Source organism: Taudactylus pleione, unplaced genomic scaffold (assembly GCF_031769625.1).
Source record: "Taudactylus pleione unplaced genomic scaffold, aTauple2 ptg000537l, whole genome shotgun sequence".
In the NCBI taxonomy this organism is placed as follows: Eukaryota; Metazoa; Chordata; class Amphibia; order Anura; family Myobatrachidae; genus Taudactylus; species Taudactylus pleione.
In genome coordinates, this window is record NW_028284939.1 from 2,891,880 (window position 1) to 3,036,058 (window position 144,179).

Below are 144,179 nucleotides of genomic sequence, written 5' to 3' on the forward strand. Positions count from 1 at the left end.
TTAGCCCTTGACATGTGTCTTCTGCCCGCTCTTCAAGTTTACGGGCAGAGCCTGATATTTGTTGACAATTACAGAGGCGTGCACTATTGCGGCCGCGGCTACGCATGAAGCGGCTCCTGCAATAGAGTCCACCTCTGGATCCGCCTCTATGCTAATGTGCCAGGCAATGGGCTACCTACTGAGGCACACACCGGCTGCAGCATTAATCTGTCGCTGCATCTATGAAGATGCACCACCGGTCGCACCATCTGAAATTGCACCTTGCCAATGGCCGGGGCAATTTCTCAGTCTGAACGTGGCTGCTGGGGTCAGTTTAACTACCTGTTTGCGTGCAGTCGCTGACCGCGATACTCCCGCATCTGTGTAACCACCCCCCTGTTACCTCCTAGAACTGACCACTGAAACTGCATGGTTCTGCTTGCCGTTTTGCTCTGCATCTTTGGGCCATATTCAATTAGGCTGCGATAACCCGTTTTCAGATAAACTTTTTCGCCGATGACGTCATTTTCGGCGATTCCACTTATCCCCGTATTCAATTTGTCTGACTTTTCGCTGGTGCGAAAAGTTTCGCCAACAGATACCCGGCGGAAAAAAGTGTAGAATTGGGGTTTTGGGGTGCAAAATTGCGGCAACCCCCTAAACCCTTTTTACACCCCCTTGATGCTAACTGCATCACAAAATGCAAACCCCCCCCACAAAAGACACCCCAAAAAAGCACATTGAAAAAGTGGGTGAAAAAATTCAAAGTGGGGGTACCAATTCAAAAACTAGCGAAATAGCCTTTGAGGGGGTCTACAATTATGGGGGAGGTGTTTTTTGGATTGCAGGTGCTTGCTGTAAGTGTTTGTTTTTGGCGCTTTTTAATGCTTGACTTTAGCAACTTTAAAATAGCGCTTGCCCCCATTTTCATGTACCCCAAATTTGCTGGGAAAACTTATTTTCCCCCCAAAAAGTGGCTAAATGCTATTCTTCACCACTGTCCCAAAGATGCTAAATCGTGTCTATTGAGACCATTCAAAGACCCCAAATACCTTCAGCAGGGCTAATCGGGGGGTACCCATAGTGAACCCCCATGTCAGAGCATCTTTTGGGGGGTGTCAGGCTGATTTACCCAAAAATGACAGCAGTTTTCGCTCATTTCATTCTCGCCAGGTCCCGTTTCGATGACGGCGAAAAGTCCGGCCTCGGACTTTTCGCTCCTAATTGAATATGGGCCTTTGTGTGGTAATCATCGGTATGAATGCAAATGTGAAGCCTTGAAGACATAGGTGTCTCCATACCAAGGAGCGTGGAAGTTACCGGCCATTTACCGTCAGCAGGTTTTACTGCCAGCGGTAACCCTCTGTGGGGGAGGGTGAAGCGTGGAAAATCTCCAGCGCCTTTTAAATCACCAATTTTTTACAGAATATAGGACTTTTCTAATGCTAATAAATCAACCCCTTAAACTCTGCCACTATTATTTAGCATTAGGCAATGTTCCTTCCTAAACTCCACAATGCAACAAATCAATCACTTGATGAAAGAAATGTTTTTTTTTCTTTTATATCGCACAATTGCCTATAGCATGTATTCATCTATTACTTACTTGAACAACAAGGATTTATTCTTTGTAAAAATCACAGTTGTTGCTGTAGAAATAAACATAGAAGGGTAATATTCCATTAAAGACAAGCTAAAACACCGCTGATAACACGTGCGCGGTCAGTCTAACGCTGCCAACTATGTAAAACCAGACAGATCTTCGATATAAACGTGAACATTAAAAGAAAAATTTACTTTAGTGTCTGATGGGTCTATGTACTAAGCCTTGAAGAGAGAGAAACTGGACGGAGATAAAGTACCGACCAATCAGCTCCTAACTGCTATTTTTTCAAACACAGCCTGTAAAATGACAGTTAGGAGCTGATTGGCTGGTACTTTATCTGCAGTCACTTTATCTCTATCCAAGGCTTAATACAACAAAATAATGTTTTGCATACTGGCGTTAATGTTCTTCATGTCCTTCCATCTAAAGACTGGCAGCTTATGGTGTGCCACAGCTGGAGAGCTACGAGTTGGTTACCTTGGCATTAGATTGCAGCACACAGATATCTTTGTAAGTGCTGTAGTGGTGCGTTCATGTCAGTATACAAGCGCTATTCAGAATTGCACCCAAGTTGTCGGTAATTACACCTCTGACTCTAAATCGTCCAATAATGCATGCACATGGCTATAAAGCATGCTGCATGCTTAGTTTATTGCGAGTTGCGATAAGCAAGAAAAACTTTATTGCACCAACCACCAGCGGTGCCTGAGGATTTACAACATGTCAACCATGATGTCATGCTGCACCACTGAAAAGCAGTGGAGCAGTGGCACGAAGAGGAGCAGCCTCAGCCAGAAGACCCAGGAGTAGATAAGTGTCAGTGGGCTGGAGTCAGAGGGATGTGGGGGCAGGAACTGGAGAGACACTGTGGGGTTGGCTGGAGAGACAGAAGGGGCTGGCTGGATTGACACTTTTGGAAAGAAAGAAGGGGGCTGGCAAGAGAGACACTGGGGGGGCTGAAGAGACAGAAGTACGCTGACTGGAGAGACACTGGGGGTGCTGGAGAGACAGAAAGAGGCTGGCTGGAGTGACACTTGGTGGGCTGGAAAAACACTGGGGGCTGGATGGTGCTGGAGAAACACTGGGGGCTTGCTGGAGCTGGAGAAACAGAAGGGGACTGGCTGGAGCTGGAAAAACACCGGCGGCAGAAGAGACCCTGGGGGAGCTGGGGCAAGCCGGAGCCACCTGGGGAGGAGAGGCACCCCCGTCTAATTTGCCTACATTCCTGACAGTGGTAGAGGTTTTCCGGATACTCAGTATTGGAACACTGGTGCAGATTTTCAGGAAATTCCATGTATGAATGCTGGTTTAGGTTTTTTGATATTCAGTATAGTAAAACTGATGCAGGTTAGCAGGATCTGAAGTGCAGAATTTAGAGCAGGAACCTGGAGGCAATGCACTAGCCTCTGGGAGAGTTGTTGTACTGGGCCTAGCCAAGTACTACCAGGAGTTTCTGCTTTAAATAGGGCACCTTGACTGGCGATTGGTCCATCCAATCACATGACCGGGACCTGCTGTACTCTGATTGGTTGGGCGTCTTGGTGACACCATTCCAAGATGGCAGCGCATGTGGACCAGAGCCGTGGGAACCACCAGGAAGGGACGCCAGCCATGTGCAGATAAGTGTTTATCAGTGTGGGACAGCACATTGAGGACCCTGAAGGACCAAAGGGTACAAGAACAGGGCCCCAGGATTAGGTATGTGACAGTTGAGTGTGTATCACAGAACATACAAGCCGATTATACCTGTGAATAGTTCAAAGCCTAATTAAGAGATCAACAACACTTATTTAATATACACTGTATTATCCCACGATTGTAACACTGCTTACTATGGTGTAACTCATTTGGAGTGCAAGTGGATATTACTGCTGTTGAATAGGCATCACACATGCCGACTCCAGCCGACTGTAGGTCTGCAAAGTCCAGCCTACATGTCATCTGAATTACCGCGTTATATGAATTTATAACAATCAAATGGGAATAGAGTACAAGTTGCGGCTTAAGACAGACGTGGATAATTTCTTTTTGGGGGGGAGAGGGCAGTTTTCACCAATTATATTACTTTACATACTGTACTCACCTAGTACACATATGTTTTGCAGGGATATATTGCCTTACTAAGAATACAGTGATCTGTTTTGCGACAACAACAATAAACCTTTTTGCTGTTTTGGGTATTAATATGTGTCACATTTTTTTAATGGTCAAAAATATATTATGTGGCCATAACACAGCTGTCATCACACCCCGGCATCAATCTGAGAAGGATGTCGGGCCTTGTAGTTTATCAACCACTAGTGAACGTTATAGGATAGGACATAAAATGTATTTGCTCTGTTACCAGCAGGATTCTCTGCTTCTCGTCTACACAGTGACGTGCAGTGAGATCAATGGCTGGGGAGGCACTGGCTGATTAACACCCCCCCAGCTCCCCTCCCCCCATTTAAAAAAACCAAAACAAAACATTGTAGGGTACCCATTATTTAACAGTAACCAGCACCAGGCTGAACCAGCCATGGGGATAATGCCATAGCAGGGGGTACACTCAGTGTGGACCCCCCTGCTATCACATTAACCATCCCATAACTAGTCAGCCCAGGGCTGGAATTCCTCGGAGTGGGGATCCCAAAAATTTAAAATTGGGTCACTCTCCCGAGCAACAACCAGCACTGGGCTAAAAGCTCAGCGCTATGCCCTGCACTCCTGGTGGCGGTGGGTGTGGGGCTCATGGTATGATTATATTGTTCTTTACAGGCGGCCTACAGGTCCCAGCAAGCCTGGCCCAGCATGCCAGCACTTGGAGAACCACAAGTGCCTAAATGCCCGGACATTAAAGGCCTGCTGGCACCTGTAGTCCGCTTGTAAATAAAATATTAAAATAAATACAAGACACTTGATTTTGTTATTAAAGTTTATTATACGGCATCTTCACCTGGGTGGAGGCGGCTTTTAAGCTCTCTTGCATGGCGCCGCCTCCCCAGGGCTTCCAGTGTCTTCGGGATCTCTTGCACGCTCCTTTCCTTTCTTTATATAAGCCTCGTACTGACTTATATAAATCAGCCAGAGGGGGCTGGGTGATGACATGGCGAGCTGCGACTGGCTCACAGCGGCCATCTTGAATTACAAAAAATGACGCTGAGGCTCCATTGTTGAAGTTGGAACCGCTGCCAAAGTCTGCAATATGTCCGGCAGTGACTGGATCTTCTCGCTGCCTGTCGACTGATTTTAACAGTCGACTGAAATGCAAAGCAGAAATTTATGACACCATCTGTGTTATAAATATCTTCTTTGTATATATATTTTGTTTAATCATTATGACAGGTGAGGCTCTGCCTCCTCTGCCTCCCCTGTCTGCACGTCCCTGCATCTAAATTCCATATATTGTAGCTGTTTTTTTGTAAATTAAATACATTATTAAATGCCATCTTCTATTTTATTGGTATTTAGGGACACGTATTTCTGCATAATTGTATGAAAAAATCGTCTGGATAAACCTACTAATCACTGAGGTTTTTTCCTCAGAATTTTTTTAACTTTTATCAGAGCCGAAAATGAAAGTCTCCCGGTATTATCTGTCATCTCTAACCCAGGCCGTGAGTGTGAGAGTTATAGAGCGCAGGGCCACAGCTGGGAGTTATAGTAGATCAATGCCTGGCTGTGATTTTTAGATTAACTGCTATTTCTGTTCCAGTTATAGCCCCCTGATCTCAAACACGAACAAAACAAAGACAAACAGAGAAATTCCAGCATTTTCATTTTTATGTGATACAGTAGCAAAAACAATAGTTCAATAAATGTCAGGGCCGTCGGCTTGGTCCTTTGATGTCGGCAGAAGAACCGGTAATCCTTTTTTTTTCTCTATCCAGAAGTGACTTGAACTCTCGTCATCTTACATACGTAATTGTATATTACATTATCTGGGAACGCTGCAGTCCTCACAGAAGGCTTCTTCACGTATTGCGGACCCAGTTAACCCTCGGCGGCGTTTTCCACGGCGAGAAAGTTGCGGTCCTCGGGGATGGAGTGAAGAGGAGAGAACCAGAAGGCGGTGATGAAGACATTGACAGCTGTGATAACTAGGATGAGGCCGGTCACAATGTTATTCAGCAGGTGGACTCTGCAAGACGGAATGGAGGCAGATCAAAGCTCAAAGAGGCACCGCACAGACATAGGTTATAACTTAGGGCTGAGTCTACTTATTATGTATGGCGTCATCCAGCACAGAGAAGGATTTGAGGGCTGGAAGTGATATAGGGCCAAATGTAATCGGGGGTCAGTTTTAGTCACAGTACAAACTCGCACCTTTGCCCATTTTCAGCTCGAGGCTACTACACTAAGCGAATCGATGCGAGTATTTCCCTATGTAAACTAACACCTTTTAATGCGACTAGCATTAAAAGTTGTGAGTTATACAGAAGCCCTCACAGATCAGTGAGATCCGTGAAGGCTTCTGTCTGTGTGTTTTTTTTTAAAAAAAGACGTGCACCCCCTCCCCAGAAGCATAACCAGCCCTGTCCTGGTTCTAAAAATACAGGGGCCAAAATACGTAGGGTGCCCCTGTATATAAAGTACCAGCAGAGGGCTTTTCTGAGCCGGTCCTGGTTGTGGAAAAACAGGGGACAAAATGAGTAGGGGGTCCCCTGTAATTTCCATAACCAGCACCGGACTCTTTCTAGCAGAGGGGTAATGCCACAGCCATGGAAACCCTTTCACCGGGTTCCATGGCTAAAGCATTGTCCCTGACCGCTAGTCAGCCCAGGCCGGGGATCCATGGGGAGGTGGGAACCCCCCCAAAAAATGAGTCCCCCTCCCCAGGGCGCCACAGGCCTATGCTGATAGCCCGGGGCTATCCCCGTGCCCCTTGGCCGTTGGGTGCCGGGTTGATAGTGTAGTGTTGTGTAAAAATAGAAGTAAAAATATTGTCTTTAGCTGTGGTACTACACGTCCCAGCTAGCCTCCCCCGCATGCTGGTACTTGGAGAACGTTCAAATTTGTAATTGGTGAAGTTTAGTAACGGCGAAAAAAATGCGATTTCAAATGAACTAAGACGCTATTACATGGGCGAGTTGCGAAAAAGTACAAGTTTACCGCAAAACTCCCAATTTACTAAAACAGACACCCTATTCCATTTGGCCCATGGAGCCTGATTCGGAGATGCATGCAGTAGCACAGTAGCTGCTTGTTCCACCACGGTACCAGGCCGGGGCAGTGGTATAACCTCAATATGCAGCAGCAGCATCTTTCAGCAACGCTTACATGGGCAGCGGCTGCTGACAATTGCCGACACCTTTTCTTGTTACCACATACAGAATTCCCAATACAGAACAATGTGTATAATTAAAATATCTGGGAAAGGGAAACCCCATCCCCGGCCCCAATATCCTTCAGAGGTCCTGGATTCAGGGCCTTACACAGAGGTGAACGCAATGTGGAGTTTTTCTTTTGCACTGCGCATTTACCACAATTGATTACCAATGGCGGTCTCAGTGAACACTAGGAGGCAGAGTGATTGACCGTAAGGGGTATATTTACTAAAGTGAGAATTTTTTGAAGTGTAGCAGTTGCCATAGCAACCAATCAGATTCTAGCTATTATCTTCTAGAAGGTTCAAGATATATGTTAAATAGAATCTGATTGGTTGCTATGGGCAACATCTCCACTTCTAAATACTCTCACTTTAGTAAATATACCCCTTAGTGTACATTTATGGGAGGTAACAGGGGGGGAGGGGTGACTACTCAGACATGGACATACCATGGGCACCTTCTGGGTGTGACCCAGCCAGTCTATGTACGCAGCTTCATAGGCCCGGCAGCTTAGTTCTGATGGACATCCGCAAGCGGCGCATTAGCTTACCACTGGTTGTTAAATACAGACCAGATATCATAACCCCTCTACTGCTAAAGGGATTTGGGCGTCTATTTAGCAATAATCACGATATTTGTTCGAAACATTTTTGTTTCCACATGATTTAAGTAAAATTTGCCGTGCTAAATAGACCGCGATGACTCATTGTTAAATGGAGCCTTATTTGTCATTGACGGGTTGGATACGAGATGCCGGCAGTGGCAGGGTTAGGATAACGAGACTTGATGGTCAGTATTCTAACCCTCCCCTTCTCCATACCCCTACCACACTCATGTCTAAACCTAACCTCCCCCTAGTGCCTAAGCCTAATCTCCCCCTCCCTGCACCTTAAACCTAACCCTCCTCCCTAGTGCCTAACCCTAATGTTCCCCCTAGTGCCTAACCCTAACCATCCCCCCTAGTGCCTAACCCTAACACTTCCCCTAGTGCCTAATCCTAACACTCCTCCTAGTATCTAACCCTAACAGTCCCCCTAGTGCCTAACCCTAACACTCCCCCTCAGTGCCTAACCCTAAAGCTCCCCCTAGTGCCTAACCCTAACACCCCCCCTAGTGCCTAACCCTAACACTCCCCCTAGTGCCTAACCCTAACGCTCCTCCTAGTGCCTAACCCTAACACTCCCCCTAGTGCCTAACCCTACCCTCCCCCCTAGTGCTTAGCCCTAACACTCCCCCTAGTGCCTAACCCTCCCCCTAGTGCCTAACCCTAACCCTCCCCCCTAGTGCCTTACCCTAACACTACCCCTAGTGCCTAACCTTAACACTCCCCCTAGTGCCTAACCCTAACACTCCCCCTAGTGCCTAACCCTAACACTCCCCCTAGTGCCTAACCCTAACGCTCCCCCTAGTGCCTAACCCTAACACTCCCCCTAGTGCCTAACCTTAACACTCCCCCTAGTGCCTAACCCTAACACTCCCCCTAGTGCCTAACCCTAACGCTCTCCCTAGTGCCTAACCTTAACACTCCCCCTAGTGCCTAACCCTAACGCTCCCCCTAGTGCCTAACCCTAACCCTCCCCCTAGTGCCTAACCCTAACGCTCCCCCCAAGTGCCTAACCCTAACACTCCCCCTAGTGCCTAACCCTAACGCTCCCCCTAGTGCCTAACCCTAACGCTCCCCCTAGTGCCTAACCCTAATCCTCCCCCCTAGTGCCTAACCCTAACCCTCCCCCTAACCCCAGTACTTACCATCGGGATGCCAGTGGTCGGGATGCGAGCACTGGGATTCTGACAGATGTCAGTATTCTGGCGCAGGCATTATAAGTACTGGCATCCCGACTGTCGGTATATTGACTGGATCCCATCATTAACATCAGTCCCTGTCCCACTGAAGATATAAAGACTTTGTTGTAAAAAAATGGAATGAATCCAGGAAGTTAAAGTTTTCTGGAGTCGGAAAAAACCTCAAATTAAAATTTTCCTTAATACACCCAATTTTTTACTTGGGATAAAATTAGCACTAACCTTCTATATTACCTTTCTATGTTTTAGGCACCAAAGGACACCGAGAGCTACTCATAGGAATCTCTACACCATGGCGCGATGCCCCCCGGACATACTGTCTCAAAGGCCGATATATAGTGTAGCTGTCTTAGAACTACTCATCCATTATGGATCAGAAACAACATATATTAATTTGGAGTCTGGAGGCATCCACCGTAACCCACATTTGTGCTTTCTAAATACGCCTACTGTATAACCTTGGGCACATTTGTGATCACACAAACCTTGGAGACGACCAAAAGATAAAATATTAAAGACGTCTCGTTCCTCTACAAGACATACACCGGGTTCATCCTTTCTAATCTCACTCTGCGTTCCTGAACCTCTTCGCTTACTAATACTCAGATACCAGGGGGAAAATTTACGAAAGTGAGAGTTTTTAGAAGTGAGTTTTAGAAGAGATGTTGCCCATAGCAACCAATTACATTCTAGCTATTATCTTCTAGAAGGTGCTAGTTAAATGTTCAGTAGAATCTGATTGGTTGCTATGGGCAACATCACTTCTAAAACTCACTTCTAAAAATTCTCACATTAGTAAATTTACCCCCAGCAGTATTCACACACCCTATAAACCACTTGAAGCCGGGATGGGTCAATGAATAAGAGCATTACACTGATATACAGGGAACAGAAGCCGTACCATGTCCCACTGGAAATTAAAATGTATAGTCTTCTGCAAAACAACGCTGTGGGAATTTCTAATTACTTTCCTACTTTATTGGGTACTATATACTATATTAATTGCCGGCTATTACTCTTCCACTGATCTTTTATTTAAGATATAATTGTCCATTGCATTGTGATAAGACCTTTATATACAAATATTTTATACATTTGCTTCATACGTACCTCTCTCCAGTTCTCGTGTAACAAATCTTCTGACAGTCTAATCTTTTCTTTGGCAAGCTCTGCACTCACTGTTAGAGGAATGTACTAAATATTTCTAAGTATCTCTAAATCTGGTGGCTCTTAATGTCTGGCAGCATTTGGCGACCTGCTGGGAACGGAGGACGCTGATTTGCTTTGAGATTCCGGCTTAATTATTTTGTTAACAAAGTGACCATATGCACTTGTTGAATCAAAATCCCTTTAAATAATGATTAATGGAAGCTTTATCAAGTTAGTTTCTTGTAGTCTGGATTATTACATAAATAGCAGATGTAAAGGAAATCCACGAAGGACTCCTCATTATCAATCATTACGGATATCCCTGCTTGCGCACAGTTGGGACAGCTGGAACAAGCACTGGCCGACTCATTTGTGTACTTGCAGTGCGGCACTTGAAGGGACTTGTTTTATGCGCCGTAACACAACTTTTTAAATGTAAAATGGTTCTTTAGAAAAATTACTTTATCCCACAGACGGATTATTGTTTTGAAGTTGCCGTTAGAGGCCTAAGTTAAATACTTTTCTTTTGCCAGTAAACTTTATTTGTGCTGAGAGGTTAAATTACAATTAAGGGTGTTGCGCCATTCCTTACCCCCCCTTCACTGTGCTGAAATCCTCTGTGACCTCTGCTGCTTTATATGTATAATAACCCTTTATTAGGTATGGCACTGCCCTGCTCCAGAAATGTGCAATGGAGCTCTATGTGTGTAAGGGCCTGATTCAGACCCGCCCATGAGCGCTGAGCGCTGTCGATGGTGACCCAGTGCGCATGCACACGACGGAGCCGGCTCCATCGTGCGCATGTGCAAGACCCGGATAGCGGCGGGCAAACCGTACCAAAGGGGGCGCGCTGTCGATGTTGAGTGACAGCACGCCCCCTTTGGTGGGCGTGGCTGGCCAGAAGGAGGCGTTCCCATGGGAACGCCTACCGTCTGGGGCAGGCCCCACTGACATCGCCAGTGATGTCAGTGGGGGTGCTTTTGGCTCTGTTTGAGCTGAAAGCACTCTAGGGCTTGCAGCAACGAGACCCTACCACAAAGGTCTCGTCGCAAGCCTGGTGGTCGCGATGGTTTTGACCATCGTGACCATCTTCCTGGCCGCTCGCTATAGCTTTGGGTGGTCACCCACAGCTATACGAGCGGCCAGGAGGCCGCTCTAAAAGTCAAGAAGGACGGCACTGATTCAGAGCGAGCACTCTGTCAGAGCGTCCGGCTCTGAATCAGGGCCTAAGTTTACACTGTGGGCCTGATTCAGAGCCGGATGCTATTTGCGCTCGCTCGTTCAGAAAAAGGGGCCGGCTATTCAAATTGAGCGCTCGCTCTTTGCGGTCTGTTGACGCCTCTATGTCTGAGCGAGCGAACGAAACATGCGCTCGCTATTTTGTAAAGACGCCCCCTGGCCGCTCGCTTCATACGTCATCTCCGCTATTTATTTGATTAATCGAGTACATCGAAAGGCATCTGAGCTGCTCGTAGTGCTTGTGGTTGGATTTTCCTACCGCAATCATGCGAACAGTTCAGGCTAAGAAACAACCAAGTGACGTGGCCGATGACGCTGCTTTGTTAATTATGCACACCCTTAAAACGCCCGTTTTGACCGTTTGGCACGCCTGCGTTCGGATCACCACTCCCGTTTTCAAGCACCTTCCCCTGTTACCACCCACAAACGCCTCATTCTGTCACTCAAATTAGCAGGCACTCGCTATTTAGCGAGCGCTCGATTTCTGACCGCAATGACTGGTTGGCGCATGCGCATTACGACCCATACCCATGCGCAGATGTGCGAACATCGCTCGGAGCGAATGAGCGGCTGCTTACGAGCGGCTCTGAATCAGGCCCTATGCTCATAAACGTTTATGAAACCCGTTTTCTTCTTCTTCTTCTTCTTCTTATTATTATTATTTTTATGACATATTTTATATTTTTGAGTCTGCATCAGTTTTGAGGTTAAGGTTTTTGTAGGTGATCTTTTCTAATTAGTGGATGGTGAATTCAAAAATGTAACTCATTATGCTCAATCAGCTCAGGTTTTTTTGCTCTCTCATATTTCGTAAATACATTATATCAAATTTTGGAAATTATAATGTTTATTGTTTCAAAGCAGACTTACATTCGCATCACAGTATATAAATGAAACGGTGCACAAATACAGTTATTCTGGAAGAAAGGATCTTTTCAAAGACTTTCGAGTGTGTGTTTTGCACCTGGAACATCTCCCTTGAGGCACCAGCAATAGTCCACAAAAATAACATTATTTCACATATATACTGTACATAAGAACTTTTATAGACTTGAGGGAGCAAAGCAACCTGACCGGATTGCGCTAAATGAGTTATATTTTTGAATTCACCATCCACTAAATATAAATCCACTAAATATGAATCCACTAACTATAAATGACTTATTTTCCCAAAGATTTCTCTTGTTGGAGTTAGGTGCATGGACCCCGGCCCTCAAATCTCTTTTTGAAGCTCTTACACCTAAAAAGGTCTGAACCCTCCACCTTTCCTGCTCAAAATGTATCCATGTGGCCTCCCATATTCTAAGATTGGCACAATCAACTCTAGAGGCCAAGTATCGTCACTCAAACCTTATGAGGAGAACAGAACCAGCTTCTCCTCCTCCTCTTAATACTTTCCTCAAAGCCGGCCCCTATAATCTCAGCATTAACTTCAGGCGCTTTCTCCTTTCATTATATTTGCCTTAAAATAATTTTGTTCTCCTGCAGACCGACACCCCTCCCCCGATCCCTGTTCTTCCCTTCAATCCCTGGTTTCCTCTAATTATACCTCATTAGTGGAATCTGAAAATTATTATTTGTTTAAACCAGTAAAGATAATTTCATTAGGGAAAGTTTTAGGGGTTAGAAATGAGGGATATATTGTGATGGTGAGGGCCGTCATCCGGAAATTAAAGGATACTACTGTTTATATGGGATCTTAATTGATCTTGAAGAGCACCCCGACAAAATTTCTATTATTGAGGTGTGAGTGCAGGAACTACGGTGATATTTGTGGTTACTGACCAAGGTCAGTTTAACTTTCCTGACACCCACCGCATGTTTTGACTTGATTAATTAAGGACTTGGCAAAGGTCTTGTGATCAGTATACTGATCCATCACATTTTTTATTACCATCACCACCCCTAATATGGCTCAAGGAGGAGTTGGACTTTTTGATGAAGGTCTATTATCTCAGGCTGAAACTAGGGCTGTTTCATTTACTGATGAGGAAATAGAAAAAGTATTGTTTGACAAATTGGACTTTAATGCACTACCTGCCGAGTCATCGGCTGATTTATTCTACAGATTATTGAAACTGCACAGAAGAGAAGTAGACCTTTTATTGCATGGCCAGTTTTTATCTGAGTACCATCATCGTAAACAGATGCCGCATGGTTTTCGTATCCACAATATTCCCACCTTGGGGAGAAATAATCCTGTGTTTTGTTCACGTTGGTGCGGGATTTTGAACAAATGTTCATTGGATCTAATGATATTAGTGATTGAAGAGGTCAATGGAGAGTTACAAAAAGTTAAGGTTGAAATTGAACAATCTAACATCACTATTCTATCTTCCTTAAAGGAGGATAAAAGCACTAAATGGTTAGATAGAATGAGAGGTCAGGTTGAGTCTTATAAAAAGGACCTCACCTCCTTTAAACGTAAGAAATTGGCAACGGTTACTTTCGATTTTCAGAACCATAATGTATACAGATGGCTGCTAGGGGATCAATCAAAATTTAGAACTGGCCAACAGCGGAAACATTATCATCGTAGATGGATGCCCCCTTTTCCACATGAATCTGGTTCATAATTTTCCTCTTCTGACACAGACTTTAATGAGGGTCAACAGTTATCTTTAAAAAATATTGAGTTTTTAGAAGAGAGCCACAGTCAAGAACAAGAGCCCATAGAACAAAGAGATTTAAGAACAAGAGACCTCATCCGCGGAGGGGTGGATATAAGAAAGCATGACCAAAGGAGGCGGATTTAAGTGTAGTATTTAACTTATCCAATACACCGCTTAATGAATCCGAGATTAATCTCTTAGCCAGAGGTTTATCCTTTGTCCCCACCTTTAAACATGGCGACTTTAATCGCCCAGTCGATTTCCACAGTTTTGGTAGAAATATGAGGTTAAAAGAATATTACCCCTATGCCTAAGAACATCCCTTTCAAGAAAATGTCCAACTTTGACCCACAGTCAAATAATGCCAGTTTGAAACTTTTTAAGATTAGTTCAGAATCAAATCTCGACTCATAAACCTTCCATAATGTATAAAAATTTACCTACAGAAGAAAGATTAGCACTACAGGGATTGAAGGACAATCCCAATATTGTAATTAGATCTGCTGACAAGGGAGGAGCCATTGTTGTGCAGGACTGGGTTGATTATGACGCAGAGATTATGAGACAGTTAGTTATTATGAGGCTTTTTGTACCCCATTAACACATAGATGGATTAATGATGATGAATTTGGATTTCTGACAGTAAATCATCCTAAATGTCCCATATTATACACTTTGCCCAAAATTCATAAATCTGCAGTACGTCCACCTGGAAGACCGATTGTTTTGGCTCAGGGCTCAGTGTTGCAAATGTTAGCCATTTTTGTTGACAGCAAATTACAACCACTGGTTCATGAGAGTGCCAGCTATATACGTGACAGGTGATTTTTTTACAACAAATTGGCAAAATTGGTAAATTAAGTACTGACATCATATTGGCGACTATGGACGTCAATTCATTTTATACAGTCATACCACACAAAGAGGGCCTTAACATACTGAGAGATACCCTGGCCAACAAACCCAATAGCAGCACACCAACAGAATGCTTAGTAGAGTTGGCTTCACTAGTTCTTCGACAAAATCACTTCAAATATAAAGATTCTTATTACATTCAAGTGTCAGGCACTGCAATGGGTTCAAATTTAGCACCTGCCTATGCTAATCTATATATGACGCATTATGAAAAGAAATATATCTATCCGGTCTACAGCGATCACATTATTTTTTACTGTCGATTTATTGATGACGTATTTTTACTATGGCATGGGACCGTCGAATCTATTGTTGAAATGGTCAACACATTAAATTCTCTTGCTAAGCCAATTCGTTTCACCCATCAGGCTGATTATGAATCCATCAACTTTTTAGATGTTTCAGTAAGTATTGTGGATGGCCATCTGTCTACCACACTTCATAGAAAACCAACTGATAGGAATCTGACTCTACTACCTACTAGCCATCACCCTCCTGCTTTAAAAGAGAAATTGCCTATCTCACAATATCTAAGAGTTATGCGGACAATTCCAACTCCGTTAGTTGAGAGGAACAATTGACTCAGAAGATGGCTAAGTTTTTGGATCATGGATATCATAAGGCTACCCTATCAAGATGTTTGGTTAAAGCTAATTGGATCTTCACAAGTGATTCTATCAAATCTCCATCCACTACCAGGGATAAACAACGATTGATCTTCACCACGATATTTGATGATAGCTCATATGGGATAAGTAAAACTCTTAAGAAGTTTTGGTCGATAGTAACTATGGACACGTCCTTACCCTTCAAGAATATGAGCCCACCAATGATGGCTTACCAAAGCGGACCCAACTTGAAACAATTGTTTAAGAGACCAACACTTATTCAAAGATGGAATACAATACTTGTGATTTAATGACTAAAAAAGCTGGCAGTTACTCCTGTGGAAGCTGTATAGTGTGCGCTTCCATGTTTGTAGGACCTGCTTTTCCACATCAACACACAGGTCGTATAATCAAGATTCCATATCGTTTATATTGTACTTTGGATCATCTAATATACATTTTGATCTGTCCCTGCGGATTCTATTATGTGGGACTTACATCAAGAAGATTTTGCGATAGGATGGCCAACCATCGTGTTTCAATCCGTGCTGCATTTCAAACCAAATCCACATATAAACCTGTTGCTAGACATTTTTGGGAGAAAGCCCATACACTAGCTAATTTGCAGTGCAAGTTAATTGACTGGATTCCACCACCACAATTCGGTGGTGATAGATTGGCATCTTTGAAGAAGAAGGAGTGCTATTGGAGCCATACACTTTACACTGTAGCTCCACGTGGGCTAAATTAACATAATCCTTTGGGTGTATTTATTTGATTCACTTATGTGTGCTTATGATAATTACACATTGTGGTTTTTTTTCTGATCTCTCTAAGTATATTTCTGTCTATGGTGGTCTATTTTATGGTGTCTGTTGCTATTTTATACACTTCATTTGGTACTCTGGTGGGATATATTAGGTTCATTTTACATTTTGTTGATCGATTTTACATTTTTGTTCACATAAAATTTTAGGTCTGGTGGTGATGGTCTCCTAGGTAACACTTTACCATGGATTCTGATGTCCAATAATCCTTGTTTTAATTATATACTGTATTTTCTCTATCTATATAGTGCTTTTTCATTGTTTCCTCTATTTTATTTGAGTACACTTTCTTTAAAAATAAATTTTTTATATTCATTTAGTTTTTTATTTGTTATTTCATTATTATTATTATTATTATTATTATTATTATTATTATTTTTTCATTATTATTTTTCATTGTTATTATTATTATTATTTTGTTATTTTCCACTCTCTTTCTTAATAGTTATGTTTTTTTTGCTATATATTTTTGTTTTTGTCCTGAGTATATGTATGTGTACCTATATCTGTATTATCAGGTGGGTATTAATTTAATTTTCTTCTTAAATTTTTTTTAATATTTATTCATATTTTAAAGTTGCCCTCCTTTTTTCTATGTATATATTCCTTTCTTTGTATTTTTTGTTTGAATTTCTAGTACCCTTATCATACTTGTTCATTTGTTTATATTTTCATATTCTTTATGGTGTGCGTACTTTTTCTTGTGGGGTTTCCATTTAATATCAGTCTTCAACTTTAAAATTGTATCTATATTGTAGTATTGGTGGTGAGATTAGTTCATCTGATCATTACTTTTCTGGCCTTATTAATCCCTTGATTTATATGGTTCTTTGATTAAGGTTGATGGATTTTGTAATAGGTTTATGCATTCCCATTTGGGAATGAGCCTTCCATCAATACGCCTCCATTTATGCTGTATGGGTCTTCATTAATTACATAGTTGCCCTTAGTACTAGGTTGTACTTCCCGTTTCAGGCACTTTCGCTCACAGTAGTCCGGCTGACACAGCGTCTTCGATTGCTGTGACGCGCCGTTTACTTATGTCACGTTGACTGGTGGGGCTTTTACACTATTTAAACCCACTTCATGGACACATCATTCACTTCCGCCATGGCCTCACAGGAGTCTCGGAGCTCCACACATGTGGCTGATGTGCGCTTCTCCCGTCTTTTGTTTATGTCAGTATCTACGTTTGAGGTAAGAACCTTTAGTGGCTTACATATTGTTAAGTTTTGGTATTAGGTATAGTCCTTGCACATACAGGGATATATTAGTTATCCATTAGCGTATTAATATGGTGGTTTATGCTTGTGACAGTTATTGTTATGTATACATGTGGGGTAAATAGTACCTAGTGATTCTTTCAGTTATTTATTGATGTCTTATCTGCAATACACATATGAATGTGAATTTGATCTGTATAGTAACTGATATGGACTATGTATTGTGTGTGTCTATCGGCACATATTATTTTGAGTGCACAGGTTACATATTGATTTTTATATTTCAGTCATGTCTCTGATGTTGTCAGGGGTTTGTGACCCTTCATATTATCTGTACATTGGGCGTATCTATGGAGCTTGAATGGGATTTGCATTATGCTGTTTTATACAGCATATAGGTATATTCATTTTGTTTTATATTTCTTGGTTGTTTGGATTAATGAGGCCAGATAGACATTGCCTTCTTTATCCTTATTTTTTCTTTTTCCTTTTCTCTTTTTATTTTCAGAGGTCCCCCTCCCCAGCGCGCTGACATATTTTCTTGTGTTTTTTCTGCAATTAGGCCACGCCCCCTGTTACCTGGGCCCGGCGCGGCTGTCGGCGGCCCTGGGTGTGAGTGCAGGAACTACGGTGATATATATATATATATATATTATATATAAATGTCAAACTTGCACAGTACAGTGTATACAGGGCTTGATTCAGTAAGGATCGCAGCTGTGATTGCAATAGCGATTACGCACGCAGTCTCACTGCGATAGTATGCTAATCTATTGCGATCGCTATGCCATCACAGCACAACATAAGGACGCCCACTTTACCTTACACACATCCGTAATCCTTAGCAAGACTGCGAAACCATCGGTACAATCCAGTACCATCGCAGCCTCACGCACACTTGCACAAGCTCAGACCTTACCCAGGAATTGCTAACAGCCACGTACGCTATGAGGCCTCAGGCTGCATATGGCATCGCAGCGGCTAATTTATGCACGCCCCTGCAATGGCGTTCAAACGCACTGGCACGCCTGCGTTTCTCCAACCCCCCCCCCACCAGCCACAAACGGCACTTCCTGTCAATCACTCTGTGATGGGTCTGCATAGTCGCCAGTGGCGGCTCCAGGGGCGGGGCTGCAGCACAGTCCAAAATTCAAATAAGGGAGTCACACCAACTGCCAGTGAGTCCCAGCCAGTGATGTTTGGCAGCGTTTCGGGTGGCAGTTGGTGTGGCTCCCCTATTTGAATTTTGAACTGCGCTGCAGCCCCACCTCTGGAGCCGCCACTGGTAGTCACTGCGATCGCAGTGGCCGGTTCGTGCACTGCGATGCATACACATGCGCAGAACGCAACAATCGGCCGACTGCGTGCGTAATCGCAGTTGCGATCGGTAGTAAATCCGTCCCACAGTAACCCGTTAGGTCAGACATTGGGTGTCACTACAATTATATTTTAATTCTTACACCTCTTTGTTTTAACTGTGGCTGATGTATACATTGATTTATTTTGTTAATTTTTTTTATTTTACACTGAGGGTTTGCAACCAACCAAGACCTGCCAATGATGGTTCCTGGTCATCAAGCTTTAGGCGTACTTAGGGTAAAGTACATTATATAGACCTGTGAATACAGTAAATACTTATGTGAAATAGCAGAACTGAACACAGCCGGCACACAGGCTTTTCTCTGTGTAACTGGTCACTTTTCCATTCACTGGGGTCTGTTGGTGCGAATGGAGGCGACCGCATGTGCGGAGGCCAACAATGGTCATTTTCTGATTGACATACTGGATATTGGGTTACTTAAATACAGTAGATTTTATACACAGACTAAGGGCCGGTTTCAATTAGGTGTGAAAGCGTCCGATTTTCGCCAAAAAACAGTCGAAAACGGGTAGGCGCGAAAAAAATACAGGCGAAAATAGGCAAAAAAGTCAGGACATACAGGAAATTGCGTCTGAAACCCAAAAAAGGGCTGACGTATTTTGGGGACTTAAATTGCGTCGGTTGAAAAAATGTTAAAAAATCATAGAAAGCTGTTTTTTTTCCCAGGAAATTACAGTTCCACGTAAATTTGGGGTTCGTTAAAATGGATGCGAGTCATATAAGGGCACTTTTAAACACCGTTAAAAAAGCGCCTGCTGCAACCACGTGCTATGTTTAAAACACTTGACGCATCCTTATAGCCCCCAAATATCTGACCCAATATGTTAAACCCATTTTCATCGATTTTTTTTTTTTTTTTTCACCCAAAATCATGAAAAACTTTTGGGGTAATTTATCATTAGGGGGGGTGTCCAAAGGGTTCTGAAAGAAATCCTCGCATTTTTAGGCAAAAAGATAGGGATCACCTGGTCTGAGATGGTGAAAACTTTTTGCTGGTTTTACACTATTCCATTATTGCTGCTGTGATAATTTGCAGTAAAATCGTCCGTTTTTGCACCAAATTGAATCTGGCCCTCAGGGGTAAAATTTCTATGCGAAAACTGCCATTCCTCCTGCGGTTTTGGCAGCTGGATTTAGAGGGGCAATAATGCTGGACATAAAACACACCTGCCTTTGTAATTTAACATTATTGCCCCTTTAAATCCCGTCAAAGATGTCATGGCTTTGAAAAGTGTTGCATTGCAAATTTACCCCTAAATCTCTTCATGGGCAGTAATATCGGGTGTGGTACAAAATGGCGACATTCAGAAAGTAGAAATCAGAATGCCGACACAGTCAAAATATCAACATTATTATAGAATGCTGACATGTGCGTTTAGTCGACATGTGAAATGTCAACATTCAATGTCGACATTGTCAGGATATAACAGTTGGCATTTCGACATAGGATTTTACGTACATTGTTTAAACCACAGCCTCACCCCAACACTTACATGAGCTGTTGACATTATGACAATGTTGACATGTCTTTGTCGACATTTTAACTGCATACTGTACTATCAGCATGGACACTGCTCTTTTATAAAGTACACTCTAATCAAAGTAAAAAAAGAAGCATCTCAGGGATAAAATATTCAAACGTTTTATGTTCATATGAAATAAGTTACTAGACTCTGTTACGTTATTAGGTTAAGTAGCATGTTATTATATATCTGGATATAGATTTCTATTAAGTACGTCTTTATTGCTCTGCCAAGGTCTCTTGCTATGGTAACTGGGACAATGTAAAGTTATTTTAGAGCATAATACAAGGGATATCATAATGACAATAATATCATTCTTTAGTAATGCACCCACGGTCCTCTACCTTTTTCTGACACAGTATTCCACCGCGTCACTTGTCCATTTCTAACTGCGGATGCCACTTCCACACTGCAACCAAAGGGGGATTATATATAAATTATAAAAAGTATTGGGTTCAAAAACGCTAAACAATTTTAGAATGATTGGTGTGATGCTTACAGTATCTGCATATTTTTTTGTAGTGTCAGGTGAAGGTCTGATTTATTCATTACCAGTTACTTATAATGCGCACATATATTCCACAGCGCTTTATAGAGAATATCTGGCCATTCACATCTGTCCCTGCCCCAGTGGAGCTTACACTCAACGGGGGAGGTGTATTAGAGCGGCACGCATCGTGCTCCTATAACTCTTCCAGCTTCGCCTCTTTACTGACGTGAAGCAGGAAGCAGTACCGATGAGATGGAAGAACATCTCGTCTGCTGAAGTGGGGGAGTAAAACCTCCCCCCACCATCGATCCCTGTCAGAGCCCGCAATAGGCTGATGCTCTGTATCTCACCCCCCCGGCCAGCTCCACTGGCCATGCACGAGATCTCCCGTGCAGCCCAGCAGCCGCCGCAATGGTGACAGTGCTGGCCCTGCTGTGGTCAGGGGCATATTTATAATGGGTGCAAGCTGTGCGGTGCACAAGGGCCCCTGGGTCCAGGGTGGCCCGCAGCGCACACCCTGCACCCATAAAGCTTACCTCTCCGGGGAGTCCCATGTCGGCTCCGGTGTCTGCACCTGTAAAACGGCTGGAAAATGGGCGCCATGGCCATATTCCCGGTGACCTGTGCATGCGCTATAGACTCTGGGCATACTCTAGTCCCCAGAGTCTATAAGTGCGGCGCTGGCCGGGCACCACTCAGTGCACAGCCGGCCCCCGGAAGGAGAGGAGGGGGCCTGTGTCGGAGACTGCACACGGGCACCCTCCTCTCTAGAAATGCCCCTGGCTGTGGTGGTAAGGCAACGACAGCTGCAGCTGTGGAAATTGATAGGTGTAGAAACGTTCAGTGCCACTGACCGTTCATACGTTGCCTAGCAAACCAGATCGCTATCTTGTAGATAGCAGCATCAATAATGATGACAGGGACGCATTACTACATGCACAGTTAAGGGTTTCCCCCCTACCGCCCCTTGGGGGTCTATTTACTAAGAAGTAGGGATGTGCAGGCTCGGATAGGTTCGAGTTTGCACGTGGAGTTCGGATTTTTCCCTCCAAAAAAACGGAACTCAGAACGAGGCAAAACGTCATCTTACATGGACGAACATCATCATTCCTGGTCTTTTGTCCAGGAATGATGATGTTCGTCCATGTAAGATGACGTTTTGCCTCGTTCTGAGTTCCGTTTTTTTGGAGGGAAAAATCCGAACTCCACGTGCAAACTAGGGGTGTGCACCGGCCACTTTTCGTGTTTTGTGTTTTGGTTTTGGATCTGGATCTTTCTTCGTGTTTTGGATCTGGATTGGTTTTGCCAAAACCACCCTTCCGTGTTTTGGGTTCTGGGTTTTGTGTTTTGGATCTGTATTTTTTTTTTAAAAGCATAAAAACAGCTAAAATCACAGAATTTGTTGGTTTCTCTGCTCCTATGCTATTATTAACCTCAATAACCTTAATTTCCACTCATTTCCAGTCTATTCTGAACACCTCACACCTCACAATAGTTTTTTCATGTCCAAAAGGTTGCACCGAGGTAGCTGGATGACTATGCTAAGCGACACGAGTGGGCGGCACAAACACGTGACCCATCTAGGAGTGACACTGCAGTGGCAGACAGGATGGCAGTTAGAAAAACTAGGCCCCAAACTGTACATAATGCAAAGAAAAAAAAGAAGTGCAAGATGGAATTGTCCTTGGGCCCTCCCACCCACCCTTATGTTGTATAAACAGGACATGCACACTTTAACAAATCAATCATTTCAGCGCCAGGGTCTGCCACACAACTGTGGCTGAAATGATTGGTTCGTTTGGGCCCCCACAAAACAAGCTGGCAATTAATGTGTCCCTGCACAAACTGGCTCTACGGAGGCAAGATGTCATCCTCATCCTCCTCATCCACCGATTCCTCACCCTCTTCAGTGTGTACATCCTCATCCTCACAAAGTATTAACTCGTCCCCACTTGAATCCACCACCACAGGTCCCTCTGTACCTTCTGGAGGCTGGTCTGCCTGGAAGAGCTGATAATTCATTTTGATGAACATCATCTTCTCCACATTCTGTGGAAGCAACCTCCTACGCCTTTCGCTGACAAGGTTCCCGGCTGCACTAAACACTCTTTCGGAGTACACACTGGAGGGGGGGCAACTCAGGTAAAATAGAGCCAGCTTGTACAGGGGCCTCCAAATTGCCTCTTTTTCCTGCCAGTACAGGTATGGACTGTCTGACATGCCTACTTGGATGCTGTCACCGATGTAATCCTCCACCATTCTGTCAATGGTGACAGTATCATATGCAGTGACAGTAGACATGTCAGAAATTGTTGCCAGGTCCTTCAGTCCGGACCAGATGTCCAAACTTGGTCCTGCCTGCCCTGCATCACCGCCAGCGGGTTGCTTAGGATACCTAAGTTTTTTCCTGGCAGCCCCAGTTGCGGGAGAAAATGAAGAAGGAGCCATTGACGTGTCACGTTCCGCTTCAGCTGACAGTGTGTTCACCAGCAGGTCTTTGCACCTCTGCAGGCTTGTGTCGGCCGGAAAGAGAGACACCACATAGGCTTTAAACCTAGGATCAAGCACGGTGGCCAAAATGTAGTGGTCTGATTTCAACAGATTGACCACCCTGGAATCCTGGCAAAGCGAATGAAGGGCTTCATCCACAAGTCCCACATGCCGAGCGGAATCGCTCCGTCTTAGCTCCTCCTTCACTTTCTCCAGCTGCTTCTGCAAAAGCCTGATGAGGGGAATGACCTGACTCAAGCTGGCTGTGTCTGAACTGACTTCACGTGTGGCAAGTTCGAAGGGCTGGAGAACCTTGCACAACACGGAAATCATTCTCCACTGCGCTTGAGTCAGGTGCATACCCCCTCCTTTGCCTATGTCATAGGTGGATGTATAGGCTTGTATGGCCTTTTGCTGCTCCTCCATCCTCTGAAGCATATAGAGGGTTGAGTTCCACCGCGTCACAACCTCTTGCTTCAGGTGATGGCGGGGCAGGTTCAAGAGTGTTTGCTGGCGCTCCAGTCTTCGGCACGCAGTCGCTGAATGGCGAAAGTGGCCAGAAATTTTTCGGGCCACCCAAAGCGTCTCCTGCACGCCCCTGTCGCTTTTCAGAAAATTCTGCACCACCAAGTTTATTGTGTGAGCAAAACATGGGACGTGCTGGAATTTGCCCAGATGTAATGCCCGCACAATATTGGTGGCGTTGTCAGATATCACAAATCCCCAGGAGAGTCTAAGTGGGGTAAGCCACTGGGCGATGATTTCCCTCAGTTTCTCTAAGAGGTTGTCGGCGGTGTGCCTCTTACTGAAACCGGTGATACACAGCGTAGCCTGCCTTGTAACGAGCTGGCGTTTCTGAGATGCTGCTACTGGTGACGCTGCTGCTGTTGCTGCGTAAGGTGATACATCTACCCAGTGGGCTGTCACAGTCATATAGTCCTTAGTCTGCCCTGTTCCACTTGTCCACATGTCCGTGGTTAAGTGGACATTGTGTACAACGGCATTTTTCAGGACACTGAGGACACTTTTTCTGACGTTTCTGTACAGTCTCGGTATCGCCTGCCTAGTGAAGTGGAATCTAGACGGGATTTGGAACCGGGGACACACTACCTCCATCAATTGTCTAAATCCCACTGCACTAATGGCGGATACCGGACGCACGTCTAACACCAACATAGCAGTCAAGGCCTCAGTTATACGTTTTGCTTCAGGATGACTGCTGTCGTACTTCATCCTCCTCGCTAAGGACTGTTGGAGGGTCAATTGTTTAGTAAAAGTAGTGGTGTTCCTACTTCCTCTCTGGGATGATGAACGACTCCCAGCAGCAGCAACAGCAGCAGCGGCAGCAGTAGGCGTAGCAATGCAGGATCCTCCGGAGGAATCCCGGATAGGAGAGTCAGTCATGCCAGTGACATGGCCTGCAGGACTACTTCCGATCCTGACTAAGGAGGAAATTGACGAGGAGGGAGTTGACGGTGTGGTTTGCAGGCGCTTGGATACAACAGGACAACGGGATTTAGGTGTCCCTGGACTGCTTACGGTCTTAGCCAAAGTTTCTGAACTTGACAGTAACTTTTTATGAACGCGCTGCAGGTGCCGTATAAGGGAGGATGTTCCTAGGTGGTTGACGTCCCTACCCCTACTTATTTCACCTTTACATATGGTACATATGGCAAGACAGTTGTTGTCCGGATTTGGATAGAAATACTGCCAGACCAAAGAGGTGGAATGTTTGGTCTTCTGCCCAGGCATGACCGTGATGGGCTTTTTCATCCCACGGACAACAACTGTCTCCCCCGGAGCCTGATTTAAACAAACCACATCACCATCAGAATCCTCCTCGCCAACATCCTCCTCAGCGCCAGCTACACCAGTATCCTCATCCTGTTGTACTTCAACAGTGACATCTTCAATTTGCATATCAGCAAGTGGACTGTGGGTGCTCCTTTCAGCACTTGCAGGGGGCGTGCAAATGGTGGAAAGAGCCACCTCTTCCCGTCCAGTGCTGGGAAGGTCAGGCATCGCAACCACCACCACACTTGGACTCTCCTTGGGGATTTGTGATATCTTCTTAGAAAGCACAGTTCTTCGCTGTGCTTTTGCCAGCTTAACTCTTTTGATTTTTTTAGTGGGAGGAGGGCTTCCATCGTCATGTGAAGCTGAACCACTAGTCATGAACATACTAGGGATCGACCTTAGCCGTTCCTTGCCACTCCGTGTCGTAAATGGCATATTGGCAAGTTTACGTTTCTCTTCAGCTGATTTAAATGTCTTTTTCAAGGTCATTTTCCTGAACTTTGCCATTTGGGATTGTATGTGCCCTCTACTATGACATTGGGCATCGGCCTTGGCAGACGACGTTGATGGCATGTTATCGTCTATGTCATGACTAGTGGCAGCAGCTTCAGCACTAGGAGGAAGTGGTTCTTGATCTTTCTCTATTTTATTTTTATCGGAGAAAGTTTGGTCCTCCATTTATGTTATATCGATTTGATATATACGTGCGGCTAAACACAGAAAATATATATTTTTTTGGTTTGGACTGGAGTGTACTTTGGGGGTTACAGCACCCTTAACGGTCAAGCCAGCCGGCCCTTTACTTATGACACAGGCGCACGCTTGGCACTACTTTGTTGATGCACGTGCGGCTACTGCGCACACAATTCACAAACACAGAAAATAATTTTTTTTTTGGTTTGGACTGGAGTGTACTCTCGGGGGTTACAGCACCCTTAACGGTCAAGCCAGCCGGCCCTTTACTTATGACACAGGCGCACGCTTGGCACTACTTTGTTGATGCACGTGCGGCTACTGCGCACACAATTCACAAACACAGAAAATAATTTTTTTTTTGGTTTGGACTGGAGTGTACTCTCGGGGGTTACAGCACCCTTAACGGTCAAGCCAGCCGGCCCTTTACTTATGACACAGGCGCACGCTTGGCACTACTTTGTTGATGCACGTGCGGCTACTGCGCACACAATTCACAAACACAGAAAATAATTTTTTTTTGGTTTGGACTGGAGTGTACTTTGGGGGTTACAGCACCCTTTAACGGTCAAGCCAGCCGGCCCTTTACTTATGACACAGGCGCACTCTTGGCACTACTTTGTTGATGCACGTGCGGCTACTGCGCACACAATTCACAAACACAGAAAATAATTTTTTTTTTGGTTTGGACTGGAGTGTACTCTCGGGGGTTACAGCACCCTTAACGGTCAAGCCAGCCGGCCCTTTACTTATGACACAGGCGCACGCTTGGCACTACTTTGTTGATGCACGTGCGGCTACTGCGCACACAATTCACAAACACAGAAAATAATTTTTTTTTTGGTTTGGACTGGAGTGTACTTTCGGGGGTTACAGCACCCTTAACGGTCAAGCCAGCCGGCCCTTTACTTATGACACAGGCGCACGCTTGGCACTACTTTGTTGATGCACGTGCGGCTACTGCGCACACAATTCACAAACACAGAAAATAATTTTTTTTTGGTTTGGACTGGAGTGTACTTTCGGGGGTTACAGCACCCTTTAACGGTCAAGCCAGCCGGCCCTTTACTTATGACACAGGCGCACGCTTGGCACTACTTTGTTGATGCACGTGCGGCTACTGCGCACACAATTCACAAACACAGAAAATAATTTTTTTTTTGGTTTGGACTGGAGTGTACTTTGGGGGTTACAGCACCCTTTAACGGTCAAGCCAGCCGGCCCTTTACTTATGACACAGGCGCACTCTTGGCACTACTTTGTTGATGCACGTGCGGCTACTGCGCACACAATTCACAAACACAGAAAATAATTTTTTTTTTGGTTTGGACTGGAGTGTACTTTCGGGGGTTACAGCACCCTTAACGGTCAAGCCAGCCGGCCCTTTACTTATGACACAGGCGCACGCTTGGCACTACTTTGTTGATGCACGTGCGGCTACTGCGCACACAATTCACAAACACAGAAAATAATTTTTTTTTGGTTTGGACTGGAGTGTACTTTCGGGGGTTACAGCACCCTTTAACGGTCAAGCCAGCCGGCACTTTACTTATGACACAGGCGCACGCTTGGCACTACTTTGTTGATGCACGTGCGGCTACTGCGCACACAATTCACAAACACAGAAAATAATTTTTTTTTTGGTTTGGACTGGAGTGTACTTTGGGGGTTACAGCACCCTTTAACGGTCAAGCCAGCCGGCCCTTTACTTATGACACAGGCGCACGCTTGGCACTACTTTGTTGATGCACGTGCGGCTACTGCGCACACAATTCACAAACACAGAAAATAATTTTTTTTTTGGTTTGGACTGGAGTGTACTTTCGGGGGTTACAGCACCCTTAACGGTCAAGCCAGCCGGCCCTTTACTTATGACACAGGTGCACGCTTGGCACTACTTTGTTGATGCACATGCGGCTACTGCGCACACAATTCACAAACACAGAAAATAATTTTTTTTTTGGTTTGGACTGGAGTGTACTTTCGGGGGTTACAGCACCCTTAACGGTCAAGCCAGCCGGCCCTTTACTTATGACACAGGCGCACGCTTGGCACTACTTTGTTGATGCACGTGCGGCTACTGCGCACACAATTCACAAACACAGAAAATAATTTTTTTTTGGTTTGGACTGGAGTGTACTTTCGGGGGTTACAGCACCCTTTAACGGTCAAGCCAGCCGGCCCTTTACTTGTGACACAGGCGCACGCTTGGCACTACTTTGTTGATGCACGTGCGGCTACTGCGCACACAATTCACAAACACAGAAAATATATTATTTTTTTAGCACTTGGGGGGAGCACCCCTGATGGACAGAGCACCCCCTGGACAACACTACAGCACTCCTTTAGGACTGGGACACTGCACAGGACTTTGGAGTGGACACAGCCCCTATGGAGAACTGACTGCACAACACAGTCCAGCCAGCCCCTATGGACTTTGAAGTAGTGGACACAGCCCCTATTAACAACAGCAGCACAGCACAACACAGCCAGCCCCTATGGACATTGAAGTAGTGGACAACAGCAGCACTACACTACACTACACAGCCCTAACTCCCACCCTCCCTCTTCACTGTCCACAGCCGAGTGAGAAAATGGCGCCGACGCGGGTACCTTATATAGGATCCAAAACCCGCGAGACTCGGAAGGCGGGATGATGACGTTTTGCCTCGATTTCAGATCCGAGTCAGGCGGGAAAAGTCGAGCCTGACTCGGATCGGACTCGGATCGGGGGGGCTCGGGGGGGTTCGGATTTCAGAAATCCGAACCCGCTCACCCCTAGTGCAAACTCGAACCTATCCGAGCCTGCACATCCCTACTAAGAAGTATTAGGAGACAGAGTGAAAAGTGATAAGAAAGTGATAAAGTGCCAGGCTATCAGCTACCAACTGTCATTTTTCAAACACAGCCTGTGAGATGACAGTTGGGAGCTGATTGGCTGGCACCTTATCACTTTTCACTCTGTCTCCTAACACTGCTTAGTAAATAGACCCCTTAAATTCAGATCTCAGCACTTAGCACTGTAGATTTATCTGGAGCAATGCTACGTTTCTTCTATCTCATGCAATGTTATTTTAATATTTGCATAGACCAGGTTGTCAAACACGACACTCTGATGTCACTTAATAAAACATTACTTTGATTCTTACATATCTGCGAACTGTCCGTTTATTGAATCCAAATCTTTATTTTCATATTACACAAAAGATGTAGAAACACAGGGGGTCATTCAGACCCGTTCGCGAGCGCAGGACGCTCGCAAGCGGGTTGATGTTGCCCCACTGCGCATGCGCACGACGGAGGGAGCTCCATCGTGCGCATGCGCGAGACCCGGATGGCGACGGGCTCTCCGTCGCTCCAGGTCTCGCACCAAAGGGGGCATGCTGTCGATGTTGATTGACAGCACGCCCCCTTTGGAGGGCGTGCCGTGGGGCGTGGCTGCCAGACGGAGGCGTTCCCATGGGAACGCCTACCGTCTGAAGCCGGCCCCACTGACATCACTAGTGATGTCAGTGGGAGTGATTTTGGCTCTGATAGAGCCAAAATCACTCCAGGGCTTGCGGCAGCGAGACCCTACCGCAGGGTCTCCATCGCAAGCCCGATGGTCGCGATGGTCTTGACCATCGCGACCATCATCATGGACGCTCGCATAAGCTGTGGGTGGAGGAGGGCCCTGATTCAGAGCGAGCGCTCTGGTCAGAGCGTTCGGCTCTGTATCAGGCCCACAGGACACAAGAGTCCGGTGAGTTCTCTGAACCTTGTATACCCTTTAAATGTCCTTTTAAACAACTTTATTTATAAGAAACAAAGAAAAAAAAAGACAGATCTGTTAATCAGTTTGGTAGATTATTGGCCTAAAATGTCAATTTAAATGAACAAAATCGCCAAAGGTTTTCCTAATGCACGATAAAGTAACAATGTAACAAACCAAACTCTGATTGGATAATGATTTTACTTCAACGTATAGGGACATGGCTGACTCCCTCTTTGTCTCACAACTGTTAAAGGACAGCAGAGTGTATAAATATACATGCACACAACTAGTGATTGCACATGCATGCTGTGTAGGGCACCGGATGTTCATGTCATTTGAGTCAATGAAGGTAATTATAAATAATGTTATGTCTTTTTCAGGTCCAATGGCGGCTTTTATGCATGTGATGTTAATGTGACCAGCTCTAGTAGTGTGCGTGTGTCATTACTGCAACAATGACTGTAGTTCAGGACTTAGGGCCTGAATCGCATATCGTCGCAATACCGATGTTTTAAAACAAAATGGCGAATGTATTTTCTACTGGACATGTGCGGTTATGGTCTTGCAGCGGTGGGCGTAGAGATGATTTATTCATAAAGCAATTGACAGGCACGGACCGTTTGTGGGTGGAAATGGTGGTGGGGGGGGAATTGAAACTCGGCCGTGTTGCGACCATTTTCAGGGCGCGTCTCAGTCGGTGATTTTAAATGCTCCATTGTCTCAGTTCCAGAGGCCAATTGGAGTAACCAGCGGGTTACGCAAAGCTTTTATAACCGACTGGTCTGTGTCTAATGCTGCGTTTTTGTATGCCGGTGGGCGCCTTAATAAAAATCCGGTGTCTGCGACGCTTGCATCCATAACTCAGTCAAGCTCTTAGTAAATAGTTTTTGGTCCTCTGCATAATCATTGCAATTAACATCCTTATATATTTATTCCATATCTGAGTGTAGGCTTTTGTATAAAAGAATAACTGATTCTGGCCCTGATTCAGAGCCGGACGCAAGTGGCTGCTCGTTCGCTCCGAGCGATGTTTGCCCAACTGCGCATGCGTACGGATCGTTATACGCATGCGCAAACCACTCAGTGCGGCCGAAATTCATGTGCTCGCAAAATAGCGAATGCCTGATAATTTGAGTGACAGAAAGAGGCGTATGTGGGTGGTAACAGGGGAAGGTGCTTGAAAACGGGGAGTGGAGATCCGATCGCAGGCGTGCTTAAAGGTCAAAACGGGCGTTTTATGGGTGTGCATATTTAAAACAGCAGCGTCATTGACCACGTCACTGGGTTATTTTATAGCCAGAACTGCTCGCAAAATTGTGGTAGCAAAAACCAACCACAAGAATAGCGAGCAGTTCATACCCTGGTCGATGTACTCGATTAATCTAATAAATAGCGGACATGACGTAGGATGCGAGCGGCCAGGGGGCGTATTTTTCCAAAAAACGAACGCAAGTTTTGTTCGCTCGTTCAGACATAGAGGCGTGAACAGACCGCAAACAGCGAACGGTTCATTTGAATAGCCACCCCTTGTTTTAGAACGAACGACCGCAAATAGCGAGTGGCTCTGAATGAGGGCCTCTGTTTTCATAGCAGTTTTTCTTTTCTAATAACTTTAGCAAATCACAAGTCATTTAGGACACTAAATGGAATATGTGTGGAATTATGTTTTTATTGAATTCTAACGACCTAATTATGCCCTTATTATACACTGCGTGTTTTGCAACTGTTGTGGGAAACAACGACATCCTGAAATGTTGACGCAAGACTTGTATTGCATTCAGTGTAGCACAGAAGCTGACAGTTATTTGGGTTTATGATCTGCAGAACCTGACACTGCGCATCGAAAAGATTTAGCGGCTGCTTCAGAGTTTGACGAATGTCCATTTACGAAGTGTATCTTGCGGGAATTCTCACTTCACATGCTCATAAAACAGGCGCAAGTGCTTCCGTTGTAGTACAAATGCATCTACGCTTATGGCAGGGTTCTGTTCGCGCCAGTGCGGTTCATCCAGCCATGGCGGCAAGTGCAAATATGCCTGTTGGATGTTTTGCAACTAGTATAGGGCGGTTGCAAGCGCTCAATGATAATGATGACTAGCGGCAAACTATGATCACATGCAGACGTGTACAACCCAACATATGGGTGAATATAGGGGCGTCAGAACATTTTTTAAGTTGGAGGGGGACATGTAATTTATTTTGGCGCTCCCCCCCACCTTTCCAACTTAACTGTTGTTGGATGAAGATACAGGCGGTACCAAGGGGGAGGAGGAGGCCGCCACCACAGAAGAAGAGGAGGGCGAGACCACCAGGGAAGAGTAGGTGGCACCACAGTAGAGCAGGAGCCAGGGGTTGTGCATTATAGCAATAGGAGGAGGAGGTGTAATGTATGGTCATTTAACTCAGTAGACTGCACCTGCAGAGCCACAAGCCGTCTGCGGCCGCCGCTACACTGGCGCCTCTGAAATGTCTGGGGGGGGGTGTGACTCCTTTCCCCACCCGTTCCAACACCTATGGGGAATGTACAAGTTTTACCCACTGTGCTCACTTTTTATAGCAAACTACTCCCAATTTACCACCATCTCTGCGTCTCACCCTTTGGGGCCCATATATCACACCTTAAAGTCGGTGAAGAAGTTGATAGTTCACTCACATTTCTAGGAATGATATATAGGGGCTATTCTATATATAGGTAATGCAGGAGATCTCACTAATATCTCCTTCTTACTTTGCAGCCCTGATCCAGTCTGCAGTCCCCATACACTAGTATGGAGGCCCACATTCCTGGAGCCCAGCTGCTGCCTATGAGAATTAGGTCTGGGTAGCGCAGAGGGATCCTCTCTAATCCCTCCGCCCCTCCTATGGTAGTGTACATGCATGAACTCACTGCGGCATAAGCCTCCGTGTTCGGGATCGCAAATCTTCGGACCAGCTGTACTTACACCGGAGCACTACAGAATTGTTTTTGTACTTTGCAGCAACTCGCGGTGAGACGGATACATAATTTTCAGGATTCTTTAGGGGAATATTGATGAATGTGCCTCTTTGTGCTTCCATGTCCTCATAATATAACAATATATGGGTACCTTCCATATAAAATATCAGGGTACAACTGGGGAGGGATTTACCGGTGGAGGAGTCTCCATTTGGCCTCTGTTGTTTACACAGATAACTGAGAAATGGGCAAGAGTTCCAACGATCAGCTTTTAACTGTCACTTTACAGACTGTGCTAGAAAAGTGACAGGAGCTGATTGGTTGGTACTTTATCTCACTCCACTTTCTCTCCAAGATTTGATACATCTCTCCCATAGGTCCTTTGGATCATTACATTTTCCTTTGACAAAACGAATCAGGACAGGTCTCGTCTTGAAGGGACGTAAACTTGCCAAAATCTCAGACCCACATTTAGTTATGCAAATTTGTTCTCGTTAAGTTTTCATCTGGACTAATTACATGCAAATGAGATGACCACTCAGGTGCATGAGTCAGAAAAGGTTAATAGGAGACTCTGATGGCTGAGCGGGGACCCATCATTAACCTCTGAGGATGAGAGCAGTCATCATGCAGTTTTCATGTTTCCGGTGGATTCACACTCTCAATAAGGAGATCACAATATGCAAAACGAACTTGCCAGAAGGCTCCAGGACATTTTTGATTTGTTGTAATAGATTAGCACTAAGAAAAGAATAAGTTGCTCACTGCATGCTGCCATTTTACTGTAAAAGTCTGCCCCTTATTTCAAAAGTGCATATGATGTTAGAGTTCCACCACCAAGTTTGGTCCCAGAATCTATTATAATAAACTTGTAATTTTCAGACATATTATACAATCTATTAGCTCGGAGAAACATGGGGTGTCAGACGAAAAAAAGTTACATGCGATCCCTGTACACATGTTATTGAGTTGGATAAGGTAACTCATCACTTTAAACAATATCCCCTTGTGCAATGCTATGGAAATTTTATGACACCTCTCATGTTTGAAACAAAATATAAGGTTATTGTCGTAAGCATTGTTTAGACAAAGAAAATACAAAGGAAGAAGTTTTGGGCTGGATGACCCTTATGATCGTCATTTACGAAACGCATCAGAAATCTAAAACCTAGAAAACCTTTGATAATCCGACAGCACGGAGATAACATGTAACGCCTTCTGTTACTTTTATGCATTGATACCTGTGGAAAGTGTTTGCCTAGGGATGGGGCTTAGAAACCTGCGTCTTTTTAATAACATAATAAATCCCGCACCTTGTTTAAAAGGGTCAAATATTAGATGATGGTAACAATCTTACATATAATATGCATGTGGCAAATGTATGTGCATTGTATTCCTGTGGGGCCCAATGTATGTGCATTTTATTCCTGTGGGGGCCAATGTATGTGTGTTTTATTCCGGTGGGGACCAATGTATGTGCATTTTATTCCTATGGGGGCCAATGTATGTGCATTTTATTCGTGCGGGTACCAATGTATGTGCATTTTATTCCTGTGGGGACCAATGTATGTGCATTTTATTCCTGTGGGAACCAATGTATGTGTGTTTTATTCCTGTGGGGGCCAATGTATGTGCCTTTTATTCCTGTGGGGACCAATGTATGTGTGTTTTATGTCTGTGGGGGGGACCCATGAATGTGCATTTTATTCCTGTGGGGACCAATGTATGTGCATTTTATTCCTGTGGGGACCAATGTAACTGCATTTTATTCCTGTGGGGACCAATGTATGTGCATTTTATTCCTGTGGGGGCCAATGTATGTGTTTTATTCCTGTGGGGACCAATGTATGTGCATTTTATTCCTGTGGGGACTAATGTATGTGCATTTTATTCCTGTGGGGGCAAATGTATGTGCATTTTATTCCTGTGGGGGCCAATGTATGTGCATTTTATTCCTGTCTGGGCCAATGTATGTGCCTTTTATTCCTGTGGGGACCAATGTATGTGCATTTTATTCCTGTGGGGGCCAATGTATGTGCATTTTATTCCTGTGGGGGCCAATGTATGTGCATTTTATTCCTGTGGGGACCAATGTATGTGCATTTTATTCCTGTGGGGACCAATGTATGTGCGTTTTATTCCTGTGGGGACCAATGTATGTGCATTTTATTCCTGTGGGGACTAATGTATGTGCATTTTATTCCTGTGGGGGCCAATGTATGTGCATTTTATTCCTGTGGGGGCTAATGTATGTGCATTTTATTCCTGTGGGGGCCAATGTATGTGCATTTTATTCCTGTGGGGGCCAATGTATGTGCATTTTATTCCTGTGGGGGCCAATGTATGTGCATTTTATTCCTGTGGGGACCAATGTATGTGCATTTTATTCCTGTGGGGGCCAATGTATGTGCGTTTTATTCCTGTGGGGGCCAATGTATGTGCATTTTATTCCTGTGGGGATCAATGTATGTGTGTTTTATTCCTGTGGGGACCAATGTATGTTCATTTTATTCCTGTGGGGGCCAATGTAGTGTGTTTTATTCCTGTGGAGGCCAATGTATGTGCGTTTTATTCCTGTGGGGACCAATGTATGTGCATTTTATTCCTGTGGGGGCCAATGTATGTGCATTTTATTCCTGTGGGGACCAATGTATGTGCATTTTATTCCTGTGGGGACCAATGTATGTGCATTTTATTCCTGTGGGGGCCAATGTATGTGCATTTTATTCCTGTGGGGGCCAATGTATGTGCATTTTATTCCTGTGGGGACCAATGTATGTGCATTTTATTCCTGTGGGGACCAATGTATGTGCATTTTATTCCTGTGGGGACCAATGTATGTGCATTTTATTCCTGTGGGAACCAATGTATGTGCATTTTATTCCTGTGGGGACCAATGTATGTGCATTTTATTCCTGTGGGGACCAATGTATGTGCATTTTATTCCTGTGGGGACTAATGTATGTGCATTTTATTCCTGTGGGGACCAATGTATGTGTGTTTTATTCCTGTGGGGGCCAATGTATGTGTGTTTTATTCCTGTGGGGGCCAATGTATGTGCATTTTATTCCTGTGGGGGCCAATGTATGTGCGTTTTATTCCTGTGGGGGCCAATGTACAGTATGTGTGTTTTATTCCTGTGGGGGCCAATGTATGTGCATTTTATTCCTGTGGGGGCCAATGTATGTGCGTTTTATTCCTGTGGGGGCCAATGTACAGTATGTGTGTTTTATTCCTGTGGGGGCCAATGTACAGTATGTGCGTTTTATTCCTGTGGGGGCCAATGTATGTGCGTTTTATTCCTGTGGGGACCAATGTATGTGCATTTTATTCCTGTGGGGGCCAATGTATGTGTGTTTTATTCCTGTGAGGACCAATGTATGTGTGTTTTATTCCTGTGAGGACCAATGTATGTGCATTTTATTCCTGTGGGGGCCAATGTATGTGCATTTTATTCCTGTGGGGGCCAATGTATGTGCATTTTATTCCTGTGGGGGCCAATGTATGTGCGTTTTATTCCTGTGGGGACCAATGTATGTGCGTTTTATTCCTGTGGGGACACTGGCTGTGCCTCATATCTCAATAGTATTCCTGTAAATTATAATCTGTGATGAGAAGTAATACGGCTGCTCTAGGTGTAATAACTAGTAGCTAACGATATGGTAACAGTTACACTTGCGTATCAGTATCTAACAACTTCTCAATAGGAGAATTCAAACTGGCAACACTCGGCCTAGCAGCGTCATCCTGATCCGAGGGTTACTCAGATGACGGATGTTCACACAGATGATCTGAAGGCGCGTCCTTGGACACGGAGATCAGAGAAGTCAGCAGGAGGGGCCTATTTGCAGAAGTCGCCTCCTGCGGTGCTAACATATTATTGCACATTTTAAGCAAATGCAAATTCTGCTAAGACGAATCCCTGATAAAATCATTTATACCATGCGTAATTTTTAGGCCACAGTGTGGATCTTTACTTCTCCTCGCACTCCGCATAACGTTGGTCAGTGAGCGCTGCTGCAGCCATCCCCACACAGGTGATTTGCTGAGTACAATTCCCTCCTATATCAGTGTCAGGGACATCTTAAGAGAGGAGGGGACCCATGTGCACTCCCTGTGCGGGTCCCCCTCCTCTCTCCCCAGTGGCCGGCAGCCACCGGAGCATTCATAGACTCCGGGAACTAGAGTGTTCGCGGAATCTACTGCGCATGCGCAGGACTCCGGAAACATGGCCGCGGCAGCCATTTTCCGGTGATCTGAGCAGCACTGACACCCGACGCGGGACCACGGACAGGTTTGTTTAAACTAATAGGGAAGCAATCGGGAAGCCGACTGCCTAAATACCGGCAGCCGGCTTCCCGACTGTCATATCCCAGCAAGGGTGAAATGCCGGGCGTCTAGATGCAGACGCCCGCATTTCCCCAACGCCGGGAGACCGGCGCCCGGCATCCCGATCGTAGAGATGCCGGGTGCCGCGAGCGGACTGCCACGGGGGGGAGGGTTAGGTTTAGGGCTCCCGGGGGGGACTTAGGGTTAGGCACCCCCCTGGGAGGGTTAGGGTGAAGGGGGTGGTTAGGGTTAGGCACTTAGAGGGGGGATTAGAGTTAGGCACTTGGGGGGAAGTTAGGGTTAGGCACCCCTAAGGAGGGTTTGGGTTAGGGGGGTTAGGTTAGTAGATACTCACCTATCCACGATCGGGATTTCCAGCGCTGTCGGGCTTCCGCTGCTCGGAACTCTGCTGATGTCGGCCTGCCGGTGACGGGAATCGAACCGCCAGCCGGCGGTATTTCATAACCATTCCAACTAATATGGGTGCAGGGTGTGCGGTGCGGGGCCCCCTGGACCCGGGAGCCCGTGTGCCCCGTACACACTGCACCCATTATAGATACACAAAGTCCACACAATTAAAGAGTTGTCTTTTTAGATGCACAGTTAGCATTAAAATGTAACTATTATTAGTATATTTAAAATATTATGCAAATTTTTTTGCAGTCTGTGAAATATTAAAAGAAAGAAGAATGTGATCAAATAATTAGAGATGGTGTATTAAAATAATTAATATGACCAATACAAGTCTGTGGGGTCTATGTACTAAGCAGTGATAAGTGACAGAGTGAAACGTGATAAGTCTGTGATAAGGTGCCAGCCAATCAGCTCCCAACTGTCATTTTTCAAACACAGCCTGTGAGATGACAGTTGGAAGCTGATTGGCTGGTACCTTATCACTTTCTTATCACTTTTCACTCTGTCTCCTAACACTGCTTAGTACATAGACCCCTTTATACCTATTTTCCATGAAAAATTATATATATAATATATATATATATATATATATATATATATAATTAGTGGTTTATATATATATATATATATATATATATGTCAATCATTAATTAAATCCAATTATTAAATTCAATTATTTCTTCCCATCAAAGTTGTTGTTTATTCCGCAGTCAGACTGTATCAGTGTGTAATCGAAAATACATATAGACAGTTAGTAAACCTTAGATTTCCAGTTATACTGGATACATTTGTAATTCTTGTGCTTTTGACACAAAGAGGCAGATCGAACACTAACTATGGGCCTGATTCAGACCCGTTCGCTATTTGCGGTCGTTCGTTCAAAAACAAGGGGTGGCTATTCAAATGATCCGTTCGCAAATTGCAGTCTGCTCACACCTCTAAGTCTGAACGAGCGAGCAATACATACGCTCGTTTATTTGTTAAAAACGCCCCCTGGCCGCTCGCACCATACATCGAGTACATCGACCAGCGTATGAACTGCTCGCTATTCTTGTGGTTGGTTTTTGCTACCACAATCTTGCGAGCAGTTCTGGCTATAAAATAACCCAGTGACGTGCTCAATGACGCTGCTGTATTAATTATGCACACCCATAAAACGCCCGTTTTGACCTTTAAGCACGCCTGCGTTCGGATCTCCACTCCCCATTTTCAAGCACCTTCCCCTGTTACCACCCACATACGCCTCATTCTGTCACTCAAAATAGCAGGCATTCGCTATATTGCGAGCACATGAATTTCGGCCGCACTGACTGGTTCGCGCATGCGTATAACGATCCGTACGCATGCGCAGATGTGCGAACATCGCTCGAAACGAGCGTACTGCCGCTAGCGAGTGGCTCTGAATGAGGGCCTATGTTGCAAATAGGAATGTATTCCAGGGAGTCAGACAACTCTCCTCTTTTCCATCACTATGTGTTCGTAGGTGTGGCTGGGGGATGGCTTCACAAACGGAGGCGTTCCCAAGCGAATGCCTGACGTTTGTGGGCAGCCCCACTGATATCACCAGTGATGTCAGTGAGAGAGCTTCCAGCTCTATTAGAGCTAGAAGCTCTCTGGGGCTTGCGGCCACGAGACCCTACCACAAGGGTCTCGTCGCAAGCCCGTTGGTCGTGATGGTCTTGACCATCGCGACCATCATCTTGGCCAGTCACAATAGCTGTGGGTGCTCACCCACAACTATGCCAGCGGCCAGGAGGCCGCAACTAAAAAAAACAGCGCCCACCCTGATTCAGAGCAAGCGCTTCTGAATCAGGCCCTCTGATCATTAGTTCTTTCCATAGATTTTCAATTGGATTCAAGTCAGGTTATTGGCTGGGCCATTTTAGCAGCTTTATTTTCTTTCTATGAAACCAATTGAGAGTGTCCTTGGCTGTGTGTTTGGGATCATTGTCTTGCTGAAATGTCCTCCCACGTTTCATCTTCGGCATCCTGGTAGATGGCAGCAGATGTTTATCAAGAATGTCTCGGTACATTTTTCTATTCATCCTTCCTTCAATCACATGAAGTATGCCAGTACCGTATGCTGAAAAACAGCCCCACACCATGATGTTCCCACTTCCAAACTTCACTGTTGGATTGGTGTTTGTGGGGTGATGTGCAGTGCCATTTCTGCACACAAACATGGTGTGTATTATGGCATCCAAAGACTTCAATTTTGGTCTCATCTGACCAGACTTTATTCTTCTAGTATTTCACAGGCATGTTCAAATGTTGTGTAGCAAACTTTAAATGAGCTTCAACAAGCTTTTTTTTTCAGAGTCTTGCGTGGTGAGCGTGCATACAGGCCATGGTGGTTGAGTGTATTACTTATTGGTTTCTTTGAAACAATTGTACCTGCTAATTCCAGGTCTTTCTGAAGCTCTCCACAAGTGGTCCTTGCCTCTTGGTCAACTCTTCTGATAATTCTTTTCACTCCTCTGTCAGAAATCTTGCGAGGAGCACCTGGTCGTGGACGGTTTATGGTGAAATTATGTTGTTTCCACTTCCAGATTATGTCCCCAACAGTGCTCACTGGAACATTCAGAAGTTTAGAAATCCTTCTATAACCAATGTCATCGGTATGTTTTGCAGCAATCAAGTTACAAGGGTCTTGAGAGAGCGCTTTGCTTTTACCCATCATCAGATGTTTCTTGTGTGACACCTTGGTAATGAGACACATTTTTATAGGCCATCAGTTGGGACTGCACCATCTAATATGAATTTGCACTGACAAGGGGCAGGATTGCTTTCTAATTACTGATCGATTTCAGCTGGTGTCTTGGCTTTCCATACCTTTTTGCACCTCCCTTTCTTCATGTGTTCAATACTCCTTCCCTGTGTCATTTCACTTTATTATACATAACTATATTCGTGGACATCTATGGTTTTATTTCTTTGCATGTGTGGATTGCATGGGTTGTTGTTCATATTTGGTGAAAATTTCATTACAATATCTCCATTACAAATATATTTACTGAGAAAAATGTTGATGTGTTCAATACTTATTTTACCCGCTGTATATACATAGCCATGTCACATTCTACATGATTATATTCCTACATTGAATCTCCCCTTAATTACTTAACGCTCTTTGCAGATCTAGGATGCCATCTGTCCAAATGCTCGCTTTCTCTGATGGAAAAGATACGCTATGCCTTTCTCCTCCACTGTACTTTGCCAAAATACCACAGCATACGTTAATGAATAAATAAACAATTACTAAGAAATTGTCAGGGCAGATTCGTCAGAGCCTCTTTAGCGGAAAAATCAAATGCATTTTATCTGGCACTGCACTGTGCTATCACCGTTGTCTTAGAGCTGCTGTTCGAGATTGCTGCAGTTAATTCATTTTAAATACAGCCCTAGAAAATCTGATCCAAACCGGAGAATGGATCGCTGTTCCAGGTCTTTTTATACAGAATAAGAAATGGTATATATACTCAAGTGCGGGTTTTTAGAAGTAGAATTGTTGACCATAGGAACCAATCAGATTCTAGCTATTTTTTTCTAGAAGGTGCTAGATAAATGATAAGCAGAATCTGATTGGTTGCTATGGGCAACAACTCCAATTCTAAAAACCCGCACTTTGGTAAATATACCCCAACGTCTGGGTTTGATCGAAGCCATGGAAGGCCTAGATTCCTAGAGAGGACCGATGACTTGCAATGACATTACTCTAGTAATAATATATATATATATATATATATATGTATATTTTTGCATTAACACAATTGATAATAACTATCCAGATGACTGTAGGAGGTGCGGACAGTGGTTAAGGCTGCAACGCAGAATTTTTGGCGTTTCCCGGTGATTTTTCTTAACCAAAGAGTTTGCTGTTTTCGAGGCGAGTTAGGTTTAAACTTGTATTCCATTTTTTATTTTTTTTTAGCTTTAAATAAATACGACGGTCACAAGAAAATTTCAGACTATCCAGAGGACAGTAAAATGGACTCTTTTTATAAACGGATTGTGGATGGATATGTGAATGACAGACTGAAATTATCTTTGCTGTGTGTGGCTTTTGTCACAGGTAGGGGTGAGACAGCAGAACACAGTGTGGTTTTTAGGATTGTCTGTTACTTTACCTGTCCAATGTATGTGTTTATATGTATAAGAAAGGTTCCGGTACTCTGTATTCACCCTAGGGCTTGATGTTGAGCAGAGCCGTAACAAGAACTCTGAGTGCCCTGTGCTGGCCCCGCCCACTTTGTGCATGACATCATGACATAACACATAGGGTGCGGGGCCTCCAGCACCGAGAAATGCAGCAGTGTCGGAAGAGTCTTCAAGGCGCTCCGGGCAGCTAAAATTACGACAGATTCGTTCTGTTTTTCCCTGCGGTAACCATAAGAACGCTTGCGCAGTGCGACTTTGATGAATGTACAGACTTAAAACATTGTCCAAATGCATGCAGAATCGACACTTTACCCACCCCTGAATCAGGCCCCCTAATATTACAAGTTGATACGAGATTCATAGCAGCTTCCGTACTCAGCATAATTATTCAGACGCTTATTTTATTAACCTCTGGAAGGATTTCACTTATTTTTTTTCATGTTCGCTTCACAGCTGCATTATTGTGGCCCCCAACACCTGCTATTCAAATCTGCAACACACAGAGGGGACGGGACGCAATGGCGCAATTAATGCGAAACGCGTTATAAACCAATCGGACTTCCCACTTCACTCAGGAAGTGGTGGCATGTGTGAGACTGGCCCTCTATCCCGGGAGTCCAGATGAGCCCTAGGATAATTTGTAAATATGATTATAATCGGGGAGTTATGGGATGTAAAACTTATAGGTGGTCTACAGTACTACGCTGTTCACTATAATTATTATTACAGATAGTAAAAATAACCTCCATATCAAAACAAGTAGACCACAGCCTACTGCAGGGATTCCCAACCACGGTCCTCAAGGCACACTAACAGTCCAGGTTTTAAGGATAGCCATACTTGAGCACAGGTGACTTAATTAGTACCTCAGTTATATTGATTTAACCATCTGTGCTCAATCATGGATATCACTAAAACAAGGACTGTTAGTGTGCCTTGAGGACCGAGGTTGGGAATCACTGGCCTACTGTATTATTTTTACTGTATATAGTGACAAAACACCTCAGATACTTTTAACATCCATATAATGTACAGCAGGACGTGCATTATCTCATATATACAATGAATGAACAGTCCTGGTGCAGTTTAATCATTATCAGAAAAGGAAATAACATTATAACTTATAATATACACAGGCGTTTCAATAAAATTGAGTTCTTTCTATATTCCTGTATATCTATAAATATAATCTGTCTGCAGGATTTGAACCAACGCCTAATACAGAAACAAAGTAAGATACGAAAGTTTATGTCTTATAAGGGGGATTATTTACCAACACAGTAACAGTGCGCAGTAACTCATACTGGCCAATCACCAGTTAGCTCTGATCGCTCAAGTAGAATATAAACAATGAAAACAGGTTTTTAACTGGGTTGCTACGTAGTCTTACTTTTATTGAGATCTATTCTGCACCTACATGTTGCACTTTGGTGGATAAACACCTTTAAAGGAGTTTTTCTGTACCTTGTAAATATTCAAGGACCCCTAACGTACTGACAATTATACCCTCACCCCTTTAATAACGTATATATCTATAAATTACATCTTTACTGAAGGGCAGTGTTTACTTGAAGTTAAATTTGGACACTACCTGAGGTACGTCTTAGTGCACTTATAGCATACAGTACACCTGATATCAATGACTGATATTAGAACGCCTTATCAGGGGCGTCTTAAGAGAGGAGGGAGCCCCTGTGCATTCCCATTCCGTGGCCCCCTCCTCTCTCCCCGTGGCCGGCAACCGACTGACGCGGCTAGCCAGCCACCACAGCATCAGTAGACTCTGGGCAGTAGAGTGTGCCCAGAGTCAACCGTGCATGTGCAGATCTCTGGGGAAATGGCACGGCCACCATTTTCCTGGCGATTTCCTCACTGAAAGCTGCGGCAGCGGTGGCCATTTTATGGCATTTTGAGTAGCGCTAAGATACCCAACGTGGGACCTCAGAGAGGTACATTTTAGATAAAATGGGTGCAGGGTGTGCGGTACGGGCTCCCCTGGACCCAGGGGCCCGTGTGCACTGCACACCCTGAGCCCATTATAGATATGCCCTTGCGCCATATAATCTTCACCAGCAATGGATAGAGACCCCATAGAGCCCTAGGAAACATCTTGGTTAGAGTCCAACTCACCTTCTTTTGCCATGAAAAAACCTTGAGTACAAGGAAATGCAATCTGGTCCCCTCGGTGCCCACTGGGCCTGAGGCAGGAGCCTAGGGTGCCTATCATCTGGCCATAGTTCTCACCTTAACGTACCCATTAGTGCATCAATAATAATACACAACTGAGTACTTGTATGGACTGTTACATTTCTGTTTCATGGTGAAAAGAAACAATTGGTACAGCCAATCAGCAGATTGCACAAGAAGGCGAGATACATTACCTGCTATTCTATACAAAAGTTTCCAAGAAGTTATAAGAGTGTGGAGCAGTGGGACATCCTGACGAATATCTGTGATAAGCACATACCAGTCCGAGTGAGTCTTCACCCTAAAATACATTTACCCCTGACGATGGCTAAGCAGGTTGAAAGATAACATCTCAAGATAAAGGGCCTTGATTCTGGGTATTGGATTAATGTTTTTGTTTCCTAAAACAGGTGGATGTATTGCAACATGGGTGCGCTAACTTCAGATGATTGTACGAGTTATCTCTCAGCTCGTTAGTCTTGTCACAAATGACTTTGTGATTGATAGTTTGGCTTCTGGCACCTGTAATTGGCAAATGAGCTTGGTACGAGGCTGTAATTAGAGCTTCTATACATAGGTAATTGTGGCGTCGCTATCTTTTCTTGACCGGGAAATCTAACAATTTATTGAGATTCCAGCATGGTAAAGGCCCCAATTAAAATGCCTTTGCAGCTATGCTTATGGGTAATTGAAGCATTATCGAGAATTTTCTCATGCTCTCAACATGCCAAAGTATTGCAGAAGCAAATACTACCTTCCATAATGCTGTTTTTTAAAAGCAAATATTTAAAGACTGGTGCCATTGAGACTGAGTAAACCTAAAGAGGATTTCTGCTAAAACAAGAGTTATGTTGAAAATATTGTTGGGCTAATGCATGTATTGTTGCATTTAGGGTGAAAATTAACCTTAAAATAGCAACCAATGAGAGACTTTGTTTGTCTAATATGTTCTTGATTTTAAATCCTCTGTATTCTTTAAAAGTGGCCCTGGAACGAGTTCATTGAGTCGGCTCTCAAGTTTGAATGTTTGTGGGAAACTCTTTTTAAAAAGACGAAACAATTCTGGGTAGACTTGAACATGAGGAACAGAGTCTACCAAGTCCCAATTTAATAGCTACTAACCAGTTTTCTGATGTAACCTGAGGACCTGGAACTTCAAATCTGGAATGCGAAACTTTCAACTTCAACATAGTAATGTCCGCTGCTCAAATTGTGTAAATACAGTATACAATTTTTTTTTAGGAAATTAAGATCAATCCGGCAACATTTTATACTTTATATTTACTGTTCTAAAAACCTTACGTGCAAATCGAACTGGCTTAAATGAATGAACAAGTTTGATCCCCTCAAACTGGCCAAAGTCAATCTAATTCAAAATGGCGATACACTATCTAAAACAATGCATTCCACAGACGGGTTGGGTATGATATGTTAATGGTTACAATGTCATTAGTCATCATTTCGGCATGAGAATGTCGACATGGTCATAATGTTGAAATTGACCATCTCAGTGTTCATCATGTAGACAGTAATAAAATGGCGGCATGTTAGACTGTCAACATATTGTTTCCCGTCGACTGAGTCCAGCGTGGCTTTCAGGTCCTGCCGATCATCTGACTGTCACGTCTAGATCAGACCTCCAAACCTTGGTTACTATTTCTTCATAAACACCTAATCCTCCCTCTAGTGCCTAATCCTAACCCAACCCCCCCAAGACAACCCTAACCCAACCCCCCTCAGCCTAACTCTAATCTTCCCCCGCTTCCTAACCCTAATATTGACATTTCACCTGTCAACATTCTGAGACATGATGCCTGTCGACATAATAAGTGTCAAATATATACATTTTAAAAGTTGTTTCATGGATTATGCTACTGGGCCCACCGCCATAACAATGGGAGTGTCAATTGGTACTCGTATAAAAGATTGTTATGGAGACCACCTCAGCACACCTTGAAAAAGTCTTAAAAGGTGAAACGTGTTGGTGGAGAAAAAAGGAGACTGCTACCCCCCAGGACCTACTGAAGGACATCACTGACTTAAGAGAAAGGGGATTTATCCGGGACTGAAATCTATCCATTCATGCTTAAAATTGTGCCTTATCTAATGCCCATTGCAGTTCGCTGTAACCCTAATTTGTGGTGATTTTTTATTGTTTTTTTTTAAATATGTTTCAAATAAATCGCTTAGCTTTTTTACAATATGAGGAGCTATTATGATTGTCTTTGGAGGTGCCGATGCTCTACTTCATTCTATACAACACTTGTAAAGCAAGCAGAAAGGTCAACCAAGCAAATGTATAGCAACCTTACAAGTGAGTAACAATGTTTATTATACGATTTCTATCTCTCTGAGGTGACTGGAAACTTGAAAAGGAAACATCATTGGAGCCATTTTGGAGACTTTTCCATCAATCTATTATACATCTATAAAGGACTTGTCGAGATTTGTACTTTTATTTGATTTTCTCTAACAAGGGGAAATGTTGTTTATTTATGTTATCTATTGTGGCAGGTGACCATCACCTGTGAATATAGCTGCACACCATTTGGAAGGCAGGAGATACAGCATATATCTTTCATATTGCAGAGGTTATGTTGATATAGGTGGGGATCAGTGGTGGCTCCAGAGGTGGGGCTGCAGTGTGGTCCAAAATTCAAATAGGGGAGCCACACCAACTGCCAGTGATGTTTGGCAACAGTTCGGGTGGCAGTTGGTGTGACTCTCCCTATTTGAATTTTGGACAGTGCTGCAGGCCCACCTCTGGAGCCGCTACTGGTGGGGATCCTTGAAACTCCCCACTATCCCTTTTGTTTTTGTACCCTAGCCCCCATTAAGACGTGTCCTGCTTGTTCCAGTGAGTTAAACATTCTCTGGTTGTCTCCGATCCTTACTGGGTCCCTATAGCCAGGCAACATGGGAAATGATTTTAATATGTGGGATAATAGAAGAAGAGGTGTGGCCCATAGCAACCAATCAGATTCTGGCTATTATCTTCTAGAAGGTGCTAGACAAATTATAAGAAGAATCTGATTGGTCACTATGGGCAACATCTCCATTTCTAAAACCCGCACTTTAGTAAAATATACACCTTAAAGTGCAAAATATATATGTTTCATAAAATAAATCAATTGCAATTCTACCGTGGTCTGTGTAACTGCATTTACTATTGTGCCCTATATATTACCCCATCCCCATAACTCCTATGTGTACAATGATGGAAGATCTGGTAATCTAAGTCAGAGGTCTGGCACCTGTAGAGTGGGTCCCAAAGTCTGTTTTTGAGGCATCCTGATCTAAATGGTACATTCTATTGTGGATTGCCTCTCCTGGGGATCCCCCTCAGAAATAGTGTACTGACACCCGGCGGTCCTTGACCATTGGCAGCCTGATACTGAGGGTCCCTGAAAATTGAATGCGCACCACTGATACAGATGATCAGACTTTTCTCTTATAAAAAAAGATTCTTTAAAAGAAAAACTTCAGCAAGAATAATTATGCCAAAACCATACGGTTGTACTATGATAAAAATAATTATACTGTGAGTGTCACACAGTAACAGGAAAAATAGTAATGTAATTGTATTGTCTAAACCACAGGGGTGCAGAGGAAGGAGCCGTGACTGTCAGTCTGCACCCTTATTAGTGGCTATTATGAAGAAACGTGACAGACCACCCAGAGGGGCCATCTGAGATCTCAAGATGAGCTGATATAGCATACATAACTAAATATCTATCTACCCATCTATCTACTATATCATCTATCTATCTATCTCATATCCTATCTATCCATTCATCCATCTATCTATATATCTATCTAATGTATCATCTATCTATATATCTATCTATCTACTGTATCATCTATCTACTGTATCATCTATCTATCTATCTATCCATCTATCTACTGTATCATCTATCTATCTCATATCTATCTATCTATCTATCTATCTATCTATCTATCTCAATATCTCAATATCTATCTATCTCTCTATGTATCATCTATCTATCTCATATCTATCTATCTATCTATCTATCTATCTATCTAACATCTATCTATCTCTCTATCTAACATCTATCTGTCTATCTATCTATCTATCTATCTAATATCTGTCTATCTATCTATCTATCTATCTATCTAATATCTATCTACCATCTATCTACTGTATCATCTATCTATCTAATATCTATCTAATATATATCTATCTAATATATCTATCTACCATATCATCTATCTATCTATCTATCTATCTAATATCTATCTAATATCTATCTATCTCATATTCTATCTATCTCATATCCTATCTATCCACCCATCCATCTATCTCACATCTATCTATCTATCTATCTATCTATCTATCTACTGTATCATCTTTCTATCTATCTCATATCTATCTATCTATCTATCTATCTATCTATTTATCTACTGTATCATCTATCTATCTACTGTATCATCTATCTATCTATCTATCTATGGGCCTGATTCAGACCCACTCGCGAGCGGCTGTCCGCTCGCAAGTGGGTCGATGTTATGGACTGAGCATGCGCACGACGGAGGGAGCTCCGTCGTGCGCATGCGCCAGACGCGACGAGCGAAGGAAAGTCCTTCGCTCGTTGTGTCCGATCAAAGTGGGCGTGCTGTCAATGTTGATTGACAGCACGCCCCCTTTGGTGGGCGTGCCGGGGGCGTGCCTCCCTGACGGGGGCGTTCCCACGGGAACGCCTCCCGTCAGAAGCCTGCCCACTGACATCACTAGTGATGTCAGTGGGAGTGATTTTGGCTCTGATAGAGCCAAAATCACTCCGGAGCTTGCGGTTGAAAACCTCAACCGCAGGCTCCGGCTCGCAAATTCGATGGTCGTGATGGTCTCGACCATCGCGACCATCACAATGCACGCTCGTATAGCCTGTGGGTGGTGACCCACAGCTATACGAGTGTCCAGGAGGACGCTCCATGAAAATGGAGCCCGGCCCTCATTCAGAGCGTGCGCTCTGCTCAGAGCGTACGGCTCTGAATGAGGGCCAATCTATCTATCTATATCATATAACACAGAAAGACATAAATATTATATGTGCATTGCTGTATAATTTTGTGCCGCTACATGAATAAATGATAATAAATCAATGATTGCATTAATAAAAGACAGTGATTGCCACATGAGTTCTGTGGAGCTCTGCTAATGTTCCACTGAAAGAAAGGGTTCATGAAGAAGTTAATACTCTACATTATATGCATTATTATTCATTGATCATTTAATGGCTGCATTTGTACTTCAGATAAGCCAAACGAAAATAAGAAAACGTCGCCAGAACAAATAGTCGTTGCTGCAGGGAGGGCTTAGAAGACTGGGGATAGACGGAATCAGCATTCCTGAGCAAATAGGGAAGGAAGCGAGATTATGATATAGGTGCTAGGCTGGGGTGGCACTGGCGGGATTCACCTGTGCAAGCGGACTGTAAATCATGCACAATTATAGCGCTTTACATACGTTGTGATGTCACCATGTACTATGATGTATGGAGCCATGTTTCTCTATGTGTACTGTGGGCCTGATTCAGACCCGGACGCTATGCTGCGCTCGCTCGCATTGAGCGATTTTTTGCAATCTGCGCATACGTATGAGTCGCAATGCGCATGCGCGAACCAGCCATTGCGATGGGAAAGTGCTCGCCCGTAGCCCGCAGTCGGGCCACTATTTTGAGTGACAGATAGTGCCTTTTGTGGGTGGTAACAAGGGAAGGGTGCTTGTAAACGGGGGTGTGGATGTGTGAACGCAGGCGTGCCTGACCGTCAGAACGGCGTTTAATGGGCGTGCATAATTAGCAGGGTAGCGTCATTACACACGTGACTGGGTTGTATTTTAGCCTGAACTGCTCGCAATGTTGTGGTGGGAAAAGGCTACCACAAGCGCTGCGAGCAGCTCCGATGGCTCTCGATGTTCCCGATTAATCCTACAGCTGCCGGAGATGATGTGTGTTGCGAGTGGCAAAGGGGCGCCTTTATACAGGTACGAGCGCATAGTGGGCGGATTTACTCAATGCAGTGCGAGCACATGATTTAAACAGCCGGCACCTTTTAGCCAGCGAGCAGACGCAAATAGCGTCCGGGTCTGAATCAGGCCCTGTATACAGTTTGCAGGTACAATGTTAGAATAACTGTGTAACCTTAAATAAGTTTATTGCGTGTGCTGTAAAGAATCCAGCACTTACAATAACACATTGGATGGTGTAGAGCAACGTCTGTCTTTGTTATTAAGTGAAAGCTTCCTATCCCCCCCTCCCCATGGGGATGTAAAGATCAGGATGAGACGAGATACCTCAGGTGTTCTGCAAAGGCTTCAACACTATAATCCTGAGACTTACTGTAGTGATGAATGAAATTCCTGTTCTGCCGGTAACATTGTAAACCTTAGGGGTCAGGGTAGCCTGATACTTACTGTTATTCTTTACAAGCAATGAAACAATTGTAGGGCGAGCGTAGGGTCAGTATATCCTTCCCTCCCTACTGATTGCATTGTACGATGCACAGTGAGGGCAATTAGCTGCTTTATGCCAGGTTTTGTGCATGCTGTATGTTCAAAATGGCTTTTATTTTTCCAGTTACATGAATGCTTACAGCCTTACACGGATACACGATTCCACTGAACAGGTTCGTGCATGTATTTCCAAATCTTTCCCTAATATTACATTTGTTCCCCCATCCCAACAGCATGAACTTTTCATGTGTATCCTAGTACAGTATATTGTTAATTTTACTTTTTATTTATATTTCATACGTCTCCTATAGGGACATCTGAGCCACCTGTATTATATGCCTTATGCAGGAATACTGCCTGGAAGGTTTATTTGTATTGTCCTTAGTAAATGTTTAGTACAACTGATGGCAGATGGGGGAGAAGGAGGAGTGGTAGTCACAGTAAGACAGAGCTCTGAGGGGTATCCAATGCCTCTCTGCTCACTAAATCATGTGCCATCTGACTGTGGTTGTCATGGTGGCCCATGTCACGCTAAAGAATTATGCTAACAGTGGTTAAAGGGTGCCTGGAAAAGCAAACCATGGAGTATTGGTAAATATCTACCCAGCCTGCCACATGCATCTCTGGGGCATGAGATACGAGTGAAATCGGACTGAATTCTGCACACGCACAGCTCAGAATAGGATGGAAATCTGTCTGCGCACCCACAGGGCGTGTCTCTTATGTACAAAAGTTCCCTTGATGCCTCATTGCTGCCCGTTAATCCATAACATTCAGTCTTATGTGACAATTGGCTGGGATACGGCTGAAACAGAATCACTCCTAATTCTTCTAAGTTGCGTATCCAGGCCACGACGACTGGGCAGCTCACCAAGAAATTGCCAGGTCTGCCTGCTTTCGTAATTATGCGCATCTCTAAACAAGGCCCATTATATATCTATTATAATAATTTAGATCTCTTTCCTGTGCACACTCAAAGATACGTTTGAAGTTGTGAAACGCGTTGCACAGTCATATTTTGAATAACTGCACATCATTCCATTGACTACTTTCTCAAATAAGGTGTGATGTAAGAATTCTGCAGCACTCAGTCATTCGGAGTTAGCCCTGAGATCAGCCATGATAAATCGCACTCAGAGGTAGTTTGCATCTTGGGAGATGGAATGTAAGCAGTGGCATCTTTGCTGACCCAGTGCAATGTTGCTTTGCTTTGTAAATTGTGCCCATTGCAGTATGCCATTTGCAAGACCATCAATGAGACATTACAATGAAGCCATGGAAGAGCGAGGTTACGGCTCTGCAACACGGCATCTTGTTTCAAATCTATGCAATGGCTGGATTTATATACCCTCTTGTTTCTACAACCTTTAACTTCTATTCATCAATCACGAGCACTATATTGTAGCTGTTGTCCGTTTCAATGGGCCCCACCGGTAATTGCTGCCTAGCCTAGTGATTGCTGTAGCGAAATATGTCTTCTGGATCCCGTTTATCAACACCGGCCTCTAAGAAGATAATACCAGCAATATAGGGAGAATGAGATAAATGGTATCATTCCGTGTGTGCACGAGGGACATTACTCCAGCACTTCTCTGAAAGTAATTTTTTGACTGAATGCAAAACTATTTATTGCTTGCTTGAAAACCAACATTTTACCTTTGAGATCTATTACCTATTGTCAATTCCAAAGAAATAATAAATAAGCTACATTTATTATATACCACTACCAGGGTGCGTTAGTTGGCAATTACTGTGTTGTTGTAATATATATCGGAAGGAGTATATTCCCTATACTGTATATTTGTCACATCCCTGGATGGGTTGCATTTAGTTCATTAGGAATGAAACAGAAGACAGTTGCTTGACCAGCTTGTGTAAAATTGCAAATATTGGTCATGTCGTGGCACCAAAGGCGCAACTACCATGGGTACAGGGGGTGTTGTTGCTGTGGGGTAGCCACACATCCAATCCCCTGCAGCCACACACTTCTTAGCTGCAATGGTTATAAACTGACCATTATAACTAACTTCATATAGTTAGAATTACCAGGCATCCTGTACAGGAGCAAACAGCTCCATGTGTTAGGTGTCTGACTGTAGCGTATGAGGTTGTGAGTTTAAGTACCGGGTATGAGAAATATGTCTTTATATGGAATTTAAGTGAAGGTGTCTCCCTGCCCCGCAATTCAAAAGCAGAACATTGACTTCTCGTAGAGTCAGAGGTCTTTCTATCTCAGAAAAAAAAATCAGTCAGTCATGGAGGGTTTCTGGGCATTCAGCACTTCCCCCTGCATGCACCACTAATTATTACATTTGGAGCTGCTGGGTGTTGGGGCACAATTTAGCCAGTCCTTTGGGGTATATATATATATATATATATATATATATATATATGTCATTTCAAGTATGCATTTTCAAGTAAGTCTTGTTTATTAAAAATGTCATTAAATGCAATGGTTATGGCTAAAAATACTATAATACAAGTGATAGAAAGACATAAAACATAAGTTCTAAAAAAAGATGCATGATATAATTTAAATGAACTATGCAAAGGATAACGCTGTTGATACTTCACAGGGTAGACTTGTACCAATAGAGGGCGCCTCAAGTTGTAGCAGAGAATTCATATGTAAAAATAGGTGGCAATAATCACCCCCTCTGGGCAGTACTGGGCAGGTGCACTCTGGTGGAGCTCTGCGGAGAGAGCTGTCTCTCTAGAACAGGGGTGGGCATTAAGCGGGACTCCAGCTGCTGTCGGACTACACATCCCAGAATGCCCTGCCACAGTATTGGTATCAGTGTTTGCTAAAACTGTGACAGGAAATGCTGGAATGTGTAGTCCAACAGCAGCTGGAGGCCCGCTTATTACCTATCCCTGCTCTAGAAGCCATTGGGGGCAACTTAAAAATCTTGCTGTTGGACAACAAATTTCTAGCTATGTCCCTGTTTGGGACTTTTCCTTAGTAGATGGGATACAACTGTTCTGTGGTTCAAAAGGTGATTTCCCTTCCCATGCTCCCTCTTACACCATTAAATACTGCTCTATGATGCGACAGACTGCCATGTGTTGTCCTGGGTTGGGTACAGGATGCTGGCGCTTGGAATCCTGGAGGTCAGAATCCCAACATCAGCATCCTGTCAGGGTTAGGATAACGACACTTGTCGGTCAGTAACCTAACCCTACTCATACACCTACCCCTAACCCTCCCTCTCCACTGCCTAAATCTAACCTTCCCCTCCTAGTAAACTAATGATACTGGCGCTTATCAGGAAAATAATAAATAAATTCAATTAAATACACAGATGTCTGTAATTAATTAAATTGAAGCAGCAAGTCTTAAACTATGGGATTTGTGAATACCCAAAAAAAGACAGAACATGAATTATTCACAGACTGCGCTAATATGCCTTATTAGTGCTTAGATCGGAGGATTCACATGCATCAAAAAACAGTCATGGCTCCAAACATATAAAAATACACCCTTTTATTATAAAAATATATATGTTTCAATTAATAAAAAACAAACATTCAATTGTCAAATACACTGTCTCTTAAATTGCAACAGTAAAACTCTAATGAGCATATAAAACTAAATAAAAAATACTACTTGAATAAATAGTGCATTTGAGTATCTTGTGCAATCTGAATTGGAGTCATTGATGAGCACCTGATAGTGCAAAAAGAGTCCAGTTGATATTTTAAATTAATGTCCAGAAAAAGAGAGAAGAAAAAATATATATACCGTATATACTCGAGTATAAGCCGAGTTTTTCAGCACATTTTTTGTGCTGAAAAAGCACCCCCTCGGCTTATACTCGAGTCATGCCCGCATGGTACGCTGCTGAGTAGCGTACCATGCGGGCCGCGGTGCAGACTGTGTCACTGTGACACAGACTGCACCGTGTGTGTAGCGCTGACCGGACGGAGTTCGGTCAGCGCTACACACTGCTAAACACACAGCCGCCGGAGCCGGCAGCTATGTGTTTGGTGTAATCAGCAGCCGCTGAGAGTCTGTCAGACTCTCAGCGGCTACTGATGCTCCCACTGCGGGAGCCATCTTCCGGCTCCCGCAGTGGGTAATGGGAGAGACGTCGTCATGACGACGTCTCTCCTATTATGCAAAGCGGCGGAGGAGCCTGTAGCAGCGTCGGGACCAGGAGCGGGGTTACAGGTAAGTGTTTTTTTTTTTTACATTTCTTTCTACTGGGGGGGCTACTACCGGGGGGTACTACCAGGGGGGGATATCGCTACTGGGGCCACTACCAGAGGGGGGGGATTAATAATGGGGGAACTACCAGGGGAGGGATGTTGCTACTGGGGGCACTACCAGGGAGGGGGGGAATACTGGGGGCACTGCCAGGGGGGATGTTGCTACTGGGGGCACTACCAGGGGGGGTTAATACTGGGGGCACTACCAGGGGGAAATATTGCTACTGGGGGCACTACCAGGGGGGGGATTAATACTGGGGGCACTACCAGGGGGGGATATTGCTACTGAGGACACTACCAGGGGGGGATATTACTACTGGGGGCACTACCAGGGGGGGATATTACTACTGGGGGCACTACCAGGGGGGGATATTACTACTGGGGGCACTACCAGGGGGGGATTACTAATGGGGGCACTACCAGGGGGGGATTACTACTGGGGACAGTACCAGAGGGGGGATTACTACCAGTAGCTGCTGCAATTCCCACCCTAGGCTTATACTCGAGTCAATAAGTTTTCCCAGTTTTTTGTGGTAAAATTAGGTACCTCGGCTTATATTCGGGTCGACTTATACTCGAGTATATACGGTATATGGAAATAATGTGTCAAGTGCAATTGGTCTGATCAGATGTCGCTGTAAATCAATGATACCTGTCCATAGCCTATTAGGCTGTACAGCGCTGCGGTGTCTGGAGGAGGTCGGCTTTCCCAGAGACTGTCGGCGGGTGCCAGATGAGGGTTGACGTTGCCTCAGCAATTGCTACTGTCTCCCTTGGCGGCTGTGCAGCCCGCTATACTTGCCGGGTTAAAGCCAATTTAAAGTCACCTCCTTGTATTACCTGGAATACCGCTCAGCAGAACAGGAAACGGCTGTTGAAGTGCGGAGATGGTACATCCGATATGGAGCATCCGTATGCAAATGACACCTTAGAATGGGGGAAGTTCCCTGACGCATTCGCCCCTTGCAATGGGGCTTTTTCAAACTTTTTATTCAGTTTTATATGCTCATTAGAGTTTTACTGTTGCAATTTAAGAGACAGTGTATTTGACAATTGAATGTTTGTTTTTTATTTATTGAAACATATATATTTTTATAATAAAAGGGTGTATTTTTATATGTTTGGAGCCATGACTGTTTTTTGATGCATGTGAATCCTGCGATCTAAGCACTAATAAGGCGTATTAGCGCAGTCTGTGAATAATTCATGTTCTTCCCCTCCTAGTGCCTAAACCTAATCTCCCCCTAGTGCCTAACCGTAACCTCCTAGCTTAGTGCCTAACCCTTACCCTCCCCTAGTGTCTAACTCTAATTCTCCCCTCCTAGTGCCTAAACCCTCTGCCCCTAGTGCCTAAACCTAATCTCCCCCTAGTGCCTAACCCTAACCTCCTAGCTTATTGCCTAACACTTACCCTCCCCCTAGCACCTAACCCTAACCCTCCCCTCCTAGTGCCTAAACCTAACCTCCCCCTAGTGCCTAACCCTCCACTCCTAGTGCCGAAACCCTCCGCCCTAGTGCCTAAACCCTAACCTCCCCCTAGTGCCTAACCCTAACCCTCCCCTCCTACTGCCTAAACCCTCCACCCCTAGTGCCTAAACCTAACCTCCCCCTAGTGTCTAACCCTAACCCTCCCCTCCTAGTGCCTAAACCCTCCGCCCCTAGTGCCTAAACCTAACCTCCCCTAGTGCCTAACCCTAACTCTCCCCTCCTAGTGCCTAAACCCTCCACCCCTAGTGCCTAAACCTAACCTCTCCCTAGTGTCTAACCCTAACCCTCCGCTCCTAGTGCCTAAACCCTCTGCCCCTAGTGCCTAAACCTAACCTCCCTCTAGTGTCTAACCCTAACCCTCCCCTCCTAGTGCCTAAACTCCCTGCCCCTAGTGCCTAAACTCTCCCCTTTAGTGCCTACACCCTCCGCCCCTAGTGCCTAACCCTAACCTCTTAGCTTAGTGCCTAACCCTTACTCTCCCCCTAGTGTCTAACCCTAACCCCTAACCCTCCCGCAAACCAAAGTATTTATCGTCATGATCCCGGTGCTGGGATTTTGACAGGTGTCGGCATGCTAAGCGCCTGCATCCTGACTGTCGGTATTTTGAGCGGATCCCGTTGTCCTATACCACTCTATGCTCCTCTTTGTGAGACACTATATATTTGGAGACTCTGTAGCCAGTGGCAGAGCTACTAGTGGGGCACCCCCTCTGCTCTCTAACTGAGCCTGACAACAGAGCTACAGGAGGGGCCCCAGAAGCTAGAACTTAATCTTCAGGCCCTCACTTAAATGTTACTATGGAGACTAGAAATGCACTGTTACACCCCCTCTGTACCCATTACACTGCTCCCTGTTACCACACACATAGAACCTGAGAAGGTCACAATCCTAATTCCAATGGGATCACGGAATTCATATCTCCAGCCGTGTGTTTCATGTAAGATTAACCTGAGTTTTAGGTTCAATAACATAATAACAAGGATGTAACAAAACACTTTCACAGACACGGAAGGAGAAGCCGAATGGTGTTGAAGAATCTGACCTTTGGCTTTCTACAAACACTCAATGAGATCACAAAGGAAAATGCATCAGGGTGTAAGTGTTGTTCTATAGGAAATATTCGTAATACAACTTCTGATGCTTTTAAAAAAACATGAAATTTCAGCTTAAGGGCGTTCTGGTCTTATTAAGCAAAGTAAGAACAGTAGGGAAATGTACAACAAGATGCAAAGTTTAACACAAATGTTACAGAACCACGAAACAGTACAATAAGTTACTGGGGATAAAATAACTGCAGTCTCAATATCACAAAATATAGATGGAATAAAAACAGGAACTTGTAGCTACGGAGATGTCACAGACAGATATATACATCTATATAATGTACAAGGCTTTGGGCCTGATTCAGTTAGTGCACTGCTGAACACAGATTCCCGATGGCCGGGAATCTGCGTAGCGTCTGACCCGTACTGCGCATGTGCATGCGTTTGCGGGCGGGAGGGGGCGGCAACAGCCTCCGTTTCCCGAAACAGAGGCGTGTCGCCGCCGTTGGGGGGAGGGAAGAAGCCAGGATCTCTGTCGGCTGGTGGAGATTTCTTGGTCTCTTTCTCTCATCTATGGCGGGCAGCCTTAGCGACCTGGCCAATGTTCTCGCAGATTTTCCGATGCTGCCTTGTACAACGCAGCTCGGATAAGTAACGCACAGTGGCGTCTCTACCTGTTCTGACACCCGGTGCAGGTAGGGATGGGGTCAGGTCTGCCTTGTGCGCCGGCAAAAGGGGGCATGGACTCATGGGTGGGGGCGTGGCCTCGTGGCTCGAACCCCTGTTTTTGTCACTCTGGGTGTACCGGAGATGCGGACTGCCCCTGGGGACCAGTTTGTTTTGCAATGCTGGCTCCCTCACTGTCAGGAGCCAAGTGCTGCGTGTAACGCTACAGTGCAGCACCCGGCTCCTGTCACTGAGGAGGAGTCGGCACTTTGGTGTCACTCCTGGGCGGGTGACACCCGGGTGCGGTCCGCACCCCCCTTGTGACGCCACTGGTAATGCCTGCAGGAGGCGTAATGCCTCCTGCTGCATTACCATTTATTGCAAGGACAGAATTGCAAAGCTGCTTGGAGGGGGCCACACTGCACACTCGCTTAAAACCTCACTGGTCTATATGGTATGGCACAAGATGGCCGCCATGACTGAGAGGCTCCGAGAAAAGTCACGTACCATTGCGTTTCATTTGAATTGCAGATGCCACAAAACCCCACTTACAGTGTACTAGAGATGCTCAGGAATTAGTTTGAGACACGTACAAAGTGCGTGCACGACGGAACTTGGTGCGAGGAAAAGCCGCGGCCGCTGCATCGCGGCGCTCTGTACACAGATTCAGACTCTGTCGCACACAGATGTACAAATGTCGCTCATTAAATTGATCAGTGTAATCTCATTTTGTCGCTTCCAGTTGTTTTATTCGTGCGTAAAAGATGCACATATTGAGTGAGATGGACGCTCGGCGCAGCGAGTCATCTGGACCGGGTGCGACAAGAGGAGCTATTAGCCGCGATGAGCAACAGAGGATGAGAACACATCTGTACGTGAACTTATTTTTTAGGACCCCTGAGATAATAACCGGGCTGAGTTATACGTCTAAGAGACTGCGGGGAAACTCTTCTCGTGACTTTAGTTCTTCGATGTCTCTTTAACTTTTTCTCCAGAATACAAAGCTCACATTAAGAGATAATAAAAAAAAAATTGCTAAGTATCATTGTTCCATGAATACCGCATTGCGGATGCTTTAACAAGGAGAAAGTGGTAATTAACTTTTAAACAAATATGTGAATGTTCTTTGCTAAAACCAATTTTCACCCGGAAAGAAAATTTTCATATTAATGGTTCAAAGAAGGATGGCGCAAATTCCTGACGTCACCTTTCAGAAAACAGATTTACATGCAGAACAGCCCTGGTCCTGGGGTACAGTACCTGTCACTCAGCCGTCGCTCAGGGTCGTCACACTCAATATTCTTGGACCCCTTGTAGATGAGAAGTGCGGCCACAAAGAGCTGCAGAACAACTGAGACACACTGTAACAACACAATAATAATGTTATTATTATCTGATGGAGACGTATGTAGTCCTTTACAAAATATATATATATATATATATATACACATACATATCTATTGGCTTGTTTTAGAGTTGTACGCAGTGCTGATGATTACGGATTTCAGCGCTCATCAGTAAACCGCACAAATGCGTCTTAAGTCGTGCTGCGCATGCGTGACGGTACGTTGCCGTAGTCGTACACATCGTCTTTATACTCGCAGTGCTATTGACAGTTAGGCAGCATTTGGGGGAGGTAACGGGGAGTGGCGGGGTGATGCGATTATTCCCTGCGTCTGCGACATCGTGCTCAAGGAATATGGTTCTGGCGCCTCTGTTTCCGCGGCCATTCTGCTGGACCACCGGCTCACTCAGGACTGAGATGATCGAATGATCGGCAACCGATGCTGCATCTTTCTACGCAGATTCAGATACTTGGCAACTGTGGGCGGCTCAATACATCTCCAGGCGTCTGCGACATATGCGTATTTCCGCAGAGCAGCCGCGCACACATTGGGTGATTCAGCTGCGGCCGCAAATGCTAGCATGTTAGCAGCTGCGAAAGCACTGTCATGGTAATGCAGCAGGAGGAGTCACTGCTCCTGCATGTATTACTTATCCGTGCTGCGTCTAACGACGCAGCATCAGGTAGTCATGCGATCGCATCACCCGGTTGAGTGACCCACGGAGTCACGCGGGCCGGGCGCCGGAGATACAACAAACAGGACAGGAAATCTCCATCAGCCAACGGAGATCCTGGCCTCTTCCCTCCCCCCCTAACGGCGACGGCACGCCTCTGTTTTGGGTAATGGTGGCCGTTGCTGCCGCCTCCCCGTCCTTAAACGCAGCAGACTGTCAGTCACTGATAGATACTTAGATGTTACAGGACGGTAGAACAATCAGGATTTTTGCTGCATTACAGAATGTTCTCTCGTAACATTATCACACAATAATACACATGACATCGTGTGACTGACACTTGTCTGTCATCCTTAATTATTCATTTGATTTTATGAAACAACTCCTGTTTCTTGGGAGCCTACACAAGAATAATTAAGTCACATAATATCCTTTTCCTTTTTATTTTTTTTATCCAATTTCTGTTCATTGAGTGACAATGATTGTGAATAAGAAAATCGCACAATCTTCTTCTATGCGAACAAAACACATATTTATTCCTGCATTGCCGACAGCTCGGAGAATACATCACAATGTGTCTAATATTGTTGGAGGTACATTGATTTAGCGAGGTTATTTCCCCCATTAAAGTGACATACCCAGGCCAATACCGTTTCTACAATGATTTCAAATGATACAGTATAAAACAAAGGCTGAAACTGGGTTTATCTAAATATTATATAGGATTTGGATATGTGAAAAATTACTTGAGAATGATAGGTGACAATGGGCCTCATTCAGACCCTGAGCGCTCGCAAGCGAGTCGATGTTGAGGCCCTGCGCACGCGCAGCAGCCGCGCTGCGCATGCGCAAGCCCCGGAGCGAGAGAAAAATTATCTCGCTCCGGGGCTCACTACAATAGGGGCGGATGTCGATGGTGATCGACAGCTCGCACCGTTTTGTAGGCGGGGTGGGGGGGTTTTTGGCCAAATGGAGGCGTTCCCGAAGGAATGCCTGCCATTTGGGGGCGGCCCCACTGACATCACTCGTCAGGGGTGAGCTTCCGGCTCTATTAGAGCCGAAAGCTAACTGGGGCTTGCGGAAGATGAGACCCTACCACAAGGGTCTCGTCGCAAGCCCCGATGGTCGTGATGGTCTTGACCATCGCGACCATCAACCTGGCCGCTCGCTAAAGCTGTGGGTGGCAAGGAGGCTGGCTCTTTACAGAGAAGCCACCGCCCTCATTCAGAGCGAGCGCTCGCATTTTGCGAGCGGCTCTGAATGAGGTCCAATATGAAACAATATGAAACACAGGTATATATAAACACAATATTAATAAAACATGTTTCCCTGTAACATTGTATATTGACTATGGGCCGGATCATCATGTTCGGACGGTATCGCACAGATGAATCTCCATCCAGAAACCACCTGACACTGTCGGCTCTGCTCTTACTTCCTCCTTTAGTCTTCCCCCCATTGTGATAGATGCTGCCTGGTTTCCAGAGCCTGTCACTAAGACAGCAACCTCTTCTCCTTCCGCCTCTTCTTATCTTCTGAAACCACATTCATGGCCGCCCATTGACACCTTAAAGAACTTGACCTAATTCTCAGTTCCACTTCCACCACGTCTTCAATTGCTAAACTTTCCTTTCCTGATGGAAATGCAACTACTATCATTTTCCCTCACTGCTCAAGACTTTGAGAATAGCAAAATGGACAGCACCTGTGATAAAATCTCTTCTGGCTAGATCCAGCACCCCAAACCCACCCTCAGCTCCACTCCACTCCGGTAACCACCCTCAGTTATTTCTCTGCTATTCCGCAGAGTGAGGTCTACCCATAACACTGCGCCTAGTTCACCTTTCCAACCTTTTCTCCTCCACTGGCAATTTCCCTTTCATCTTCAAGCATGCATCCACCCTCAAGAAATCATCTTACCACCCTACCTCTCACCAGCTACTAACACCTTTCTTTCCTCCCCTTAGATTCCCAAGTACTTAGGTGGCTTATGTACAACTGCTTATCCCACCTAGTTCTTCCTTGAGCCTCAGCAATTAGTCTTCCACTAATGAGCTCAGAAGGTCTGCAGGAAGAGACCTCCTGCAGTGGTACGCGGTGCACCAAGAATGCCGGTGAAGGTTCCTGCCCACCCCCTACCCCCTAGAGGGAAAGGTAAGCGCTCGGGGGGGGGAGGGGGGCAGGGGGGAGCGTGATGGGTGGCAGTGCTGCACAGGGCGCACTGCCATCTAGATACGGTGCTGCAAAAACCCTTATCCATGTTCTCATTATCTCTTGCCTTGACCACTGCAGCCTCCTGCTACCTGTCCTTCCCTTCACCTGTCTCTCCCGTCTACAATTTGTCACCAATGCCACTGCAAGATTATCTACCTCTCGTGCCAACCTCACATCTACTGCACCACTCTGTAGTTCCAATGCGATGGCAGCAGTGCTGAAGCCGCCGGCCCTGTCCCCTGCGCAAGTGACATCATGATGTCACAAAAAGCAGGCTGGGACCACAAAAACTGCCCCAGGGCATCTTCTAAAGCTCTCAGGAGACTCTCCAGACTGGAGGGTGCTGTTCCAGGCATCCTGCAATTCAAATACAGCTGCCACCAGCCAAGACAGTGCCTGAGTGGGTGCCCTGGGAGGTGGGTTCTGCTCTTACACTCCTAGTTACAGTCCTGAATGGCTCCTGTTAAGCACCTGGAATCTTGGGAATGGTAGGACCACTGAGGAGATGCCTTCACAATGCTCCTCAGGAAGAGAGAAGATTGCACTGGGGGCTTCCGGAGATATCTGCTGTGGTCTCACCTTCATACATTTAGGGGATTCTTGTGAGTATCCCCTGAAAGCGTCTGTTTTTGGGGTAATATCCTGCATATATTCCTTGACAAATAGACCCCACCTTGTCATGTTTTTCCCAGATAAGTCTTTTTTTTTTTTTTTTGTTAGCAGTGTGTATGTCGTTATTTTATTTGTATGGTTCCATATAAAGTCAATGTTTTCTTTCTCCCACGCCAGCTGCCAGAAGGACACTGAATGTTGTGACAAGAAAGGACGGTCAGAACACGGCCAAATATGGCTTTAAGACAGGGCATTAATTTTTATGCAAAGTATGTATGATATATATATATATATATATATATATATATATATATATATATATATATATATATATATATACACACACACACAGTCTCCTTCATAATTCCTTTTTCCTTTACTTAGCGGAAATGTGAATAGACAAGAAAATTAGTTGTATACACTAAATCAATGTGGCAGCTCAGTTCCAAATACGTATGGCTTAAAGACTAAATAGCACAAGGGAGGAAAAACAAATGATAGCATAACGCATTAAGCCATGATCAGGGGGATGGGTTGCCATCTGTTATTAGTAGCTGTGGTACACATTGAACTTGACAGAGGCAGATCAAATATCACATGAAATTACAGAATGTGAAGCTACAGAATGAACGTCTTATACGACTGTAACTTTTTTTTTTTTACCTCAGACAGCCCGAGTATAGGACCAAGAGGACATGGACGAAATAGTGATACGAGGCTTCGCTTAAGTCAAAGTAATGCTTTTGTGACTTTCCATTTGCTGTAGTGAATGGAACGAGACAGTAAATTTGCCTAAGACTGGTGAAAATTACTTTACTACAATTGGTGGCTGTGGATTTCTGCCAATTTCTGTTATCTGTACCCTGTTATCAAAGAGTGTTACTGACACAGAGGCGGCAGCCATTTTGTGTGTTGAACCGATGTACTTGAGACCACAGGAGCCAATGAGATTACAGAGCTTGTTTGTGACCAATCTTCACAAGACAGACATTCTTAGCACACCGATAAGCCGTATGCTCATGAATATTGATTTAGCGCACCAAAATTTCTACCAGCAATGGGCCCAATCTCCAAAAAAGCTACCAGTTATGGGTTTACAATTATTTCAGGACCCCAGTCCAGAAAAGGAAATGTCATGGCATTCATACATTTCATGGCAAGTTACTGTCACACTATTCGCCGCTTGCCAGGGCTACCTGTGTCTTAAGTACAACGCTATACCCCAAAGCAGTACAAATAGCCGGAGTTGTTCATTGCACAGTGTCATTATTCTGTGAAAGTCTGTCCCATTTCACTGCCATCATGGATCACAACACAAACTCACTTGTTAGCAACAAAACATGATTAAAGCAGATTGTTTTACCTATTTCAGTTGTTTGCACATCACACAGAAAACAATAGGAAAACATATTTGTTACTAAGTTGTGTTTGCCCTCAGCACATGCTGCATATTCCTGTCTCCTACAGTATCTCCACCGACATACATCATTATGTCAGCTCCCTGTCGGCAAACATGGAAATAATAAAAATGTGATAAATCGGGAAATGCCTAGAACACATTTTTTTAAATCAGTGATTTAGGTTATAGATTTAGCCCTCGTTTACATAGACAGAAGGGAGAGCGAATAGGGGTTTTATTTCCAATGCTGCACTGGATTTACAAGGAGGACAGTTCACCTAAGACACAAACGGACAATAGGACCTGATTCAGGCTTTCACACAATTGCACAAGCGTCGGAGCCTACATACCCAACTGTAAATGCGTCAGAGCCTACATACACAACTGTACATGCGTCGGAGCCTACATATCCAACTGTACATGTGTTGGAGCCTATATACCCAACTGTACATGCGTCAGAGCCTACATACCCAACTGTACATGCATTGGAGCCTACATACCCAACTGTACAGGTGTCAGAGCCTACATACTCAACTGTACAGGTGTCAGATCCTACATACCCAACTGTACATGCGTCGGAGCCTACATACCCAACTGTACATGCGTCAGAGACTACATACCCAACTGTACAGGTGTCAGATCCTACATCCCCAACTGTACATGCGTCGGAGCCTACATACTCAACTGTACAGGTGTCAGACCCTACATACCCAACTGTACATGCTTCAGAGCCTACATACCCAACTGTACATGCGTCGGAGACTACATACCCAACTTTACATGCTTTGGAGCCTATATACCCAACTGTACAGGTGTCAGATCCTACATACCCAACTGTACATGCGTCGGAGCCTACATACCCAACTGTACTTGCATCAGAGCCTACATACCCAACTCTACAGGTGTCAGAGCCTACATACCCAACTGTACATGCGTCAGAGCCTACATACCCAACTGTACATGCGTCAGAGCCTACATACCCAACTGTACTTGCGTCAGAGCCTACATACCCAACTCTACAGGTGTCAGAGCCTACATACCCAACTGTACATGCGTCAGAGCCTACATACCCAACTGTACAGGTGTCAGAGCCTACATACCCAACTGTACATGCGTCAGAGCCTACATACCCAACTGTACAGGTGTCAGATCCTACATACCCAACTGTACATGCTTAGGAGCCTACATACCCAACTGTGCATGCGTCGGAGCCTACATATCCAACTGTACATGCGTCAGAGCCTACATACCCAACTGTACAGGTGACAGAACCTACATACCCAACTGTGCATGCGTCAGAGCCTACATACCCAATTGTACATGCGTCTGAGCCTACAGACCCAACTGTAGATGCGTTGGAGCCTACATACCCAATTGTACATGCGTCGGAGCCTACATACCCAACTGTACAGGTGACAGAACCTACATACCCAACTGTACATGTGTCAGAGCCTACATACCCAACTGTACAGGTAACAGAACCTACATACCCAACTGTACATGCGTCAGAGCCTAAATACCCAACTGTACAGGTGTCAAATCCTACATACCCAACTGTACATGCGTCGGAGGCACGGAGCCTACATACCCAACTGTACATGCGTCGGAGCCTACATACCCAACTGTACATGCGTTGGAGCCTTCAAACCCAACTGTACAGGTGTCAGAGCCTACATACCCAACTATACAGGTGTCAGATCCTACATACCCAACTGTACAGGTGACAGAGCCTACATACCCAACTGTACATGCGTCAGAGCCTACATACCCAACTGTACAGGTGACAGAGCCTACATACCCAACTGTACATGCGTCGGAGCCTACATACCCAACTGTACAGGTGTCAGAGCGTACATACCCAACTATACAGGTGTCAGATCCTACATACCCAACTGTACAGGTGACAGAGCCTACATACCCAACTGTACATGCGTCAGAGCCTACATACCCAACTGTACAGGTGTCAAATCCTACATACCCAAGTGTACATGCGTCGGAGGCTCGGAGCCTACATACCCAACTGTACATGCATTGGAGCCTTCAAACCCAACTGTACATACATTGGAGCCTACATACGCAACTGAGAGCTTTAAAGGGTGAGAGTTATATGACTCTTAATCGCATCTCTATCTGCTGCTGAGTGGGTGTAACTAGGCGCTTGCGCACATGTAGAATAAGTGTTCCATGGGTGTGCTGACAGAATAGAGGGTCATTCATAGGCGAGCTTCTGCAGTGATCCGTCCAGCTTCTTACTCATCTCTTGTGCCAAGGAAAAAGCTGGTGCAAATGCACGCTGATGATAATGGCAGCCACTTTTACTAGTGGTTGGATGGGCGCGGGGCAGTTGCATAGATGAGGGCGTCTCTGAATACAGATGCAGATCCACATTTATTTACAGATGCGGAAATCAATTGTGATGATAAAACAAGAAGTAAGCTACTGTGGCATTCATTTATTATACACAGGGAGGAGGGTTTGGGGCAACAATGGCCTTCATGCAGGGATAGGTCCTGATTCGGAGTCGGGGGTAGCATCATCTTTTTGCTGGAAGGGGAGCACTTTGTTATCTCCTTTCGTTACATTCTGGGCTGGAGTCGCGTCACTGGCGCAACCTCTGACCTGTATTCTTAGTGCGCTATTGTGCATGCCCAGCGTCTCAGCGCATCTTCTTAGTCTGTCCTCCATTGTGAGAGGATGTGCCCCTAAGTGTCTGTGCCCACATAACTTGCTGTGTGCCGGGGATTGTGCTATATGCTCTACAGCCCCACTGTGTCACCACTGATTACTGTTAAAGGGCCACTTCCACCATGTACTGTATATACAGATGTGTGTTACGCTATCTACGCACACCACCCGCTTTAACCCTGACGTTCCTGGCTGGATCTGTCTTGCTGTTAAATGTGCATGGCTGCATTAACCCTGTGTTGCCCCACATCTTGTTATCTGCCGTTTAATAAACCAGCAAACCTGGTTAAGTTATCTGAAGTGTGGACTGACCTTCATTGCACGCTGCTGACACCCATCACACCATAGATTCCGGTGATGCAAACAAAGCCCTTCCCTTGTGGGCATCCGTGCATATGATTATGCAAGGACTAAGATGCCCACCTTGAGTGCCTGTAGACCCTGTAATAATGACGGTACGTCTTTAGACGCCACTATCGGTCAGACTATAGAAACTAGCTCCAGCCCTAGTACGGCCTCCTATGCAGGGCCGGCTCTAGGGGTGTTCAACCTGAGCGGTCGCACAGGGGCACCACCCATAGAGGGCGCACCCCTCTCCAACATCCCGATTTCAGCGGGACAGCACTGTCCCGCTGTTCCACCCATGGGCCGAAGTGGCCGGCGGGTGGTGAAATCGGGAGGTTGGGGACCCCCACCGCCACAGCTGTGCCGGCGGTGCCGGAACCCGGAGACTCGGCATCCATTCAGTGACGATAGAAGGCTGGGGGAAGCACAGCTAGTGAGGCTCCCCCCAGCCTGACGGTATTTGGAGGCGGACACGCCTCCTAATAACATCACTTAGGGGGCGTGGACTATGGTAATTAGGCCATGCCCCCATTTTTGTAGTGCGCTCTGGAGGGGGCCGGCACAGGGTGCTCCGACCCCTGGAACTGGTCCTGCTCTTATGTCAGCGGCTGTGAATCTGTGTACTGTACGAGTCGATATCACTGACACACCCACGACACTCCCATAAAACGCCCATGAGATGGACCATTTTTGCGCACATTAATAGCCACCTCCCAGTGGCGTAACTAGGGTATTTGGAGCCCAGGGCAAATTTGAAAAGGGAGCCACCCCCCCCCCGATGACGGTAAAAAAATGGGCGCGGTCACTTAAAAATGGGGCTTGTCAACATGACACACCCCTTTATTTTCATGCTGAACATTCCTATCCATATGCACCTTAACCCCAGTAGTACCCCTTTTACAGTACCCCCAGTATGCAGTTGTGGTCCCTCTTATACAGCCCCCAATTAGTTCCCCTTACTCAGTACCCCCAGTAGTGGCCCCCCCAAATGCAGTGCCCCATGTAGTGTTCCCCCTTATGCAGTGCCCCCAGTAGCAGTCCCCACAATGCAGTACGCCCAGTAGCGGTATCCCCTTATGCAGTGCCCTTTATATAGTGCCCCCAGTAGTAGTCCCCCACCCCTATGCAGTGTCCTTTATATAGTGCCCCCAGCAGTAGTCTACACTACAGTGCATTGTAGTTACCAATCTGGTACATTACTATGCATGCACTATCAGTATTTACTATATATATTTGTAAAGGGACCATGCACTTTATAATGGTTAGCCAAGCCCCTGTGGAGGCTGGTCACTCACACCCCATAAGCATGGGCCTCTACTACTGTATTCCCCTGGTGGGCCCTTCATGGCCCAGGAGGACACTGCATGTGCTGCAAGAGAGCTTCCGGAGTTTTGTGCTTGCGCAGTTGTAAAAAAAATAACTTGACTTAGAGAAAAATCGGCATTAGGGCCTTAGGGCCATATTGAATTAGAGGAGAAAAGTACGAGGTCGGACTTTTCCCCGTCGTCGCAGGTTTTCCTGGGGATAAAGTATCGGGCGCGTGCCTGCGTATCCCCGTATCGAAAAGTCCTGTCACTTTTGGGAAATCAGCCTGTCACCCCCCAAAAGATGGTCTGACATCGGGGATCACTATGGGTACCCCTAAATTGGCCTGCTGAAGGTATTTGGGGTTTTCAAACGGTGTCGGCAGGTGCTTTTCTGCGTCTTTGAAAATGTGGTGAAGAATAGCATTTAGCAACATTTTTCTGGGAAAACAACTAGTCTCATCAAATTTTGGGTACATGAAAATGGGTGCAAGCATATTTTAAAGTCTCTAAAGTGAACTTTGAAAATTCTTCAAAAATCCACCTGCTGCAACCAACCGCATTCTAAAAAACACCTGTCGCATACCTGTGTCAATTTCGCTAGTTTTTAAGTTTGTCATCCAACTTTTTTTTTTTTTGCCCCCAAAATAAAACCACTTTTTTGGGGTGTCCTATGCTACTTTTTATTTTTTTTTGACACAGGTGACTTGGGGACATTCCAAGGGCTGCAGGGTACTTTTTTAAAGTCTGCACCCCAAAACCCCAATTCTGCACCTTTTTTCGCCACCTATTCTATGGTGAAAAGTTATCGCCGTTTTTTTACAAAGACTTTTTGCACATGCGACCTTTGAAACTGAATATGGGGAAAAGTGAAAATGGTGAAAATCACGTCATCGGCGATAAATTATCGACGATAACTGACTTTTCGCTTCTGATTGAATACGGCCCCTAGTGAGGGTACAGAGGAGGACGCGCAGTATTTCTATGGTATCAAACCTCACTTCTGTCTTTCTCCAAATCAGGAGGTAGAGTGCGAGACAGAGGGAACGGCAGCATTAAATGAAAAATATTTTCTTGGACCTCACACTAAATCAGCCTGCTTTCACTTTTAATGACGGCAAAGATTTAAAATTCCAATTTGGTAACATTATAACATGCTTTTTATGGCAATGAAACGGCAATTTATCTCTGAAAGAGTTTGGCAGCCTGTTAATGAATGGAGGGGTCTCGTGATATAATTCTTTATAAAACTGAGTAACAGATTTTAATGTCCCATCTAGAATCATTACACTATGTAAGTATTATATTTACTGTCATTAATGCAAGGTCTATTTATGGCTAATTACATTAGCATCGTGCCAATTTGCCCTTTTTAATTTCACTGAGATTTCTAAAGTATGCCGAGATAATTGATTTTGTTGTAAACTAGCGTAATACATCTTTTTTTTTTTAAATCTTAAAAAAAATATTAATTTAATATCTTAGGTACCGACATCTCTCAGATATAATTCCTTACGTGTAACAATGTACATGGTCTAATACATTGCAGTATTCTCACATTTGTTTGGTTTAAGATAAAGTTGTTTTTTTCTAAGAATTAGTAAATTTAGTCTTTGAACTATTTAATTATGAGTTCAAGTAAAGGTTAGCGAGAGAGAGGTCATTGAAAGAAATTAAGGCCCTGATTCAGAGCCGGACGCTCTGACCAGAGCACTCGCTCTGAATCAGGGCCCTCCTCCATTAAAATGGAGCATCCTCCTGGACGCTCGTATAGCTGTGGGTCACCACCCACAGCATATACGAGCGTCCAACAAGATGGTCGCGATGGTCTTGACTAGTGATGTCAGTGGGGCCGGCTTCAGACGGTAGGCGTTCCCATGGGAACGCCTCCGTCTGGCAGGCACGCCCCCGACACACCCACCAAAGGGGGCGTGCTGTCAATCAACATCGACAGCACGCCCCCTTTGGTGCGAGACCCGGAGCAATGGAAAGTCCTTAGCTCGCCGGGTCTCGCGCATGCGCACGACGGAGCTCCCTCCGTCGTGCGCATGCGCAGTGGGGAACATCGACCCACTTACAAGCGTACTGCCGCTCGCGAGTGGGTCTGAATGACCCCCTAAGTTCAGGAAGAGAGGGCCTGATTCAGAGCTGGACGCTCTTTGTGAACGCTCGCTCTGAATCAGGGCAACCTTTTTTTTTTTTTGGTTCGGCCTCCATGCCCTCTCTCAGGTGCACTATCTTATGTCTCTATTTATCCCTAGCATCTCCTGGCCTCCTCTATCTCTTCCCTGGCCCTTCCCCACGAGGCCATGGCCTTCTCTCAGGTGCACTATATTATGTCCCTATTTATCCCCAGCATCTCCTGGCCTCCCCTATCTCTTCCCTGGCCCTTCCCCATGAGGCCATCGCCCTCTCTCAGGTGCACTTTATTATGTCCCTATTTATCCCAGCATCTCCTGGCCTCCCCTATCTCTTCCCTGGCCCTTCCCCATGAGGCCATGGCCCTCTCTCAGGTGCACTATATTATGTCCCTATTTATCCCCAGCATCTCCTGGCCTCCCCTATCTCTTCCCTGGCCCTTCCCCATGAGGCCATGGCCCTTTTTCAGGTGTCCTTATTTAAAAAATGGCACCAAAAAGTCTAGTTAGGGCTCTGTGCCTTCACATTGCTTCAGCGGCGAGAGGTGGTGAAATGACGGTTAAGCCCAGAGGCTGAAGAATGACTAGATTCACCCCTTAATCCAATCACCATCTACTCATAAGTGAGATGGACAATAAGATAGTGAGCAGATAACTACTGAATATATCTTCTGGGAACAATAACATTTCTGCATTTCCTCTCTCAATAAAATCTGCCAGATATGAGCTGTTAATTAATCTGTTAATAGCCTTGTGGTTATTAGCATGTTTTCTCGGCTTACAGACGAAGCGGGACGAGGGGAGGACGTGAGGGGTGTACATTGCATCAGACGGGTGCGGTGTCTCCCCCCTTGTTTTAGACAGTGAGGAAGATGAAAGCAGACAGACCAATTACAACAGACCCTCATTCATAGAATTGTAAATGTCTATAATTAGGTTCATGATAGGCCACGTAAGCTTAAATCCAGCAGCTCGCAGGCACATACTGCATGATATTTTCATTATTATTTTGTGCTGGTGGTGTCCTCAGTGTCGGCAGAGTGGGGGTCTCTGACGTGTCCTCAGTACGTGGAGCAGCAGTGCAGGGGGGCGGCAGTGTCGACAGTGGTGGTGTCAGCATCGGGGGATGCTGCCAGTGGGGGTGCCGGCAGTGTTGGCAGCAGGGAGTGCCAGCGGGGTCAGGCAGCGGGGGATGGCGGACGCCATCTTCTTTTTCTTCTGTGTGTATTTTCAATGGGCTTAACGCTGATTGGCTGAAAGCCATGCCAGATGGCTCTCTCAGCCAATCAGCGTTAAGCCTGCTCAATACAAAACCTTGCGACCCGCCAGCGGGGTCGCGAGGTTTTGCCTCAGGCGAGGGATCTGGGGCAGGCAGGGAGATCGCCCCGGCTCCCCGAAATTTGGGTGGGTTTGGATCTCTGAGATCCGAACCCGCTCATCTCTAGTTTCAAAGTGTATGGTCGCTCTTTGCCCTCATGCGATACTTCTGCAAACTAGTGCATAGGTCTACAGATGGGTGGGTCTGCAAAGAGGTGGAAAAAGAAGCACTGTGCAGATGTGGGCAAAATGCCACCTCCTACAACTTTAGAATCACCTCTGGGAGACGTGGCATGTGACCACGCCATCTTTATTGTGTGCACATCGCTGCAAAGCGCTGTGGCAGTGTTGGGAGTTACGGTGAGCGCGTAATGTCACAAAAAGAGCGTTACCATCTGGTGTCTGCATTGCTGCATGCTCACAATGTAGCCTTCATGTCTCTAAAACAAGAATCACAGCTGCAGAATTGTCACGTTTACAACTGATTATGGCAGGAGGAGAGTGTAACTGTGTAGAACAGGGGGACGTCGCCAGCGCACTCCCAGGAATTGTACCGTTTATCTTGATTTAAGTTGGTGTTTCCAGCACACACAATTATGCATTCTGTATTTGCACGGCTAGTCGCATTTAAAGACTGCAGAAATATTTAGTTGCTAAATCATGCCCAGGGGGAACAAAGACTAGATTATTTAAATGTACTTATGCCTCTCAACTAAGCCTTTATAATTGGTTCAGCATTACGAGTACATGTGTAAAACTGGCAATCAACCATTGTCTAATTATACAGTGAACTGTAAGTGATTTAAAACCCTCCGCGATAACCTGTGTCATTTTATGCTCGGATGCAGTAAATGTCTGCGTCAGCTGATTGAAGTGTTTATGTATATAGATGTTCTATGCATGAGTCTGAAGGTAAAGTAAACCTATTTTTTTTATTTCAGAGTACAATGTAAAGTCTGTCTTCATCAAGATAAATATTTAAGAGATGCTGCATTTTTATGCATTGCTATAAGCCGTGTTTTATGTTTGTCACTTGCTGTTACTGCAGATCTTCTCCTGAAGAGCTTTTTCTAGAGCTTTTTTGGGACCCAGGAAATGCTGTACTCTGCTTTATACTTTCTGAGAGTCCAGCTGGAGTATTATATAGAGGGACTGGTTCTCAGTTGGAACCGAAGCAATAAAGAGACCTTGATGCACTGCAGGCAGGGGTGATGTAACATGGGCAGAGCATGCCTACCCTCCCGATTTCCCGGGAGCCTCCCGAAGATCGGATGATGCTCCCGGCTCCCCGGAAAGGCAGGCAAGCCTCCCGGCAGCCGCCGACCCCTCCTGCCTCACCCCCCCCCCGCGGTTGTATATGAGAGTCCCCCACAGCGGAGAGCGATATGCGCTCGCCAGCGGGTCTGAATCAGGCCCTAAGTCTACTATTGTGTCTTTCCGAGTGGGCTCCCTCACCAATTGCTGGAGGTAGGCTCCCTCATAGGAGCTAAGTAGGAGACTTCTGTTTCCCACCATGTCACTCTTCACAGTACAGACAAGATGTCCCCTGTAGTGAGCTTGGCAGTCATCTTGAGACAGGGCATGAAGCCTCCCTGGGGAACAGGAAGATAGGAGTCTGTATGCAGTACTGTACTCCTCTTTCAAGAGGTTATACTGTATATGCAGTGATCCCTATTGTTAAGGATAAAGGCCAGGATGTACTAAAGGAAAAAGCGGTAAAAACCCCGTTTTGGGGGTTTTTACTGCATTTTCTTATGTACTAAGTCCCAGCCAACTAAGTCCCAGCCAACCTATTTTCAATGCAGAGGGTAACGACAGGTTATCTGGTGTTACCCTATAGAAGCCTATGGGCTTCTTATCGAATCCCGCTCCCCGTCGCTTCACCGCAGCCCAGCACCTCTCACTGCCGGCCCCACTCACCTCATTCTCCTGGGTCACCCGACGCCTTGTGCAGGGAGGAGGAGGAGGAGGAGGAGCCCGGGACTTCCTGCAGAGTTCACAATAATTGGACTATAAAAATAGGAGGGGGAGGAGACCACCTCACCCGGCGTCGGGAGCTTCACAAAGGGCAGCTTTTATTGCAAGAGTTGTCCTTTGCGATTAGTAATTTTGCGATGACTGACGGGATGCACACCGCAAGGTCAGTACATCCCGGCCAAAGAAACAATCCCATACCCTATATTTGTATAAATCTTGTGATATATAACAGCTTTTAAGTTGGGGCATATTATTTTTTTATTCAACGTGTCTTGATACTACTTTTCTGTCATATCAGTTTCAGTATTTATCATTAGCTCAGTTCCTTAGTTCGTATTATAGGGGGATATTTACTAAAGTGAGAGTTTTTAGAAGTGGAAATGTTGCCCATAGCAACCAATCAGATTCTAGCTATTATCTTATAGAAGATGCTAGATAAATGTTAAGTAGAATCTGATTGGTTGCTGCAACATCTATATATTGTAAGCTTGCGAGCAGGGCCCTCTAACCTTTATGTATGTCTTTTACGTGTGTCTTGTATGTATGTATGTCTGTCTGTCTTTTACAACCCAGTAAAATGTTAATGTGGATTCGAATTGTAAAGCGCAACAGAATTTGCAGCGCTATATAAGAAACTGTTAATAAATAATAATCTCCAATTCTAAAAACCCGCACTTTAGTAAATATATCCCGTTAGTGTTATTGGAAGTTTTGAAGGGACGTACCACTAGTCCATTTCCGGAACTAGTAGCTTTATTCATTTATCTATTCATATTTTACAATATATTTTATTTTTATTATAGATCTGTTTTTAGCTCCTGGGGATTTTTCATATGTGCTTTCATTTAATAGCCTGTTAGCCAGACTTACTACAAACGAGAACAGACAGAGGAGAGGAGCGTACTGTAACTATGTAATGCAAAGTAGAATTTTACAAGTATCACACCAGACAGATTAATATAACGGAGGTTTGGGCTAGAACCGACGGCACATAAACTTCAAGTCAGGGATAGAGGGGTTAATAAAGTTAAAGATGTTTGTTTGACAGCAGGTAGGCAGATGTGATAGGGCGATAGGTTAGGGGGCGTGTTATATGAGAGGGTGTGGTGATAGGATGAGAGGTTAGGGGGCGTGTTATGTGAGAGGGTGTGGTGATAGGATGAGAGGTTAGGGGGCGTGTTATATGAGAGGGTATGGTGATAGGATGAGAGGTTAGGGGGCGTGTTATGTGAGAGGATGTGGTGATAGGATGAGAGGTTAGGGGGCGTGTTATATGAGAGGGTGTGGTGATAGGATGAGAGGTTAGGGGGCGTGTTATGTGAGAGGGTGTGGTGATAGGTTGAGAGGTTAGGGGGCGTGTTATGTGAGAGGGTGTGGTGATAGGATGAAAGGTTAGGGGTGTGTTATATGAGAGGGTGTGGTGATAGGATGAGAGGTTAGGGGGCGTGTTATGTGAGAGGGTGTGGTGATAGGATGAGAGGTTAGGGGGCGTGTTATGTGAGAGGGTGTGGTGATAGGATGAGAGGTTAGGGGGCATGTTATATGAGAGGGTATGGTGATAGGAAGAGAGGTTAGGGTGCGTGTTATGTGAGAGGGTGTGGTGATAGGATGAGAGGTTAGGGGGCGTGTTATGTGAGAGGGTGTGGTGATAGGATGAGAGGTTAGGGGGCATGTTATATGAGAGGGTATGGTGATAGGATGAGAGGTTAGGGGGCGTGTTATATGAGAGGGTATGGTGATAGGATGAGAGGTTAGGGGGCGTGTTATGTGAGAGGGTGTGGTGATAGGAAGAGAGGTTAGGGTGCGTGTTATGTGAGAGGGTATGGTGATAGGATGAGAGGTTAGGGGGCGTGTTATGTGAGAGGATGTGGTGATAGGATGAGAGGTTAGGGGGCGTGTTATATGAGAGGGTGTGGTGATAGGATGAGAGGTTAGGGGGTGTATGTGAGAGGGTGTGGTGATAGGTTGAGAGGTTAGGGGGCGTGTTATGTGAGAGGGTGTGGTGATAGGATGAAAGGTTAGGGGGTGTGCTATATGAGAGGGTGTGGTGATAGGATGAGAGGTTAGGGGGTGTGTTATATGAGAGGGTATGGTGATAGGATGAGAGGTTAGGGGGCGTGTTATGTGAGAGGGTGTGGTGATAGGATGAGAGGTTAGGGGGCGTGTTATGTGAGAGGGTGTGGTGATAGGATGAGAGGTTAGGGGGCGTGTTATATGAGAGGGTATCGTGATAGGATGAGAGGTTAGGGGGTGTGTTATATGAGAGGGTATGGTGATAGGATGAGAGGTTAGGGGGCGTGTTATATGAGAGGGTGTAGGAAATCTACTGTTGAAAATCTGCCTCTTTGAATTTGATCTCCCACCCTCCCTCCCCTATTGTGTCTTGTGTCGGCTTTATTTCATAGCAGGGAAAGACCGGCAATATTGAAGTGTCCATCTTGCAGCAGTAATAGCGGTGTGCACTGATAGGCTGATTTCACCCTATTGGGGTCAGCGGCACCTCTCGACCGAGCAGGATGAATGGTGCATTGGCATGGGTGTTGGGGCCGCATCACTTGCTCTGAAAGGAATAGTTGGCCCTTGCAAGTTTTAAGATCACACTTGCCCTTGTCTGGGATAGTTGGCCCTCACAAGTTGTGATATACTTTTGGCCTAAGACAAGTGGACGCTGGTTATTTGCCGTTCTTTCTCCTGCCACCATACCTACCATTGTAACTAAATAAAGCTGATCAATTAATTTAAACGGCATAACTTGGTCTCATGTCTTTATTTTAGTTAAGTTTAGTTTAAGTTTATGGGCAACATCTATCATCTGACGATAGAAAGTTTATGGCTTATAACCTTCATAAAAAAAACTGGGAGATCACTTTCTGGTCATTATCAGGTGCAGTCATTTATTTGATTCCTGCACTGTGGGCCTGATTCATCACGGATCGCAAATGTTGCGTACAGCGCTTGCGTATGCATTGCAGTGCGCAGGTGTGAAGACTTCACTTCGATCACACTGCGATCGCAGTGACTACAGAGACCCATCGCAGAGTGATTGACAGGAAGTGAGCGTTTGGAGGTGTTGACGGGGGTGGTCTGCGAAACGCAGGCGCGTCAGTGTGTTTGAGCGCCGTTACAGGGGCGTGCATAAATTAGCCACTGCCATGGCATAGGCAGATTGAGCTTTCACTGTGTACGATGAGGTTGCAAATTCTGAGTAAGGTCAGACCTGTTGTAGTTGTGCGTGAGTCTCCGATGGTGCTCGATGTTACCGATGGTTTTGAAGACTTGCAATGTATTATGGATGTGAGTAAGGGGAAGTGGGCGTCCTTATGTTAGGCTGCGATGGCATAGCGATGTGATGTCACTATAGATTTGCTCCGGGAAAGCTGGCTCAGGTCCTTTCTAGGGACAGAGGAATCAGCTGAAACCTTAGGGCCTGATTCAGAGCCGCTCGTTCGCTCCGAGCGATGTTTGCCCAACTGTGCATGCGTACGGATCGTTATACGCATGCGCGAACCAGTCAGTGCGGTAGAAATTAATGTGCTCGCAAAATAGCAAATGCCTGATAATTTGAGTGACAGAAAGAGGCGTATGTGGGTGGTAACGGGGGAAGGTGCTTGAAAACGGGGAGTGGAGATCCGAACGCAGGCGTGCTTAAAGGTCAAAACGGGCGTTTTATCGGTGTGCATAATTAAAACAGCAGCGTCATTGACCACGTCACTGGGTTATTTTATAGTCAGAACTGCTCGCAAAATTGTGGTAGGAAAAACCAACCCCAAGAATAGCGAGTGGTTCATACCCTGGTCGATGTACTCGATTAATCTAATAAATAACGGACATGACGTAGGATGCGAGCGGCCAGGGGGCGTATTTTTTCAAAAAACGACCGCAAGTTTGGTTCGCTCGTTCAGACCTAGAGGCGTAAACAGACCGCAAAGAGCAAACGGTTGATTTGAATAGCCACCCCTATTTTCTGGACAAGCGAGCGCTAATTGCGTCCGGCTCTGAATCAGGCCCTTAGCTCCTTGCTAACATGTATCTATTATCAACTGCTATTGTAGTTACTAATTGATCAAGGTTTCTGCTAGCGATACAAATTATCGGTGACCAATTAGAATCTTTGCTGACTCCTAAATGTCTCTCATATCAAAAAGCAGCAAAAAAAAAAAAAGTGAAAAATAAAATTTGGTGCGCCCCTTAGCAACATTTTAAGGGGCTCCTTCCCCCTTCTAGAGAGACCCCGGTCTTCACAGCAGCTGTTTATTTTATGCCCCATAGTAGTGCCCTAGTTAATGTTATGCCCCATAGTAGTGCCCTAGTTCACATTATCCCAAACAGTGCCCCCAGGTCATGTTATGTCACACTATAGTGCCCCAATTCCAATTTAACAATGCATCACATTGTACTGCTGCCAGTACACATGCAATACAGTACCCTCAGGTCACATTATCCCACACAGTGCCCCCAGGTCATGTTATGCCATACTATAGTGCCCCAATTCCAATTTAACAATGCATCACATTGTACTGCTGCCAGTACACATGCAATACAGTACCCTCAGGTCACATTATCCCACACAGTGCCCCCAGGTCATGTTATGCCATACTATAGTGCCCCAATTCCAATTTAACAATGCATCACATTGTACTGCTGCCAGTACACATGCAATACAGTACCCTCAGGTCACATTATGCTACACAGTGCTTAGCTGGGAACCTGGTAGACAACTTTATCACCTGGGTGCAGTTGAATCAGACCCCAGGGGTGGGTCTCCTAATCCTCCCCCCCTGCTCCCACTATAGCTACACCCATGGGTGTAAACCACTCCAGTCTTGAAAGGCTTAAAAGGCATATTTATCAAATAAAATTTGTGTGATATTCCATGAAAACTGCTGTTTTACGGTGATCCCCTCAAATGCACAAGAATATAAGAAGAGGGGACCACAGAACATAACTACCATGGGCCCTCCATTTTTTACCGCAAAGAAGCCCCCATAAGTTTCTATAGGTGTTTCTAACTTTCTAGAGGTCCTGCTCAATGGTCAGATGTAACACGCTCTGAATATGAAGCGTTCCAAAGCTTGGCCCTGGCACCTGAAGCCATCTTCGGATGGCGTTAGCCCATAATAGCTTATGGGTTACTCTAACAGATTTTTTATTCAGAGAGGGATCTCTAGATAACACTTCGCCGGCCCTTAGTGACGCACACACAAGCCGACAGCCGCGCATGCACAGTGCGCTCATCGTGTCCAAACCCATGATAGCAGCAGTTATCACTATGCTTCTAGCCCATCACCAGGACAGGGATTTTTTAGGAAGCTCTGTCCTGGCACCCTAACAATAAAAGTGCCTGCTAAAATATTCATTGTCACCTTCCGAAGTTGGGGCATAATTACTACCTCCCAACTGCATTAAAAATGAGGTTGGTGATACCTATGCCCCTAAGGAACGCTAGTAAAGAAAATGTTACCAATGGGTTAATACAAAATGGATAATAAAGAACAAGCACAGATCTGAATCTCGCCATTGCCGTGACTATAATTATTCCTAATAGCTGCACAGAAATAATGCCATTGGGTTAAGACGTAAGGACTCACCAGTAAGGTAAAGAGGAAATAATAGCATGGCGTCTCGGGCCCCTCCTGGAGTAAGTGCTTCATCTGAGAGGCGTTGGCGGTGAAAAGCGCCATGTCCAGAAATCCTTGGGCCAATGTCTTTGTTCTGGCAAAGGTATTAATGTTCCTTATTACCTGCAGGAATATTGAAGGCTTAGCGAATTGTCCCCATCAATAATTCACACGCCACATTCTTTCTCGTATTAGCAAAAATGTTTGTACCCTGAGGTCCTTAGTTATGGAGAAGCTTCACCAGCTGTTCCTATCTGTTTTATAGATGCATTGTTACCTGATGCTCCCTGTATAATACAGTTTTATTGGTAAGGTAATTAGACTGCTCTATCCCCCTCTCCATGTGTCTTACTCCCATACAAAAAAATAATAGGCAGTGTAAAATGTTTTTATTTAATGCTCCGGATTCAGGGGGAGATGTATCAAACTTCGGAGAGAGAAAGTGGAGAGAGATAAAGTACCAACCAATCAGCCCCTAACTGTCACTTTACAGGCTGTGCTTGAAAAATGACAGAAACTGATTGGTTGGTATTTTTTCTCTCTAGACTTTATCTCTCGCCAAGGTTTGAAACATCTCCCCCTATGAGAGGTGCTGGCTGTGTGATCAGTATTGTGTGATCACTATTGTGTGCCCAGCTTCCTGAGCTTCATCAGTATGACCCATGGGGTAAGAGAAGAGAGGTCTAGGAAAGTAGGTGAACTATACACTGAAACACACAAACTATGGGGGAAATGTAGCAAACTGTCTGAAGAGTGGAGACGAGGGTAACTGGAGAAGTTACCCATAGCTATCGGCTTCTACCTACCATTTTGTAGAATTTGCTAAATAAAAGACAATTACGAAGCTGAGTGGTTGCTATAGGTAACTTCTCCACTTGTCTACCTTATCCACTCTAGAAAGTTTGCTACATTTCCCCCTCATTTTCTTAGGGGTGTGGTATAACAGATAGACAGTTCAAAGGTTGGCAATGTCTAGATAGACACCATGGGGTAAATTTACTAAGATTCAAGTTTGGTTGAGATGACCATCTCGGGTGAGTTTAGGCATGTTTTTCATCTTGCAAATTTACTAAAGACAAACTCGGGTGAGTTTGGGAGAGAGTTCTTTAATCTCACTCGTAAAACTCGGGTGAGATTGCATACTTGAATCTTCTCACCATTGGGCAAACTCGGGAGTACTTTTCATGAAAATTATGCATCTTGCAAATTTAACTATAACTCGAGATTTCAATCTCGGGTGAGATTAAAGCAAACTCGTTGAGAAATTGAAGTTTCAAACACTCCACCTCCTGCGCTGCGAGTTTGCCAGAAACCTACACAGATCATTGTGAGTTGTGCATGTTTCTGCATGTATAGTTAATGTATAGTGTATATATTTAAAAAAATGATGTGGGGTCCCCCCCCCAAAAGTTATTAACAGCCCAGGACTGGTCAGCCAGTCCTGGTTCCAAAAAGTACGGGGAACAAAATGAGTAGGGTTTCCCCGTAGTTTAGGAACCAGCACCTGGTTGCAGGGCCAATGCTGGTTTTTAATATAGGGGGGAAAAATTGTGTAGGGCTACCCCTATATTTAAAACCAGAACCGGATCCAAACCGACCGGGGTGCAATGCCACAGCCAGGAGAACCTATTACCGGCTCTCGATGGCCAAAACATTCGCACCCTAAGCCAGTCTGGCCAAGCCGAGAATTTCAGGGGAGGTGGGGGCCCCCACAAGAAGGGGTCCCCCCTCTCCCGAAACCCCAGGCTTGGTCTGAAGCCCGGGGCTCTTCTCTGCACCCCTGGGCTGTGGGTACGGGGGTAATAATGTGTTAAACAGTATTAAACTATTGTATTTTACAGTGGAACTACAGGTGCCAGCATGCCAGGCGGCTGACACCCATACCCCCACTGTAAAATAAATAGTTAAAAAACCACAATACTCACACACCGTATCCAGTAAAACTGTTTTACATACACATAACCCACTCACACATACTTACCTCTGCCAGCTGGTATGTCCAGTTCTGTCATGTAGATTCCACAGATGTACCTGGGAAAAAGATCCCATACTCACCTCCATCCTTGCGCCGCTCTCTGTAGCATCCATAGCATCCACGTACTTGGCAAAATAAGAAAATGACTTATGCGGGGTGCAGGGAAAAGCCCCGGGCTGCAGACCAAGCCTGGGGTTTCAGGAGAGGGGGGATCCTTTTTTGGGGGGTCCCCACCTCTCCTGAGACCCCCGGCTTGGCCTGACCGGCTTGGGGTGAGAATGCTTTGGCCATCAAGACCTGGTAATAGGGTCTCCTGGCTGTGGCATTACACACTGGTCGGTTTGGGTCCTGTGCTGGTTTTAAATATAGGGGAACCCCTACACAATTTTTCCTTCCCTATATTTAAAACCAGCACTGGCCCTCTATTCGTTTTGTTCCCCATAATTTTTGGAACCAGGACTGGCTGATCAGTCCGGGGCTGGTTATGCTTTTGGGGGGGACCATACATATTTTTTTTTTAGAATTTAGCCCTTCTTTAACAGGTAAAATACAGAAGCAGCCTTCACATATCTCACTGATATGTGCAGGTTGCTAGCTTGGGAGAGTTTTGCAGAGAGAAAACACTGCAATCGTGGGTGACTAATCTCATCTAAACTTGCAACTCTGAGCGCTCGCAAGCGGGTCGATGTTGCCCAAGTGCGCTTGCGTACGATGGAGGCGGCTCCGTCATGCGCATGTGCGAGACCCGAATAACGACGGCCAAGCCATCGTTATGGGTCTCGCACCAAAGGGGGCGTGCTGTCGATGGTGATTGACAGCACGCCCCCTTTTGTGGGCGTGCCGGGGGCGTGGCTGCCCAGACAGAGGCGTTCCCATGGGAACCCACAGCTATGCGAGCGGCCAGGAGGCGGCTCCAAACAGTAAGAGGGAAGGCCCTGATTCAGAGCGAGCGCTCTGTCAGAGTGTCCGGCTCTGAATCAGGGCCTCTATTACCAAGTCTGAATCAGGCCCACAGTACATATACAGCAGCTAACTGTTATTTAACCATCAATTAAACTTTTATGTCACTATTTTTGTTTAATTTATTTCAGACGGGAAATTAATCTATTCAACGTCATTAGAGAGCAGTTTGGGTACACGTTACATTTAGCGTAAGGTGCTTTGTATCAGAAGCTTGCTTTGAAGAGACTTCATAAGGAATCACTGATTAAGTATTGTTATGCATAACACAGCAGCACCTGCATCATAAAGAAGCTTTAAGCGTGGCTCCGGCTTCCCAGTGATTACAATCATTTTGCATAATGCATTTTCCTGCCCTCTGTCAATAACTGTGTGTTTGAAAGGGGGCAAGCTATGCAATCTGCTGCAAGCCCCGTATACGTGCTGCACCCCCCCAAATGAAGTATAAATGTGTAGCTTTATGAAAACACAGAAGTTATGTGTAATGATTCTTGTGCTGTTTATTAAACTAGATTGTCAGGATTAAATCAGTATATTGAGGGCTGGCGGGGTGCCCTCGAATTGCTGTCTGCTATAAATAAACCTGGATTTGATCAAATCATCAGGATGATGCTATACGTATGAATAATATTTCAAGTTTACAGTGACTTTGAGTAGTATTGATGATCTATGTGTCCACAAAGTACTGAGCAAATAACATTACAGTGGAAAACAACTTGATTTATCTGTTCAATGGGCCCAGATTCATCATGGATCGCTACTGCGATAGCGTACGCAGATGGACGATTGTTGCGTACTGGGCATGTGTATGCACCGCAGACCGTGAGTTAGCATTGCGATTGCTCTGAGTTCACCTACGCAGATACAAAGACTTTGCAGGCAGAGAGGCAGGATGTCAGCGTTTGGGGGTGGTGACGGGGGAGTGGTCTGTTTGAAAGCCGTTACTTGGGCGTACATAAATTAGCCACTGCGACAGCACACGCGGCTTTAATTACTATGTGTGACGACAGTTGTAATTTCTGAGACAGGTCAGGGCTGCTGTAATTGTGCGTGAGGGGCCGATGCTAATCGATGGTACCGATGCATACGCAGGACTGCAAGGTATTACAGATGTGCGAAAGCGGTATTGGGCGTCTCTATGCTGGCTTTGGATGTCTCTATACTAGCTTTAAGATTGCAGTCATTAGCACAGGGGCGTATTTATAATAGGTTCAGGGTGTGCAGGCCACATGGGCCCCTGTGTCCAGGGGGGCCCGCACCGCACACCCTGCACCCATATTAAACCTACCTCTCCGGAGTCCCACTTCAGCGCCGGTGTCTGCGCTGTAAACCGCGGCCATTTTCCCGATGGATCTGCGCATGCACTGTAGACTCTGGGCACACTCTATCCCAGAGTCTATAAGTGCGGCGCTGGCCACACACCACCAGACAGAGAGGAGGGGGCCCATGACGGAAACTGCACGCGGGCACCATACTCTATAGAAACCCCCCCGCATTAGCAGCATAATCGCAGCTGCGACCGCAATAGCGATCCGTAGCAAATCAAGTCCAATGTTTCATTATATTTTTTCATGTATTAATAGAATACATCTTATATGCACACAATGGTGTTATATTTTTTTAACCCTGTCTAAGTATAGTCTACAAACTTCATTAAGCAATATATAGGGCCTATTTACTAGAGCGCAATATAAGTGCAAATGTGTGACCTAAAGCTGCATCTTGCTGCATTATTGCACGTGTCTTGCACTTGCGTAACACTCTGCTACCTAGAGAGCTGTTGCAGGTGCATTACAGAAAGTGCACGGAGACACAAGTTAGCCACGCCCCTTTGAAATTCATTTTTTTTCTATGGTTGCCAATATGTTAGCCATAATAAGTAACTTTTGCATGTACATAAACCGGGTGTGAGTTAGAAGAAGATGATTGTTGCATCCTAGCTGCGCACACAGGAATATGCAAGGTTTATCATTGCAATGTACATATGTCAGGATTGGTGCAGCAGAAAATACAGGTGAATTTGCCTGATGTACGCTATTCCGATCATTACGGAGTCGAGCGATTATTAGTAAACCGTTCATGCGGCCAAGTCGCCATATGCATGCGTCAAGGTGCATCACCGTAGTTGCTCGCAGTGACTATTTATTCACAATATGATTAACACCCAGGGTACGTTTGTGGGAGGTAACGGGGAGTGTCAGCAAAGAACACAGGCGTCTCGCGTCCATTTCAGGGGCGTGTCAAATCCTGCAACTGCCGTCATCCCATACGCACAGGACATGGCTCCGATGTCTCAATTCCCACGTCCATTTTGCGGGACCATAGACTCACTCAGGGGACTGCGACAATCAAATGATCTGCGAACGATGATGCATCTTTGTATTGAGATGCTGCGACTTTTTAAGGCAGATTTTGGGTTGGCAAAGCCGCAGGCTGGGGTTTCAATACACCTCCTGGCGGCTGTGACCTTTGCATATTTTTTCGCATCGCAGCTGCATAAAATGATGCAGCAGCATCAGCATTAGCGCACAACCCTGCATCATGCCCTGTAATCGCCAATGTGTAGATGCATCTTTGCTGATACACAGAAGGGACATTTCAGCATTCAACACTAAGGGGCATATTTACTAAAGTGCGGGTTTATAGAGGTGGAGTTGTTGCCCATAGCAACCAATCAGATTCTACTTATCATTTATCTAGCACCTTCTAGAAGATAATAGCTAGAATCTGATTGTTTGCTATGGGCAACATCTCCCCTTATAAAAACCTGCACTTTGGTAAATATAACCCTAACTAACTAATAAATCCCATAGGGTAAATGGAAGGACCCTTCTATGCTGCTAACACTAGTGTTCATTAGTGGTACTGCACTTTTTGAAAATAAAAAATGTTGTCTAGGCACCATTAAACCTCACCTTACCTAGTGATGGTCATTGACCACCGACGGTCGATGGTTTTGCCATTGATGGTGTAGATCCAATGGTTCTTTTTTCTTTCTTTGTCCGGCACAGAGGCATTGCCCTTGCACCCGTACCCCGCTCAGTCCTGTCCCCTTCTCTGATTGTAAAGCCGATTAGGCCTTCCTCTGTTCAGTCCCACCTCCTTCTCTTATTTGCCTACTGCCCGAATGCCCATCGATGGGTAAAACCATTGATGGTTTCCCATCAATGGTTTCATGCCATCAATGCAGAGCACTGATGTCACCATCAATGCTGACCATCGATGGTGACCCCTTCAATGGCCATTACTATCCCCTACCATTAATGCAAGTATATTTTCCTACTGTATATTAAATTGGCCATGCATAGGCAGATGTGGACAGTTAAATACCAAATCCTAGCGCTCTTCCCAACGCCTGTATTTTTCTATATTCCTTGTTTTTTTATTGCAGTTTTGAGCATTTCAGGAGAAGTCTGTAGTTGCCTTGATGCTAATAATGTAGTAATGTTCCTGGCACAAGACCGCAGGCAGTCTCTTATATTCACTGATCTGTGCCTTGGTGAGATGATGGAAAGCGCCCTGGGGCTGAAATATTTATATACCAATAAATGAAACTACAATCTGTTCTTTGTTTAATGTAAACTTACCAGAGGGAAAAAAACAGTAATGTATGCTGGAGCGCTTACCTAAATGTCTACTGTACTTTATATGCTGCAGAGAGAATCTATAATGGATACTGCTTTGTGGGTTTTCATAGTTGTTGGAAGAGGACGTCATATGACCTGTCCTGAAGTCATGTGACACACTATGAATCTTTTAATGGTGATTTAACTAATACTCCACAATCATCTCATTGCTGTATCATATTAGAGGGATTAAATAGTGAATTGCAACTCTTACTGATGACTTCTATCGCATTTCCCCGAGCCCCTTCCTCAGTTTAGCAAATGGCTGGGGGGTTGTGATTAGACGTCTGCAAATTGCCCACTTTTTGGTTTTGCCATTTGGAAATTCCAGTTTAAACCAAGTAACCAATTCTCTAAATTGCTGAACAATATATACAAGCATGCCTAGAATTAAGTGGGATGGCTACGGGATGCCGGAGCTCGGGATTCCGGTGGGCAAAAGGCAGACACCAGCATCCTGATAGGGTTAGGACACCAACAACTGTTGGTAGGTATCCTAACCCTCCCCCTCTCCCTACCCTACCCCTAACCCTCTCTCCCCGGTGCCTGACCCTAACCTCCCCCCCAGTGCCTAAACATAACCTCCCCCTCCCCACACCCTAAACCTAACCCTCCCCCCCTAGTGCCTAACCTTAACACTCCTCCTAGTGCCTAACCCTAACCCAAACCCTAACCCTCCCCCCAACCCCCTCTACATACCTTTGGGATGCCGGCACCGGAATTCTGACGGGTGGTGGAGGGTATTCTAAGTGCCGACATCTCCTGCATCAGGATATTGAATGTGGAACCCCCCTTTACCCTGTAAAGGGACACCAGGTTACTGACTCCCATATTGTATAATGTACCCACCATTAACCTCTCTCTAAGTGGTGTACCATTTTCTATCAGTTCCTCCACCCAAGTATCTAACATAAGTCTCGGCCTACTTGGGAACACCCTATGATGTGTTGTTTTGGCTGAAGTTCCGTATTCCAAAAACAACCCTGCTCCTAGGTATACCTAGGCTACCATCTCATCTGACCCCTCTCTTCATTCTCCCAGATAAACGACAATTAGATTTTAAATGAAACTTTTTTCTTTTATATTTGCACAAACAGGCAAATAGATATAGATATGTTTTCATCTGAACAGTGAATAACTTCATACAGATAAGACAACAATAATGAAATTAATTCTTAGAAATAATATTGGAGGGTCTTGTAGTGGCTTCTTAGTTTGGGAAGTATACAGCAAGCCCTTGTATCACTCTCTGCGGATAACTTAACTATAACTCTTCTCTCCTGGGTATAGTTTAATTATTATTTAAATCTGCAGAGAGCACCAACAACCTAGAGTGACTGTCACTAACATGTTCACATAACAGTAATAATGTACATAAGAAGATATAAGCTTAGTCTGCAGTAGGTAAAGGTCCTGGCTATGAGTTATTATTCTCTTATAGAAGGTTTCTGAAGTTGTTACAGTGGCTACAGAAAGAGTTACTTTGTATCCTTTGCTCCTGCTGCACAAGTAAAAGTATCTAATTGATACAACAGTTTCCGATTATGGCTGTTATGAGATTCTTGAATATCTTCAATCAACTGTGCAGAAAAGACTATAAATAAATATAAGTGCACTTTAAAGATTTAAATGGCTATCTCTGTGTCCCAATATCATTACAGTAGTGACAAGAAGAAGGTAAGTTTATATTATATATATTATTGACTTTTAAATATTATATTTCCTTGAGAATATATGAATTATATTTATCTACATATCACATATTGCCATAACCCTTAACCAGGGTTACACTCTCCACCTGATAATCTGTGAATGATACAGGTTTATCATCCAGATTATCACTTAACCAACCTCTATTGGCCACTGTCATTACTACTATTGAATTCTCTTACTTTATCACTGACACATCTGTGACTTCCTCTAACCACTATACTCACTCGATAAGTGAGTTTCCTCACTTTTTCGTTCATATTTTAAAGAAGTAGAACATCAATCTACTCTCCCCTACATTTTTCTTAGGGTGGTCCCCCTTCTATCTACTCCTCAGGTTCAGCCCACATGGCTCCCGGCTATAATCTACTCCCCCTACTCTGTGTTGCATCCGTCTCTCACAATATTTATGTACCGGTCATGACTACTTCCCCATATTCTCCTACTCTCTATGAGACTATGAGAGCACGGCTATCTCCGTCTCTCAATATAAATACCGGTCATCTCTACTCCTACTCTGCCATACCATGCTATAGCCGGTCCCCATAACTCCTTTACTACATTCCCTGTCTCCCTGAGACTCACTTATCAAGTGAGTATAGTGGTTAGAGGAAGCCACAGATGTGTCAGTGACAAAATAGGAGAATTCCCCAGTAGTATTGACAGTGGCCAATAGAGGTTGGTTGAGTGATAATTTGGATGATAAACCTGTATTATTCACAGATCATCAGGGGGAGAGTGTAACCCCGGTTAAGGGTTTCGCAAATATGTGATATGTATATAAATATTATTCATATATTCTCAAGGAAATATATTATTTAAAAGTTAATAATATATATAATATTTGATTGCAATTTATGTATAAAATCTTTAAAAATATGTGTACTTGGGGGAATGTGTAATGCTGTCACTGTACAGTAAGGGTTAATTTGCAGGTGTGGTTACCTGCATACACCCCTAAATAAATACATATTTAGTGAATGGATGAGGTAGAAGGGGGAGGAGTCCCGTGGTAAGCACAGGGTTAGCACTGGCATGGGCACTGGGCAGGAAGGTGAAATAGCTTAGTGCTCTGAGAAAGTGCCAGAAGCTAGGGCTCATGCTGCGTGAGGGTCGTGTGGCCAAGTGAGTGTGGGATATAAATAGAATGGCCGGCGGCTCTGCCAGCCAGTCTGGTGTTCCCTCCCTCCAGTGCCTGCCCCCCTGTTGCCCGAGTGGTAAATGAGCAATGCTGCCAGGCGCAGGGGGTGGAGCTGGAGAGGGAGCTGCAGCGATAGGAGGCTGGTGGGCAAGGAAACTCTCCCTACCTGAAAGGCAGCATCCGGAGCGGCTATGTGTGACCATGGAGCCCAGCGGCAGTCAGAACAGCCTCCTATAGGGCAGTTGTCAAAAGGACCCAGCCAGAGGCAGTGACAGGAAGCGTAGGTGTCCCGTTGACACATGGAGCAGAGCAGCACTCATTATACCGCTGTCAGCCTGTGTTCAAGGAGAGGGGGTTTGGCCAACCCTCAGAGGTGGAGCCGCAGCAGCAGGGTGGCCAGTGTAGCAGCTGAATCCAATGGTCAGCAGCAGATCCTGGCAGGACAGCTGATCAACGATAACACAAGCTGGCTGCAGCTATCACAGTTGATGAGTGGAGTTTAGGTAGTGACAGCAGCGCCCCCTACCTTAGTGACTAAGTTCTAGCACTGCACACCCATAATTATTGGCAGTAGCAGTACAGATTATAGGGGCAGTTTAGACATTTTCCTGAGAAAAGACTCTGCACCCAGCACCTCTATTGCAGCTCGTTACCATAAAGAAGGCTGTAATATTAATAACAATCACCAGGAGAATAATAACACTTATATAGCCTTCAGTCTTAGAATGAACTTGGGGGAGCCTATTTTAGGCAAAGTTATAGAGAAGAACTTGGTGCTGGCTACTTCTTGGAACACAAGTAGCAGAAACTTACCTTCTTCTTGTCATTACTGTAATGATAGTGTTTCACGGAGATCGCAATTTAAACCTTTAAAGTGGACTTATATTTATTTATAGTCTTTCCTGCACAGTTTATTGAAAATATTTAGGACTCTCATAACAGCCATAATCCAAAACTGTTGTATCAATTAGATACTTTTACTTATGCAGCAGGAGCAAAGGACACAAAGTAACTATATCTATAGCCACTGTAGCAACTTCAGAAACCTTCTATAAGAGAATATTAACTCATAGCCTGGACCTTTACCTACTGCAGGCTAAGCTTATATCTTCTTATGTACATTATTACTGTTATGTGAACATGTTAGTGACAGTCACTCTAGGTTGTTGGTGCTCTCTGCAGATTTAAATAATAGTTAAACTATCCCCAGGAGAGAAGAGTTATAGTTAAGTTATCCGCAGAGAGTGATATAAGGGCTTGCTGTATACTTCCCAAACTGCAAGATCCTCCAATCTTATTTCTAAGTATTAATTTCATTATTGTTGTCATATCTGTATGAAGTTATTCACTGTTCAGATGAAAACATATCTATATGCATGTGTGTAGGAGAAGTGTATGTGTTCACATGTATTTTCTAAGTGCTCCGGTATTTTGTGATATGATCGGGGTAGGGGTCCCTCTCCTGGGGTAGGTGGACACCTCCTTACACACAGCAGCCAGGAAACAGCACTCCAGTTGTGGGTTTTCATGCAAGCTGGTTGGCACCAGTTTTTATTATGCAACATCAATAGTCAAATAAACCAAACATAAAATAAATCCTAGCCCGGCTGGGCACTAACTAGACAGGTAATTTCCTCTCTACAAGTGGCAAGGCCTACTACCTCACCACAAACACACCACTTTCAAAAGGTCACAGTGTCTCTGAACAAACCTCTGTGTCTGTTCTCCCCAGGGTGTGTGAGACACTGCATCTAAACTCTTACACAGCTATATTTAGCCACTTCCAGGTGTAATCCCTAATTAGCCTGCTCCCAGGCTGAAAGGCCTAACACCTGAAACAGCCCTGTGGATGGAGCCCTCCCTTCTCTCTCACATCCACACCTCCAGGACCCATTCTCCAGCTTTTACCAAAAGCCAACACTCAGTTCTGTTTGTAAAACAGACTTTTCCTGGGGGTTAAAATACATATTACAGGAATCTGGGATACATATACATGCCATCCCTAATTTCTACAGTGCTCCTATCACAATTTGTAATGTGTTGAATGGGCATTACTATATTCATTTACCTGTTTATGCAAATATAAAAGAAAACAGTTTCATTTAAAATCTAATTGTTGTTTATCTGGGAGAATGAAGAGAGGGGTCAGTTGACATGGTAGCCTAGGTATACCTAGGAGCACGGTTGTTTTTAGAATATGGAACTTCAGCCAAAACAACACATCATAGGGTTTTCCCAAGTAGGCCGAGACTTACTTTAGATACTTGGGTGGAAGCAAAGATAGAAAAAGGTACACCACTTAGAGAGAGGTTAATGGTGGGTACATTATACAACATGGGAGTCAGTAACCTGGTGTCCCTTTAGAGGGTAAAGGGGGGTTACAAATGTATCCCGAATTAAGCACAGTTCCTCCACTTTGGCTAAACGAGAAGCTGCAGAAAACAGTGATGATAGGGTTCATAAATTTTATAAAATAGCACAGTCAGGGGGATTGTGACCCAGGGAATACATGTGTCCTTCACACTGGCATACACAGTTCAAATATATAATAGCCAATTGGCTTCTAACTAAATTGTATCTCTGTGAAGTATTTGTGTGACTGGCATAGTAGGGTAATTAGATTGCAAGCTCCAATGGCTCAGCGATAGATGTTACATAGTAGACACAGCAAGGTCAAAATATATGACCATCCTTCAAGTTTAATCTATTCATATACATTGTGGCAGTGTTATTCCGCAGGAAGTCACGCTCACAACTTCAGCTGCCAGTTTATTCTCACAGAGGCCCTCATTCAAAGGTGGTGATGTCACACCTAAACGCCTAATGTTTTAATTCTGCACATGGCGTTCAGACTGTCTGCACACATAGACGCGGCACACAATTGGACGCACGGTTTGAGAATCTTAGTGGGCATTCCTGGAAGGTAACAAAGAGGTGTTGTAGCTGACGCAGGTGTGTCCCTGAAAGCGGATGCGTCCAACACCACACAGCCGCCCACACGGGAGGCCAAACTCGGATGGAAATTCTACCCCCGCCATAGGACTGGAGCAAGTTTCCATGGTGCAAACGATGGTGCCTCTAAATATATGCGCAGTGGCGGAAATCCGCTGTTCTCAGACGCTGCAAGTGGGCATCTCAGTTGTTTGACAATCAGACGCAGCGTAAGAAGAAAGATGGAGACGTGGTGAAAAATGCCTCCTCCTCAGAATGAGGCTCAGAGACCTAACAATTCGTTCCTGAGTCCGATAAGTGACACTCACATGAATTCTCTGCACCAACCACCCCAATAATACATTGTGAATTTGAACTGGAGATATATTTCCTGCAACAAATACGACCATCTAATACACTATCAGATCCAGGTAAGGCGGAGGGAAAGTCAGGTGACCATCTCCCTTTCTGCACACTCCACGGTCTTCATGACATGGGGCCTGATGGAATACCAGATGGTATTTCATGTTACCACGCAGTCTTCTGATGTTAGGAAAATTGCACATGCGCAGGTCCCGAACCGCACATGGGCAGGTCCTGCGTATGGCTGCAAACATCAGGTGAGTGACAGTCTGCTGCCATTTGTGGGCAGGGAGGGGTGCGTTCTTGGGAACGGGGATGTGTCCTCGGAAGCGGCCAGTAGCCGTCTAGGCTGAGTAAGCTCCTTCAGTACGACCTGTACATTGACCACACACAAATTTACCCCGCTTCCTTTTCTGTGCTGTCTCCTCTCACCATCATTACCACCACTGTGAGCTCAGGGCCTGATTCAGACCCGGACGCTATGCTGCGCTGGCTCGCATTGAGCGATTTTTCACAAGCTGCGCATGCGTATGAGTTGCAATGCGCATGCGCAAACCAGTCATTGCGATGGGAAAGTGCTCGCCCATAGCCCGCAGTCGGGTCGCTATTTTGAGTGATAGATAGTGCCTTTTGTGGGTGGTAACAGGGGAAGGTGCTTGAAAACGGGGCTGTGGATGTGCGACCGCAGGCGTGCCCGACCGTCAGAACGGCGTTTAATGGGTGTGCATAATTAGCAAAGTAGCATCATTACATACATGACTGGGTTGTATTTTAGCCAGAACTGCTCGCAATGTTGTGGTGGGAAAAGGCTACCACAAGCGCTGCGAGCAGCTCCGATGGCTCTCCATGTTCCCGATTAATCCTACGACTGCCGGAGATGATGTGTGTTGCGAGTGGCAAAGGGGCGTCTTTATACAGATGCGAGTGCATAGTGCGGCCGCTCGCTATTATTTAGTGGGCGGCTTTACACGACACAGTGTGAGCGAATGATTTAAATAGCCGACCCCTTTTAGCCAGCGAGCGGACGCAAATAGCGTCTGGGTCTGAATCAGGCCCTTTGGTTGCTACATTGTAACCCTGGGCTGTGAATTCAAACTAGATCAAAAGAACACAGCTAAACTGTTTTGCAGGGCTCCTTTCACCTGGCGCTATTGTATTGGCATAACTGAAGTGTCAGGGTCCCGGGCAATATGTCTCACCTCTCAATGGTCAAACAAAAATAGTTCAGTGTAATCATTTCCAAACATACAGTGTTACCAGGGACTTTACTCACCCCCTTAACTGTTGCCGCTCTCCCCATAAAATCACCCTCCAATACTCCTGGATGATAGGTGCAGCAGACGTGAGATAATTATTATGATATATACTGTACTTGCCAACTTTAACATCAACCCTTCCGGGAGACGCCCTGGGGAAGAGAAGCGTTTGATCACTGTTGGGGGAGGGTCTATGCGCTTCTCATCATTATTCTCTGAGAATCGCCTAATTTTGCCTCCACCTCGTCCTGCCCATTTCACTAGGAATGGAAGTGGGCGAAATGCGGAATGGTGACCTTCTTTTCTGGGAGATTCCATTAAATGTGGGAGTCCCCTTTTTATTGCGGGGGTGTAGCCAAGTATGTGGTGACAGGGCGACGATAGAATCTGCGTGGATGATTCTGAGTCTGCGTCTGTTACCGGTCGGACGTCTGCAACTTTATGCAAAAACAAGCCCAACCGTGTGTCTGACTGCACAAATGTTGAGACGCCCACTTTAAAGGATCAATCCAATTAGGTGCAAAGGGTGCGATGTGCCGTTGCAACAGCGTTTAAATGTCAGCAACCGCACTGCATCTCGCACCCCTAGCTACCCAACCCGAGCTTAGATTCTCATCATTTTTCTCGGAGCCCTATGGGGCTGTGAGCAATATTAGGCGACTCTGGGCTGCTGTAAAGTGAGGCCACTGCCGCGATGAATCGCACACGAGGGATCATTGCACCTCAAATGATTGACCCCTAAGCGTCTTTGGATGCAATCATTGGTTATACTGACGTAACTTGCAGCAGCCCCATGCCTGCCATGGCTCAGTCGGCATAAAGACACCCACTGCGGTCTTCTCATGTTGCTCTTCTGCATAAACATTGGTACCACTGACGCACATCGGCGAGGTACGCAGCATTTCCATTAGGTTTGACCAGCTGCAGACACTGCAGGTCTCCTCGTGCGCAGAGAGCTCTCACACTGCGTATGCAATCGCATTGACTAATTTATACTTGTACAGGAAATGGCGCTCAAATGGACAGGCGCGCTTGCGTTCTTCCGCCCACCCCACATCACCAACCCAAATGCTGATATCCTGTCACTCGCTCTGTGATGGATACCTCCGTGCGTCCGTAATCGCAGGCCCTGAATTTGCAACTACTATAGCGACACGCCCACGACACTCCCATAACACATCCATAAGGCAGATCCAGGGGTGTATCTATAATGGTGCAGACAGGGCCGCCATCAGTGGGCCCACCTGATGCTACCGCCCACCAGCTACTTCCCCCCCCCTGCCACAATAAGATGAGTACTGTCTGTCACAGACAGGCCCGGCTGGGGCCTGCTGCTCCTACCGGCATGCTGCTGCGAGGCCGCCCAGCTCTCTTCTCCCTGCCACAGTCATATTCATGGCTGGCTGTGAGAGGCAGGCAGAGAGGATACTGCCCGGGAAGTTCGGCTTTCCTGAACTTTGCTGGGGAAGGGGGGGTTGAGCCTCATGATTATTGAAGGAAGGAGGCACTTTGGGGTGATATTTGAAGGGGGGACTTGCTGCGGAGATTACTGAAGAAGGGGTGCTGTGAGGTGATTACTGAAGGGGGGTGCTGTGAGGTGATTACTGAAGGGGGGTGCTGTGAGGTGATTGCTGAAAGGGGGGGACTTTCTGTGAGGTGATTACTGAAGGGGGGGTGCTGTGAGGTGATTGCGGAAAGGGGAGGACTTTCTGTGAGATGATTACTGAAGGGGGGGTGCTGTGAGGTGTTTATTGAACTAGGGATTGCTGATTGAGATGATTACTGTAAGATGGTCGGCTCCACTGGCTCCAGCTATTTTTAATATGCCTCCATTTTCTAGATGTGCTCTGTATAATTGGGGCTGGGGGGAAACTGCCTATTTTGTCAGTCCCGGACCCTACAATTTCTGATGGCAGCCTTGGGTGCATGGTGTGTGGGGCACAAATGCCCATGGGTCCAGGGGGGTCCACACAGCACACCGTGCATCTATATAGTCTTATACTTACCTATCCGTAGTCGCCGGAGTGCTGCTCCACACCGGAATAAAGGCAGCGTCCATTTTCCTGGTTTCTCACACATACGCAATTCTGCTGTCCCCGGGATAACAGCCAGGGTGACATTTTCCAGGAGACCCGCACATGCCCAGTACATTCTGCACAAGGGCCTCATCCTCTTTTAAAATGCCCCTGGACAGATCATCTCCATTTGTCCCCATAGCCACCTCCTTATCACTGCCCAGGCATACTGTAGGCATATTTATAAGGGATGCAGGGTAAGGGTGTGCACATGGGCCCCTGGGTCCAGGGGGACCCATCACTGCACACCCTGCACCCAAAATGTAGTCACTTCACTCTGGCAAGCAGGTCCCTCCTCATCTGCGGCGCCATCTTCCAAGTGACATCTTTGGGAAGATGACGCTACGCAATGACAGAGGGGTTGCTGCTCAGATGAGGGGGTCCGCTGCACACGGGGCCCTTTCTGCATTTATGCACCCCTGTGCCCAATTAATTTTCAAGAGAATTTTGAGACCATGAATCTCAATCGCAACTGTGACTATGGACACATGTGCAGTGCGACTTAGATGCAGAAGAAAAAAACACTCAACTAAGTCTAACAACCTACATTCTGCTGTGTGGAGTGGTCAGGTAAGACATAACCATTGAAGTTTTATTCCGATGGTGATTTGTGAAATTTCACAGCCAAATGTGAATAACATTTTGCAGAACAGTTTTGAAAGTTTTGCAGAGCTCTAATGTGCATCCAGCAGTACAGTACATGACACAACTGTCCTAAATGAGAGGCAACCAGCAGTACAGTACATGACACAACTGTCCTAGATGAGAGGCAACCAGCAGTACAGTACAGTACATGACACAACTGTCCTAGATGAGAGGCAACCAGCAGTACAGGACATGACACAACTGTCCTAGATGAGAGGCAACCAGCAGTACAGTACAGTACATGACACAACTGTCCTAGATGAGAGGCAACCAGCAGTACAGTACATGACACAACTGCCCTAGATGAGAGGCAGCCAGCAGTACAGGACATGACACAACTGTCCTAGATGAGAGGCAACCAGCAGTACAGTACAGTACATGACACAACTGTCCTAGATGAGAGGCAGCCAGCAGTACAGTACATGACACAACTGTCCTAGATGAGAGGCAACCAGCAGTACAGTACAGTACATAACACAACTGTCCTAGATGAGAGGCAGCCAGCAGTACAGTACATGACACAACTGTCCTATATGAGAGGCAGCCAGCAGTACAGTACATGACACAACTGTCCTAGATGAGAGGCAGCCAGCAGTACAGTACAGTACATGACACAACTGTCCTAGATGAGAGGCAGCCAGCAGTACAGTACATGACACAACTATCCTAGATGAGAGGCAACCAACAGTACAGTACATGACACAACTGTCCTAGATGAGAGGCAGCCAGCAGTACAGTACAGTACATGACACAACTGTCCTAGATGAGAGGCAACCAGCAGTACAGTACAGTACATGACACAACTGTCCTAGATGAGAGGCAGCCAGCAGTACAGTACATGACACAACTGTCCTAGATGAGAGGCAACCAGCAGTACAGTACAGTACATGACACAACTGTCCTAGATGAGAGGCAACCAGCAGTACAGTACATGACACAACTGTCCTAGATGAGAGGCAACCAACAGTACAGTACAGTACATGACACAACTGTCCTAGATGAGAGGCAACCAGCAGTACAGTACATGACACAACTGTCCTAGATGAGAGGCAGCCAGCAGTACAGTACAGTACATGACACAACTGTCCTAGATGAGAGGCAGCCAGCAGTACAGTACATGACACAACTGTCCTAGATGAGAGGCAACCAACAGTACAGTACAGTACATGAAACAACTGTCCTAGATGAGAGGCAACCAGCAGTACAGTACATGACACAACTGTCCTAGATGAGAGGCAACCAACAGTACAGTACAGTACATGACACAACTGTCCTAGATGAGAGGCAACCAGCAGTACAGTACATGACACAACTATCCTAGATGAGAGGCAACCAGCAGTACAGTACATGACACAACTGTCCTAGATGAGAGGCAACCAACAGTACAGTACGGTACATGAAACAACTGTCCAAGATGAGAGGCAGCCAGCAGTACAGTACATGACACAACTGCCCTAGATGAGAGGCAACCAGCAGTACAGTACAGTACATGACACAACTGCCCTAGATGAGAGGCAACCAGCAGTACAGTACAGTACATGACACAACTGTCCTAGAAGAGAGGCAGCCAGCAGTACTGTACAGTACATGAAACAACTGTCCTAGATGAGAGGCAACCAGCAGTACAGTACATGACACAACTGTCCTAGATGAGAGGCAGCCAGCAGTACAGTACAGTACATGACACAACTGTCCTAGATGAGAGGCAACCAGCAGTACAGTATATGAAAAACTATCCTAGATGAGAGGCAACCAGCAGTACAGTACAGTACATGACACAACTGTCCTAGATGAGAGGCAGCCAGCAGTACAGTACAGTACATGACACAACTGTCCTAGATGAGAGGCAACCAACAGTACAGTACGGTACATGAAACAACTGTCCTAGATGAGAGGCAGCCAGCAGTACAGTACATGACACAACTGCCCTAGATGAGAGGCAACCATCAGTACAGTACATGACACAACTGTCCTAGATGAGAGGCAACCAGCAGTACAGTACAGTACATGACACAACTGTCCTAGATGAGAGGCAAACAGCAGTACAGTACAGTACATGAAACAACTGTCCTAGATGAGAGGCAACCAGCAGTACAGTACAGTACATGACACAACTGTCCTAGAAGAGAGGCAGCCAGCAGTACAGTACAGTACATGACACAACTGTCCTAGATGAGGGGCAGCCAGCAGTACAGTACATGAAACAACTATCCTAGATGAGAGGCAACCAGCAGTACTGTATAGTACATGACACAACTGTCCTAGATGAGAGGCAACCAACAGTACAGTACGGTACATGACACAACTGTCCTAGATGAGAGGCAGCCAGCAGTACAGTACAGTACATGACATAACTGCCCTAGATGAGAGGCAACCATCAGTACAGTACGGTACATGAAACAACTGTCCTAGATGAGAGGCAACCAGCAGTACAGTATATGAAACAACTATCCTAGATGAGAGGCAACCAGCAGTACAGTATATGACACAACTGTCCTAGATGAGGGGCAGCCAGCAGTACAGTACATGACACAACTATCCTAGATGAGAGGCAACCAGCAGTACTGTATAGTACATGACACAACTGTCCTAGAGGAGAGGCAACCAGCAGTACAGTACATGACACAACAATCCTAGATGAGAGGCAACCAGCAGTACAGTATATGACACAACTGTCCTAGATGAGGGGCAGCCAGCAGTACAGTACATGACACAACTATCCTAGATGGGAGGCAACCAGCAGTACAGTACAGTACATGACACAACTGTCCTAGATGAGAGGCAACCAGCAGTACAGTACAGTACAGTTCATGACACAACTGTCCTAGAAGAGAGGCAGCCAGCAGTACTGTACAGTACATGACACAACTGTCCTAGATGAGAGGCAACCAGCAGTACAGTACATGACACAACTGTCCTAGATGAGAGGCAACCAACAGTACAGTACGGTACATGAAACAACTGTCCTAGATGAGAGGCAGCCAGCAGTACAGTACATGACACAACTGCCCTAGATGAGAGGCAACCATCAGTACAGTACATGACACAACTGTCCTAGATGAGAGGCAACCAGCAGTACAGTACAGTACATGACACAACTGCCCTAGATGAGAGGCAACCATCAGTACAGTACATGACACAACTGTCCTAGATGAGAGGCAACCAGCAGTACAGTACAGTACAGTTCATGACACAACTGTCCTAGAAGAGAGGCAGCCAGCAGTACTGTACAGTACATGACACAACTGTCCTAGATGAGAGGCAACCAGCAGTACAGTACATGACACAACTGTCCTAGATGAGAGGCAACCAGCAGTACAGTACAGTACAGTACATGACACAACTGCCCTAGATGAGAGGCAACCATCAGTACAGTACATGACACAACTGCCCTAGATGAGAGGCAACCAACAGTACAGTACATGACACAACTGTCCTAGATGAGAGGCAACCAGCAGTACAGTATATGAAACAACTATCCTAGATGAGAGGCAACCAGCAGTACAGTATATGACACAACTGTCCTAGATGAGGGGCAGCCAGCAGTACAGTACAGTACATGACACAACTATCCTAGATGAGAGGCAACCAGCAGTACTGTATAGTACATGACACAACTGTCCTAGAAGAGAGGCAACCAGCAGTACAGTACATGACACAACTGTCCTAGATGAGAGGCAGCCAGCAGTTACAGAGTACAGTATTTATACACAGATCAGTGACTGATATAATAGCTGGGAATTCAGTTCCCAGTACCTGATTCAGCAGCATAGGCAACGGCAATTACGCACAAAGATTGAGCAATGGTTTGCCATTGTGCATGCGTATAAGCCCCACTGCCTGTATGCAGCTTTCACATTGCGATTATGGACGCACAGAAGAATCCATCGCAAAGTGAGTGACATGCTGTCAGCGTTTGAAGGTGGTGACAGGGGGGGTTGGTTATAAAAACACAGGCGCGTCTGTTCATTTGAAAGCTGTTTCCTGGTCGTAGACAATGTTTGGGTAGACAATGGAAGTTACACACGCAATAGGTCGACAGGGTCTGAAGGTCGACAGGGTCTGAAGGTTAACAGGTACAGAAGGTCGACATGGTCATTAGGTTGACACAAAGAGTCAACACATTTTTTAGGGTTAGGGTTAGGCACCAGGAGGGAGGGTTAGGCACTTACCAGAGGGTTAGGGTTAGACACTAGAAGGGACTTTAGGGTCAGGCACCTACCCCAGGAGGGTCGGTTAGGGTTAGGCACCAGGAGAGCTGATTAGGGCTAGGCACCAGGAGGGAAGGTTAGGGCTAGGCACCAGGAGGGAAGGTTAGGGCTAGGCACCAGGTGGGAGGGTTAGGGTTAGGCACCAGGAGGGAGGGTTAGGGCTAGGCACCAGGAGGGAGGGTTAGGGCTAGGCACCAGGAGGGAGGGTTAGGGTGAAGATTAGGGCTAGAAAAAAAAATGTGTAGACCATTTTTGTATCGACCATTTGTGTGTCGACCTTCTGTACCTGTTGACCTTCAGACCCTGTCGACCTTCAGACCCTGTCGACCTATTACCTGTCTAACTTCCATTGTCTACCCAAACATTGTCTACCTATTTACTGTAGACCTAATGATCCACACCCGCATAAATTAGCCAGTGCGATTGCACACACAGCATGAGAGCTCTCTGCGTTCGAGGAGACTTGCAGTGTCTGCGTCTGGTCAGACCTGCTGTAAATGCTGCGTATTTTGCCAACGTGCATTGTTGGTACCGATATTTATGCAGGAGTGCGGCATTGGACACCTATGAGAAAGCGGCAGTTGGCGTCTTTATGCCAGCTGAGCTGCGGCATGCTTCGCATATTCTCGTAGCTGCATTCCGTGTGAAATCGCTGCTGTGATCGCATTTGCGTCCTCTGCTGAATGAGGCCCTTAGTACTAAGGTTCCAACACACAGCCATTTGTGCATATGCAGTGTTAAAAAACTAAGATTTTCTAAACGGCTTACTTCCTTTTTAGGACATTTTAACAGTTTCTACATCAATGGAGCAGTGTGAATTTAGGGCTAGCCTGCATGAACCATTGTGACGGTGCATATGGAGTAGGTCACAAGGTCGCTGGGTACTTTTGTTCAGTTCCTTTTGTCCTTCTGTAACTGCTGATACACTATGGGACAGGCTACACTGGTACTCTTGTGCAACAAAGTCAGAGCAAGTAGTCACGCCAGAGCAGAAAGAGGAGAGGCGGGGGAAGCGGGGTAAATCAGCGAGTGGCCCTATAATTATAGGACGAGGGGAGAAAATACTCGGGGGAAATGTATCAATTTTGTGTGTGTAGTTTTTAGAACCGCCACACAACGCTTGAGTGTTTCAACCCCAAACGCATAGTAAATATTGCAGTTTACAGGGTGAAACCTCCAGCTGAATTTGATACAGGGCTGGCTCTTGGGGTGTTCGACCGCACCACCCAAAAGAGGGCACACCCCCTCCCAACATCCCGATTTCAGTGGGACAGCACTGTCCCGCCGTTCCACCCGTGGGCTGAAGTGTCCCGCGGGTGGTAAAATCGGGATGTTGGGCAACCCCCACCGCCGCAGCTGTGTGTCGGTGCTGGAGCCCCGGAGTAGCTGAATGGATGCTGTGCGCATGTGCGTGGCATCCATTAAGTGCCGGGAGAGAGATGGGGGCAGCCCAGCTAGTGACGGAGTGCTGGGCTCACCCTTAGCCTGATGTTACACGGGAGGCGTGCCATGCGGGCACGCTCCCAAATGATATCACTTAGGGGTGTGGACTATGGTAATTAGGCCACACCCCATTTCCGGTCCATGTTCCCATCCGGCACAGGGCGCAGCTACCCCTGGATATGTTTCAATTTACCAACACCTAAATCACATGGGATATCGGCTAAGGGGTCTGTGTACTGAGCCTTGGAGAGAGACAAAGGGGAGTGAGAAAAAAGTACCAACCAATCAGCTCCTAACTCTCACTTTACAAGCATTTTAAAAATGACAGTTAGGAGCTGATTGGTTGGTACCTTATCTCCGTCCACTTTATCTCTCTCCAAGGCTTAGAACGCGGACCCCTATATCCCTAGAATATTCATTTATTTTTTGTATTATTTCATGATGCGCACTTTTGGCTTACATTACTGATATGACTAGGGAGCCTCCTCTTATGTTCTGAAAGCGGTATGAGCTATCTGGCCTATCAGAGGCAGGTCTGAAAAGCCTCTTCTCGCACTAATTGTCATGTGGTTTTGCCAATTTGCCAATCGCACACTTTGTATACAGGACCTGACGTTTGTACTGTAATAAAGTTCTCCCCTTAGTGTTAATGCCCTGGAGCTGCATGGCACTATCGCTGACCATAAAGAGCCCCTTCCGACGACATTGAAATGTAGGACACAGCAGCAGGCAAACTTGAGCCTGTTTGTAGTAAACTCCTCACTGCAGGTCTAACCGAAAGTTCTTCTGCACTGTGGGCCTGATTCAGACCCGAACGCTATTTGCGTCTGCTCGCTGGCTAAAAGGGGCCGGCTATTTAAATCATGTGGTCGCACTGCTTCACGTAAAGCCGCCCACTAAGTAATAGCGATCGGCCGCACTATGCGCTCGCACCTGTATAAAAATGCCCCTTTGCCACTCGCAACACACGTCATCTCCGGCAGTTGTAGGATTAATCGGGAACATGGAAAGCCATCGGAGCTGCTCGCAGCGCTTGTGGTAGCCTTTTCCCACCACAACATTGCGAGCAGTTCTGGCTAAAATACAACCCAGTCACGTGTATAATGACGCTATTTTGCTAATTATGCACACCCATTAAACGCCATTCTGACGGTCGGGCATGCCTGCGTTCGCACAGTCACACGCCCGTTTTCAAGCACCTTCTCCTGTTACCACCCACAAACGGCACTATCTGTCACTCAAAATAGCGGCCCGACTGCGGGCTACGGGCGAGCACTTTCCCATCACAATGTCTGGTTCGCGCATGCGCATCGGACTCATTTTGCGAAAAATCGCTCAATGCGAGCGAGCACAGCATAGCGTCTGGGTCTGAATCAAGCCCTATGTGTAAAGCCCCCAATACTTATAGGCACATTCGGTAATTTAGCAATACTGGTCGGCCTCGCCTTTAGCCTCTTAAGGCCCCCATACATCAGCAATGGATTGCAGCAATCGTGCAATTTGCGATTGTGTATATAAATCTTTCCCTTTTTCAATCGATTGTGGCAATTCTGCAATCTGCAATCGATTGAAAAATGGAAAGATTTTTATACACAATCGATTGCAATTTGCGCGATTGCTGCAATCAATTGCTGATGTATGGGGGCCTTCACACCATGTATTCATGATTAGCTAAATGTCCCGGTGTATGGGTCTGCTCAGGAGTGAGAGAGCTCTGCACAGAATTCTCCGCCACTGCTGACCTGACGACACATAGCAACAATTAGGTTTATTGTGGATTAAACTTTGATGAAAACGACAAGGTTAAAACTCTTCATAGACCGTTACTGTCAAACAGAATTATCTGCAATCTCCGCTAATTCATTCTGCAGAGTTACTGATGCATCTGCTGAGAGACTGGCTCTCTTTGCCTCTGTATTCATGTATTGCAGCACGTGGGTTTTATTTTTATACCCCCCTACCCTTTTTTTTTTTTTTTTTAATAAAGATCCTCTGCCTGGATCCTCACATTTGGAATCTATACGGAAGAATAGCAAGTAATCGAAGCCGGGCGGCTTTAGCCAGGATTTAAATGACACAACTGCCACTAAAGTTGCCAGGTGAAGGTCAAAGTTAAACGACACACTGCCACTTACATTAATCCTAGTCTCATCGTACGGGTCTGGGGGAAGAAGCTGGTCTTCGTCGCTGGACAAGTCGCTGCCGTCCTCAGGTGCTCTTCGGTGCATTGCTCGGTGGATTATTGAGGTCATGGTTAGCTGGGGAAAAACATAAAACCGCTGGAACAAAATATGCTCTGTGAAGTTCAACAGCTACCAGGGGGAACAAATGCGGCTTGTTGTCCTGATGTGTACAGTAATAAAACACACTTAATCTAGGTCGATTCACACTTGGTGTCACACCCACAGTCACTAACCTTGCCATTTAGCTCTCTCTACAGAGGCCTGTAACTCAGCTGATCTCTGGTTTCTAGTTGTGTCTGCTCTGTGTTACGCTCTCATTTATTCTATGGTCACAGCTGCCGGCTGCTGGGTGCTGACTCGTTCTAGGAATTTCAAAGCTTTTAGCCGCATGGCACTTTTTTATTTTTTTTTTTAATAAAAAGAAAAACAAGGATTTACTATCAGGATCTGATTATGACAGCTGCAGGCGGAATTGTAGTTACTATCATATTTGGCCTGTAGGGAGCAGTACTGCTCAGGGGGGGGCAGCCAGGCTATTATGCAAACTGATACACTAAATTGATATATATATTTTTTTGTAATAATGAATGTGGCACGCTACAAAATATTTAATGTGCTATGAAATAATAATCCCTCTTTGTGTCAGTCTACCTTTGTGGCCGAGGAACCCGTAGCTCCAGCTTATATTACCGCTATGGTCTTTGACTTATGAAAAGTTATTCTAGGCTAACCCACTAAACCATGGCAATCAGCCCCCTCATTCTCCTGATGTCACAGGATCCATAGTCCCGGGACGTATTTCATTTTTTACTTTTTTAACCTGACATATACTATACATAGTAGAAAAAGGAGGGGGATTTAACCCCCTATTGTACCTCAGCACACTGAATAATACCTGCAACAATATATGAAGACTATATGGTCATAGAAATTCAGAGATATTAGTTGCATGCATTTGCAAATGCAAATACATGGGAGGCTGCTGGGCCACGTCACGGCTTCTCTGTTACCAGCAGTCCCTAACACTAAGGGGTTCACGTCCGGGGCGCAGTGCACCCCAAAAAACATCCAGCCCAGGACCCCCCCAGGGCATCACACGAAAATGGAAAAAGAGTGACAGTGCAGTGTAAAGTATAGCTGTGTGTGAGTAATCATTAAGTGTGGAATGAGAGGTTAAAATATATGTGAAAAAATACATGAATAATAAACAAACATAAAAGGTGATGTGAAAAGCAACTATGTGTATTAAGTGGTGATGCCCTGAGGAGGCCCAGCCAGACCAGTCCCAGGGGCCCTACGCCCAAACGCTCACCCCAAATGTAAAATATACCAATTATAAGGCCTCATGATAAAGGCACATATATAATTTTGTCAAATGTAAGGCCTCATGATAAAGGCACATACATAAATGCATCCAAATTGAGAGCCAGCTTACCTGGGAGTCACCCCTGGGAACTCCAACTAGCACTACTAGAACCAGCATGCCCTACTAATGCTGGCTCCTTCATGCAACTCATAACAAGCAAACAAAAATGGCAGCTGCTCAATCAATCTAGCAGTACTAATCAGGTGCATGAAAGGGAGGGGTCAGACTAAGTAGAAAAAGGAGGGGGATTTAACCCCCTATTGTACCTCAGCACACTGAATAATACCTGCAACAATATATGAAGACTATATGGTCATAGAAATTCAGAGATATTAGTTGCATGCATTTGCAAATACATGGGAGGCTGCTGGGCCACGTCATGGCTTCTCTGTTACCAGCAGTCCCTAACACTAAGGGGTTCACGTCCGGGGCGCAGTGCACCCCAAAAAACGTCCAGCCCAGGACCCCCCCAGGGCATCACACGAAAATGGAAAAAGAGTGACAGTGCAGTGTAAAGTATAGCTGTGTGTGAGTAATCATTAAGTGTGGAATGAGAGGTTAAAATATATGTGAAAAAATACATGAATAATAAACAAACATAAAAGGTGATGTGAAAAGCAACTATGTGTATTAAGTGGTGATGCCCTGAGGAGGCCCAGCCAGACCAGTCCCAGGGGCCCTACGCCCAAACGCTCACCCCACTGCACTGCGCCCCGGACGTGAACCCCTTAGTGTTAGGGACTGCTGGTAACAGAGAAGCCGTGACGTGGCCCAGCAGCCTCCCATGTATTTGCAAATGCATGCAACTAATATCTCTGAATTTCTATGACCATATAGTCTTCATATATTGTTGCAGGTATTATTCAGTGTGCTGAGGTACAATAGGGGGTTAAATCCCCCTCCTTTTTCTACTTAGTCTGACCCCTCCCTTTCATGCACCTGATTAGTACTGCTAGATTGATTGAGCAGCTGCCATTTTTGTTTATATACTATACATACGCAGCTCACCGAACAGTGGGCCTCATTCAGCAAGGATGGCTATTCTGCTAATATGTACGCTCCGCAGTTGCTAATATCAGCGGTGATATGTAAATGCTTGCATTCGCATGGCGATCGCAGCCTAACATAAGGACGCCCACTTCCCCTTACACACATCCGTACATTTTTTCAATATAGCGAAACAATCGGTAACATTGAGTAACATCGGATCCATACGCACAGTAAGGCAAGCCAGACCTCACTCAGGAATTGCTAACTTCAGCACACGCTATGAGGCCTCAGGCTGCGTATAGTATCGCAGTGGATCATTTTTGCAAGCCCCAGCAACGCCATTGAAACGCACTGGCACGCCTGCGTTCGCCCGTCCCCCCCCCCATCACCACCCACAAATGGCACTTCCTGTCAATCACTCTGCGATGGGTCTGTATCGCCACTGAGATTGCAGTTCCGATCGCAGCGACTGATTGCGGCACTGCGATGCATACGCAGTGCAAAACAATCGTCCGATTGCGTGCGTATTAGCAACTGCTATCCAAGCTGAATCAGGCCAGTATTGGCCCACTTCCCCTGACATTCATGAGTTTTGGTTCCTGTTAAACAGTATCTTGTCTAAGGTCACTTGGCGTTGCCACAAGGTCACCAATATGTCTCTCAGTGGGCGGGATGTACCAAGCCTTAGCGATAGATAAAGTGGAGCAATTGCCCAAAACATCCAATCAGCTTCTAACTGTCAATTCAAACACTGTGCTAGATTAGTGACAGTTAGGAGCTGATTGGTGGCATAGGGCAACTGCCCCACTTTATCTCCAAGGCTTGATACAGAACCTTTAGTCACCCTTAATGGACCCCTAGGCTTCTGTAACAACAGTGCTGGCCCTGGTTATAGTATATACAGTTCTGTAACCTTTACATCCTAGCTTACTTTTATGTTTCAGCAATGCCTTTATATTATCCGATCCCAGTTGATTATTTTTGCTATTCGGGGAAACGGCACAAAAGATGCACTCTGGATATAATTGTATATTATGCAGAGAGCCCAGCAAAGCTGTAACGTTTGCCAGGACAAAGAAAATACACAATCCCGATGATATACATACATGACTGAAAAACACAGAATAAAAAACAATAAATCACACTGGGCACCAGGTTAAGGACTGGGCGCCAAGGTGAAGCAATTCTCCTGATCACAGCAGCTTCTATTGATCCAGGCCCTCATTCAGAGCAGCTCGCAATTTGCGGTCGTTCGTTCAAAAACAAGGGGTGGCTATTCAAATGAACCGTTCGCTCATTGCGGTCTGTTCACGCCTCTAAGTCTGAACGAGCGAGCAAAACTTGCGGTTGTAATTTTGAAAAATACGCCCCCTTGCCGCTCGCACCATACGTCATGTCCGCTATTTATTAGATTAATCGAGTACATCGAACAGCGTATGAACTGCTCGCTATTCTTGTGGTTGGTTTTTTCAACAGCTATTTTGCAAGCAGTCCTGAGTCAAAAAAAACCAAGTGACGTGGTCAATGATGCTGCTGAATTAATTATGCACACCCATAAAATGCCCGTTTTGACCTTTAAGCACGCCTGCGTTCTGAATTCCACTCCCCGTTTTGAAGCACCTTCCCGTTACCACCCACATACGCCTTATCCTGTCACTCAAAATAGCAGGCATTCGCTATATAGCGAACAAACGATTTTTGGCCACACTGACTGGTTTGCGCATGCGTATTACAATCCGTATGCATGCGCAGATGTGCGAACATCGGTCAGAACGAACGAGCGGCCGCTTACGAGCGGCTCTGAATGAGGGCCCCTGTTCATAGACTTTTGGCCTTATATAAACATCCGCCAACAAATACCTACTTGTATACAATCACTGGTTGCTTATGCCCTGTCTCTTCTGGCCGAGCAGGGGCTATGTATGTAACACATGGAAAATAGGAGGAATGAACATGGCCGTGAAATATGCAATTTTTGTTGCAGAAACAATTCACGTCACGACTGAGCAAGTTCATCATCACCTTTACAAATAAACGGATCCTCACGCGGTTGAACAGAATCCATACGAGATAAAATCACATATACAGAATGGAAAGGGACAGCCATCCGGGGCGGCGCAGAATTCTGCAAACATCAAACTACACGGGCATGTGGCAAAAGCTTATGAGACAATAACGACGTAGGAAAGTGAAAACGCTAATGATACCGACAGTAAGATTACAAATAATATTTCCTTATCTGTTATAATCCATTGTCAAACACCACGAATTACTCAGTAATCCTATAAAACCAAGCTACTTCCGTAAGGGGTTCACTTTGCAAATGATTGTAAGGCAGGATGGAGAATTGCTGTGGCAGCTGGTACTGCAGAGCTGTTCAGCCGGCTGCTCGTGCTCTGCGCTGGCAACTCGCGGAAACATCATGTGAATTTAAAATGTGACCCAAAAAATGTGACAAAAGTAGATTGGTAAATAATTAAACAAAAGGTCAGACAGCGAAAAAATCCATGTCAATGGTTCCTAAGTCTGTGAGGCCCAAGTTATGGAGGTTAATAGGCATGGTTGGCTTAGTGGCTAGCACTACTGCCTCACAGCCCTGAGGTTATCAGCTCAATTCCTGACCAAGGCATCACGGGTTTGGAGTTTGTATGTTCTCTCCACGTTTGCGTGGGTTTCCTCAGGTAATCCAGTTACCATACTGGTAAGGGAATTGGCTTCTGTCACAACTTGAACCCTAGTGTATGCGTCCATGTAATAGGGAATATAGATTGTAAGCTCCAGTGGGGCAGGGACTGATGTGAATGACTGAATTATTCTCTGTAAAGTGCTGCGGAATATGTGTGCGCTTTATTTTAACTATTAACAAATAATAATAATGCCAGCAATTTTTTGAGGTCAAAATATAATGTAAACTGTTATGCCGGGTGCACAGTAGATGATGTGAGTACCCAGTGATGCGACAGGTGACACCCACTGACAGGCCAACATATCGGGTGGCCAGTACACATTAGATGATCTGGTGTCCACCCGCTTGATATGTTGACCCCGCTACATGGGGTCATCAGCCGCATCATCAGGTTGAGTTGCTGACAACCAAACGGGAGCGCGCAACAGCCGACATAGTGGGTACACAGTACACACTAGACATTTTCGATGATATGTCAGCCCAATCCTTTGAAATTGGAAATAACGTTGGAGAAATCGTCTAATGCAGTGGTCTCTAACCTGTAGCTCGCCAGCTAACCGTAGCTCACGGTCTTAACTTTGCTAACTCACCTAGCTGCAGTTCTGCCGAGTCAACTAGAAGGAAGTGCCCTCTGACGTGTGCACCCCCGTGGCATCGACGCCATGGGTGGAGCCACAGGGAAGCACATCAGGTGATTTCCGCAGCCTCTACAGCAATCACCTGACATGCTTCACCGTGATTCCACCCACGGCGTCTACGCGGAGCGAGTGACTCCCGCCCAGCCCGGCTGGAAAATCACACAGCAGCCCTGCCTATACTGTATCTTCTGCTCCTGTCCTGCACGTACCTCCGGTAATTAACAGTGAAATGTGCCTGTGCTTACATTTTATTTACAAACTACAACAATATCACTGTAATAATTAAATACATTTTTATTTTCTATAAAACATTTTTTTTTCTTTTAATTTTCATAAAATTACATTCAATTGTTCGGTTATTAGCCAGAGTTTTATTTTCTACAATTTTAGTAGCTCTTCAGGAGGTTTCATTTCCTAAAGTAGCTCACACCAATTAACGTTGGAGACCACTGGTCTAATGTGTACCCAGCTTAACACACCCGTGCTGTATTGGCCCGGCGGGAAGTCCTCTCTTGGGCGTGCCTAGTTTAAGGTTGTCAAAACCTCTTCCCGTGAATGTCCCAGTCATGTAAATGAGAGGAACAAGTGGGAGGAGCATTGACAACTCCAAACATCGACGTCTTTAGTAGGAGAAAGGTCTCCTGCTCAGACAGGTGCATCACGGGAGCTATCTCAACTGGGCCCTTTCACTCTGGTCAGTAACCTGGGTTATTTGATGGCAGTGTGAAAAGGGTGTAAATGACACAATACAGGCACTGTAAGTAACATTTGGGGGTCTTGTTACTAAGCAGTGTTAGGAGACAGAGTGAAAAGTGATAAGAAAGTGATAAGGTGCCAACTGTCATTTTTCAAACACAGCCTGTTAGATGACAGTTGGGAGCTGATTGGCTGGCACCTTATCACTTTCTTATCACTTTTCACTCTGGGCCTGTTTCAGACCCACTGCGCGCGCACGAGCCCCGTAGCGAGTGATTTTTCACTCGCTGCGGGACTCACTACAAGACAGGGCGGCTGTCGATTGTGATTGACAGCTCCCCTTGTAGGCGTGCAGGGGGGTGGAGCTAGACAAATGGAGGCGTTCCTGAAGGAATGCCTGCCGTTTGTGGGTTGCCCTACTGACATCACCAGTGATGTCAGTAGTGAACTTCATGCTCTATTAGAGCAGGAAGTTCACTGGGGCTTGCGGTGGACGAGACCCTACCACAAGGGTCTCGTCGCAAGCCCGATGGTCGCAATAATCGTGACCATCGCCAGGCCGCCCACTAAAGCTGTGGGTGGTCACCCACAGCTTAGCGAGCAGCCTGGAGGACGGTGAAAAAAAAACACCGGCCCACCCTGATTCAGAGCAAGTGCTCGCAAATAGCCCATGTTTCCCCATCAGGGCTTCCTCTGAGTCATACACAACAGGGATGGAACCATAGGGGCAGCGATTATGGAACTATGGCCCTCATTCAGAGCCGGATGCTCTGAGCAGAGCGCTCGCTCTGAATGAGGGCCATCCTCCATAAATATGGAGCGTCCTCCTGGACGCTCATATAGCTGTGGGTCACCACCCACAGCTCATACGAGCGTGCAGGATGATGGTCGCGATGGTCTTGACCATCGCGACCATCGCCAGTGCGACCAGAAGCCTGTGGTCGGGGTTTTCGACCACAATCCCTGGAGTGATTTTGGCTCTATCAGAGCCAAAATCACTCCCACTGACATCACTAGTGATGTCAGTGGGGCCGGCTTCAGACGGTAGGCGTTCCCTTGGGAACGCCTCCGTCTGGGACGCACGCCCCCGACACGCCCACCAAAGGGGGCGTGCTATCAATCAACATCGACAGCACGCCCCCTTTGATCAGACACAACGAGCGAAGGAAAGTCCTTCGCTCGTCGCGTCTGGCGCATGCACATGACGGAGCTCCCTCCGTCGTGCGCATGCGCAGTGCACACCATCGACCCACTTGCGAGTGGACAGCCGCTTGCGAGTGGGTCTGAATGAGGCCCTATGGCTTTTCAATAATTAGTTTGTTCTTAGATTATATATAATGACCTGCGGGTAATAGAACTATTCATAAAGAAAAATGTGTAAGGTTCACCCCAGGGCCGTAACTAGGGTGGTACAACATGTACCATGGCACAGGGCACCGCAGTACCTGTCAGTTTTCTGTTTATAATCATTCTCACTTATAACTTCATCACATACTTGCCTACCCTCCCGATTTGGCCGGGAGCCTCCCGAAAATCGAGTGGTGCCCCCCAGAAAGGCAGGCAAACCCCTCCGGGTCCCCCTCACGATAACCTGAGAAAGCCCCGCAGTGTAGGGGGGCGGTGACATGATTCACGTCATTTTGGCCCCGCCCCTGCTTTACAATGCCTGTAATATTGGCATTGTGTAGCAGGGGCAGGGCCAAAATTATGTAACCACGTAGCCCCACTCAGCTGGCCCCACGCCCCCCTGCCATGCCGATCTGTCTGCTCTCTCCCGGAAGGGGCAGCCAGAATGTTGGCAACCAAGTTTATCGTCATACGGGGCAAATCAGATTTGTCATGGACCTTCTCTGTAAGGCCATACCTTTTTATGGGTGCTCATCTTATGTCCCTATTTGAAAAATTGTGGGGGGCGGGATGCGCAAATGCTCTTTATGGCCCAGGGCACCAAAAAGTCTAGTTATGGCTCTGGTGCACCCTAGTATGATATGATGGTCAAATATCTAATGTCTTGACCTGGAAAAACCGGCCGCCACGCTGACAGAGTGGACTGTTTGGTAACCTATATGCACTTACCAGTAAGCCGCTCGATATGTCTGGCCGGACATCACAGCCGGACGGGAACCTAAATTTGCCCAGCCAGTTGTGATGCCAGTGTCGGCGGTCCCTGCTGTGCTGCAAGGCATACTTGCCGCCTTCGTATTACTCCTCCCAGGGAGAAGACTGGGTAGGAGAAGCAGGTGGGTGGAGTTGGGGGCGGGGCTGACCAAAATCGCGTCATTAAACCCCCTTCCCCTTGCGTGAATTTGACACGATGATGCATATTTTAAGTAGGGGGCGAGGCTAAATGACGAGATTCTCATATAATCGCCTCATTAGGCCCCGCCCCCAATGCTCAGACCCACCGATTACCGCTAATAGTCTCCCCATTCTGCCTACTTCACTAGGAAGTGAGCAGAATGCGGGAGACGTGGCTACCCTTCCTGGGGTACAGGGGGGGGGTCACCCGAAAAATCGGGAGCCTCCTGCGAATTCTGTGCGGGTAGGTATGTATGCTGCAAGGCCGACTTGATATGTCTGTGAACAATGACAGATATATCAGGCATACAGACACGCCGATGACCTCGTGATATATCGTTTGTCGTTCAATCAAACAGTATATCTACTAATGTATACCCAGCTTTAGAACCAGAATTAGGAGTTCCATGATTCTCAGATATAAAGTTAGATGTACTAAGCCTTTTTAGAAATATAAAGTGGACAGAGATAAAGGCTCTGATTCAGAGATGTACGTACACTAGCCCAATGGTTAGCGCACGCCTCCGATGTTTTAGAGTCTGCGCATGTGCAGAATGGTTCCTGCAATCTCGCACACAGGGCCTGATTCAGAACCGCTCGTAAGCGGCCGCTAATTCGCATGCGTATGGGTCGTAATTAGGGGTGAGCGGGTTCGGATTTCTGAAATCCAACCCCCCCCGAGCCCCCCCGATCCGAGGCAGATCCGAGTCAGGCTCGACTTTTCCCGCCTGACTCGGATCTGAAATCGAGGCAAAACGTCATCATCCCGCCTTCCGGGTCTCGCGGGTTTTGGATCCTATATAAGGTACCCGCGTCGGCGCCATTTTCTCACTCGGCTGTGGACAGTGAAGAGGGAGGGTGGGAGTAAGGGCTGGCTGGGCTGTGTAGTGTAATGTAATGTAGTGCAGAGTAGTGTTGTGCTGTGCTGTGCTGCGCTGTGCTGCTGTTGTCCATAGGGGCTGTGTCCACTACTTCAAAGTCCATAGGGGCTGGCTGTGTTGTGCTGTGCTGCTGTTGTCCATAGGGGCTGTGTCCACTACTTCAAAGTCCATAGGGGCTGGCTGGACTGTGTTGTGCTGTCAGTTCTCCATAGGGGCTGTGTCCACTCCAAAGTCCTGTGCAGTGTCCCAGTCCTAAAGGGGTGATGTAGTGTTGTCCAGGGGGTGCTCTGTCCATCAGGGGTGCTCCCCCCAAGTGCTAAAAAAAATATATTTTTTCTGTGTTTGTGAATTGTGTGCGCAGTAGCCGCACGTGCATCTACAAAGTAGTGCCAAGCGTGCGCCTGTGTCATAAGTAAAGGGCCGGCTGGCTTGACCGTTAAAGGGTGCTGTAACCCCCAAAGTACACTCCAAACCAAATAAAAAAATATTTTCTGTGTTTGTGAATTGTGTGCGCAGTAGCCGCACGTGCATCAACAAAGTAGTGCCAAGCGTGCGCCTGTGTCATAAGTAAAGGGCCGGCTGGCTTGACCGTTAAAGGGTGCTGTAACCCCCAAAGTACACTCCAAACCAAATCAAAAAATATTTTCTGTGTTTGTGAATTGTGTGCGCAGTAGCCGCACGTGCATCAACAAAGTAGTGCCAAGCGTGCGCCTGTGTCATAAGTAAAGGGCCGGCTGGCTTGACCATTAAAGGGTGCTGTAACCCCCAAAGTACACTCCAAACCAAATAAAAAAATATTTTCTGTGTTTGTGAATTGTGTGCGCAGTAGCCGCACGTGCATCAACAAAGTAGTGCCAAGCGTGCGCCTGTGTCATAAGTAAAGGGCCGGCTGGCTTGACCGTTAAAGGGTGCTGTAACCCCCAAAGTACACTTCAGTCCAAACCAAATAAAAAAATATTTTCTGTGTTTGTGAATTGTGTGCGCAGTAGCCGCACGTGCATCAACAAAGGAGCAGCGCCAAGCGTGCGCCTGTGTCATAAGTAAAGGGCCGGCTGGCTTGACCGTTAAAGGGTGCTGTAACCCCCAAAGTACACTCCAAACCAAATAAAAAAATATTTTCTGTGTTTGTGAATTGTGTGCGCAGTAGCCGCACGTGCATCAACAAAGTAGTGCCAAGCGTGCGCCTGTGTCATAAGTAAAGTGCCGGCTGGCTTGACCGTTAAAGGGTGCTGTAACCCCCAAAGTACACTCCAAACCAAATAAAAAATATATTTTCTGTGTTTGTGAATTGTGTGCACTGTGGCTGCACGTGCATCAACAAAGGAGCAGCGCCAAGCGTGCGCCTGTGTCCCATAAGTAAAGAGCCGGCTGGCTCATTTCTTAAAGGGTGGTGTAACCCACAAAGTGCACTACTCTCCAGCAAAAATAAAAACAGTGTTTGTGTGCGCCTTAGCCGCACATATATATCAATATAACATAAATGGAGGACCAAACTTTCTCCGATAAAAATAAAATAGGGAAAGATCAAGAACCACTTCCTCCTAGTGCTGTTGCTGCTGCTGGGAGTTGTTCATCATCCCAGAGAGGAAGTAGGAACACCACTACTTTTACTAAACAATTGACCCTCCAACAGTCCCTAGCGATGAGGATGAAGTACGACAGCAGTCATCCTGAAGCAAAACGTATAACTGAGGCCTTGACTGCTATGTTGGTGTTAGACGTGCGTCCGGTATCCACCATTAGTGCAGTGGGATTTAGACAATTGATGGAGGTAGTGTGTCCCCGGTTCCAAATCCCGTCTAGATTCCAATTGCATCCTCAAAGCAGCAGCGACAAGCGTGCTTCTGTCTGTTAAAGGGTGGTGTAACCCTCAAAGTGTGCTCCACAAACAATAAAAAAATTCTTCTTTTTTTTTCTGTCTTTGTGAAATGTGTGGGCTGTAGCCGCACCTGCATCCTTAAAGCAGCAGCGACAAGCGTGCGTCTGTCTGTTAAAGGGTGGTGTAACCCTCAAAGTGCGCTCCACAAACAATAAAAAAATTCTTATTTTTTTTTCTGTCTTTGTGAATTGTGTGGGCTGTAGCCGCACTTGCATCCTCAAAGCAGCAGCGACAAGCATGCGTCTGTCTGTTAAAGGGTGGTGTAACCCTCAAAGTGCGCTCCACAAACAATAAAAAAATTCTTATTTTTTTTTCTGTCTTTGTGAAATGTGTGGGCTGTAGCCGCACTGGCATCCTTAAAGCAGCAGCGACAAGCGTGCGTCTGTTTGTTAAAGGGTGGTGTAACCCTCAAAGTGTGCTCCACAAACAATAAAAAAATTCTTATTTTTTTTTCTGTCTTTGTGAAATGTGTGGGCTGTAGCCGCACCTGCATCCTTAAAGCAGCAGTGACAAGCGTGCGTCTGTCTGTTAAAGGGTGGTGTAACCCTCAAAGTGCGCTCCACAAACAATAAAAAAATTCTTATTTTTTTTCTGTCTTTGTGAATTGTGTGGGCTGTAGCCGCACTTGCATCCTCAAAGCAGCAGCGACAAGCGTGCGTCTGTCTGTTAAAAGGTGGTGTAACCCTCAAAGTGCGCTCCACAAACAATAAAAATATTCTTCTTTTTTTTTCTGTCTTTGTGAATTGTGTGGGCTGTAGCCGCACTTGCATCCTCAAAGCAGCAGCGACAAGCGTGCGTCTGTCTGTTAAAGGGTGGTGTAACCCTCAAAGTGCGCTCCACAAACAATAAAAATATTCTTCTTTTTTTTTCTGTCTTTGTGAATTGTGTGGGCAGTAGCCGCACCTGCATCCTTAAAGCAGCAGCGACAAGCATGCGTCTGTCTGTTAAAGGGTGGTGTAACCCTCAAAGTGCGCTCCACAAACAATAAAAAAATTCTTATTTTTTTTTCTGTCTTTGTGAATTGTGTGGGCTGTAGCCGCACTTGCATCCTCAAAGCAGCAGCGACAAGCATGCGTCTGTCTGTTAAAGGGTGGTGTAACCCTCAAAGTGCGCTCCACAAACAATAAAAAAATTCTTATTTTTTTTTCTGTCTTTGTGAAATGTGTGGGCTGTAGCCGCACTGGCATCCTTAAAGCAGCAGCGACAAGCGTGCGTCTGTTTGTTAAAGGGTGGTGTAACCCTCAAAGTGCGCTCCACAAACAATAAAAAAATTCTTATTTTTTTTCTGTCTTTGTGAATTGTGTGGGCTGTAGCTGCACTTGCATCCTCAAAGCAGCAGCGACAAGCGTGCGTCTGTCTGTTAAAGGGTGGTGTAACCCTCATAGTGCGCTCCACAAACAATAAAAAAATTCTTCTTTTTTTTTCTGTCTTTGTGAAATGTGTGGGCTGTAGCCGCACTGGCATCCTTAAAGCAGCAGCGACAAGCGTGCGTCTGTCTGTTAAAGGGTGGTGTAACCCTCAAAGTGCGCTCCACAAGCAATAAAAAAATTCTTATTTTTTTTCTGTCTTTGTGAATTGTGTGGGCTGTAGCCGCACTTGCATCCTCAAAGCAGCAGCGACAAGCGTGCGTCTGTCTGTTAAAAGGTGGTGTAACCCTCAAAGTGCGCTCCACAAACAATAAAAATATTCTTCTTTTTTTTCTGTCTTTGTGAATTGTGTGGGCTGTAGCCGCACTTGCATCCTCAAAGCAGCAGCGACAAGCGTGCGTCTGTCTGTTAAAGGGTGGTGTAACCCTCAAAGTGCGCTCCACAAACAATAAAAATATTCTTCTTTTTTTTTCTGTCTTTGTGAATTGTGTGGGCAGTAGCCGCACTTGCATCCTCAAAGCAGCAGCGACAAGCATGCGTCTGTCTGTTAAAGGGTGGTGTAACCCTCAAAGTGCTCCAAAAAATAAAAACAATTTTTTTATGTGTTTGTGACTTGTGTGCGATGTAGCTGCACGTGCATCAACACAGTAGCAGCGCCAAGCGTGCGCCTTTATCATAAGTCAAGGGCTTGTTTGGACATCTGGTCCGGACTGAAGGACGTGCCAACAATTTCTGACAAGTCTACTGTCACTGCATATGATACTGTCCTCAAAGCAGCAGCGACAAGCGTGCGTCTGTCTGTTAAAGGGTGGTGTAACCCTCAAAGTGCGCTCCACAAACAATAAAAATATTCTTCTTTTTTTTTCTGTCTTTGTGAAATGTGTGGGCTGTAGCCGCACCTGCATCCTTAAAGCAGCAGCGACAAGCGTGCGTCTGTCTGTTAAAGGGTGGTGACACCCTCAAAGTGTGCTCCACAAACAATAAAAATATTCTTCTTTTTTTTTCTGTCTTTGTGAATTGTGTGGGCTGTAGCCGCACCTGCATCCTTAAAGCAGCAGCGACAAGCGTGCGTCTGTCTGTTAAAGGGTGGTGTAACCCTCAAAGTGCGCTCCACAAACAATAAAAAAATTCTTATTTTTTTTTCTGTCTTTGTGAGTTGCGTGGGCTGTAGCCGCACTTGCATCCTCAAAGCAGCAGCGACAAGCGTGCGTCTGTCTGTTAAAGGATTACATCGGTGACAACATCCAAGTAGGCATGTCAGACAGTCCGTACCTGTACTGGCAGGAAAAAGAAGAAATTTGGAGGTCCCTGTACAAACTGGCTCTATTTTACCTGAGTTGCCCCCCCTCCAGTGTGTACTCCGAAAGAGTGTTTAGTGCAGCCGGGAACCTTGTCAGCGAAAGGCGTAGGAGGTTGCTTCCACAAAATGTGGAGAAGATGATGTTCATAAAATGAATTATCAACTCTTCCAGGGAGACCAGCCTCCTGAACGTACAGAGGGACCTGTGGTTGTGGATTCCAGCGGGGACGAATTAATACTCTGTGAGGATGAGGATGTACACAACACTGAAGAGGGTGAGGAATCGGTGGATGAGGAGGATGAGGACGACATCTTGCCTCCGTAGAGCCAGTTTGTGCAGGGACAGATTAATTGCCAGCTTGTTTTGTGGGGGCCCAAACGAACCAATCATTTCAGCCACAGTCGTGTGGCAGACCCTGGCGCTGAAATGTTTGGTTTGTTAAAGTGTGCATGTCCTGTTTATACAACATAAGGGTGGGTGGGAGGGCCCAAGGACAATTCCATATTGCACCTCTTTTTTTTCTTTGAATTATGTACTGTTTGGGGCCTAGTTTTTCAAACTGCCATCCTGTCTGCCACTGCAGTGCCACTCCTAGATGGGCCACGTGTTTGTGCCACCCACTCGTATCACTTAGCATAGTCATCCAGCTACCTCGGTGCAACCTTTTGGATATAAAAACACTATTGTGAGGTGTGAGGTATTCAGAATAGACAGGAAATGAGTGGAAATTAAGGTTATTGAGGTTAATAATAGCATAGGAGCAGAAAAACACACAAATTCTGTGATTTTAGCTGTTTTTATGCTTTTTTAAAAAAAAAATACAGATCCAAAACACAAAACCCAGAACCCAAAACACACAAGGGTGGTTTTGGCAAAACCAATCCAGATCCAAAACACGAAGAAAGATCCAGATCCAAAACCCAAACACAAAACACGAAAAGTGGCCGGTGCACACCCCTAGTCGTAATGCGCATGCGCAAACCAGTCATTGCGGTCGGAAATTGTGCGCTCGCAAAACATCGAGGGGCTGCTAATTTGATTGACAGAATGTACCGTTTGTGGGTGGTAACAGGGGAAGGCGCTTGAAAACGGGGGAGTGGAGATCCGAACGCAGGCGTGCCAAACGATCAAAAGGGCATTTAATGGGAGTGCATAATTAGTAAAGGAGCGTCATCGACCACGTCACTTGGTTGTCTTTTAGCCTGATAGCGGTAAGAAAAACCTACCACAAGCACTGCGAGCAGTTCATACGCCTTTCGATGTACCCGATTAATCTAATAAATACCGGAGATGACGTGTGATGCGAACGGCAAAGGGGCGTCTTTACAAAATAGCGAGCACATTTTTCGTTCGCTCGCTCAGACATAGAGGCGTCAGCAAACCGCAAAGAGCGAGCGCTCAATTTAAATAGCCGGCTCCTTTTTTGGAACGACCGTCCGCAAATAGCGTCCGGCTCTGAATCAGGCCCACAATTCCCCCAAGCCTCTGCATGATTAACAAGCAGAAACATTTTTTTGGGGGGGAAGGGGCTGAGGTATTGACGGCCTGTGGGGGTCATTCAGACCCGCTCGTGAGCGGCAGTACGCTCGCAAGCGGATCGATGTCCCCCCACTGCGCATGCGCACGACGGAGGGAGCTCCGTTGTGCGCATGCGCGAGACCCTGCGAGCGACGGGCTCTCCATCGCTCCGGGTCTCGCACCAAAGGGGGCGTGCTGTCGATGTTGATTGACTGCACGCCCCCTTTGGTGGGCGTGCCGGGGGCGTGCCGGCCAGATGGAGGCGTTCCCATGGGAACGCCTACCGTCTCAAGCCGGCCCCACTGACATCACTAGTGATGTCAGTGGGAGTGATTTTGGCTCTGATAGAGCCAAAATCACTCCAGGGCTTGCGGCAGCGAGACCCTACCGCAGGGTCTCCGTCGCAAGCCCGATGGTCATGGTGGTCAAGACCATCATCATGGACGCTCACTATAGCTGTGGGTGGTAACCCACAGCTATGCGATCGTCCATGAGGACGCTCCAAAAAAAGGTAGGAGGGCCCTGATTCAGAGCGAGCGCTCTGGTCAGAGCGTTCAGCTCTGAATCAGACCCTGTGTTCCCAGAAGTGGGGCGTGTTGCCCCCATTTTCTGGGAGTGCTTGGACAATGGATGCAGACTCCCTGGCCTCACAAGCCGCCAGGACCTGGTCAGGCTGCGGTAAGCTTCAGCTAATGCAGCCTGGCCAAAGGAGTAACCATAGCGATCGATGGTGATCTCAGACTGCGACCTCGGTTGCAGCGCTGGAATCGCAGATACAACAAGGAAGTGTCTAGAGACACCTCCTGCTGCATTTGCATTTGAGGTGAAAGGAATCGCACAGCCGCTTGTGTGTTGTCTCTGCAATTCCGCCCATCTCTGAATTAGGTACAAAGTACCAACCAATCAGCTCCTAACTTAAATTTTTCAAACACAGCCTGAAATATAACAGTTAGGAGATGATTGGTTGGACCTTTATCTCTCCATTTTCTCTCTCTCCAAGACTTAGCACATCTCCCCCATACACTCCATTTTAAGTCACAAAATAATGGCATGCCCCCAGTTCTGAGCTCTTACCTGTGCTAAATCACTGTAAAAATGCGGCAGTGCCCTTGATGATAAAGTCTTTTTTTTACATAATTTTTTCGTGACATTTTTTTATAAGTTATTATACCTGGTAGAAATACTGTACATGGAGAGTCAGCTCTCATTTACGGTATGCAGTCGGGAAGCCGGCACAGACCTAATCCAGACAACTGGCTTCTCGACTGCTTAATCCCGGCGAGGGTTAAATGACAGGCATCTAAATCTAGACGCCTGTCATTTTAGCGACACAGGGAGAACGGCGTCCGGCATTCCGATCGAAGTGATGCTGAGCGCGGACAGCCGCGGGAGGGGGAGGATTAGGTTAGGGGCTCCCGTGGGGAAGTTAGGGATAGGCACCCCCCCGGGAGGTTAGGCTAGGGGGAGGGAGGGTTAGGCACCCCCGGGGGGATTTAGGTTTAGGCGGTGGGGAAGGAGGGGTTAGGTTTAGGCACTTAGAGGGGGGATTAGGGTTAGGCACTGGGGGGGAAGGTAAGGGTTAGACACCACTAAGGGAGGGTTAGGGGGTAGAATTAGGTTAGACAATAATTACCTTGGACGATCGGGATTTCCTACTCTTCCGGGATGCCAACCGCCAGGCATGGGTCCGGCGGTAATCATACCGATTCCCTCATTTACATGTACATTCTGGATGTATCATATGGAGTTGTGACAAAATTGTAAATGACCAAATGACACAATATTTACACGTATTTTATATACCTTTATTAGAAATATTGGTACTTGTGTACTTTACGGACTCATTGCAGAGAGAACCCAAATGTCCTACACTCATTAATATTATCAGTCATTAATCAGTCAGTAATGTCTAAATCCCCTTCACGGAGAGGACCCTGACGTCAGCAGCCAGTGTCCAGTGTCATTCCCAGTGTCCAGCATCATTCCCTACCATCCAAGTGGGCATAGAGGGGGAATATAACCTTGTGGCGAGGGGACAACTTTCTTCTTTAGCTGGGGACAACTTTCGGTACTTGTGTACGTAAAGTACACAAGTACCATTTAAAACATTCATTGGGTTCTCTCTGCAATGAGTCCGTAAAGTACACAAGTACTGAAATATTTAAATGATACATGCTGACGCACATGCTCAAAATTTCTGTTTGCTCTGAGGCAAAATGACCGTCTTAGGATGCCATTATTATTACATTAGTCCCTGGTGGAAACCATTTTATTGGCACCCCCCTGCTCTCTCTCTCTCAATGCTCTCTGCCTCTGATACATCGCATTCCCCACTGGCTCGGCATGTGATCTGAGCCAGAAAATGACATTTATTGACGTTCCTGTAATTGTTTTTGGCTCACAAAGATTTGAGGACACCATATAATGTCAGTCTCCTGACACGGAACAACTTCAAAAATGGCGCAGCAAATTTGGAGATGCTATTAATAATACTTATATTAAAGTTAATTTCACTCAGATCCTCTAAAGACATAATTGCCAGGACCCAATCAGGTCCGAGCATGGGCACATTTCTTTTCTGTTTTGTGTTAAAATTTTGCCTGGTGCTATCATGGCTGCTTCCAATCAGGGCTACTGTATGAAAGGCCTAGTTGGGCAGGGCCAGATTAACAATGGGGCGGATGGAACTACAGCTCCAGGCCTCCACATAAAAATAGGCCCATTGTCATGACAACATGATGTTGACTGGCCATCTGCTCTCCACATGGTCAGCCATAAATCATAAGTCCTAAAATTTTATTTCTATTTACCTCACAAAATGAAGCATGTTTTTTTCTTTTACATATTTACGGAGACATTGGGGCTGAGAGTATAGTTGGTGTGCACACCCACATGGCACTGGTCACACCCTCACAGCACTGGTCATGCCTCCTCTGCTTCTCATAATAGGCCCTTGGTCATTTTCAGCTCCAGGCCCATGTGGCCCTCAATCCGGCCCTGTAGTTGGGTGAGGCTCACAAGCCAGACCCTGTGTAGATGTCACCTTCTGTACCTGAGAGATGAGTGCATGTAACTGCCAAGTAATGGTGTGTTGGGCATATATGCTAGTGTAGGGACTTGCAGAGATTTGGGGTCCCTTAACGATGGGCTGCAAGCTTATGGGGCCTATTCATAAAATAATAAATAGCCCGGTAACCATGTGGGAACGCTAGTTTACGCATATTTAAGTTACCGGACCATACATCATCAGGGGTCCGATAGGACCTCTGACCTGATATAACGTAAAGTTTTCGGAGTTTGCTGGCGAGAAAAAAGCGCCACCTTCAGACTGCGCTTAATCTCGTAGCCCCTCTCCTTCCTATGGGAAGGCGTTCCGGGATGCGAAGAGGGATCCGAGCACCTTCTCATTAACTCCCCGATGGCTGTGCGCCTGCATGACCTTGGGTCACGCATGCGTAGCCGGGACGACGGGGAGGAGGTAAGTAACGCAGCTACATCTGTAGCTGCAATACTAACCGAGGGGACAGCTGCTTTTCGGAGCAGTTGTCCCCTCACCAGCGCAATGATGAATTGCTCCGGTGTCACTTTTCCCTCACAGCGAGTTCGATACTTCATCATCGGAGGCCATACGGCTTTCGATGATGAATAGGCTCCTAAATGTTTTGATCAAAGTATGAGCAAAATCCCCATGCTTTTATTTGCGCTATACGCATGATTTGCAGTATATTATTGTCAGCACCGATAGCGATAGTCTTTCTGTTTTGTATACATATATGGCATTGGTACTGCCATGCAGCTGGTACCATGTACAATATGGGTAACACCGAGGGCCTGATTCAGACCCGTTCACAAGCGGGTCGATGGTGACCCAGTGCGCATGCGCGAGACCCGGATAGCGATGGGCAAACCGTCGCTCCGGGTCTTGTACCAAAGGGGGCGTGCTGTCGATGTTGAGTGACAGCACGCCCCCTTTGGTGGGCGGGCCGGGGGCGTGGCTGCCCAGACGGAGGCGTTCCCATGGAAACGCCTACCATCTGGGGCCGGCCCCACTGACATCACAAGTGATGTCAGTGGGAGTGCTTTCGGGCGTTCTAGGGCTTGCGGCAACGAGACCCTACCACAAGGGTCTCGTCGCAAGCCCGATGGTTGCGATGGTCTTGACCATCGCGACCATCTTCCTGGCCGACCACTATTACTGTGGGTGGTCACCCACAGCTATGCGAGTGGTCAGGAGGCCGCTCTAAAAAAACAGAAGGCCGGTCCTGATTCAGAGCGAGCGCTCTGTCAGAGCGTCCGGCTCTGAATCAGGCCCTGAGTGCGGCTATCTTTCTTTTCTGTTTTCTTTCCAGGTTGATCTTTATTTTTTTTTCTCTGTCACTTTTTCTGTGACAACAACAACAGCCAAGGTTATCCATGGTCCCAAGCCCCCAGGCATCTCATCTGCAAAAAATCAATACCTGGAATTGATACAAACCCATGAAGATCATGGTTAAAAGTGAATAATATCTGAATACATTGTTAATATCATTTAAAAGAAAATGGAAAACAATGGTGCATACAGTGAGCATGGTATCACCTGTCTGCCCCTGGTACCCTAAGCCTGGGCATCGACTTTAGACCCAACACTAACTAATTTCAGACATTGGGCGGGATTCTTCAGAGGGAGAAATACGGTCAAACCCCGAAAATGCGTGTTTGACCACATTTCTCACATGCACCAAGCTGCGCGGTGCGTTGCAATCCGGGGTTTGGATGCAGTGGGTAATGTCAACCTCCTGATGGCGTTACCCTATAGAAGTCTATGGGCTTCTATCGTGAGAGTGCTGAGAGAGAGATCCAATCAGAGCCCTCCCAGCACCCCCCGTGGCACGTGCATCCTGCGCACTAGTGGGAGGGTTAGGCTGCAGGAGGGAAGGTTAGGGTTAGGCACTAGGGGGAGGGTTAGACTGCAGGAGGGAAGGTTAGGGTTAGGCACTAGGGGGAGGGTTAGACTGCAGGAGGGAAGGTTAGGGTTAGGCACTAGAGGGAGGGTTAGGCTGCAGGAGGGAAGGTTAGGGTTAGGCACAAGGGGGAGGGTTAGGCTGCAGGAGGGAAGGTTAGGGTTAGGCACTAGGGGGAGGGTTAGACTGCAGGAGGGAAGGTTAGGGTTAGGCACTAGGGGGAGGGTTAGACTGCAGGAGGGAAGGTAAGGGTTAGGCACTAGGGGGAGGGTTAGGCTGCAGGAGGGAAGGTTAGGGTTAGGCACAAGGGGGAGGGTTAGGCTGCAGGAGGGAAGGTTAGGGTTAGGCACTAGGGGGAGGGTTAGACTGCAGGAGGGAAGGTTAGGGTTAGGCACTAGGGGGAGGGTTAGACTGCAGGAGGGAAGGTAAGGGTTAGGCACTAGGGGGAGGGTTAGACTGCAGGAGGGAAGGTAAGGGTTAGGCTGCAGGAGGGAAGGTTAGGGTTAGGCACAAGGGGGATGGTTAGGCTGCAGGAGGGAAGGTTAGGGTTAGGCACTAGGGGGAGGGTTAGACTGCAGGAGGGAAGGTTAGGGTTAGGTATTAGGGGGAGGGTTAGACTGCAGGAGGGAAGGTTAGGGTTAGGTATTAGGGGGAGGGTTAGGCTGCAGGAGGGAAGGTTAGGGTTAGGTATTAGGGGGAGGGTTAGGCTGCAGGAGGGAAGGTTAGGGTTAGGCACTTGGGGGAGGGTTAGGGGTTAGAATAAGTGATACTCCCTGCAGGAAGTTGTACAGGATCCACCGGAATTCAGCAGGAGCTGTTGTACCAATTAAGTCACCACTAGACCACCAGGGACGTTTTATCGACATTCTAATCATGTCGACATTTCAATAGTGTTGAAATGATGAATATTGATGTAGTCAATGTCGACATCATGACAGGGCCGAAACTAGGATATCTGTCACCCGGTGCAAGGCAGCAATTTTGCGCCCCCTCCCTTCCCGTACCTGGATTTTGTCATTGCTCCTCCATAAGGCAGTGCATTACTCAGACGTCCCTGGTATAGTGACTTACATTATTCCATACACCATAATGCCCATTACACATTATGCCACACACTGTAATGCCTATTACCAAAGTGCCACTTACATATTTGCCCGACACCATTTTATGCCCCACAGTAATGCTTCTAATTACTTTAAAATTACCTGCTGGTTGCCATGGGGTTTCATGCTCGTTGCCAGGGGTTACATGCTCATTGCCAGGGGGTTTCATGCTTGTTGTCAGGGAATTTATGCTCATTGCCAGGGGGTTTCATGCTTGTTGTCAGGGGTTCCATGCTCGTTGCCATGGGGTTCCATGCTCGTTGCCATGGGGTTCCATGCTCGTTGCCATGGGGGTTCCATGCTCGTTGCCATGGGGGTTTATGCTCAGCCAGGGGGGTTTATGCTCGTTGCCAGGGGGGTTTGAAGGGAGAATATACAGCTCTCAGCATCCTCTCCCTGCAGCACCAGCGTTCCCGGCACTTCCGGGAACGCTGTGTGCATTGCTCTCTGCTAACAGACACTAGAGGTCCAGTAGGACCTCTAGCATCTGTCTCTTCCTTGGCGGCGGCCATTTTTTGATGGCCGTTTTCAGCAGAGTCGATGCGGACAGCTAGTCCGCATGGAATCTGCTGAAAACGGCCATCCAAAAATGGCCGCCGCCAAGAAAGAGACAGACACTAGAGGTCCAGTAAGGACCTCTAACATTAGTCTCCTCTTCAGCAGCGGCCATTTTCAGATGGCAGAGTTTGCTTTTTCACCCCCCCGCAATCCCCTCCCGGTGCACGTGCACCTCTAGCCCCCCCCCTAGTTGCAGCCCTGATCATGACCATGTTTAGCATTCTCATGTCGGCATGATGAATGTACAGTGGGCCTGATTCAGAGCCGCTCATAAGCGGCCGCTCGTTCGCTCCGAGCGTTGTTTGCTCAACTGCGCATGCGTATGGGTCGCAATGCGCATGCGCCAACCAGTCATTGCGGTCAGAAATCGAGCGCTCGCAAAATAGTGAATGCCTGCTAATTTGAGTGACAGGATGAGGCGTTTCTGGGTGGTAACAGGAGAAGGTACTTGAAAACGGGGAGTGGTGACCCGAACGCAAGCGTGCCAAACGGTCAAAACGGGCGTTTTAAGGGTGTGCATAATTAACAAAGCAGCGTCAACGACCACGTCACTTGGTTGTTTCTTAGCCTGAACTGTTCGCATGATTGCGGTAGGAAAATCCAACCACAAGCACTGTGAGCAGTTCAGATGCCTTTCGATGTACTCAATTAATCTAATCAATAGCGGAGATGACGTAGGATGGGAGTGGCTAGGGGGCGTTTTTACAAAATAGTGCGCGCATGTTTTGTTCGCTCGCTCAGACATAGAGGCGTCAACAGACCGCAAAGAGTGAGCGCTCAATTTAAATAGCCGGCCCCTTTTTCTGAACGAGCGAGCGCAAATAGCGTCCGGCTCTGAATCAGGCCCAATATTCAAAATATACCACACCTGCTAGAAGGTGTCCTATCACATATAATGTACATGCTGTATAAGGAAAGTTTTTGAAAACAAAAGTGAAACACTTCTTTTCTGTGATAACAAGACCTTGTATGCCCCAGTCCTCATCTATCTATCTATCTATCTATCTATCTATCTATCTATCTATCTATCTATCTATCTATCTATCTATCTATCCCATAGGGCAGTCAGATGGTGGGACCAGGCCCGCTGAGAGCTGCGGCGGGCCCGGGTAATAGGGGGCGTGGCCTAAGCGCAGGAGGCGTGGCCACGCCCCCTTCCCGGAAAAAAAGGATTTGCAGTGCCGCTGCGCGCTGGGGAGGGGGGGCGCTCTGGGCCCCCTCAACCCTGCTCAAAGCCAGGGGAGGCACGATCAGTGTGATTGCTCCCCCCAGGCATAGGAGACTGCTGTGGCTGCTGCTCAGCAGCCACGAGCAGTCTCCACTGCAGCTCAGCACACGCTGGGTGCTGGGCTGCTGTGAGGGAGGGGGAGCGGCGCCGGACCCGGGCCCCCGCCGGGCCCCTCAGGAAGCCCGGGCCCCAGTAATCTGTACCCGCCCCCCCCTCTCAGCGCCTCTGGGTGGGACCATGGCAGTTAAAGGGCAGGGCTGCGACAGTCAGAGGGCAGGGCCATGGCAGAGGACAGGGCCATGGGAGTCAGAGGGCAGGGCCATGGCAGTTAGAGAGCAGGGCCAGGGCAGTTAGAAGGTAGGGCCATGGCAGTTAGAGGGCATGGCCAGGGCAGTCAGAGGGCAGGGCCATGGCAGTTAGAGGGCATGGCCATGGCAGTTAGAGGGCAGGGCCATGGCAGTCAGAGGGTAGGGCCATGGCAGTTAGAGGGCAGGGCCATTTCAGTTAGAGGGTAGGACCCTGGCAGTTAGAGGGCAAGGCCAGGGCCGTCAGAGGGCAGGGCTATGGCAGTTAGAGGGTAGGATCATGGCAATTAGAGGGCATGGCTATGGCAGTTAGAGGTCAGGGACATTGCAGTTAGAGGGAAGGGCCAGGGCAGTCAGGGGGTAGGGCCATGGCAGTTAGAAGGCAGGGCCATATCAGTTAGAGGGCAGGGCCCTGGCAGTTAGAGGACAGGGCCATGGCAGTTACAGAGGAGCATAAGACTGTTCCCCCAGTTACAGCAGGTGATGCTATTACTCATGTCACTCAGACCTTTTTCCTGTGTGCTACAGGTGACCTTGGCGTCTCAGCTGATTGGGTTGTATAGGCGCATGGAACGCCCCTAGAGAGGAAACACACAAAGCAGGATGAAAATTGTTGTTGGTGTTTTTGTGTTATGTTATTCCACTAAGACTTATCTGAAAATGGCGCTTGGTATATATACGCGGCCACTTTACTGTAGTGGTTTAATGCTGATTTATACATCAATTTGTACACATTCCACTAAGTATTTGTCCTAAACTTGACAAACACACCATCTAAAAATAGTACTAAAGATTTATCTGACATGTTTATGCTAACGAGTATCTGTTTTGTCAGCCAGTAGTTTACTTCCCCGCAAAACATTTGTCATGAGCGAAGGGTGAACGGAACGTTTCCTGTCCTTAATAATATGTAAAGTGCATTCTGAGTGTGCGGCTCAGTGCCTTCTAGACAGTCATTACTGAGATTAATGTAGACAAATTAATTTGATTTTAATTTTTATAAGTATCTGCTTTGGAGTCTTGGGAGGAAACATATTCCGTAATTCAAGTAGGAAGCATAAAAAATGAGGCACAGACGCGCAAGAAAAATGTCCGGGATCCATTTAGTTGTAGGAGACGAATAATAACATTGAAGACGTAACCAATTTAAGGCATATTTCTGAAGCCTAAGTGTTAATTGATAGCACTGCCCCATTTAATACGACTTAGTATGGCTTACAGTAAATCAAGCCCAGTGCCTTTTTTTATCTTAATGAAAAATATGACCCGAGTGTAAAAATGTGATATTCTATTTATCTAAACATGTTTGATGGCTTCACGACTTTTTTTTAACCTTCAGCTCAATTAACCTAACAGACCATGGCCCTCATTCAGAGCCGGACGCTCTGAGCAGAGCGCACGCTCTGAATGAGGGCCGCCCTCCATAATTATGGAGCGTCCTCCTGGACGCTTGTATAGCTGTGGGTCACCACCCACAGCCTATACGAGCGTGCAGTTTGATGGCCGCGATGGTCGTGACCATCGCGACCATGGAAACTGCGAGCCGGAGCCTGCGGTTGAGGTTTTCAACCGCAAGGCCCGGAGTGATTTTGGCTCTATCAGAGCCAAAATCACTCCCACTGACATCACTAGTGATGTCAGTGGGCCGGCTTCTGACGTAGGCGTTCCCTTGGGAACGCCCCTGTCAGGGAGGCACGCCCCCGGCACTCCCACCAAAGGGGGCGTGCTGTCAATCAACATCGACAGCACGCCCCCTTTGATCAGACACAACGAGCGAAGGAAAGTCCTTCGCTCGTCGCGTCTTTCGCATGCGCACGACGGAGCTCCCTCCGTCGTGCGCATGCTCAGTGCAGACCATCGACCCACTTGTGAGCGGACAGCCGCTTGCGAGTGGGTCTGAATCAGGCCCCATGTTCTAAGGATGTGATGGAATGTGCTGGACTACTACAGCGTGAAGAATCAGGCTATGCCTGGATATAAGGGACATCTGATCACCCTACTGTATACCTGGATTCTGATATTGTGATGGGATGGTTTTAGTATAGGGGAGATAAAGCAAGCTTTGGAGAGAGGTAAAGTGGAGCAGTTGCCAACACTTGATACATCTCCACCTATGCCCCCCCCCCACTCCACCACTGTCACTGTACACTCCTATTGGTGCTACTTGTCCAAGTCACCAACTTTCCAATCGTGAGAAATCAAGGCAACATATTGTACCCCCCAACTGTACCGAATTTGGCAGGACTATCCCAAATAGTGGACCTCAAAAGGGCTTCAGTGTTACACAAACTGGGTGCTCATGGGCATATCTGGGTGTAGACTGGTTGCTCAGGGGCGGGGCATATCCACCAATACACCAATACATCAATGTAATTTCCTCGGTTTTAGCAAACTGCCACCAGGCTTTGTCATTGACATTTGGGGAGGCGGCAGAGCGCTATCTGTGTGTGTTACCCTGAATTTCAGCTATGTTCGGTATATACTGTAGATGTGAGTGCGGGAAATTAGAACCTTTCCTGATTGGTTACAAATTTTGCATGCAGAGATGAGTGCCTTAGGCATGCATTGGAACGCAATGATTGGCCAGATCACGGCTGTTCTCGCGCTCTGATTGTTTCAATGCATTTCTGTGGCAGTGGCGGGAGTGAACTGTCATCTGCATTGGGACCCGTTAGGGATAGCTCTGCATTTTCAGTGCACTTCAGATCCCAGCAGCCCCTATAGGCCAGTCATGGCATTGCAGTTCTCCAAGTGCACTGGCAGCAATTTCAATTGGACATGACAGGGCTAGCTGGGACCAGTAGTCCAACAGTAATGAATAGTGATAATTATATTCTCTCACTAATATTTATTAGACTAGGGGGGGAGGGGTGGCTGCATTTTATTTTTAGTGGGACTGACTTCACTAGGGATCCCAGCCCCATGCTGACCGACTTAGGGCTGGTTAGCACTATGACGAGGGGACCCTGTGCCCTTGTGTCCCCCTGCTATAGTACCCCCAGCTCTGGATGGTAAAGATTAATGCTGGTTAGTGAAAATTTAAAGGGACCACAAGCTCTTTGTCCCCATTGATATTCCCATTACCAGCCTAAGTCTTAACGGGCAAGTGTTGGTTATGGATTTTCAGGTGTACCCCATACATTATTTTTTAGGATTTTTCTTTTTCTAAACAAAATGGCTGCAAGATCCTAGGGATCTGTGGGTCACTTCTAAACCACAGCGAGTTGGAGACAGGATCGGGATTTATAAACCCATAGACATGGATGGCAGGCTGAGGTTAGGACTTTCAAAACAACCTGTAGTAAATTCAGTGGTTTCAACAATCAACCCACAATTGATCCGTGGTGATGTCCATTGGTTTTAAAACTCATCTGAATCCAACCCTTGGTAAATTTGCCCTATGGTATGCAGAGGCTGACACGACAAACTGGAGTTGTGGAACTGCCACCACCCATATATCCAGTCACTCAAGTCCTTATGGGACACGTTGTTCCATAGGAATCGGTAGGAAATACCGCCGGCCGCATGGACGCCCGGCATTTCACCCTTGCCGGGATATGACAGTCGGGACGCCGGCTGCCGGTATTTAGGCAGTCGGCTTCCCGATTGCATACCGTTCCATAATATCTATTCCCTGAAGTAATCCGGGAAAAATTGAAAAGTACTTCCTGTCAGAAGTCGAATAACATTATTTTCAATGGGGCTGGAGCTTAGTAACACTTTAACCAAACACAAGTGGCCAACGTGTAAACATTGCTTGTGATTGGCTGGGAATTTCCCATTCATTTGAATAGACAATGCATTGCAGTGGGCTTTAAGTACTCATAGAAAAACAATGAGCATTGAAAATGAATAGGAAAAGTGATGACATTCACCTATTTTATAAAGTAATTGCTGTTTAAGAATAGTTTGGACAACAAATTTTATGGTAACATTGAAGGATAAGATTCGGGCGATATAGAAATAGAGCTGGTTTATTTGGGGTGTGATGAGGCTGGGGAATAAGAATTCAGAAATCAGAGTGGAACTAAAGCGATAGTGGAATCACATATAAAACAAACATGATAAGGGGAATTGTAGTCTGCCTTCCGCCCGGGAAATGTGTGACACTCTGCAGCCATGTGTGGTGGATATTCTGCACAAATTTCTATTTGCATGTTTTAGTCAAGATATGTCACTAATGTCAATGGGGGAGTTGTATCAAGCCTTGGAGAGGGGTCTATACACTAAACTTTGGAGAAAGATAAAGTGGACGGACATAAAGCACCAACCAATCAGCTCCTAACTGTCACTTGTCAGTTTGTTTGAAAATTGACAGGTAGGAGCTGATTGGTTGGTACTTTATCTCCGTCCACTTTATCTGTCTCCAAGGCTTAGGGCCTGATTCAGAGCCGGGCACTATTTGCGTTCGCTCGTTCAGAAAATGGGGGTGGCTATTCAAATGAACTGTTCGCTCTTTGCGGTCTGTTCACGCCTCTATGCCTGAACGAGTGAACAAAACTTGCGGTCGTTTTTTGGAAAAATACGCCCCCTGGCCGCTCGCATCCTACGTCATGTCCGCTATTTCTTAGATTAATTGAGTACATCGACCAGGGTATGAACTGCTCGCTATTCTTGTGGTTGGTTTTTGCTACCACAATTTTGCGAGCAGTTCTGGCTATAAAATAACCCAGTGACGTGGTCAATGACGCTGCTGTATTAATTATGCACACCCTTAAAACGCCCGTTTTGACCTTTAAGCACGCCTGCGTTCGGATCTCCACTCCCCGTTTTCAAGCACCTTCTCCTGTTACCACCCACATACGCCTCCTCCTGTCACTCAAAATAGCAGGCATTCGCTATTTAGTGAACAAACGATTTTCGGCCGCACTGACTGGTTCGCGCATGCGTATTACGATCCGTACGCATGCAAAGTTGGGCAAACATCGCTCGGTGCGAACGAGCGGCCGCTTACGAGCAGCTCTGAATCAGGCCCTTAGTACTTAGACCCCATATTACAGTCAGTGCTTGAAAAATGACAGTTAGGAGCTGACTGGTTGGTAATTTATCTCTTTACACTTTATCTCTCTCCAAGGCTTGATACATTTCCCCCTATATTTGTACTGTGATTGAGCAAAACAACCAAAAAAAAAAAAACATAAATGAAAAACTAAAGCTAGAAACAACATCACGGGCCTGATTCTGAATCGGACGCGGTGGAGCGATGTCTTTTCGCCAGCATCCTGTTTTGTAGGTCCAGAGACACAGTACAGATATGGCCGCACAGTAGCAGAAGTGTATTAGATATGTATTGGGCGTTGCCGGGCGGTGGCTGAGGGGGGGTAGCTAACGACGCACAGAGATGTTGCGTCTAATGGGGGTGTCGCAGGTGAATATGAGCAGTATATTAAGAGAACAATCACTGTGCTCTGTGCAAATGTATCAAACTCCAAAAACGGTTTCGGGACTTGCCGTCTTATCGCAGCGTCAGCCATTGTTCCCCACAAGCCACAAATTCGCAATATTCAAAATGGTGTCCACTTCCCTGCATTATTTTATTAATAATGTATTTTTTTGCTCATATACTGTAATATGCTTTATACATAGGGCTCGATTCAATTGAATGCAAACTAAATAGCGCCGGGAAGGAGCTCCCGATGCTATTCAATCCTGCGCGCTGTTAAGGATTTCTTCTCGCGTCCCTCCAGGGGTGCGATCAGAAATCCGACAAAAGTACCGGCGCGATGCTGTTTTCAGCGCTTAGCACCATGGAAACAGCAACGTGCCGGAAAGTTTAGTCAGAGAATGCCCGTTCTTGCGACTAAACACTATGTTTAAGGATCGAGGGGCGCGAGAACGGGCATTCTCCAACGTAACAGCGCGCAGAATTGAATAGCTTCTGGTGCTCCTTCCCGGCGATATTTGATTCGCGTTCAATTGAATCGAGCCCATAGATTCAATTTGCGACCAGAAATCTTCAATATCTGCTGTGCTACCCTCTTAATACATATGGGAGGACACTTAATACCGTTTTTGGAGGATTTTCCGCCAAAAGCTAGATAAATAGTCCCCTTAAAGAGCATTTTTTTTTTTTTTTAGTAGTCCAAACATTATGAATTGTGATTGACGCTCCTATGCTACAGAATTGAGGATTGAATGAGTCACACGTACTCACCCACCTCCCCGTTGGACTGTTCTGGAAAATTTAATAATCTTAAAATGTCAAACAATTCAGCCGTGTTGATCACAAGGAAACCAATATTAGCCCTAACCTCCAAAAATCAATACCCGTGTACACCGAGCCTTATACCTGTACAGAGTGGGGGCAGTTGGTGTCCTATGTTTAGATCGGTTTATGTATTTAATTTTTATTGATTTCTTCTAGCTCCCGTCATGTAACAGAAATGGTTACAAGGCTGTAATCTGTCTCTGTGATCCTCTGCTGATAGGTGATGTGAAAACTGAGAGCGTAAACAGCGAATGACGGGGGGAAAAAAGTGTCAAAGGGAATTATTTAAACATATTTTAGATAATCAGTATTTAATCCTAACACTTTTGCCTCAGAGTGGAGAACATTATACAGCGTTGAAATAAAAATGAGCTCACATTTAATATTATCACCACAGGCCCTATGGCTGGAATAATAATTGCAGGAGGTTTACAACACAGATAAGGAAAAAAAAAAGAGTTACAGATGTGTCCTCATTCAAGTTTGCTCAAGTCACACCAAAAAGCCGGTCTTAGTGCGTCGGGTTTCTTTCCGCTCAAAATGTGCGTCCTATGTGCAAAAATGCACAAATAAAACTGCTAGATAATATTAAGCTGTGGTTAATACACAGGGAGCACCCTTAGGATGCTTCAGACAGTCACACTGCTGCCCTTACACCTCTCCGTAGCATCTTCTGGATGCTCCGGGCATTGCTGTAATCACCAGCTATTTTGGCCTCGCCCCCATGTGAGGTCACACAAAGGGGGCGTGGCCTGCACTGGGCCCACAAATAATGTTATATATATCAAAATGGCCCTCGGCAGATAAAAGGTTCCCCACCCCTGCTCTAGGTCATACTTGCAGACTTTTGATTTCTCCTCTCTGGGAGAAGCACGGAGAGGGGATGTAGACGGCCACTCAAGGCGCGGGGCAGGGTTCTTCATGTCATTGCGAATTGCTTCATATTGACCCTGTCCCCTCTCTACGGACCTGTGGTTGCCGGTATTATCTCCCCATCCTGTAGAGGGGGCGGGACAATGCTGAAGTGATTTGCATTTCCCCTCCCACCAGCGCTAGTCACCTGCATCTCCCTCTGGGAACTCCCAGAGTGTAGTAAAATCGGCACCTACTGTACTGTATGCTTATTGTGTGACCGTGGGCCCCATTTATCAGCAATGCACACTCGCTAAAGGGGTTATGTCATCCTTTCCATATTCAACTAACTGCAGTAATCTAAGATTGCCGCTGTTTGTCACTGCAAACTGCTGTTTGCCGGCAATGGGGACCCAGCGCTGCCTCTTCGGTTTCAGCGAAGTCCACGCCGGGTTAAAGTGCCTTGTCCTTGTGCAAACGGACCGTCGCGCATGTGCATTACACAGAAGCCTGTCGCTGGCAAGGTTAGGCGGCCGGCAGCTGAGCGGAGGACCTCGCCAACGAGGAGGACATCACTGGACCTCACCAGAGGAGTAAGTAATGATTAATACCAGTGGCATTTTCATTTGTAACACTGCGATGCTAAATTAAATATGCCGCTGTTTACTGATGTTACAGCGCTGATAAATTTGTGGCCGCTATGTCAATAAAACATGATTCAGACAAAGATTTGCGCACGATACAGTATTCAGCTCCATGACACGTCTTCAAACTCGTTACGTGCTGTTTCACTAATTAAGGACAGAAGGAAACATTTAGCAAATACGAAACATACATACAAACTGTCGGGTATGTAATATCGGCAGTCGGGATGCCTACTTTCAAAATGCCAGCAGCAACATCCCGATGCTCGGTATCCCGACAGGGGTCGGGTAAGTATACTAACCCTCCACCCTTCTCCCCCTAACCCTCCATTCATGCCAGGGGCGTCTTAAGAGAGGAGGGGGCTCATGTTCACTCACCATGCGGGGCCCCCTCCTCTCTTTCCGGTGTCCGGCAGCCGACTGACGCGTCTGGCCAGCCCCCGAAGCATTAGTAGACTCCGGGCACTAGAGTGTGCCCGGAGTCTACTGCGTATGCGCAGAACACTGGAAAAATGGCCACGCGGCCATTTTCCAGTGTTCTGAGCAGCGCTGACACCCGCCGCGTGACCACGGACAGGTAAGTTTAAAATAATATGGGTGCAGCGTGTGCGGTGCGGGCCCCCCCCAGACCCAGGGGCCCATGTGCCCCACACACACTGCACCCATTATAGATATGCTGTTGATTCATGCACCCTAACCCTCCCCACCCCGCACCCTAACCCTCCACCATTTTAGTGCCTAAACCTAACTGTCCCCCCTTAGTGTCTAACCACCCCCCAGCGGTGCCTAACCCCAACCCCCCCAGTGGTGCCTAACCCTAACCTCCCCCCAGTGGTGCCTAACCCTAACCTCCCCCCCCAAAATCTAACCCTAACCCGCTGTGGTGCCTAAACCTAACCCCCCCCGCACCTAACAGCTAATACGCCCGTGTACCTTCGATTGGGATGGCGGCTGTCGAGATTCCGGCTTTGGTATTTAGATAGGCATCAGGATTTCGGCGCCTATCTTTAGTCTTGGGTTGGGATTTCGACAGCCGGAATCCCATCTGCCGGCATCCTCACTTCATCCCGATACAAACATACATAAATCACATTTGTATAATCTCATGAAAGCCATTGTGGAGACGTATAATAATAAGTGATAATTGTCAGGTGTCGCGGTCACGAGTAAACATTTCTCAGTTCTCTGGCGCCCTTGAATTTCGTTTTTTTCTCTCTCGCTATAAAGCGCACATCACACAATAAAGGAAATCATCTTCAAGGACTGGGCCTTAGAATCTATGTATTATTTTTTCTTGTATCTTAAAGGATTTCCACTCTATATTTTTAGTTGTGAAGTGTAAAGGTCAGAACTGAGAACTCTGAACGCTGGGACTGTGCGATATGAGCTTTTATCTTATTGCGGAATGCTGGAGGGTTAATCACTATGGCAGAAGAAAGGCTTCGGCTTGTATCTGTTGATTGATTTTGTGCTCATCGCTGACCGCACTCCTGATCTTCAATGACTTTTTGCACCTTTTTTATTTGTACGTAGAGACTTTTAAGGTTTGAGAGCAAGAAATACAACTTTCTTCTTTCTTAACCTCTCCGGCGATCGCCAGCCTCACAAAACGCGGCGGCGGATGAGGAGATTCTTCTCTCAAGGCACTGCCAACAGTTAAAAGTTAACATTAGCTGTCAAAACGCATAGTACGATTTTACAAGTAGCTGAAATCGATAGGTTTTCTTTTAAATCTAATTTTGGCATTGCTTTGATATGCTATCAGTGTTGGAATGCTACTCTCAATTCATCATACCTACTGTAGTAAGCACAGTCACCGCAATGGTAGGGAGATTTGCTGTGAGATGTTGACCTTCCAGATTGACCTTTTCCGATTCAGGATACTATAAAATATGGCCTCTGACATTTTGGTTCTGGCTCATGTAAACACCATTGATTGATTTGGGCCACTAATGTGACTCTTTAGCTGCCCTCTTCAATTTAATATAAAAAAAAACTGCTCATTTATAGAGTGGGATGTATCATGCGGAATCGGTATGTAATGTCGGCCGTCTGGATGCCTACTGTCACAATACCGACAGCAGCATCTCAATGGTTGGTATCCCGACACGGGGTTGGGTAAGTATACTTACCCTCCACCCTTCTCTCCCTAAGACTAACCCTCCCTTCTTGTAGCCTAACCCTAACCCTCCCCACCCCCCACCGTAACCCTTTAGTGCCTAAACCTACATTTCACCCCTTTCTCACCCTAACCCCTCCCCCTGTGATGCCTGACCCTAACCCTCCCTCCTAGGCCGGGCTGGATTAAGGTCTGTGGAGGCCCCTGGGCAACAAACATGTGGGGGCCTCTGTTAAATGTGACATACTGGGGGTATGCGCAATGGGGACCTTATGCAGAGCCCCCAGTAGTGTCAGTGCCCACACTGGTAGTGCTCCGTATGCAATGCTCCCATTAGTAGTGCCCCTGGTAGTAATGCCCTCTGTATATATGCCCCCAGTAGTAATATCCCTGTAGTTGTGCCCCAAATAGTAATGCCCCCAGTAGTAATGCCCCCTGCATATGCCCAATAGTAATAACTCCTGTATAAATCCCCCAGTAGTAATACCCCTGTAGTTGTGCCCCCCAATAGTTATGCCCCCAGTAGTTATACCCCCTGTAGTAGAGCCCCCAGTAGTAATGCCCCTCTATTAGTGCCCCCAATACTAATGCTCCCTCTGTAGTAGAGCCCCCAATAGTAATGCCTCCTGATTAATGCACCCAGTATTAATGCCTCCCCCCTCAAAGAGTAATGCCCCAGTAGCAATGCCCCCCCTCCGAGTAGTGCCCCCTGTAGTAATGCCTCCCCCCCACGGATAATGCCCCAGTAGTAATGCCTCCCCCCGAGTAATGCCCCAGTAGTAATGTGCCCCCCCCCGAGTGATGCCCCCAGTAAGCCACTTGCACTGAAAAAAAAATATATAAAGCTCATACTTACCTTAAGCTAAGCCCCGCGTCCGCTGCAATCCGCTCGACTGCTCCTCTGCACTATGGGAGAGACATCATGACGTCTCTCCCATAGTGCACTGCGTGAGCCGGAAGTCGGAGCTCAGGAGTGAGCTCCGTCCTCTGACGCCGGCTGCCGCTGCGGAGAGGGAGCCGGGCGCCCGCTGGTTACAAGAAACCAGCGGGCGTCTGGCAAATGAAGCCGCCCTGCAGCGCCGGGGTTAGGTTGGCCGGAGGAGGCGGAACTGGTTCCATCTCCTCCGGTCCACTTTAACCCCAATAGGTGTGGGGGCCATTAATGGTCGATCGCCCCTGTCCCCCCCCCATTAATCCGGCCCTGCTCCTAGGGGTGCCTATCCCTAACCTCTCCCCCAAAACCTAACACTAACCCTGCTATGCATCCTAAACCTAACCTTCCCCCCCCCGCCGGCTAACACTAAGGGCCTGATTCAGACCCACTCGCAAGCGCTATGCGCTCGCAAGAGGGTCGAAGGTTGTGCATTCCGGGGCTTGCTACAAACAGGGCGGCTTTCAATGTTGATCGGCAGCTCGCCCCATTTTGTAGGCGGGGAGGTGGGGTGGCTGGACAAACGGAGGTGTTCCTGAAGTCAGTAGTGAGCTTCCGGCTATATTAGAGCCAGAAGCTCACTGGGGCTTGCGCAGACGAGACCCTTACCTTCTGGAGTTGGGATTAAGATAGGCGTCAGTATTTCGCCACCTATCTTAAGTCCCTTGTCAGGCTTCCAGCATCGGGATTGAGACCGGCGGCATCGCGGCCGCCAGTCTCATAACTACATCCCGTATCACGCATATTGCATGACATACATCCCGCCACTTACCCATATTTGCTTACACTCTTGGAATTGGTGGTCTCCCTCAAAAGTAGGCAAGTTTCCCGCACCCTCCTCCACACCCCGCAGCCCCCTCTTCATCCCGGTGGGTAACGCCATCTTCAGGTGGTGTTACCCAATAGAAGCCTATGGGCTTCTTTCCGGGACGCTCCCCCTTGGGAGTGATCCGATCGAATCACTCCCATCATCCCCCAGAGCCCAGCTCTGCTCCCAAGTGGTCAGCTGCGTCTCCTCTGGGGTAGGATGGAAGAGTGGACAAGTATGATTACATTCCTGGCTTCAATTTCCAGTATAAAAGTAAGTAAGAATCCATTGTACATGACATTTTTGTGATATATAAAAATAAAAGCTATTTATACTGTGAAAAATCTCTGGCATCACACAGCACTACCATGCGCAACTGCCTATGCAATTGCGGAGGCTTGCCTACCCTCCCGATTTGGCCGGGAGCCTCCCGAATATCGTGGCCCCACCCCCCGCTTTACAATGCCGTTTATTCTGGTATTGTGAAGAGGGGACGGGGCCACGATGACGCGATCTCGCTGCCACACCCCCGTCCCCACAACGTCATTATTGTATGGCCATACCCCCTGCGGTAAACTGACTTTCAGCTCCCTCCCGGAAGGAGGGAGCTGAATGTCGGCAAGTATGCAATTGCGGTTACGCACACAGGGTCTGATTCAGAGTCGGACGCTCGCTCTGAATCAGGATTTGTTGTTGTTGTTGTTGCGGCCTCCTGGCCGCTTGCTAAGCTGTGGGTGACCACCCACATCTTTTGCGAGCGACCAGGTGACGGTCGAGACCATCGCGACCATCGGGGCTTGCGACGAGACCCTTGTGATAGGGTCTCGTCCGTTGCAAGCCCCAGAGAGCTTCCTGCTCTAACAGAGCTGGAAGCTCTCCACTGACATCACTGGTGATGTCAGTGGTGCCTCCCACAAACGGCAGGCGTTCCTTTGGAAACGCTTCCGTTTGTGTAGCCACCCCCCTTCCCCGCCTACAAAATGGGGCGAGCTGTCGATCAACATCAACAGCCGCCCCTTTTGTAGTGAGCCCCGGAGCGAGATAAATTTGCGCGATGCATGAGCACAACGAAACTGCGTAATCGCAGTTGCGTACGGTAGTAAATCAGCATGATAAATAGACCCCTATATACAAGTGCTGTGCTTGTGCTGAAAATTCTATAAGGTATATATTCACCAGACAGATGGGCAGCCTGCTCCTGCTATTGTATATTAGTGAGCTGTTTTGCATCTATTAGATTATGTAATAAGATCGGGGAGCTTATAAATATGTGAAGAGTCAGAATTATTTGGAATATGCATTAGAGACTATGGAGATACTTTGCATTAATTTCCTCACGCTGCGTGTCAGAAAGCGATACACACAGGGCTGCACAGGTACAGAAAACTTTATTGAACTCAGTGGAGCAAGACAAAAGCACGGAATACCCTTATTATAATAACTGCCAGTTATTACAAAATAAAACACACACATTTCATTTCAGCCCACTGCATATACAGAAAATACTCTTTTAAATGTCCCCACAGGAAAACATGGCCGTTATAACTGGTACTGCTGCAGCACGCTCCAGGCACGTTTGATGAAGACGAGGATACAGCAGATTCAGGGCCTGATTCAGCAAACAACGCAAGTGAGAGAACGCACGGTGCAAGCCGATGTTTGCCATCTGCACATGCGTATGCATCGCATTGTGCGTGCGGGAACAGGTCGCTGAGTACGGTAAGGGCTCTCTCAGAGTACGCAGGGAGCCCTTCGATGTTGATTGACAGGAAGTGCCGGTTGTGGGTGGTGACGGGGGTGGTCGGCCGTTACAGGGGCGTGCAAAAATTAATCTCAGTGGTGCCGCGTGCAGCCAGACGGCACTCTGCGTGCGGGTATCTCTCGAGTCCTGCGGCATGATCAGGTCTACCCTAAGCTTACACGCAGCTTTGATGGCACTCAATGTTCCCGATGTTTACGCTGTCAATCACGGCATAGGTGGGCGACTTTATGTTTTGCTGGGTGTCTGCTTCTTGTGCTGCGGTCTCTGTGCTTATGCATTGATTAGCATATTCTCGCAGTGGTTGGGTGCGTGCGTCTGCTAGCGTGCGTTCCTTGCTGAATGCATAGAAATATCACGCCAGATAGAAGTACTTGACCATTACGGGCCTGTAATGCACGTAGGCGTACGTAATGGCGATGCCACGTGCAAGTGGACAATGTTTTCTGTCTATGCATAGGTCTGAGTCGGACCACGCACAGAATCCGATGGTTACGGCAGAACGAATTTGGATGCAAGAGCTGTGGGCTTCCGTGGGCATTCCTGGGAGGGTGGCGTGGCCAGATGCAGGCGTAATGCGGTCAGCGGCTGAGTCTTTTGCTGCAGCTGCACATTGACGCCACCGGTGACCATGTTCAGAGGGAGATTCTGCACCTTCACATTCTCTGATTGTGAGCCCGATAGCGCTTCTTAAAAACACACAGTGGCAGACTAGCGGTGCAGCCGGTGGACGTCTCGGTAGGAGAGCCATGGGTCGCGACATTGGCATAAAGACGCAATTGCACTGCGGCAAATCACGCAGCCGTGGCTGCTATAGCATACACCTATGAATCAGAGCCTAAATCTGTATACATTATGCCATGTCCCTCATCCATCTAAAAACATCCCCAATACAGTCAAACCGTAGCCACTCCAATCAAACCTCAACCATTTTGGAGTTGACCACTACCTCTGTCCATGGTCATGGCTCTATTATGGGCCTATGTACTAAGCCCTGGAGAGAGATAAAGTGGAGGAAGATAAAGTACCAACCAATCAGCTCCTAACGGACACTTTACTGGCTGTGTTTGAAAAATGATTGGAGCTGATTGGTTGGTACTTTATCTTTCTCCAAGGCTTAGCGCCTGATTCAGCAAGGATCGCAAGTGCGATTATGCACACAATCGGCCGATTGTTGCCGTTCTGCACATGCGTATGCATCGCGGGCGCGAACCAGCCACTGCAATCGGGACGGCAATCTTAGTGGCTACGCAGACCCATCGCAGAGTGACTGACAGAAAGTACCGTTTGGGGGTGCCAGTGCGTTTGAACGCCGTTGCAGGGGAGTGCATAAATTAGGCACTGCGATGCCGTACGCAGCTGGGCTTTCACTACGTGCGATGAGGTTTGCAATTCCTGAGTAAAGTCAGAGCTTGTGCAAGTGTGCGTGAGGCTGCGATGGTACTCACTGTTACCGATGGATTCCCAGTCTTGCTATGTATTACAGATGTGTGTAAGGTAAGGTGGGTGTCCTTATGTTGTGCTGTGACGGCATAGCGATCGCAGTGGATTAGCATATCATCGCAGGTGGGATCCTAACTGAATCAGGCCCTTACTACAGAGAGTAAAAAAAGTTGTTGACAATTATTATTATTATTGTTTAATTTGATAGAACCAATCATATTACATAATATACAATATGTACTCATTCACACCAGTCCTTGCCCCAGTGGTGCAAACCTTCTAAATGTTGTAGTATTCATGAAATCAGAAAGAAAAATATATTGCATGTAATTTAAATAATGAATCCCTTCCCCGCACCACAAACACTATTATAATTCTATGGGCCAGGTCATTAGCGGCCTTTAAAATCCATGCTGCCCTGTTATTGAATATGGCCTAAATCAGTAATTGTGCTTCCCACATATTTATACCTAGAAATTGGGTGTATAACTAGAACTAGGATACTACAGCAAATGATGGGTGGCGGGCAAAGATCAAGTTGCAAAAACGTAAGAGGTGAGTTTTCAGGGAGTGCTTAAAGGTTTAAAGACTAGAGGAAAGTCTTATTGTGCATGGGAGGGCATTCCACAGAGTGGGTGCAGCCCAAAATGAGTCCTGTAACCATGAATAGGAGCAGATGATGCGTCTGGAAGAGAGATGCAGATCTTATGCATAGTGGAGGGACAGAGTTGGGAGATATTTAGAGATAATGGAACGTATGTTGGTGTTGTTTGGTTGATAGCATTACTGTATATATAAACTGAACTATTTTATATTGAATGTGGGAAAATACAGGCAACCAATTTAAGCACTGACAGAGCGGAGCAACAGAAGCAGAATGTTTTGTAAGGAAGATACATTCAAAATAGAGCGGTTAAACTCTTCTTAGGGGAAGCCCTCTATGGACACTATTGCAATAATCATTGTGGGATATATTGTCTGCATGAATTCGAGTTTTTGCTAGAGATGTGCGGTTTAGTTTTCTTGAAAATCAAACAGGTTCCAAACTTTGGGGTTCCAAGTCAAATCGAGTCCCGGCTCAGATTACTTTTGGGTTTTCGAGTAGAACCGAGTCCTGGCTTGGATCTGCTGTAAATTGGGAACTCGGATTTAAACACCGAACCTTGGGTTTTAGATTTTGTGTCAACAGGTCCACATTACATGATGTTACAATAGCTGTTTTTATCAATTTTAATGAAAACCAAAACCAAATCCGTGCCATAACATTTGAGGGTGGTTTTGCCAAAACCAGAACAAAGGGATCGGCACACAACTCTAGTATTTGCAGAGTCTCGTGTGAGTTTCCATCTCATCGATCAGCCATGAAAGTACTGAGAGGGAACTGAAGTGAATTGTCTTGTAACTTTTTCAGCCCTGAGAGCTGTGTAACTATGTACAGACCCATTGATAGCACTTCCACAGCTATAGTTTAAGACACCATTAGTGCCCCTGAGAGGACCTGGTTATAAATAAAATAGCCTGAGGAATGCTTTTCCTTGAAATGCCAGAAGTGAAGCTGCATAAACACTATATTTTGCAGAACAATAATTGACTGTAAGTCACAGAGTATCATGGTAACACCATCGCAGAGAACGAGGGCTGTGTGATGCGAGGAGCATTGCTAAAGGGTTGCTGAATAAGGTACTGTAAATGAAAAATAATTTTAATACTTTAATATGTGCGGGTTTTAAGAATTACAAGCCAGTGTACAGATGGAGTAGGTTTATGTGAGACACCTGGCACGGTGCAGAGCGGAGGGAGCACGTGACGCGGCACACCAAGCCCACTAATGTGCAGCACTAAACAAAATGGACGCAACATGTAACATTTTTTGCATGCCTACTTACTGTATGTCTCAAATAAGCACATTTCTTCACGTGTCGATCATACAGAGCAGAATATTGGTAAATACTATTTGTTTTTTCACTATCACTGAAATCTTTGTTACCTCTTTCATTGGAACTGCACAGGAAAAATGATTATTTCCCAGTGGCGCAGAGATTCTATAGCACCCCGGAGATTATATTTATGTTACTGTGTTAGATCATATTTTGTTGAATAACTGCAACAAATTGCCACACTTTACTCGTCATTGTAATATGACTGAAAATGCTCTAGAATAGAAGAGGTTATACTCAGTCTGAATAGTATAATGGACTGTAAATTATAGGCATTG

At 46.2% G+C, this 144,179-nt stretch overlaps 1 protein-coding gene and 1 long non-coding RNA gene across 4 annotated transcripts; one reads left to right on the forward strand and one right to left on the reverse strand.

Moving 5' to 3' along the window:
• Nucleotides 1-5,367: 5,367 nt before the first annotated feature.
• Nucleotides 5,368-104,908, reverse strand: LOC148500961 (ninjurin-1-like). Of its 3 annotated transcripts, none has more exons than XM_088451115.1 (5): nt 104,882-104,908; nt 103,399-103,521; nt 78,898-79,050; nt 58,560-58,660; nt 5,368-5,705 (listed from the first exon to the last, which is right to left on the reverse strand). In XM_088451115.1, exons 2-5 carry the CDS (start codon nt 103,513-103,515, stop codon nt 5,558-5,560), a joined length of 519 nt encoding a protein of 172 aa, XP_088307241.1. In that variant the 5' UTR covers nt 103,516-103,521; nt 104,882-104,908; the 3' UTR covers nt 5,368-5,557. The 3 variants fall into 3 exon arrangements, with proteins under 3 accessions (XP_088307241.1, XP_088307242.1, XP_088307243.1); XM_088451116.1 differs by lacking the exon at nt 104,882-104,908 and adding an exon at nt 103,680-103,728; XM_088451117.1 differs by lacking the exon at nt 104,882-104,908 and adding an exon at nt 103,633-103,662.
• LOC148500962 (uncharacterized) lies at nt 17,144-63,595 on the forward strand. The gene is made up of 3 exons (XR_015870098.1): nt 17,144-17,244; nt 50,018-50,066; nt 62,813-63,595. It is a non-coding gene; the product is annotated as an uncharacterized LOC148500962 (long non-coding RNA).
• Nucleotides 104,909-144,179: the final 39,271 nt, after the last annotated feature.

Bases quoted from the DNA above. Each gene is read 5' to 3' on its own strand.
- LOC148500961 (XM_088451115.1), bottom strand. From the start codon at position 103,515: ATGACCTCAATAATCCACCGAGCAATGCACCGAAGAGCACCTGAGGAC. The intron at 58,661-78,897 runs GTGAGTCCTTAC...GTGTTGTTACAG, and splicing joins ATTTCCTCTTTACCTTACTG to TGTGTCTCAGTTGTTCTGCA. The intron at 5,706-58,559 runs GTACTGTACCCC...TCCGTCTTGCAG, and splicing joins GAGCGACGGCTGAGTGACAG to AGTCCACCTGCTGAATAACA.